Source organism: Pistacia vera, unplaced genomic scaffold (genome assembly GCF_008641045.1).
Source record: "Pistacia vera cultivar Batoury unplaced genomic scaffold, PisVer_v2 Contig102, whole genome shotgun sequence".
NCBI classification, from domain to species: Eukaryota; Viridiplantae; Streptophyta; class Magnoliopsida; order Sapindales; family Anacardiaceae; genus Pistacia; species Pistacia vera.
The window spans coordinates 1,052,265-1,196,443 of record NW_022195050.1 but is presented as its reverse complement, the minus strand read 5'-3'; the positions used below and the strand labels follow the sequence as shown (position 1 = coordinate 1,196,443).

Genomic DNA, 144,179 nt, shown 5'->3' with positions numbered 1-144,179 from the left:
CTAGGTGCCAAAATTTGGTGCCAAAAATTTGTGACGAAATATTAAGATAAAATTGTTTTTCTTCAATATATTTCTTATGGATTTCTTTATTGTGATAAAATATTATGACAATATTTTTTTTAGTCACTTATATTCTCTTTGTCATACTTAATATGATATTTTTTTATTTTGTCATAATACCTATATTACTTGTGACGAAATAGCTTTTGATAAAATTAATTTTATCACAATATAATATATTTCTTGTAGTGAATCAAGGCGTAATTACTTTTGTCCATCACTCCCCCTCTAGCTTGTAGTTTGTATATGTAATAAACTCCAAGCTTGTGAAGAAAATGAGAGTGTTGTTTGCTGCATAGCGGTTTTGTAAAGATATCCATCGGTTGCTTTAAGGTATGAATGTGTAGAGTCTTGATTATCCCTTCTTGAATTTTTCCTCTAATGAAGTGACAATTGATCTCTATGTGTTTTGCTCTCTCATGAAACACTGGATTTTCTAATGTCGTTTGTAGCCTTGTTATCACAGTATAAGTGAACAGGCCTTTTTACTTGAACCTCCAAATCTCCTAGTAACCCAAGAATCTAGGTGATTTCACATGTGCTTTTGGCCATAGCTATATATTCAGCCTCTGTTGATGAAAGAGATATCATCGATTGTTTCTTTGTTTTCCAGTAGATTAGAGCTCTTCCAAGCTTTATACAGAAGTCAGTGAGAGATTTTCTTGTCATAGAACATCTGGCCCAATCAGAATCACAATATGTCATGATATCCAAATTTCCATCCCAATTGAAAAGAAGTCCCAGGCCAGGACAACCATTTTAAATATTTATGTACTTTTATCGCTTCATCCATGTGAGATTGCTTTGACCCATGCATGAATTGACTGAGAATATGAATCGCATAGTTGATGTCTAGTTGTGTCATGGTGAGATAAATTAGTCGTCCTACGAGTCCTTGATAATGTGAAGGACCCTCTAGCGATGGATCCATTTCTGAAGATGAAATCCCATTATCATACTCTTGACCGAAATGACACTTGGTTATTTGCATGCTGTTAGCCTGGAATTTGATATAAGTTCTAGGAGATATTTTCATTGACTTGGGAAATGCTTGCTGAAGATCTTGCGATTTTAATTCCCAGAAAGTATTTTGTTCGCCTAGATATTTTATTTGAAAATGCCTATTGAGATGCTCTTTTAACCTCTTAATGCCCACTTCATCATTTCCTATGATTAAAATGTCATTAACATAAATGATGAATGCAATGAAAGATTTACCTTTACACCAAGAGCAAAAGTCATAATCGTGCTTGGATAGGACAAATCCTATGTTTGTAAGAGCTTCTGTAAACTTTTCATTTCACTGTCTAAATTCTTGTTTTAGACCATAAAGAGACTTGCACAGACAACATACTATTTCCCCCCTGTCTGCAAAGTCCGAGAGGAAGGTCCATATATATCTACTCATTTAGATCACCATGAAGGAAAGCGTTGTGAATATCCATTTGATGTAGGGACTAGTCTCGAACAGATGCAACTGAGTTACGGTAACATGTTTGGAAACAAGTGAGAATGTTTCTTCGTAATCAAATCTTTCATGTTGAGTGAAACTCTTTGCAACTAACTAAGCTTTATATAGTTCGATGGAACCATCATCAGGATATTTGACTTTCTATACCCATTTGTAGCCAATGGGTTTCCAATGAGAAGGGCAAGGTACCAAATCCCATGTATGATTATGAACCAAAGTAGTAAGTTCATCTGCCATAGCTTGCTGCTAGTGAGTGTGTTGAACAACATTTGAATAGCTTGTGGGTTCACGGTCAATAAAGATCTTATGTATACAAACCCTGTGTGTAGAAGAGAGATGGTCATAGGTAACATAATTTTAGGGTGGATAAGGTGTACCTGATGAACTGAGTATGGTAGGACAAATGTAATCAAATGTCCATATAGGTGGTAAAGTGGCACGGTTGGACCACCGTTGAAGAAGAATTGGAGGTGGCAGAAGAGATTATGGAAGAGTGTCAGATGGAATGTCTATAAAAGGAAATGACTTAGCTTGTGGAGAGTTAGGTGCACTGTTTTGAGGTGTTCGAGAATCTATTAAGGGTAGACTGGTGTCACTAGTAGGTAGCATGGTAATAAGAGGTCCTGTTGGAGAGTCATCTTCTAGAAATACTAGTGGCTGTTGAGAGGAGCTTAAACTGGCATCCTTGTGAATAAAGGGAAAATTGTCTTCATGGAAAACAACATCTCAAGATTTGAGAAATTTGTTTTCAACTAGATCGTATAGGTGGTATCTCTTTTGCAACATTAGGTATCCCATAAAAAGCACCGAGTGGCTCGAAGTCCGAATTTGTCTCGTGACCCAACAATAGTAGAGTAACAAAGACAACCAAAAGTCATAGATGGTTGTTGTTGGGTTTCTTGCCAAATAATATTTCATAAAGAGTCTTACCATCAAGAACTCAAGTTGGCATGCGATTGATCAGATAAGTGGCTATGATCATACATTCTCCCCAAAATTTAATTGGAATGTTGACTTGGTGTTAAAGGGCTTAGGCTACTTCGAATAGATGTTTGTGTTTTCTTTCCACTACCCTATTCTATTGAGGAGTATAGGTACATGAGCTTTCGTGAAAGATCCCAAGGGACAAAAAGAGTGATGGACACTGATATTAAAAAATTCGCGAGCATTATTAGTCCCAACTCGTTGGACTGATTTCTTGAAGTAAGTTGTGACCATGGATAAAAAATTACTATTGTGGGTGAGAGTTTGTGTTTTTTACTACATTAGAAAAACTAATGTTCCCCAAAAGAAATCATCAACAATTGTAAGAAAAAATCTTTATCCATCATGATTAGGAATGTAATAGGGGCCCCAGATATGAAGATGGAGTAGGGCAAATGGTTGTGTGGTAGTAGATGTATTGTGGGGAAAGGTGATGTGAGACGGTTTTGCTAGAGGGAAAATTGGACATTTTGGTTGACGAATAGACACATTGTGACCCAATCTTTGATAAAGAATGAAGAAATTTTTATTGATATTTGTGTTACAATGAAAATTTTGAAAATCATTAAAACCATCAGGGGTCTAGTAGTACAGACCATTATTAACTCTATTCAAGCCTATCAGTGTCCCAGATGATCATGAAATTCATATATGTTAGGGAGGAATTTTAAGAGACAATTATTATCAATGCAAATTTTAGAGACATAAATAAGATTGAAATGGAAAGTAGAAACAAAAGGTACATTTTTAAGAACTAACTTTGTACTAAGGTGAACAATTCCTATGTGTGTGGCTGGGGCAATATTTTTGTTCGACAAACGGACGGAAGTAGATGATGCAGTGGATTGATGAGAGAAAAAATTTGGGTTACAAATGATATAATCACTAGCCCTTGAATCAATAATCCAAATATCATCTTGAATAGAATTTAGACAAAAGGATGTACCTACATAGGAAGTCGAGGGCCTTTGTGGAATTTGATTCATCATCTGAAGCAGTTGATTGTACTATTCCATGCTAATCAGTGGTGTGGTCATTTGGTTTCCAATAGAGACATTGTTAACTTGATAAACTAATGGATTTTCACTTTTGTCTTGGGTGGTAGTATTAGGACCCCCACATAATTTCCAGCAATTTTCTCGGGTATGATTTTGTCTCTTGCAATAGTCACAATACATCTTGCCCTTTCCGGTTTTAAAGGATCTAGACCTAGATGATCCATTGCCCATGTGACCAATTGAGCCCATTTGACCAATTGGACCCATTGGGCTTGTTTGACCTGGTTGAACCTGTGTGTGAGGTGGCAATATGTGGACCATTATATCCTTGTAAGAGAGATTACAATTACTGGCCATTAGATGGAGGGATTTGATCTCGACCCTTCATGTTGTCATATAAAAAAAAGTGTTTAGCCAAATTGGATAACCCTAGCTGCTCACCCAAAAATTTCCCTCGGTAGTTGTGGCACTATGGACACTGTTCGTCCGTCGGTGAAAGCCACAACATTCCCAGAATGAGCACCATCGATTGCGACCTTTCATTGGCTCTCCTTTTGATGACCAACTGGAAAATGCGACAAAGACTAGGTGGAGGTGAGATGCCAAAGATTTGGATTCTAAAAGATAGAAAAGACTCATTAAGGCTAAGAAGAAAACAACTCAGCTATTATTGGTCACGGATTCACTGATATTGAACGAGAGTCGCCAATGACCTATCAAGGGTTTCTTTAGCCGCATCTAGTTCGTTCCACATGGCTGACAATCAATTGACATAAGTTGTAAACATAGAGTTGCCATGGCTAATTTCAGCGAGTTATCGAATGGTGAAAATCTTGGCCAAGTCAAGCTTCTCGTACATCTTTTGTATGTTCTTCCGCATTTCAGCTGCGATCTCTATGGGTGGCAATCCGGCCGCAACTTTTGAGGATGGGCAATTGCCTATCCAAGAGTGAACAAGCATGTTGCATCTCTTCTAGTGACGATGGAGATGTATCTCAGTTGGTGGTTGAACAGTGCCATCTATAAAGCCTTTTTTTACTTTGGTCATGAGGGCTCATCGAAAATCACAAGCCCAAGGGCTATAACTATCATATTTGGTTAATGGTTACTTGATGAGAACAATTTCTGACCCATCTATGGTTGGCAAAAATAATACATCTCTTGGTTCAGGGTGATGAGCAGTGGCCGAAAGCATTTAGAAGGTGAATGGTCTTGGATTGTAACCCAAAATGGTAAATGGGTTTTGGGCCAGTTGTGATGTTTGGACCAGAGGTGGGATTTGAGATGATTGTAATGTTTGGGCCAGTTGTTTGGTTTGGATCAGTTGTGTGGTTTGGGCCATCTATGGAAATGAGGCTAGATGTGGGGTTTGGGCTTAACGCTGGAGTAACAGTGGATTCATTTTGGGTTTGTAAGGGAGAGCTTTGATCTGTGAGTTGTGGGGTTTGAATGGGGTTTGTGTTTTGGTTGGTTGTCATTTGGATTCTGAGAGTATTGATAAATTTTAACCAAGTATTTGTGCGTCTTTGTAGGGACAAAAAAGAGTGGTTAGATAAGAAATCTAATTGAGTATCTATTTGATTTTGTAGGGACAGTGGTAGCGTGCCGAATGCACCAAATTAATTAACCTTACTGACCTAACTACTATATTGTATACAGGGTAAGCAAGGGTCGATCCCACAGGGAATGATTCGATTAAATCCTATATTCTATGCCAATAGCCACAATGAAAACAACAGAAAACTACAATAAAACCCTAAATGGTAAATAGGACAACAGAGTAATGAAAGGGGGTCTGATCAATGCAATCTAAACAGAAAACAAATAACGGTAGAAAATATCAGATTAAAAACACCAGTTCTCGGTTCAAGATCTACCTAAACATGCATTAGATATACTAATTGTAACACTATTCTATCTCGTTATTACGAAATTACTGACCCTAGGAAACAATAAGCTCTGTTACCCGAATTTTCCCTTAATAGTCACTACTGAAATAAGCTCTTCAATTAGATCATAACCCTTGAACAACCTAGAATAAGCTTTCTAAGTTTAATTCAATGGAAGCCTTAAGAATTAGGAAAATAGATCAATCCAAGCAACAATCATGCAAGATCGGATTATTTAACTTAGGTTATGTTATTCAAGGTGATAGACTGAAAACTTGTCCATAATCATCGATCACAATGTGTTACTCATTGAATAGAAATAGGACAATTACGTATCACAATTCCTAACTCTAACAGATAAAATTCTGATTAAACAATTCAGCAGGCCATTACCAAATCACTCAAACAGAAAATTATAAACAATTAAAACAGAATAACATAAACAATTCCAACAAAAATGAGATTGAGAACAATGTTACTGAAGTTAAGTTACACCAATGACATGAATTCATGTTTCAAAATCCCCTTGAATTGAAGAAGAAAGATCAGCCGCACATCTTGACGTAGAAAGTAAAAGAAAAAAAAAAAAGAGTAAAACTCTGCTACTGTTCTCTCCTCCCTGTTTAACCTAACAACTCCTCAATAAATAACATGTGTTTTCCTTAATTCTACCCTAGAAATCACGAAAATTACTTTCTTAGATCTTTCCTAAAAGATAGACTTCCAAAATTGTCAAAATCTTATTAGATATGGAAAACATAATTCGTCTCCAAATTGCACCAGAATTCTCGCAATGTAAAAGAACTTTTCTGGGCTTGGTCACTTCATAAAAATTGTAGTCCGAGATGTGTAGATGAATTTGGACTTTTGAATCACCTGCTTTCGATATCTGAAGCTCCAATTAGGCCCATTCAAAGACTCAGTACTCAGCCAGGAAATCCTTCCGCGAATAAGATTCCAGGTCCGGTTTTGCAACAACTAATGATGTCCCAAACGAACTTGGATTCTCGCCCATAATACCTTCTTGGAAAGCTTGATTCGTCTACTTTACTTTTTTCTGAAGAACACTTTTGCAATCGAGAAATCTGAGTCCATGAAAAACCTGAAAAATGCAGCACTAGTCAGAATAACAAAAAATCTGGAATTTCCTAATCGTTTCTCAATTATTTCATAAAGTCTATCCAAATATGCCAAACTTATAAGATGCTCTGATACCATGTCAGAGTTGGAAAAGAGTGGCAAAAGTGGCAAGAGAAGAGACAAAGGTTGTCAGAGTATGCCTAAAAGAAAGAAGAAAATGTAAAAAAGTCTTCTGTATATTATTTTTTGTAATGGGCTTTGTCCTATTTATACAAAGATACAAATGTAAGTATGGTAATACAATGCATACATAATTACATGAAATCAAGAAAACAGATAATGTTTAATTGCACAAATCAAGTCATAATCATAGTAATTCAGAAATCATGCCATGATCACAGTTTTCTAAAATAAAGGAGTAATTACTATAATCCATCACAAGCCACTAAACTATTGCCTTTAGTTCAAGATCTCCTCCAAAAGCATCACATCCCCAATTCCCATTCACAATCCGTGGACAATCCTTATGGCTCAGAAACTGACTTCTCCTCTGGTAAGAGTTTCCAAGCATTAGATCTACCTTTGAAAAATGTTCTATCTAATCATCCTATAACTGTATTTTTTAAAATAAATATATATGATAAAACAAATTTAGATTGATATACTTAATGTTGACTAAAGTTGATGCTAGATTACTTATGGGACATGAACCACATGATATGATGAAAACAGTAGATATATAGCATTAAGTTACAAGTACAACCTCCATTTCTTTCATTACCAATTCAAGACTTTTAGCATAAAATAACATTTTCTCTAAATAACAATTTTATTACATTCCAACCTTGATTTGAGCATTAATTATCCTCTGGATTTGGGTTGAAGTAGTTATATATGGCCTCCCTGTACCCTCGAAGTAAACATGCATCTTCTTTTTGGGTGGTAGGTTGTCTTTGATAACTGGGTGGCTGAGAAACTTGGCCATCCAAGCTATAATGGCTGGAAACTTTTCTTGGTTGAAAATCTGCACAGACCAAACTTCTTCCTAGACAGGTAGCAAGTAAGCAATCGATCCAACTACCAAATCCAAATACCCAATGCTCTCTCCTTCAAAATGCTTCTTTTCTTTGAACTCTCCCTCTTTCTTTTCTAATGCTTCTATTGACTCTTTTACTGCCTTCTCTTTTGTCTCTCCTTCTGACCATATTGCAGTCCATGTGGCATTCAAAAGCTAAACTAACTATAATAGAATGGTCATAAAATTATATACGGATGATGGATCATTTCTTAAAACTATCTATTCAATTTTGATGAGATGTATTCCTTATCGTGTTAGATATTAACAGAAAGATGGGCAAAATCAAATAGGCGATGAAAAACTAGGTGAATAAAAATTCATTAAAATTAATGTATTTATTCATGAATAATGCTTTGCCACCAACTCTTCACCAATCCTACAATATTTGCTAACCATTTTCTCATAGTTTGAGGGGTTATTTATACAAGATTTTATTAAGGAAAGAGAGATATAGTTTAAGGGGTTATTTATACAAGATTTTATTAAGGAAAGAGAGATAAATTCGAGATTGTGATCAGACTTGGTATGCAATCCCTTGATTTCAGTGATTATAAAGATCATGCTACCATTGATGTTGGTCTTATCTCTTCTGAAGTATCAGAGATTGATGCTTATCCTCTGGTCTGTCGAACAGCTATTAAGATTGGTCACCGCAACAAGGTTTAGCTGAGTCGAGCTTATCCTGGATCGAATTGATTCTAGGTCGAACTTGTTGAGGGTCGCACTGATTTTGTGTTGAACTACAACTCTACGAATTTCTGAGATCTCCAAGCTTCTAGCAAAATCACACACAACGTATATCAACTAAATAAAAGGAAGCGAAACCAAAATGCACGATCTCTATTAGCTTAAGGAAAAGAAACTACAATATTTAATTCAAGTTAATGTAAATCAACTAAATTAGTCATTTGGGAATACCGGTGATGGAAATACAGATAATCTCTTAAGAAGGAGAATCCCACCAATTATAAGGAGACCACTGAAGACCCACATTAACTAACTTATATTAGCTAGCTTGTTGCTACTTAGAATAATAATCTTCACACCCAATTTTTGTTTTGTTTTTTTTTTAAATATGTTAATATAGTTTAATATGAAAACAATTATTCTCACAACTCGATAGTTTTTGTTTCCAAAAGTTGTGCAGGAAATCTGGGGCAGATAAATCCCCAATTGGTATATAAATATCTCCTGATATGGATCCTATATTCAAGGCTGAAGGTCACACTCTTCCCTGTTTTATTGAATTGGAGTTTATTTCCAACTCCACCTTATAACGGGTGTGATATAAACCCAACCCTAATTTACTTCTAGAGGACAAGGAAAACAGAGATTGATAGATAGAGTCTGAGAAAGAGAGAACTCATTAGGATAACTCTTTGTAACGCAGATCGTTGATCTAAAATACACTCAATAACATAACACTGGGCGTAGGTTTTGCATTAGAAGTAGTTGAACCATTTTACCGTGTTGGTAAGAGGCTGAAAAGAGCAATATTCAAATATTGAGGGACCAATCATAATTTCTCCTATTTCTCTCACATAGAACGATGTCGTTTTTATGTACTCAGTAATCGTGTCTTCCAGCTCTTAGCTCACTCAGTCTGTCCAACTTTGTATATAAATTCCCAATCGTGTAAACTCATTCAGTTAAGTTCAACAATAAAAATTCTCTCCAAAGTATTCTAGAATTTCGTCTTTTCTTTCAATTCCTTTTCATGGTATTAGAGCCAAAGACTAATGTCAATGGCAAAGATTTCTGAAAATGGCAAAGATTTCTGGAAATGGCAAAGAATTCTGGAAACAGAAACTTCAACATGAGCTTAGAGAAGATATTTGGTAGCTCAACAAGCGGTTACTCTTCAATCTTTTCGTCCCGCCTTCAAGTAATTAGTCCAAAGCTAACAAGAGATAATTACAGAGACAATTATCACTTCTAGAGATCACAAGTCTTGTCGGTCGTCAAAGCTGATGACCTTGAAGAACACTTAACATGTCAAGTTCGATGGCTTGAACCTCTTATTTCTTCAGATAGTAATCTTGAGAATGAATTAGGTGAAGATGGAACTAAAGAAACCTTAGGAAAAGAAAGAATTAATCCAGCTTATGTAGCCTGCAAAAAGACAGATAAGTTTCTTGTCACATGGCTTTTAGCATCAATTTCTGAGTATATATTTAGTAATGTGTCCAAGTGTAGATTTGCTATGGATATTTGGTTTGCCCTTGAAAATGAATTTTTAAGTGACTCTAAGGCCAGAGCCTTGCATTTGAAGAACCTTCTACAGAATACTCAAAAAGGTAATATGAATGTGAATGAGAATGTTAAAAAGATGAAGGGAATTGCTAAGAGTTTGTCGGCAAGTGGTCAAGTCATTTCAGATGAAGATTTGCTCCAGTACGTTTTAGATGGACAGGGACTAGAATTTGACACAGTAGTTGTAAACCTAACTTCCAGAATTGAATCAAAGTTTTATTCCATTTCATTATAGGAGGCACAACTCTTATTGCAAAAATATGAACTGAGGCTTGAGAAGTTCAACTCTATTGACTTTCCTCATAGCTCAGTTAATGTTGCTGCTCTTAGTAGTGCTAATAACATATCTGTGTTCCCCAATTCTATATTGTTGCTTTCTGTTCCTACTGGTGCATCTAAGAAAGCTCTTAGTCCTCTTAATCAATTGTCTTCCCTACAGAACTCATTACCGGTATCATCACCACAGATTTACCACTCATCAACTTCCCAGAATGTTCTACATTATCCCTCTGATTTTGGAAATCAACCTGGTGCATTCAACTCTACCTTTTCTCCCTATCGACCTCCTGGTTTTGTTGGAAACTTAGGTCAAGGTAGAAATAATGGTGGAGGCAAATCGATTTGTCAATTATGTAGCAAGATTGGACACAAGGCACCTCAATGCTACCATCGGTACAATGCTAACTATAATGGAGCACCACCTCAGTTCTCTAGATCTCTTTCTGCTGTTGGTACTAGTCCTAGTATGTTCAATTCTGGTTTTGCTAACACCAGTCACTAGAATATGGTTGGCACTGGTCAACAAAGCATGATTGGTACGAGTCATGGTAGTAACAACTCTAATGGACAGAATCCTAGCTTCTTCACTATTGGCCATCAGAACATTGGAGTATCCAGTGGTAGTTAGTAGCAACTTTATCCATCTACCAACTATTTTGGCCCATATCCTCACCAAGATAGGAATACTATCATACAACAACCAATTCAGTAGCTTCCTGATCAGAAACATCATTCAATCTTTCCTCCTCAATAGCAAAGATTCAGAGTTACTAGTCAACAATTGCACTCTCCTAATCAAGTTTATCTTGCCTCTCATTTAACAACTGCATCTTTTCCTCATATGCAGGTATCATACGTCACTTCAACCACACCTCCTGATCCAGCTTGGTACATGGATTCAGAAGCCACTGATCATGTCACACCTGATCCACATCAATTAACAATTAGTAGGAGTTATGAAGGTAATGAACAATTGCAAGTGCGCAATGGTGAGTCTCTTTCCATATCTCATATTGGTCTTACCTTGTTACCTAGTTCTTTACAATCAAAATATGTTCACCTGAACTATGTTCTTTGTGTGCCTAGAATTACAAAAAACTTACTCAGCATTTCCAAACTAACTAGAGAGAATAAGGTTGTTGTTGAGTTTGACTCTGATTCTCGCACTTTTAAGGACAAAGTTACCAGAACAGTGTTGCTCTAGGGAAGACTTAAAGCTAGTTTATATTAGTTGCACATCCCTCCTACTCTGCCATCCTGTTCAGTTAATGTGCACAATCAATCTAGTTCGTCTCAGTCCTTTGCTGCCACTTTAGATCACAAGCCTTTAGAGTCGTTTGAAGCTGATTCTACTCAGTTTAGTTGTACTAATAAGTAGGTTGTTCAATTTGAGCAGATTAATCCTTTGAGTCAAGTTAGTTGCTCTATCAAACAGGTTATTCAACCTGATCAAAATAATTGTACTTTAGGCTCATCTGACCTGAACCTATGTACTTCCTTTCAACCTATTAAAACTACTTCATTATAATCTCATAAACATGTTCATAATGCTCAACTATTGTCTAATACTTCTTGTTTTGAATCAAATGTCACCACCAACAAAACATGGTTGCATCATGATCAATCAATCAATGATTGTACAAACTGTCGTCATCATAAAAACAATCCACCATTTGCACTTCATATTAGCAATAACAAAGAGAACAAGATATCTCTTTGGCACAATAGATTAGGCCATCCTCATACTGATGCCCTTCAGAGAATTCTAACTCATCTACATAAAAATACTACTGAATCAGTTTCAACAGAATCCATATCCTCTTTTCCTTTTTGTGATGCCTGTAAGTTAGGCAAAATTCACAAGAATCACTTTCTTATATCACAATCTAGAGCAACCAAACCATTAGAACTTGTTCACAGTGATATTTGGGGACCAGCCCCAACTATCTCTCTAGAAGGTTATAGATTATTATATTCACTTTATAGATTATAGTCGATAAACTTGGATGTTTCCCTTGCGAACCAAGGCAGAAGTACAATCTATGTTCATTAAGTTTCACCATCTTGTTGAATGAACGGCAAAATATAAGGGATTGATTTCCTATCTTGCAACTACTGAGATACAATTTGGGCACTCATGTGCATATGTCCACCAACAAAATGGGAGGGGCGAAAGGAAACATAGACACATTATAGAAACTGGTCTTACACTAGTAGCTCATGCATCCATGCTCTTGCATTTTTGGTGGCTTGCATTTGACACAACTATCTTTCTTATAAACGGAATGCCTACCTCTGTCCTGAACCTTGTCTTACCTTACCAAGTCTTATTTAATAGAACACCAGTCTACTCTTCTCTTAAAGTCTGTGGGTGCACATGTTTCCCTTATTTAAGGGATTACAACAAACATAAGTTTAGTTTTCACTCTTCCAAATGCATCTTTGTTGGATATAGCCTGATTCATAAAGGTTATAAATGTTTCAATTCTGAAGGAAAAATATTTGTCACTCCTAATGTTCAAAATAATGAGTTAGAGTTTCCTTTCTCTAAAGAGTCTTGTCTTTATCCTGATTCTGCAAATCAGTCATCAGTATTTCTAATATGTTCACCTCTGCAGATCATAACTCTTTAGTGTGTAGTTTTCTTTATAATGTTGTGCCACCAACAACTGATTTTGCTAGTAAGGAAATATCTTCGAGCAAAACTTGTTCTGCAGGTGATTCTCCTTCAATTTCTATAGTGTAATATCAGACTCATCCTGCCAATAATCACCTGTCCAACCTTGACCTACACATTACTAATCCTTCCCATCAAAATTTTGAAACCAATTCCCACAACACCTCTAACACTCTTGAAAATTCTCCTGCTATTTCACATACCAATTCACAAACACAGCCCTTCCCAACAACCATTCATATTTCTTTCCCTTCCTTACAACCAGCTCCAAATACATCATTATGTCCCTTTGAAATAGATCTCACTTGCTACCACCTAGTTTCCTCAGCCACAACTTCCCTTAAGCTATCAGAACTGTCATCTGACCATCACATGAAAGAGCAATTGCCTACTTGCCGACTTCCTATTAATTTAACATCTTCACAGTTCTCCAAACCACCCAATTTTAGTTTACCTTTAACATCAGCCACCAAAACAAATAACCAGCTCCGTTCACCCAATGACAACCAAATCTAAAGCTGCTGCTTCTACAACCATAACTGCTTTAACTGTTTCCAAACCTATCTATCCTGAACCTAATTTAGTCTCTAAAGCCTTTGCAAATGCTGAATGGAAGAGTGCAATGCAAGACGAATTCAATGCCCTCATGAAGAATGGTACTTGGACTGCTGTTCCAAAGGAACCTGAGATGAATGTGGCGGGTAACAGATGGGTTTTTAGAACAAAATTTCATGCTGATGGAACTCTCCAAAAATATAAGGCCAAGCTGGTTGCAAAGGGTTTTCAACAAACCCCTGGGTTAGATTATTTTGAGACATTTAGTTCCGTTATCAAGCCTTGTACAATCAAAATTATTTTCACCTTAGCTGTCACCTATGGATGGGATATACGGCAAATAGATGTTAATAATGCCTTCTTGAATGGCACTTTGAGTGAAATAGTTTATATGAGGCAGCCTGAAGGATTTGAAAGTTTTGAATATCCTTCTCATGTTTGTAAACAAAATAAGGCACTCTATGGAACACGAGTTTGGTTTGATAAACTCAAGCAAGCATTACTTGATAAAGGATTCTGTAATTCAGTTTTGGATTCAAGTCTCTTTATTCTAAAAGATTCTTGTCAAGTGTTTTATGTACTCATCTATGTAGATGACATATTACTCCCTGGTTCAAGCAATTATGCTATACTTCAATTGGTTCAAGACTTGAACAACCAATTTGCCTTGAAAACTTTGGGGTCTGTCACATATTTTCTTGGTTTAGGGGCCACCCAAATTGATGAAGGTATTCATCTAAAGTAGACAAAGTACATATCAGATCTCCTTGTCAAAACCAAAAGGCAGGATGCACATTCTTGTCCTACTCCTATGACTGTTGGCACTAAACTCTTTACCTCAGACAGTGAGTTGTTTCAGGATCCTAGCCTTTATCGAACCACCATTGGGGCTCTCCAATATTTGACATTAACTAGGCCAAATATTAGCTTTACTATGAACAAATTGAGCCAATTTCTTCAAGCTCCAACTGAGCGTCAGTGGCAAGCATGTAAGCGGGTGTTACGATACATCAAAGGGACTCAATTTCATGTTCTCCTCTTAAAGCCAGCAGCCTTTTTGTGTGTTGAAAGCTATGCTGATGCTGATTGGGGCAGTCATCTAGATGATGGGAGATCCACAAGTGGCTATTGCATCTATCTAGGCCCAACTTAATTCAATGGAGTTCCAGAAAACAAAAGGTGGTTTCCCTTTCATTGACAAAGGCTGAATATAGAGCATTAGCTCAAATAGCCATTGAATTGGTCTGGCTGGAAAGTTCGTTCTCCGAATTGGGTATGGAATTAAGCTATTCTCTTATTATTTGGTCTGATAATATTAGCGCTGGAGCATTAGTAGCTAATCCAGTTTTTCATGTGCGCACTAAGCATATTAAGATTGACACACACTACATAAGGGATCAGGTGTTGGCCAAAAAGCTTACTGTATAGTATGTCCCCTCCAAGCTGCAAATTGTAGATATACTGACCAAGGCTCTCTCTATTTCTCAATTTCAAGAACTCAAACAAAAACTCACTGTTCCTAAAGTAAAGGCCACTTAACATAGCTTTCTAACCTATCATGATGCAATTGCTATTTCTTCCAAAATCTGTGTTGGTTTTATAGTTGCACTTATCATGTATTTTTCTGGTATTGTGCATAATTGATATCTTTCAGCAAAGGAGTTCTGCAGAGGAGTGCTATGTAAAGTAGTGTTACGCAGAGTGCTGTAGATCACTATTAAAATGCAGATTTAGTTGTTATATTTAGGTATTCAAGTGCATTCAGTTGGCTGTGTTATTCATATGCATATTTAGTTTCAGTTGGCTGTGTTCAATTGTTATGCAGAGGAGTGTTGTACGGAGTAGTGTTATGCAGAGTGATACAATTCACTATTCAGATGCATTTTCAATTTCAGTTGGCTGTGTTCAGTTGTCATGCAGAGGAGTGTTATACAAAGTAGTGTTATGCAGAGTGATGCAGTTCACTATTCAGATGTTGATTCAATTTTAATTGGGTGAGTTCAGTTGTTATGCAGAGGAGGGTTATACAAAGTAGTGTTATGTAGAGTGATGCAGTTCACTATTCAGATGCAAATTCAATTTCTGTTGGCCAAGTTCAGTTGTTATGCAGAGGAGTGTTATACAGAGTAGTGTTATGCATAGTGATGCAGTTCACTATTCCGATGCAAATTTAGTTTCAATTTGCTGAATTCAGTTGTTTGGTTTAGCTTGCAATTCAAATGCAGTTGGTTTAGTTGGTTTAGGAGTGAAGCTCAGAATCGTAATTCAATTGTTTGCTTTAGTATTGCAATTGCAGTTCAGTTTCAGTTGTCTTTCCATTGATTTAGCTAGTACTGAATTCTAGCTCAGATCAGCTAGGATCAAGTTATCTTTCATTAATACAACTTAGTTGACTCATCTAATTCTTCAACAGTCTTGATAAAAGCTTAGTTGATTCAGTGTTTTGATTCAATACAAGCAAGTTGGCTGAGATTAGTTCAGTTTATAGGGGCATATTGGCCACAGATATAAGGAAGAACTTTGTAGCTAAACAACTGTAGTTTAGTTTAAGGGAGAGTGTTGGTAAGAGGCTGAAAAGAGCAATAATCATAGATTAAGGGACCAATCGTAATTTCTCCTATTTCTCTCACAAAGAACAATGTCGTTTTTGTGTACTTAGTAATTGTGTCTTCTAGCTCTTAGCTCACTCAGTCTCTCCAGCTCTGTATATAAATTCCCAATCGTGTAAACTCATTCAGTTAAGTTCAATAATAAAAATTCTCTCCAAAGTATTCTAGAATTTCATCTTTTCTTTCAATTCCTTTTCACCCTTTTGTTCTTTGGTATTTTATGTTAATTATTGCACATTCACTATCATCGTTGACACATCCAGCTTACGCACACATTTTACGTGGTTCTAACAGTGTCAATCACATACCTCTGGTTGATGTAAATCCTTGCATCAACATCAAATATGGACAAAAACTGTTGAACAGAGGAAAATAAGCGAAATACAATGCCCACTTTAATTTCATAAACATTTTCTCATTCATTTCGTTAATTCGATAACAATCATAAACAAGGTTTTACATTGGATATTTTGAACCTCAAACATTTCTACAAGTTGCAAAGCACTCATCCTGTAGCTTTAGTTAAATCGAAAAGAGACTGCGATACATGAGATTTTTATGTGAAGGCACTCAATATATGTATATAAATTTTTTTTCTCTCATCAAACTTATTCTCCTAATTATCAAGGGGATAAATAATTTATAAATAATTGCCAACATAGCCAAATTTTATTAGCTTTGTGCATTGTATGATCTCTATCTAAAATGATTAATATTAAAAGATATAATAGTTTGTATAATATAAAATAAGTGGATGATTACATATGTATAAAAACAATGTATTATTATTGAATAAGTAAAAATAAATAATATAAGAATAATTTCTTAATCAATTTATTTTTATTTAAAGTCATCTAATTATTTTATTATTAATTTATACAAGAAACTTTATATTACTATTTAAAATTTTATATTTTATACATAACATTACTAGTTTAAAAGTTACCTTAAAAACTAATTTTCAAGTTACTACAACATGTAAATAGAGGCAAGATAACCCCAAGGGTTTGGCATGGGGTCAAAGAGGTTTGCTTCTTCTCTTGAGTTCTTGGGTTTCTACTACAATAACTGTAAAAAATAAAGACTTGAAGAAGGAGGAAAAACATACTCTATTTCTTCTTGTGTTATTTTATTGAATAAAAAAGACAAATAAATAGGTAAGAAGGGTGAGACAATTCCAGAAAGAAATCTCTCCTAAAGGAAAAAATAAAAATAAATCAAGAAGATTTGGCAATTAGGAATTCAATTTTCTTGTAAAAGGAAAAGAATAATTAAGAAAATAAAAAACTCCTAAAATAATAAAAAACTCCTAAAAAAACAAGATACACTAGCTAATACATAACAAGGAAACAAAACAACCAAATAAACACTGTCAACGGCTTGACTTTCAACACTCCCCCTCAAGCTGATGTATAGATGTTGATCATACCAAGTTTCTCTACAAAGTCTTCGAAGTTGGCTCGACCAAGAGCTTTTGTGAGAATATCTACAGTTTGATTGGTTGTCGGAGTGTAGCTAACCTTAAAAATTCCTTCTTTAATATTTTCTTTGATAAAATGTGGATCTATCTCCACATGCTTAGTTCGATCATGATGAACCAAATTCTTGGCTATACTGATGGCGGCTTGATTATCACAGTATAATTCCATAGGATGCTCCAAGGTGACCTTTAATTCTAACAAAAATATTTGTAACCAAATTCCTTAACAAATTCCCTTTGCCATAGCTCCAAATTCTACTTCTGCGCTACTACGAGCTACAACTGTTTGCTTCTTGCTTCTCCAAGTCACCAAGTTTCCCCACACATAAGAACAATATCCAGAAGTTGATCATCGATCTGTAATGGATCCTGCCCAATCTGCATCTGAATAAACTTTGATATTTCTCTTAGAAGTTCTTGAGAAGAATAGACCCTTACCTAGAGTCATCTTGAGATATCTCATAATTCTGTATACAACAGTCATATGTCTCTTAGTCGGGCAATTCATGAACTGGCTGACTACACTGACGGAGAAACCAATGTCAAGTCTAGTATGGGAGAGATAGATGAGTTTCCCCATAAGGCGTTGATATTGTCCTTTGTCGATAGGAGCACTCCCATCATTAACTTCAAGCTTGACTATTGGATCCATGGGGGTCTCGGCAGGTTTACAACCAAGCATTCCTATTTCACTCAACAAATCCAGAACATACTTACATTGGGAGATAGAGATGCCTTTCCTTGACCTACCAATTTCCATCCCCAAGAAGTACTTGAGATTCCCTAGGTCCTTGATCTAAAATTCTTTATCCAGTAATTGTTTGAGAAGTCTAATTTCTTCGTCATGGTCACCTGTTAGAATGATGTCATCCATATAAACAATAATAATGGCCATATTCCCTTCGAAACATAATCTATAACAACCAAAATAAAACGGTTAGAAAATGAGGAAGGAAAAGGTCCCATAAAATACTATTCCCCACACGTCCAACAATTCTACTTCTAGGATATTATTTAAAGGTATGGCATTTCTCCTGGATATGTTCCCAACCCGTTGACACTTATCACAACTCATAACAAAATCAAAAGCATCTTTAAAAGGAGTGGGCTAGAAAAATCTTGATTGAATAACTTTAGCGGCGGTCTTTGTCGAACCAAAATGACCACCCACTTCCATTGAATGACAATGACGAAGAATATTTGTCATCTCTTCCTCTGGCATACATCTTCTTATCATTTGATCGGTGCAATGCTTGTACAAAAATGGATCCTCCCAAAAGTAGTACTTTAAATCTGCAAAAAAATTCTTTCGTCTTTGGGAGTTCATTCCAGGGGGCATAAACTTTCGTGCCAAATAGTTAGCAATATCTGCAAACCATGACTTTCTTGAATAGCAAACAATTGCTCATCTGGGAAGTATTCATTGATTGGCTTCTCTTCCTCTCGAACTTCTTCATTGGACTCTAATCGGGATAAATGATCAGCTACTTAATTTTTCATTCCTTTCTTGTCCTTAATTTCCAAGTCAAATTCCTGTAGGAACAACACCCATCACAATAATCTTGGGTTGGAATCCTGTTTTGCTAGGAGGTACTTCAATGCAACATGGTCAGTGTACACAATAACCTTGGTACCTAGCAAATAAGAATGAAATTTATCAATAGAGAATACTACTGCTAAAAATTCTTTTTTAGTAGTGGCATAATTTAATTGTGGTCCTGTTAAAGTCTTGCTGGCATAATAAATCACATGCAAAACCTTACCTTTTCGTTGTCCTAAAACAGCCGCTAAAACTTAATCACTTGCATTACACGTGAGTTCAAAAGGTAGTTCCCAATCGGGCGCAATAATAATAGGAGCAGAGATTAATTTTGCTTTTAAACACTTAAATGCATCTAAACACTCTTGACTAAAATTAAAGGGAACATCCTTAGCTAATAAATCATAGAGAGGTTAAAAGATTTTAGAGAAATTCTGTATGAATCTCTGATAAAAACTCACGTGCCCAAGGAAACTTCTGACAGCCTTCACTGAATTGGGAGATGGTAGTTTCTCAATGACTCCAATCTTCGCTCAATCCACCTTAATTTCATTCGCGGATATCCGATGACCTAACACAATCCCATCTCCTGCCATGAAATGACATTTTTCCTAATTTAACACCAGGTTAGTGTCAACACATCTCTACAAAACATTAGATAGGTTAGTCAAACAATCATCAAAAGAATCACCAAAAACAGAAAAATCGTCCATAAAAACTTCAATGGACTTCTCAACCATATAAGAGAATATTGAGATCATGCAACATTGAAAGGTTGCAGGAGCATTGCACAAGCCAAAAGGCATTCTTTGATATGCGAATGTTCCGTATGGGCACGTGAAAGTCGTTTTCTCTTGATCTTCTAGTGCTATAGCAATTTGACTGTAGCCTGAATATCCGTCTAGGAAACAATAGAACTCATGGCCAGCTAATCTTTCTAACATTTGATCGATGAATGGCAATGGAAAATGGTCCTTACGAGTCACGGAATTCAGTTTACAATAGTTGATACCTACTCTCCATCCCGTGACTGTTTGTGTTGGAATCAGCTCATTGTTATCGTTATGGACCACTATCATTCCTCCCTTCTTTGGCACCACTTGGACTGGACTTACCCATGCACTATCCAAAATTGGACATATAATTCCTATATCTAAGAGCTTCAATACCTCCTTCTTGACCACTTCTTGCATTGATGGATTCAATCTTCTTTGTGATTGGATGGTAGGCTTATAGCTCTCCTCCATTAGGGTCTTGTGTGTGCAAAATTAAAGGACTGATACCTTTTATATCCACAATTGTCCATCCAATAGCCTTCTTGTATTTCCTCAATATGCGCAACAACTTTTCCTCCTCTACTACATTCAAAGAAGCATTAATAATGACTGGAAAAAATTTACCTTATTCTAAAAATGCATACCTTAAATGAGATGGTAGTTGCTTGAGCTCAAGTGTAGGTGGCTTCGTGATTGGTGAAGTGGACTGAGACACCACGGCTCCAATTTCTCTAATCGATTTAGCTTCAGGACGAACCAAGGGTGGTAGAGCATTTAAGTACCTTAAACACTCTCTTATCTCTTATCTCTTCACTATGAACTTCATCCTCATGATCCCTAGAATTCATCAAACAATTCTCTAAGGGGGAAATGGGATAGCTTTCTTCAAAATTCTGCTCCACTATGGTGTCGAGAACATTAATCTTAAAACATGTGTCTAATTTAGATGGATGCTTCATAGATTCAAAAACATCAAATTCTACTTGCTCATCTTCTACCCTTAATATTAATTTCTCTTAGTAGACATCTATCAATGTTCTACCCGTGGCTAGAAAAGGTCATCCTAAAATTAAAGGTATTTCCCTATCTTCGTCCATGTCTAACACTATGAAATCTATTGGGAAAATCAATTTATCTACCTTAATCAAGATGTCTTCTACCACCCCCCTAGGATATGTTATTGATCGATCAGCTAATAGGAGAGACACGGTGGTTGGCTTCACTTCTCCTAATCCAAGTTTCTTGTAAATGGAAAACGACATTAAATTTATACTTACCCCTAAATCACATAAAAATTTATTAAAATAACAACAATCAATAATACAATGGATAGTAAAACTCCTTGGATCTCATAGTTTAAGTGGTAGTTTCTTTTGAATCAGCGTGCTGCGTTCCTCCGTTAGTGTTCCTCGAATTTTCTCTTGTGCAAGAGGATCTCCTTCAAAAACTTTGCATATTTTGGCATCTGTTCTAGTATATCAACAAAAGGGATATTAATATGTAAACTTCGAAACATGTCAATAAACTTACCGAATTGCTTATCAAGCTTTTAATTCTTCAACCGTTGTAGGTATGGAAGGTTTGCCTGGCTCGAAGAAAGTTTTTGCTCAGATGCATGCTCACTACAGCCACCAGATTCATCGCCGCGGCGATGAGTTGGAAATTCTAACGATTTGGGAGCAGATTCACACTCGCCGCGGCCACCAGTATCATCACCGTGGCGATCATCCTTCTTGCTGACGAGCTTCTCCAAATTTTCACGATTGCTATGGCAATAAATTTCATCGCCACAGTGATCGTTCTTCTGCTCTTCCTTCAAATCTTTCTCTTGTTCTTGCTTCTATTTTTCACCCTCTGAATTCCCCAAAATTCATCCACTTCTCAAGGTGATTGCATGCGTTTTTCTTTGGGATTCTTCTCTGTATCGCTCGGCAAAACTCCTTGAACTCTTCCCGCTAATATGTTATGAATTTGCCCAATTTAAGTCTCAAGGTTCCTAATAGAGGCTGATTGATTTTGAACAAGGATGTCAGTCTTCTCTAACCTCTTGCTTGTCTCTTCAATGAACTTGGTAAGCACATTCTCTAAGTTAGATTTTGGCTCTTGAGTTTGAAAAACAGGAGGTTGTTTTTGGTCCATGAAAAGTTCAGGTGTTTCCTCCATGCTGGATTGTATGTGTTGGAATATGGATTCCCTTGCCCCCTTTGGAAATTATTTACGTAATTAGCTTGTTCAGGCTGAGCAAACGGGTTCCCTTCTTAACAATCCTTGGATGAATGATTTCCTGCACAGAGGTCACATGTTGGAGAAGAGAATTCAGTTACATTTTTTTTCAACACATTACCTAATTGCTTTTGGATGTTTGAAAGTTGAGCAGCCAATATGGTGTAACTGTCAACTTCGTGCACTCCTGCTGATTTTCATGTTGAAGTTCTCTCCGAAGTCCTCATATAGTTATTGTTCGCCATCACCTCAATCAGATTGTATGCTTCCTCTGGTGTTTTATTGTTCAATGCTCCCCCACTTGCAGCATCAATCATGGCTTGAATAGTTGGCAGCAACCGTTTGTAGAACGTTTGCACTTGTGACCAGATTGGTAAACCATGGTGAGGGCATCTCCGTAAAAGATCCTTATACCTTTTCCATGCTTCATACAATCACTCCAAATCTTGTTGGTAAAAGTTGGTAATCTCACTCCTCAGCTTGGCAGACTTGGCAGGTGGAAAATATTTAGTGAGGAATGTTTGAGCTAACTCATTCCATGTCGTGATACTCCCAGGTGGCAGAGAAATCAACCAAGCCTTAGCTTTATCCCAAAGAGAAAATGGGAAAAGCCTCAGCCTAATCGCATCATTGGATACTTCATTATGCCTGAATGTGTCTCATAACTCTAGAAAGTTGGCGATATGTAGGTTAGGATCACCATTAGGTAACCTAACAAATTGGACCGACTACTAAATCATTTGAATAATTGCTGGCTTGATCTCAAAATTATTTGCTTGAACTGGTGGTCTCCTAATGCTAGAATAGCACCCATCAATGGTAGGACTGGAGTAGTCCTTCAATGCTCTTCGAACCACTGCTGCTCCACCCATTGCATTTCCTTCTAAGGTATTCTCATTCTCATTCTCTTGATTTTCCACATTGGGATTCACAATTCTTGTGTTAGCCATTGATTTTTCAAAGTCAGCTTGCTTCTTTTCTTTCCTCAATTGTTTAGCTCTCTCGATCTCAAAATCTAGTGGATTAAGATCACCACCACCTCTTGAACGTAAACTCTCCAGATTCTAGCTAAAAGCAACAAACAAAACAAAAATAAAATTTAATTTCTAAGCAAAAATAAAACACATCAAAGTAGCAACTAAAAATTTCATATTGATATTGGTAAAACAAAATAGTTCCCCGACAACGGCGCCAAAAACTTGACAAGCTATTCGCAAGTGTATGAAATCGCACAAGTAATAACGAGTGTCGAATCCTAAGGGAACTACCAACCAAGTACCAAACTAGTCTATTTTGTTACTATTTGATGAAATCGAATTTTAAGAATGAATTTAATGAATAAGATAACAAACTAAAAACTAAACAAAAGCAGAATTTTATGAATGACTTGGTAAATAGATCAATATGAAAACCTAGGGCACATATTTTACACCAATTTAATCCTGTGCATTGACAATTATTGCTAACCCAATTAATCTTATTCTAAAAGCCAAATTCCCTGATATTCTACTAACTTTCTCTCGAACAATAAGCAAATTAACCCTTAAACAACAACCCAAAATATCTCTAAGTTAGATTTAGGAGTTAGGAGATCATTGCGTTCTATAGAATTTACGAGAGCCTCATAGATTGCGGTAACCTATCTCTAGCATTTGTTCAATCTATGGTTTTATTACCTTAGACAAATCAGGTTTCACCTCTTGATCTCAACCCAACCCATGATATCATTCAACTCTCGGACCCTTAAGAATTGAAAGCATTACACACAATAATAAAACTTATAATTAATGCTCAATAAGAATTAACAACAATGAAGTCAACACATATTCATAAATTGGGCTACATCTTTAGCCCTAGAAAAGAGATTTAGTTCATAATTACAGTAATAAAAACAACCATTGTATTCAATAACATGAGTTCAAGAAAGAAAAATATAAAAACTTCTCTAATTGGCGAACGAGAACTGCAAGAATTCTGATCTCCAAAATAGTAGCCGTCCTTTCTCCTCCTCCAATCTCCTCAAAAACTAATTAAAGACCCTAATTTATAGTGCTAGGGTTTGGAGGTTACTTAGAAAAGAATTTAAATGCTTAACCCATTAAGATATGGACTAGGAGAATGCAATAGCCCAGAGAGGCCCATGACCCATCGCTGCAGCGATAGTTCTCTCTGTCCAATGAGTCCTAATCTCCAGAATTTGGTAAAGTTATCAACACGAACTTTGTAGCTCTCTAAATAAGCTTTCCAAAGCCCTAGGAATCGTTGAATTCAGCTTTCTACAGCTCAAGTTATGACAAAAACATCGAAGCATGCTCATCTTGAAGGATTTCCAAATTTTACGTTGTATCTTCGACACGTCACAACTTTCTCGTTTCAACTCCGATTCTTGTACCGTTTGTTCCTACGCATCATGAATTCCATTTACATCATTATTTTTCCTTAAAATATTAGTTTGAACCTGAAAATACTCAAAATACACCTGTGATCTTGTAAAATGTATTTATAAAAGAATAAATTCAAATTCCACAAATTAAATACATTTTCTCACAAATAATCCAATTAAATCACTAACAAAATACTTTAAAGCTCTTATCAACCAGCTACACAAACTCCACACAACAACCCCAAGAGATGAGTCTGCAACAGCCACAACAAAGGACCCCAAACAAAAAAATTAACCCACACACCAAGAGAAAAAAAAAAAAAAAAAACTGTCAACCAGATCCCTTCCTCTAGAAACATCTCTGTCCAAATGCACCATGCAACAAACCAAACAAAAAAAAAAAAAAAAGCCCACACCCTCCCACTGCCCACTCACCATCCATACCAACAAACAACACCAAGAAGAAACCATGCCCTACAAAAAACACCCTCGACCAACAACAACCTAGCATCGATTCCCAATATTTCTCTTCCTAAATACTCCCTAAGAATTGGCTACTCCTCCATAGCTTTCTGAACTCTAGCATTATCCTTCAAAGGAAGGCTCATTAACCGGAGCCTAACAATCCCAACCACCTTTTGACCCACCCACAAACAATGCTTACTTTGGCCATTAAAAAAGCGGGAGTTCCTTTCTTTCCAAATACAATAAACAATGGTCGCGAAGAAAAGATGGCAATGGTGACCCAAATACTTTTACCTTTGAAGGAATTGGCGCACTATAAAACAATTGAGTCCCACCCACTAGTAGGTGCTGAAAATTTACCTCTAAATGGGGCCAACATCCAAACCTCATTTGAGAAAGGACACGCGAAAAACAGATGATCATGAGAGTCTATATATAAGGCTGTTGCATAAAGCGCACTTAAGATTCAAAGGGTCCTTCCACATAGACATCCTGCCATGAGTGAGGAGTTTATGCTTAATGGCAAGCCACATTATGAACGAATGGCGAAGGATGCAACTACTTGAACACGTGAGTGAGAATCAAGGCACCTTGCTACCCTCTAGAGAAATATCCCAGCAAGTTTGTCTAACAGAGAAGTTCACTCTCTTCCCCTCCTTAGTGACCCAAAAAACATCATCAAAAGGATGGATAGGAGACACACTAGAAGTATTATGACATAGTGAGTTAGCATGATAAATAAGGCTAGCACACGGCTACACCTTTAGAACTAATAACACAAGTCTCAATCCAGAAACTTAAACTGCAAAATCTAAAGTAAAAATTGAATAATTTATTGAATGACATCCAAAACGAAAAATAAGTTTATAGGGTGACAAACAACCTAATAAGACTCCTAATAGCAAAAGGAAACAAAAACTAAATTAATTAAAATAGTAAAACCTGAAATAAAATAGGAAAAAATGTGCAAACAACTAAAACAGCCCCGAAACACGCCAAAATGGTGGAATTTGACCTAAAAAATGACCTTTAGCTAGCTGGCTAAAGCGGGTTGCCACGCCAAGGGGCTCAAAATAGGCTTTCCAGCGATATCTTACGGGCCCTGTAACTCTTCCTAGATCTAAAGTTATGGCCGTTTGAATATGGCATGCTCATTTAGGACCTTCAGGCTTTACGCATGGACTTCTGACGTTCAACCGACTCCATGAATTCATCTGCCAGATGTTCTACGTCATATTACTCACCACTTGGGGGAAATTTTCCCGAATAACCTCCGGTCAACTCCAAATTCCATTAAGAAAAATATCACTTACTTTAGTATTATAACCCAACCTCGAAGCATACACAGATCTAAGCAGGAATGATCTAATCCAAAGGACCCAAAGGATGCCATGCATCATACCAAAGAGAAATTGAGCACCCACTACCCAGGGAAACACCAATATATCTCCTTAACCTATCTCTCATCCCCAAAATCTTTCGCCACCACCAACTAACATCCTAAGGAACTTTTACACTCCAAAAGTTCCTTCCACGCAAGTGGACCGTATGAATCCATTTTACACATAATGAATCTTTCCATGAAACAATACTCTAAAGGTGATATGCCATCAGTGTTGGTTAATTTATGAAGTTTCTTCGATTTCTTTTAATTAAAAGAAGACACCTGTTAGTTTGAAGGGATTTTGTTAAATAATGGGTTTCTACCAAACATTTGAGACTTGCTTCATCCCTAGTTTTGACTTTTGATAGGAGAGCTAGTGATCATATATGACATCTTGAAAATCTGGACATGAGTTCCATCTATGTTGGGGTTGTCATCCGTAGCTATATATCACTCCAACTCCTTCAACATGCACCTTTTTGCCACCATTAATCACAATGTTGATGAAGTTGGTAAAGCTCAGTGCCTGACTGCCTGAATTAATACTAATAAGATTTCTCAGTTAACATAAGAAATATAGAATAAAGGAAAAAAAAAAAAAAAGTCATTGCTACCACATAAGTATTTTCCAATTACAATAATATATAAGAAAAAAACAGGTGGACTAATTAAGTTGTGGAGAACCATAGTGATTAAGTTCACTGTCCTTAATTATTTAACCAAATCATAATTTTTGGGTAAATGGTAATATTAAAAAGAATAAAGAATACAACCTACAAAAGGGAAATCCCTCCTAAGCTGACCCTTGGACATGCCCAAGAACTGCAGCAAGCAAAAGAAACAAAACATATATACCCCTTAACCATCAACCATCACAACCTCAAGGAACCAAAAAGAAAGGTCCTTGGGAACAACACAACCAAGCCCTATACATAGGTAGCAAAAAACACCCTATTAAGATCTCTATACACTGTTGCCCACACAAGCTTTAGAACAAAAGAAGTAAAAACTGCAAATCCTACCACTAAAAACACCGTAGAACTTGCAGACTTTTCCTTTATCAGCAGTAAAAAAACCTCAACTACTCATAATTCCCCAATACATACAAAACCCTCCATAATGACTTGTAATTTGTCTTGGCTATGTTACCAAGAATAAACAACTAGGCTGATGCACCAATTCCGTACTCCCCCATTGTCCCTGACAACATCAAAGCAGACTGTAAACTCCACAAAACATAACATCTGCACCCAACCCTCTTGATATGTTAACCCTACAATCATCCTCATAAAAAAAAAATAATAATAATTAAAAAAAAAAAAGCTCAAATATTCCTATGTCTACCCACATTAATACATTGCTCAGGAAGACCCCAATCCTTCACTACTTTTGTAACTCTAGCATTATCTTTGAATCGAAGGCTATGGAGTCTAAGTCGTACAACTTCAAAAATTTGCTTTTCAATGCACTCTTGACTTCTCCTTTGGTCCAAAAACAAATAGAAATTCCGTTCTTGCCATATAAAATAGACTGTTGCCCCAAGTAAAAGGTGCCCCAAAACTGTATACATATTTTCACCCCGAAATCTGCTAACACACCAAGATATCGTGTTATCCCACCCATATAGCAGCATCATGAATTTTCCTTTAATTTGTATGGAACCCCATATAGTGTTGGAGAAAGGACATGCAAAGAAGAGGTGGTCATGCAAATCATTGGGACCATTACATAACACATACTGGACGCTTTCCATGTCCACCTAATTTCGCATCCTATCTTGAGTAAGCAATTTCCTTTTTACTGCTAACCATAGGGGTGTTCAAAAGAACCTATTGGAACCGAAACCGGTGGGTACCCAGGGTTTGGTTCCGGTTCCTACCCAGAACCGATAGTCAATGAGTAGGTTCCAATTCCATATTTTTGGAACCGTTACTGTGCGGTTTTGGTTTTGGTTTTGGTTCCTATAGTTAGGAACTGGACCAGAACCAAGAACCATGAACGGAGACTAATATAAAATAAAATTAAAGATTAGGGGGGTAAATAAAAACTTTTGTAGAAAAAGTAATGTGAATACATTTGTATTTATATTTCATAACATTTAAAGTAAGTTGGTTTGACTTTTGAGAATCTACCTTTACAAAGTAATGGAATTTGTAATTTATAATTTATAATTTTATTTTTGTTAGCCTAACAATATGATGAAGGAATGGTGAGGTATACAAGTTCTTGCCCATGCAAGACAATGCCAAGGCATCAGTGCACTCTCTTGGGAAAGATCCTGCCAAATCTTCCTGGATGAGAGCTTGACAACTCTTCCTTCATTGTTTCGCCAATGAACCATATCCTAAGTACTCACCCGAGGGATCGGAAAATTATAACCAACTACTTGAGTGAACCTTTGTTGGATATTCTTCTGCCACACCCACTATCCATCAATAATAACATCTCAAACCCTTGCTTTATGACCCAATATAGATTCATAAAAAATCCTAGATGGAATAATTTCATCTAGTGGGCCAAGGGGGTGCCACCTATCATGCCACAAAGATGTAGAATGACCATTTCCAATGTGATTCCAATATGATTCCTTACCTTATCCCTGATCTATAGAATCTTCCTCCCACTCCAACTTGGGTCCCATGACACTTGAACTTTCCAAATACTACATCCTCGAAGTTTGACAATATGAATCCACTTTACCGACAAAGAGTCTTTTCTAGCAACCACACTCCAAAGATGGTAAACCATTAATGAAACATTCCATAATCCCAACAGTCGAATACGTAAACCACCAGTCGATTTAGGGATACAAAGATCCTTCCAAGCCACCTTTACCCTTCCTTTCACCATTTCACTTCCCGACCATAAAAAAGTTCTCATCATTTTCTCCATGGCCTTGGTAATTGACTTAGGAAGGATAAACACAAATGCCTAATAGACTTGCATGGATGAAAAAACTGAAATAACCAATTGGAGGCAGCCGGTATAGGACAAATACCTATTTTTTCAAGCATTCAGCCTTTTTTCCACTTTGTCGAGCAAGAGTAAGTAGTCGTTATGGCATAAGCAAGAGGTAATTAACATAACTCTAAGGTAACAAATTGGGAGCTGCCCTTTTGCAAATCCCATGATGTTTTTGATAACGAGTCTATGTTCCTAGCCAACTTGACATGTAAACATATAACTTTTGGCTAAATTAGGTTGCAATCCTAACCTATCAACAAAATCTGTCAACACATCATTAAGGACTTGCACCGACTCTGGGTCCCCATGGCATAATAGGAAAAGGTTATCTGTAAAACAAAGATGACTAATTTCTTGAGCTTTACACATATAATGGTATCGAAACCCTCTTCTCTCCCTAATCCTTCGGCGAATGATAAGTGATAAGACTTGTATTACCAACGTAAATAAGCAAGGTGAAAGCAGATCCCCTCGTCTTAGACCTCGTTTTCCTAGGAAAAAACCATGCAACTCCCCATTACTTGCTATCAAGAATAAAGTTGTCATGTCCAACCAATCATCTAACGAGAAAAACCAAACTTTCTCAAACATTGTATTAGGAAGCTCCAATCAATAAAGTCATAGGCTTTTTGTATGTCTACCTTGAAGGTACACCGAGGAGCTCAACTCTCCCTATGATAGTTTTTGAAAAGTTCTTGTGCTAATAACACATTATCACTTATTCTCTTCCTAGGACAAAAGATGACTGTGTCTTGTCCACCAAATCCACTAGGCATCTTTTCACCCTATTCGAAATAATCTTTGAAACACACTAATAAATCATATTGCAAAAAGATATAGGTCTAAAATCATCTATTGTTAGAGGAACTTCCATTTTCGGGATAAGAGCTATATTGGTGGCATTAATCTCCTTTAGTAATCTGCCTTGGATGAAAAAATCCTTGACTGCCTTTGAGACTTCAGCCCCCACAATACCCCATGCTTCCTTAAAAAGTTTTGTCGAGTATCCATCTGGGCCTGGAGCTTTATCCTCACCAATACTAAATGTAGCTTGCGTTACCTCCTTTGAAGAGACCGAACTTATCATGTTAGTCCTATGGAAATCAAACACTTGAATCGGAAACATATCATTTATGCTCTCCAAAGAGGTAACCGAGCTATTAGTACCGAGGAGTTGTTCAAAGAACGAGACAAACTCCTCTACCATCTCTTAGCCTTCCACAATTTCTCCCGAACCCCTCGTGATCCTATCAATTCTTCACAAATTACTGGTTGTTCTTAAAGACTAGTAGAAAAAAGCTGAGTTTTGATCACCTACGCTCAACCAATGGACTTTCGCTTTCTGTTTAAGGAACTATTCATCAAGAAGAGCTACTCGAAAATCATTTGAGAAGATCACCTCTTAGTCATGAAGCTCTTTATTATAAGGATCTAAGTCCAGAGCTTGCTGGATCATTTCAACTTCATTCCTTAAAACGTCCACTTTATGACAGAGGTTGCCCCGCTTTCGGTTCAACATCCTAAAATGGGGTTTTAACAATGACAGGCTTTTCGCAAGTGTACGAAATCATGCAAGTGATACAACTCGAGTAAACGAGTGTCGAATCCCAAGGGAACTACCTACCAAGTACCAAACTATTATATCCTATTGCTATTTGATAAAACAGAATTTTAAGAGAAGCTTTAATGATAAAGTAACAAACTAAAAACTAAATAAATGCAGAATTTGTAAAAGCTTTGATGTAAAGATCAATATGACTAAACCTAGGGCATAGATTTCGCACCAATTTAATCCTATGCATTGACATTTGTTGTTAACCTCATTAAGCGTATTCTAAAGGCCAAATCCCCTATTATTCCACTAAATCTCTCTCAAACAATTAGCAAATTAACCCTTAAGCAACAACCCAAGATATCTCTAAGTTGGATTTAGGCGCTAAAAGATCGTTAAGTTCTATGGAATTTATCGGAGCCTCACAGATCGCGGTAACCTATCTTTAGCGTTCGCTCAATCTATGGTTGTATTACCTAAGACAAATCAGGTTTCATCTCTTGATCTCAACCCAACCCATGATATCATTCAACTCTCAGGCCCTTGAGACCTAAAAGCATTACACACAATAATAAAACTTAGAAATCATGCTCAATATAAAATCAGTATAATAACGTCAACACATATTCATAAATTGGGCTACATCTGTAGCCCTAGAAAAGAGAATTAGTTCATAATGAAAATAAAAAAATCCATCATTCTATTCAATGACATCAGTACAAGAAAGAAAAAGATAAAAACTTCTCTAATCGGTGAATGAGAGCTCCTAGGATCTCGATCTCCAACTTGGTAGCCGTCTTCTTCCTCCTTCAAAAGTGCCCTTTTAACTTCTTAAGGACTCTCTTTTATATCTCTTGCTTCTGCTCGTGCTTAGGAGAAAGGTTAGAAAAACTTAGCCCATTCAGATTCGGATTAGGATAAGGAATTAACACACACATGTGACCTATCGCCGCGGCGGTAAGAATGGTCTCTGTGGTGATCGTTCTTTCTGTCCAAGGCATCTGTAATCTTCAGAATTCGATAAATTCATCAACATAAACATTGTAGCTCTCTGAATAAGCTTTCCAACGCCACTAGAATCGTCAAATTCCAATTTCTAAAGCTCAAGTTACGACAGAAACATCGAGGCATACTCAAGATGAAGGATTTCTAGATTTTCCGTAACATCTTCGACGTGCCACAACTTCCTCATTTCGACCCTGATTCTTGTGTCATTTGTTCCTACGCATTGTGAATCCTATCGACATCATTCTTTTCCCTTCAAAAACCTGTTTGAGCCTGAAAACACTCAAAATGCACCCGTGATCTCGTAAATGGCATTTATGAAAGAATTAATCCAAATTCCACACTTTAAATACATTTTTCCATAAATAAACCAATTAAATCACTAACAAAATATAAACATTCAAGCCCTTATCACAAACCCCAACCAGCTTTTTGCTAGTCCCTAGCAAAATAAGCGATAAAATAAGTCTCTAAGCTTGAAAAGAAAACAACTAATTAAAAACCTAAATCTAAACTATCCTAAATCACTTTCGTAGATTGACACGATTGCATTTAACATATGCAACAAGCCTTTAAACCCCTAGGTGGCCCTATTTGGACGAGTTGTAGTCTCGTGAGGGTTTCCAGCGATGATACCCACAAACGTGCACACTAAACTTATCCTAAACTCCAAAAGTAACAAAAACATAAACATAAAAAGAACACACTAACAAAAAGTCTTGGATCAATTCATAAAGACGTCTCAAAAATTGCATATACACAAAACAAGTAGATTAATTAAAAATCACCTAAACTCACAGACAATGCAAACATCAATTTCATTTTCATTATTGACCCTAGAACATCCATACAACCACAAACCATTAGTCTACAAACTCGGATGGTGTTATGCACAACATTCATGAACAAAATTTTTGATCTCAGTATTTGGGTTATGACTTATATGTGAATCATGGAATCAAACTCTACAGGCTCACTTTTCACGCCACTCTCAACTAATATAGAATTTCACATCACCTTGGATCAATAGGTCTTTGTAAAGGTTGTAATGTTAGGCTGGGGCATGAGTTCATGAAAAATGGAAAGAGAATTTAACAAAAATAAAATTAAGAGACTTAATTTTTATTCATTCTTATTACTAACATACACCACACTTCTCTTTTCCACTCAATAGCTTCCCAATCTTTATCGAGCTCTTTCTATTTGACAGTAATATAAACCCAATTGCATAATTCCAAATCTTTACAATGCTTTTCAATGCCAACTTTTTTTTTCTTTTTTTTTTTTTTAATATCAATGCAAAAGTAGAAAACACACACATCCCCACTGATCGTACAAGCACTCTACAACCCCCAACCAATTTCTTCGCATAAACCTGGGTTGTGGCAAAACTACACTTCCTCATCAATACTCATATTAAGCTTGAATAACAATTAAATTTGTTAAGGATAAAATGGGCAGGATTGTATTTTAGGCTCATAATCAGGATAGGGTAAACATTAAGTTCAAAGAACGAAAAACAAGGCTAAATTGTGTTTAAAAGGCTCAAAGGGCTAACTAGCGATGACAATAACAGGGGTTGGGTTGAAAAGCTCAATCGGTCCAAAAACAACCCAAATCATTTCCTAAGTGATGTGAATTCTAGGATTTCGTCTTGAGTGATTATCAAATGAGTTCTAGAGTTTGTTGAGATCACAATAATGTTCATGGAAACTTCATACATAACACGTCTCTAAGTAGGTGACTAAACCAGTTTTAATCCACAGTTCACTAGGGTCTCAACTCAATGTCATTAATATTCACACACATTCGTAAGCAAAGGTAAAAATTAATGTCCTCCATTATTTCTATGTTGTTGCAATCATATTCCTATCATAGACATATGACTTCATCCAAGGGACAAAAATAAAAACTCACAACCTAAAATAAAAGAATAAATAAAACCGCTCTCTAAATTCATACAAAAATTCTGCTCAATTTAAGTTTCTTAAATTCCTACTCCCAACCAATAAAATCAACATTGTCTCAATGTTAAGCGTAGGAATAAGAGAAAGAGAACGTTACCGCAGTCCTCAACGTAATAAGGCTGTCCATGCGTAAACGCCATTTGTTCTAGGAAAAAAAAAAAAAAAAAAAAGACCTTGTCGGCCATCATAGTTATGCAGAATACAATAATGGATAAAATAGTATTAACAAAAACAAAAATAAACTAACAAGTCTCAAAGACACAAAGACACACAGTAGCAAAATGCACGTATATCAAAACAGAAAAAACAACCAACAAAATACACTGACAACATTAACTAAAACACGTTGAAATTTCACTCTACTCCTCCATACTCTCCTCAGAATCCTCATCAGAAGCATCGCCTTGTTCCTCATCCGCTAGGTACACAAAATCAGTCCATTCACACCCTGGTGCTGCTATCCCAGCATGAGCAAGTTGCAATCTTTGCATCTCATGTTGCACCCTCATTTGCCCACTTATCCACGTCATCCAGGCTTCTTGGCTATTATCTTGCTTTTTCAACTTTTCGATGTCTTCATGCAGCTTTGACAATTGATCTCTTTGGGCAAGTTTCGTCGATGAAGATGCTTTGGTCCTAGGTACCTCTACTCTGCCCCCATTGGTTAAATTTTGCAGAAAATGCATGGTAAGACACACGCCTTGCGGAATAAAAACCTCTTCAGCATTCAACGACACTTCAACTTGCTTACACAATGTAGTAATCATGTGAGGAAAGTAAAAACCAGTCTTGGTACGCTTTGCCGAATGGGTAATCTCTTGAAAGATAATCTCACCCATATTCATTCTCATATTCTACTGGATTGCATATGTCAGAATCGCCCTAGTTTTACTGATAGTGCTCATGTGCTTGGAGGGCATCAATCGAGCGCATACAAAATACAGCCACATGTGCGAATTTGAGTTCAAGAACTTACTGTCAAAACTGATGTGTTCCCCAGCAGCAATAAACCATGTAGCTTTCCCGTCTGTCAAAGAATTAATTACTGCGTCAAAATCCACTTGTTGCTTGAATGCGGCATAGGCGTCATCATCTAGCTCAACTTGCGGCAGCCCATAAAACTGATTAATAGCAACTGCAATAAATACTATCTCTTTACCTTTTACCATTGTACTCTCGTCAACGCTATCAGGAACGTTGGCATAGAACTCCTTTACCACAAAGGCAACAGCAAGCGCCAGGGGTTCTTTACAAAATTTCTCCCAACCCAGAGCTTGAATCACATCAGTTATTCCCTCAAAAGCTTTTGCAAATACCAGCCCTCTCTCTTCAATAAATCCCCCTGTTTCTTTGCAAAATTTTCATTTCTTTTCTGGGCAGCTTGACTAACAAACCGGGTATCACTAGAGGCCTGCCCTTTTCCTTTTTCTCTCCTATCACTTTCGGGCTTCCTTTTGGGTGCCATTATCACTATTTCGCACTTAATCCAAACACTCAGTTAAACTACCCTAAATGCCCAACAAAAATCACCACAATCCCACAAACGACAACTTCCCTTCTTCAAGAATGCAAAAATCTCAAAAACACCCACAGTCTCTTATGAAAATCACAACAATCTCTTCCAATTTTTCACAACCAACAACAATCAACCCATACTCCCACAAAATTCAAACCAATGGGTTCCAAACTTCAACAATCACAATTACTTTTCAAATTGGGTGAGAAACACTTACTTGAGCCTTGATCTGTCCAAATATGCCTTGAATTGATCCAGATTAGATGAGTTTTTGAAAATCACCAAATTCTCTTTGGAAACCCTAACCTTGATTTTTTTTTTTTTTTCGCAAAAACTCCTCTTGCCTCCTTAATCTGCGTAATGTGATGGGAATTTGAATGTGTTTGTAAGCAATGGAGTACAAATTAAAAATGGGTTGAATGAATTGTGAGGAAATGAAAAAAAAATTGGTGAAGGGCACTATGGAAGAGAAGAGCATGTAATGTAAAATGTTTTAAGGAAAAAGGGAACAGGCTGATTTAAATGAGATATCGCGTTGCCTGGTGTGATCGCTGCGGTGATAATCTGAGTCACAGCGGCAATCGTTCTTTTCGTCACGGCTTAGCGCTAGACTCACGCTCACTGTAGCGATGGGTTTCATTGCTGCGGTGAGCATGATTAATCACGTCTGGCTCTTATGCGTGCGCAAACTGGATGCTCACTATAGCGATTAATTTCACCACCGCGGCAAGTGTGATGCTGAAGTGTTTACTTTTCTGTGCATGTGTTTTTCCCATTTCCTGAAAACGAGAATCAATAGACCTGAATCAATAAACTAATTATAATGCAAAAACATAACACACAAAAAAAAAACAAAAGAAGAAATAGTAAACAGAAACATCATTACTAAAATAAAAAAATGAATAAAAATCAACCAAACAGAATCGAAATATTGGGTTGCCTCCCAAAAAGTGCTTGTTTAAAGTCTTAAGCTCGACTCCTTTTTTGTCATCAATTAGGATTCTAAAGAGAATTGAAACCCTTTCATCATCATTTCCATTCTCAATATAAGGTTTCAATCTTTGCTCATTGACTTTGAATGTTCCCTTCGTCGAGTGGTGAAGCTCTATTGCCCCATGCAGAAACATGCGATGAATGATGAAAGGGCTAGACCATCTTGAGAGCAATTTACCCAGAAAAAGTCTTAGTCTTGAGTTGAACAGTAGCACTTTGTTGCCCTCCTTGAATTCCTTGTTTACAATGTGTTTGTCATGCCACTGCTTAGTCTCTTCTTTGTAGATTCAGGCATTCTCGTATGCATTATTACAAAACTCCTCCATCTCATTGAGTTGCAGTAAAAATTTTGCTCCTGCGGCTTGTAGATCAAAATTCAGAAACTTTACTGCCCAATACAATATGTGCTCTAACTCCACTGGCAAGTGACAAGCTTTTCTGTAAACCATCCTATAGGGCGACATTCCTATTGGTGTTTTGAATGCTGTCCTATACGCCCATAGTACATAATCAAGTTTAGTTGCCCAATCCTTTTGAGAGGTGTTCACTGTCTTTTCCAGGATTTGTTTCAGCTCCCTATTTGGTACTTCGACTTGGCCACTGGTTTGTGGGTGATATAGGGTTGCAACTCGATGTGTAACCCTATACTTGCTTAACAATGCTGCGAATTGACGATTGCAAAAGTGAGAACCACCATCACTGATAATGGCTCTTGGCATGCCAAACCTTGAAAAGATATTCTTCTTTACAAACTTGATAACGACACGAGCATCGTTTGTTGGCAACGCAACAGCTTCCACCCACTTCAACACATAATCTACAGTAACCAAAATGAAACGGTTAGAAAACAAAGAAGGAAAAGGTCCCATAAAATCTATCCCCCAAACATCAAACAATTCTACTTCTAGGATATTATTTAAAGGCATGGCATTTCTCCTAGATATATTCCCAACCCGTTCACACTTATCACAACGCATAACAAAACGAAAAGCATCTTTAAAAAAAGTAGGCTAGAAAAATCCTGATTGAAGAACTTTTGCGGCAGTCTTTATGGAACCGAAATGACCACCAACTTCCATTAAATGACAGTGACGAAGTATATTCGTCATCTCTTCCTTTGGCACACATCATCTTACCATCTGATCGGCGCAATGCTTGTACAAAAATGGATCCTCCCAGAAGTAGTACTTTAAATCTGCAAAAAATTTCTTTCGTCTCTGGGAGTTCATTCCAGGGGGCATAACCTTTCACGCCAAATAGTTAGCAATGTCTGCAATCCATGGTCCTTCTTGAATAGCAAACAATTGCTCATCCGGGAAGTATTCATTGATTAGCTTTTCTGCCTCTCGAACTTCTTCATTGGACTCCAATCGGGATAAATGGTTAGCCACTTGATTTTTCGTTCCTTTCTTGTCCTTGATCTCCAAGTCGAATTTCTATAGGAGCAATACCCATTGCAATAATCTTGGCTTGGAGTCTCATTTTGCTAGGAGGTACTTCAATGCAGCATGGTCTGTGTACACGATGACCTTCGTACCTAGCAAATAAGAACGAAACTTATCAATAGAAAATACTACTACTAAAGATTCTTTCTCAGTAGTGGCATAATTCAGCTGTGGTCCCATTAAAGTCTTACTGGCATAATAGATCACATGCAAGACCTTACCTTTTTGCTGTCCTAAAACAGCCCCTACAGCATAATCACTCGCATCACACATAAGTTTAAAAGGTAGTTCCCAATCGGGCACAACAAAATTAATTTGCTTTTAAACACTTAAATGCATCTAAACACTCTTGACTAAAATTAAAAGGAACATCCTTAGCTAATAAATCACAAAGAGGTTTAGAGATTTTAGAGAAATCCTGTATGAATCTCCTCTAAAGCCCGCATGCCCAAGGAAGCTTTTGACAACCTTCACTGAATTTGGAGGTGGTAGTTTCTCAATGACTTCAATCTTAGCTCGATCCACCTCAATTCCGTTTGCTGATATCCGATGACCTAACACAATCCCATCTCATACCATGAAATGGCATTTTTCCCAATTTAGCACCAAGTTAGTGTCAACACATCTCTGCAAAACATTAGACAAGTTAGTTAAACAATCATCAAAAGAATTTCCAAAAACAGAAAAATCGTCCATGAAAACTTCAATGGTGTTCTCAATTCCATATCGGAAAAAATTGAGATCATGCAACGTTGAAAAGTTGCAGGAGCGTTGCACAAGCCAAAAGGTATTCTTTAATAGGCGAATGTTCCGTATGGGCACGTGAAAGTAGTCTTCTCTTGATCTTCTGGTGCTATGGCAATTTGATTGTAGCCTGAATATTCGTCTAAGAAACAATAGAACTCATGGCCAGCTAACCTCTCCAACATTTGATCGATGAACAACAATGGAAAATAGTCCTTACGAGTCACGGAGTTTAATTTACGATAGTCGATACATACTCTCCATCGCGTGACCGTTTGTGTTGGAATCAACTCGTTGTTATCATTACGGACCACTGTCATTCCTCCCTTCTTTGGCACTACTTGGACTGGACTCACCCATGCACTATCCGAAATTGGATATATGATTCTTGCATCTAAAAGTTTCAACACCTCCTTCTTAACCACTTCTTGCATTGATGGATTCAATCTTCTCTATGGTTGGACAGTAGGCTTGTAACTTTCCTCCATTAAGATCTTGTGCGTGCAGATTGAAGGACTAATACCTTTGATATCCGTAATTGTCCATCCAATGGCCTTCTTGTACTTTCTCAAAATGCGCAGCAACTTTTCTTCCTCTACAACACTCAAAGAAGCATTAATAATGACTGGAAAAAATTTACCCGCTTCTAAAAATGCATACCTTAAATGAGATGGTAGTTGCTTGAGCTCAAGTGTAGGCACCTTTGTGATTGGTAAAGTTAACTGAGACTCCATGGCTCCAATTTCTCTGATCGATTTAGCTTCGGGACGACCCAAGGGTGGTAAAGCATTTAAGTATCTTAGACACTCTCTTATCTCTTCACTATCAACTTCATCCTCCTGGTCTCTAGAATTCATCAAACAATTCTCTAAAGGCAAAATTGGGTAGTTCTCTTCAAAATTCTGCTCCACTATGGTGTCGAGAACATCAATCTTAAAACATGAATCTAATTCAGACGGATGCTTCATAGACTTGAAAACATCAAATTCTACTTGCTTATCTTCTACCTTTAAGATCAACTTCCCTTGGTGGACATCTATCAACGTTCTACTAGTGGCCAGAAAAGGTCATCCTAAAATTAAAGGTATTTCCCTATCTTCCTCCATGTCTAGCACTATGAAATCTACTGGGAAAATCAGTTTGTCTACCTTAATCAGGATATCTTCGACTACCCCCCTAGGATATGTGATCGATCGATCAACAAATTGGAGAGACATGGTGGTTGGCTTCACTTCTCCCAATACAAGCTTCCTGTAAATGGAAAATGGCATTAAGTTAATACTAGCCCCTAAATCACATAACACTTCATCAAAATAACAACTACCAATAATACAACGGATAGTAAAACTCCTTAGATCTCGTAGTTTAGGTGGTAGTTTCTTTTGAATCAGTGCACTGCATTCCTCCGTCAGTATGACTTTCTTATGTTCCTCGAATTTCCTCTTGTGTGTGAGGATCTCCTTCAAAAATTCCGCATACTTTGGCATCTGCTCTAGCATATCAACAAAAGGATATTACTATGTAAACTTCTAAACATGTCAATAAACTTACCGAATTGCTTGTCGAGCTTTTGATTCTTCAATTGTTATGGGTATGGCAGAGTTTCCTGGCTTGACGGAGGTTTCTGCTCAGATGCACGCTCACCGTAACCACTAGGTTCATCGTCATGACAATCGTTTGATAATCCTGATGACTTCGGAACAACATCGCAGTCACCGCGGCGACCAGTGTCCTCGTTGTGGCAATCATCCTTCCTTCTGACGAAATTCTCTTCTTTCTCACGCTCGCCGCAGCCACCAGGTTCATCGCCGCGGCGATCGTCCTTCTGCTCATCCTTCAGGTTTTGTTCTTTCCTTAGTTTTTCACACTCCGAATTTTCTAAACTTCTTCCACTCCTTAGGGTGATTGCATGTGCCTGTTCCTTGGGATTTTTTTCTGTATCGCTCGGTAAAACCCCTTGACCCCGCTAATATGTTGTGAATTTGCCCAATTTGAGTCTCAAGGTTCCGAATAGATGCAGATTGATTTTGAACCAGGACGTCAGTCTTCTCAAACCTCTTGCTTGTCTCCTCAATGAACTTGGTCAATGCATTCTCCAAATTTGATTTTTGCTCTTGATGTTGAAAAGTAGGAGCTTGTTTTTGCTCATTGTTGTTGCTCCATGAAAAATTTGGGTGTTTCCTCCATGTTGGATTATACGTATTGGAATACGGATTCCTTTGCCCTCTTTGGAAATTGTTGACGTAGTTGGCTTGTTCAGGCTGAGCAAACTGGTTTCCCTCTCGGCAATCGTTCGACACATGATTTCCTACACAAAGGTCACATGTTAGAGAAGAAGATTCAATTGTATTTATTTTCAACACATTACCTAATTGCTTTTGGATGTTTGAAAGTTAAGCAGCCAATGCAGTGTAACTGTTAACTTCGTGCACTCCCGCTGATCTCCTTATTGAATTTCTTTTTGGAGTCCTCATATAGTTGTTGTTTGCCATCACTCGATCAGATTGTATGCTTCCTCTGCCGTTTTATTGTTCAAGGCTCCCCCACTTGCAGCATCAATCATGGCTTGAATGGTTGGTAGCAACCCTTGGTAGAACGTTTGCACTTGTGACCAGATTGGTATACCATGGAGTGGGCACCTCCGTAAGAGATCCTTAAACCTTTCCCATGCTTCGTACAATGACTCTGAATCTTGTTGGTAAAAGTTGGTAATCTCACTCCTCAGTTTGGCCGACTTGGCAGGTGGAAAGTACTTAGTGAGGAATGCTTGAGCCAACTCATTCCACGTCATGATGCTCCCAGTTGGCAATGAAATCAACCAGGCCTTAGCTTTATCCCATAGAGAGAATGGGAAAAGCCTTAGTCTGATTGCATCCTCGGATACCCCATTATGCTTGAATATGTCACACAACTCCAGAAAATTTGTGATATTCAGGCTGGGATCATCATTCTGTAACTCAACGAGTTGGATCGACTGCTGAATAATTCTGATAATTGCTGGCTTAATCTCAAAATTGTTCACTTGAACGGGTGGTCTCCTGATGCTTGAATAACACCCATCAATAGTAGGACTGGAGTAGTCCTTCAATGCTCTCTGAACCACTGCTGCACCACCCATTGCATTTCCTCCTAAATTATCCTCATTCTCATTCTCTTGATTTTGCATATTAGGATTGACAATTCTTGTGTTAGCCATTGATCTTTTAGAGTTAGCGTGCCTCTTTTCTTTCCTCAACTATTTCGCAGTTCTCTCAATCTCAAAATCTAGTGGATTAAGATGACCATGACCTCTGGAACGTAAACTCTCCAGATTCTAGCTGAAAACCACAAACAAAACAAACAAAAATAAAAATTAATTAGTAAACAGAAATAAAACAAATCAAATTAGCAACTAAATATTTCGTATTGATATTGGTAAAACAAAATAGTTCCCCGGCAACGGCGCCAAAAACTTGACAGGCTTTTCGCAAGTGTACGAAATCGTGCAAGTGATACAGCTCGAGTAAACGAGTGTCGAATCCCAAGGGAACTACCTACCAAGTACCAAACTATTATATCCTATTGCTATTTGATAAAACCGAATTTTAAGAGAAGCTTTAATGATAAAGTAACAAACTAAAAACTAAATAAATGCAAAATTTGTAAAAGCTTTGATGTAAAGATCAATATGACTAAACCTAGGGCATAGATTTCGCACCAATTTAATCCTATGCATTGACATTTGTTGTTAACCTCATTAAGCATACTCTAAAGGCCAAATCCCCTAATATTCCACTAACTCTCTCTCGAGCAATTAGCAAATTAACCCTTAAGCAACAACCCAAGATATCTCTAAGTTGGATTTAGGCGCTAAAAGATCGTTAAGTTCTATGGAATTTATCGGAGCCTCACAGATCATGGTAACCTATCTCTAGCGTTCGGTCAATCTATGGTTTTATTATCTAAGACAAATCAGGTTTCATCTCTCGATCTCAACCCAACCCATGATATCATTCAACTCTCGGGCCCTTGAGACTTGAAAGCATTACACACGATAATAAAACTTAGAAATCATGCTCAATATAAAATCAATATCAACACCATCTGTAGCCCTAGAAAAGAGAATTAGTTCATAATGAAAATAAAAAAATCCATCATTCTATTCAATGACATCAGTACAAGAAAGAAAAAGATAAAAACTTCTCTAATCGTTGAATGAGAGCTCCCAGGATCTCGATCTCCAACTTGGTAGCTGTCTTCTTCCTCCTCCAAAAGTCCCCTTTTAACTTCTTAAAGACTCTCTTTTATATCTCCCGACTTCTGCTCGTGCTTAGGAGAAAGATTAGAAAAACTTAACCCATTCAGATTTGGATTAGGGTAATGAATTAACACCCACCCGTGACCCATAGCCACGGCGGTAAGAATGGTCGCTGCGGCGATAGTTCCTTCTGTCCAAGACGTCCGTAATCTTCATAATTTGATAAAGTCATCAACATGAACATTGTAGCTCTCTGAACAATCTTTCCAACGCCACTAGAATTGTCGAATTCCGATTTCTACAGCTCAAGTTACGATAGAAACATCGAGGCATACTTATGATGAAGGATTTCCAGATTTTTCGTAACATCTTCGACGTGCCACAATTTCCTCATTTTGACCTTGACTCTTGTGCCGTTTGTTCCTACGCGTTGTGAATCCTATTGACATCATTTTTTCCCTTCAAAAACCTGTTTGAGCCTAAAAACACTCAAAATGCACTCGTGATCCCATAAATGGCATTTATGAAAGAATTAATCCAAATTCCACACTTTAAACACATTTTTCCATAAATAAACCAATTAAATCACTAACAAAAAATAAACATTCAAGCTCTTATCAAACAACATTAATTTTTTAACCACCCTATAAATATCCACCCCTTCAACATCTGAAGCCCAAATCCTCTGCACCAAAAGCTTAATATCTTCTTTGTAAACCAGAAGAGTGAAGGTTTTCAATGACAAGCTATGGTCACTAATCCCATGGGGTAAAAAAAGGGTGTTAACTTTGGGAAACTAGGCAACAAAATGGGCATTACCCGGTCAAGCTTCTTTAGGTTTCCATTCTCTCCTTGCGGCTTTCCATTCCAGGTGTACAGTATCCCAGCTTGACTATGATCCTCAACCTCAATATCACTACATAGTCCCTAAACTCTTTCATTCTTAGAGTGACGTAGTTAGCACCCCCCCCCCCCCCCCCCCCCCAACTCTCAGTTAAATGCAAGGTGACATTGAAATCCCCCAAAATTAGTCATGGACTATTTCCCACCTCGAGCTTATGACGGCGAAGTTCATTCCAAAGGTCCTGCCGACCTGTATGGTCATTCACAGCATAGACAAAAGAACAATGAAACTCTATCTCATTATTGATGGTCCGGATCAAACAGTGAAGCCCTTGATTCGTCTCCTCTTTTACATCCAACGTATAAACATTCGAATCCCATCCAACCACAATTCTACATCCTCTAGAACACTGGTCAAAATTAGACACCCACTTCCATCTATTGAAAACCTTCTCAAAATACTATTAGTGTTTGGACAGGCCACTCTGGTTTCCACCAATGAGCATAGTGCAAGACGTCTCTTTCGAATCAAACTACGAACTTCCTCTTGTTTAAAGGGTTGGCTAAGCCCCCTAATATTCTAGCAAGCTATATTAAGCATGACAAGAAGTGGTGACTAGGGGATCACCTAAACTTTCCCCCGAGTCCTTCCTACTTCTTATTGCGTTAACTGTTCCATCTTTCATAAAACCCATCATGGATGTTGTATCTGATTCTACGTTTGTGTCTTCCATATTAGATTCACAATCAGCTTCTAATCCAGTTCCTACCTCCATATCCAATGGATTGGTTTCCTCCTTATTTATGTCCATCAAGTTCATATTCTCCTCACATTCAGCTGCAAGGCACTGAAAAGAAATTTCCACACTAATGGGTGGTTGCTGCTCCTTGGATTTGTCCTGAGTGTTCTTTTGGGATCTAGGGGCCATCACAACTTTTCGTTTAACCTTACTAGTCCTCCCCTGTTTTGGTTGGCTCGAAATTGTTTGCCGAAGATTAGGACGATTATCAATTCTAGGTCCGCCAACTCCTTTCCCTTTGCCTCGTCTAGAAACCTTTAGGAACCTCTCATCTTTATCAGGACTATTCTGCACATTCTCCATTATATTCCCTTGACTATCCACTCTAGGTTGCCGCGAGCAAGAGACCTCCCCGTGACCAAACACGCAACATCTTGCACATTGTGATGGGTGCCACTGATACTCCACTTTTACATCCATAACCTTAGGTGCCAAATTTCTCTCGTTAGGCATTTGAATTTTTGTCACTGTCGGTAATGGGTGCCAGCATCAATTTCCACCAGAACCCTTGCAAATCCTATTCGGCCCATTCCAAATTTGCAAGTGCCTTCCATTATTTTGTCCATCCCTTGAGGTCTACCCACCCCACTGGCAATGTAACTCAGTCCCTCAACATTCCACAACTCCAATGGGACATCAAAAAGCTTTACTCACAATGGTATAAATCATGGTGCTTCTTTATTTATTTCCATCTTAGGTTGCCATTTCTGTAGTAGAATAGGCTTGTTTTGAAATAACCATCGGCCATCCTCTAAGCATTGAAGCATTGTTGCCTCTTCCTCAAATTTGAAAAAGAAAAACCCCTTCTCATTCATCATAATATACTTGATCCCATATTTCTGCCATAATTTCAAAGCCATAAATTGAACTGAATGAAACGGAGGCTTTCGTTCAATAAACGACCTCACCAAGCAATTTCCCCATTTTTTCCTTCCCTCCATAGTTAGAGAAAGCAGCAGCCTCACCATTGTGGTACCTCCATCAATTACGATTGGCTCATGATATTTAATTTATAGTTTTTCCCGCAGTGTCCTGTCATGAACAACATTCACCTAGCTTCTTTTTTTCCCTTCAATAGGATTCCCCTCATAAGCATTCAATTGCCCATCAGGAGGGCCGGACGTTTGCTTCTCATTAGTCATTTGGAAAGAAAAATTCTCCCTTTCTTTTGAGCCTCCATTTTGCACCTGGCCTTGTTCTTTGGTATTAATCCAAACCCATGGTGAGCCTTCTGGCCACTAGACTTCCCATTAAATGGTCCAGCATCTCTAATAAAGCCCAACCCATTATCTAGGCCTGCAATACTTCTTTCCCCCTCTGGTCCTTCATTTTGCTTTTGCCCATTGACTACTTGATGGTCTTCTAGGCCTGAATTACGTGTAAGTTGTAACCCATTGCCCGACCTGACCTCCTCTGTTGCTAACCCTAGAATCAACCCATGAGAGTTTTGGTCCCTAAACCTGCTCCCTGTTTTCTCATCGATTAAAGCTCCCGTTGCTGGCATTTGAGTTTCGCCGTTCGCTACACCTCGTCGCTTCATCGATGGGTTCCTTTACCTTGCTTGGTCGTCATCATCTCCACTTGCCAGATTAAAGTTTGAAGATGGTGGTCTTCATTGATTGAGGGTCAGTCCTCCATTTGGTGTTTCCACCACAATGTGTGTGGTATTGCGAATCACCGGTAAAGCCTCATCTCATGGGATATTCCTATCTTCCTCCGTCAATTCTCCTAGCCCATTTTCCTTTAAGGCTCCAGTTATGCCAATCACAAGATTTTTCATCCCATTTTCATTTCCTCCCTCACTTTGGGTCAAACCAGCAGTGCCATAATCAGGTTTTTCCATTTTCTTGCCATCATCTACCGCCATACTCGTTTTTTTTCCATTTTCCTACCTTCATCCACTGTCAATTTCTGACCTGTCAAGTAAACCCCCAGCTTTAGCTCGCGTCACGAGCTCTAGTTCTTACATCCACCTTGCCCTTCTTTTTTTGGCTTCATAAATTGGTGTTCCCCAAATAACCTACTCTGTCTGCCTAAAACAACCCTAGCTCTGATTACACTCCCAAATCATAATTCTTAGGTGGTTAAATTGAATTGTGGAAATAGATTATAATTACCTTGTAATATCCCAGGTTTATTAAACATTGATTAGAGCTTTAAAAATATTTGCATCAAAATTCTTTTGACTTGTAAAACTGCAATAAAAATTAAAATGTGCATAAATATAGTTAATTATTCAATTATTAGTCGATCCATCCATATTTGTACTGGACTACAGTTTAATTAACAGTTTAACTAAGGCACATACCAATTGGTATTAAATTAATTTTTGTTAGTTTACATCTGGCTTAGTTGTCATAATATGTTGCACTTGCACGATAAACAGTAGCTTGTTGGTCACATAACTTAAAGAATTCAGTCAGTGGCAATAAAAGAATTCGTAAAGAAATAATTGAGTACAATTACATTCTTTTATGTGCAAACTTCTATTTCTACCATTCAATTACAAACAATTGTTGGGTTGAACCAAGCCAAGTTGCTTCCCAGTTACGTAACTACAAGATGATTGAGCGACTTGGTTCGAATACTTCAAGTTTATATTTTGTAATCTTATTCTTTTGCAAGGTTATTTTGTGCTACAATTTAAATTTATAGCAACTGGTGTAGCACATGTTCCTCGACTATTTTGATATGTCACGTCACTAATTTGGACACCTGAAACCTAGATGTATAATAAAAAAAAATTAGTATAAATAGTGATGCTATACATTTTTTAAGATTTATTGAGAACATAATGGATCCAAAAATTTTCATTTACATAGAAATATTTAGGAGATCTTTACCTGGCCTGGACAATTTAACTTGTGAGGACAGTAATTTTGATCAATAATAATGGGATTTTGAACATTTCGCATAATAGCATCTAAGAACCGAATGCCTTGGACAAATCCATTGCTAGGTCTTGCCCATGACTTTATCCTCAACCCATTTTGAGTACCTACAAAAGTTGTGTTTTGAACTGTCACATTTTGGACTCCTTCCTCATTCGTATCCTTGCCCAGGCTCCTAATGCTATAAATCAAAGAAAAACATACTTGATATGAATATCATGTGGAAGATGAGATGTTTGTTGTTAATTAGTCAAGTAGTTTTAGATGAGAAATGTTTAAATTACCTAATACCATGACCGGGGCCGCACGTGACACGTTCAATCCACAAGTTCTCAGTTCCAGGGCCAATTGAGATGCAATCATCCCCAGTTTTAATGGAAGAGCTCATGATGTTGACATTTCGAGATAACTGGACATGAATCCCATCTGTGTTAGGGCTATCGCCGATAGCGATGACTTTATTCCTTCAGCATGAACATTCTGGCAACCGTTGATAGCAATATGAAACATTTGGCTATTTAGTGATATAAGTCCCCTGATTTTGATATTGTTTGAGTTGCTAAAGCTCACTGTCTGCATTCACACACACACACAACAAATTTCATAAATTAAGACATTGTAAAATCAAGATAAAACTAGAAAGAAAGTTAGTATTCCGTACTGTAGCTCCATTGGGACAATTAGAGCCTTTAGCCTTGCAATTCCACAACGCAGTTCCCTTGGCATCCTGTGCTCCACCGATGATGGAAACACCTTCAAATTAAGCTTAGCCAGTTATCCGCTTGACCTAATGGATGCCAGTCTGACGGAGCCACTAGAGTTCCATCAATGCGTGTTATTATATATGTGCTTTTGCAGTCACTTTTGAAGGTCATATAGCCAAGCAAATACCTTCCTTTTGGTACATAAATTGTGGTTGATTCTGTAAAACATTATAGTTTGTTCTAAGAGAAATGAAGAAATATAGCCATGATAAAATGGGTATGGATAGAACTCACATCTCCAGAAGCTAACTCAAGGAGGACATACTAGATATATACATCATAACAGTCTACTAAATTGGCGACGTGGGACAAATACAATTTACACCATTATACATGTGTGTAATAGTAGTTTGCAGTTATTTTATAGCGAATTTAACTAATTATGTTGGCCTTCATGGCAGATTTTTGCTCATAAGAGATTTTATTACCCCTTTGTTACTCATCAAACTTTACAGCATTGGATATACAAAATCAATTTCAATATGCATGATAACTGATCCAGCGGCTTAATTCCAAAAGTATATCTGACTTCGGCAATATTAGATTAAGACAAACAAATTCTATTAGTTTTAGGGAGCTAATTAATAAACTCAAACCGATTTAGTGGTGACTAGCTTATTGTCTGGCAGGGATAGAGACAAATATCCTTTCTTCAGTTAATTATAATTAATGTTGAACACATTCATTCGATATTGGCATTTAATTTCGATATTGGCATTTAATTTTCTCTTTTAAAGTAGGTCTGTCAATATATGAAGAGCATTTGGGCGCGGCCAAAAATCAGGCACTTAATATCATGAAGTAGAAAACAATTTATGCATAATTGTGATGAGTCTGATGACAAGCCGATTATTTGGATGATTAACCAAATTAAAGCCGTTGTCGTGAGGTTTAATAAATTCAGGGCCTTTGTCATCTCAGTAAATTCAATTATTTACTGTTGACAAGTTGCCCTCATTATGTTGTTTTAATGAGGAGAGTCATGTTGACATGCACGACACAATTAATTTGTAAAAGAATTACTAAGATTTGGATTTGAGAACCTTGTTATGCATATATTTATGATGATATATTCAAATGCTAATTTTTAAATTATTAATTTGAAACAAAATACATACTATTTTACTGTACAAATGCTCATTACTCCTTGTATAAGGATTCCAGTTAATCAAATTAAGTGTGTAAAATTCTTGTCAATATTTTATTGTTCTTCATTACCCTGAATTAATTACTGATTAATTAATGAGGCAAATATATTTTTCCTTATTGAGGACCATCTGAGTTGAATATAAGTTTTATGTATATTATATACATTGCACGTTAACAAGTAGGTTGTTAGTGACATTATGATATAAATTGCTTAAAAAAATTAACTAAACTTAAGTCAGCATGTACAACTAAATTCAACAAATCCATTTCTGCCTGACAGCTTTTTTTGGGTTCCATGTTTAGGACACAAACAGAAGCAAATTAACTTGATCCAACAATAATTATTTCTGTAAGTCTTTCCTAATCACCCTTTTATTATATTTTGAGTGCGAGACTTTTTTACTTTCTATTTATCTCAACTTCACTGTTTCTAGTGTTTTCGAGTCTTATAATCTATAGATTCTATACCACATGTATACCAAATTGATCGATAAGTTTGAGTTCAGCAATCTGATTTGATAGTTTGCAAGGCTACTTATGTCATTTTCATATTGCTAATAGAAAGAGTGAAAGATGACATGTAATTAACTAGTAATTAGATCTAGCTAATCTTCCTTTCAGGGTGTATTGGACATTAGATTTCAAAGACAATAAACATTATGTGTAGCATATCATTCAGTAATCAATAAATAAAGTAATTTATTAAAAAGAATAAGGTACAATGACGTTAAATTATGTACGAAATTCTTTTAAGCTATTCAGCTATATACAATTGTTGGGTTCAACTGACCCTAATTCTTTCCCAATTACATTACTACAAGATGATTGGGCAGCTTTCTTTAGATACTTTAAATTGACATTTTGTAGTCTTATTCCATTACAAGGGTATTTCTTACTGCATTCTAATTTTATAGCCACCGGTGTAGCAGAAGTTCCTCGTATATTTAGATAGGTCACATCATTAATTTTGATACCTGAAACCTGAAATAATAAATAAAAAAATTGAAAATGAAAATTAGTTGTATTTTATTTGTTTATGCATATTTTTAAAACATGGTGGATACACAAATCTTCGATTATAGTGAAAAGTTAGAGAGATTTTCTCACCTGACCAGGGCAATTTAAGTTATGAGGGCAGTAGTTTTGGTCAATAATAATGGGATTTTGGACATTTCGCATGACAGTATCTATGAACCGAATGCCTTGAAAAAATCCATTGCTCGGTCTAGCCCATGACTTTATCCTCAACCTGTTTTGAGTACCTATGAAAGTTGTATTTTTAATTGTCACATTTTGTACTACTTCCTCGTCCATATCCTTGGCTAAGCTCCCAATGCTGCAAATTAAATAAAAGGTCGGCACCCATTCTTGATGTTAATTATCATTGTATTTGTAGTAGAGAAGTGTTATTATAAAAGGTAGCTTCGAATAAATTAAAATGTATGATTGAAAAGTACCTAATGCCATGACCTGGGCCACATGTAACACGTTCAACCCATAAATTCTTATGCCAGGGCCAATTGAGATGCAATCATCCCCAGTTTTGATGGAGGAGCTCTTGATCATAACATTTCGAGATAACTGGACATGAATACCATCTGTGTTGGGGCTGTCTCCGGCAGCTATGACTCTAACTCCTTCAACACGCACATTTTGACAACCGTTGAACACAATGTGGAACATCTGACTGTTTAGTGATAAGAGTCCATTGATTTTGATGTTGTTTGAATTAGTAAAGCTCAATGACTGCATTTACACACACCATATTTTATGAATTGAGACATCGTACAAATTAAAATGAAACTAAGAACTTGAAGCAAATTAGCGAATTTATAATTTACCGTGGCTCCGTTGGGACATTTAGTGCCTTTTTCCTTGCAATTCCACAACGCAGTTCCCTTGGCATCTAGTGCTCCACCAATAATGGAAACACCGCTAACCCCTTCAAAGCTTAGCCAGTTATCAGCTTGACCTAGTATACGGTAATCTGCCGGAGCCACTAGTGTTCCGTCAATGCGTATTGTAATATCCGAATTTTTACAGTCACCTTTAAATGCCATAGAGCCAAGCAAATATCTTCCTTTTGGCACATAAATTGTTGTTGATTCTTCAGAACCACAGGCTGCTGCCCATGCTTTCATGAATGCTTGGGTGGAGTCTGTTACACCATTGCCTTTGGCTCCGAACTTTAACACATTATAGTTTTGTGTTGCATCTGATGCATGTAAGTAAATAGAGAGAATGAGAAGAGACGAGTAAAGATGAGTACTAAAGAACCTGATCGCCATTTTCGCCGAATAAAGAGATGAAAGTGAAAGAGATCTGATGATAAGCTAATTAAGAAGTTGATGATGAGCTAATTAAGAAGTTGATGACGGTTATAGTTAGGATGAGTTGGTGGGAAAGAAGTAGAAACCGTTCAGCTATTTATACAGAAAAGCATAAATATTATCTACAGTTATTTGCATTGGATAAGAAGGAATAAAGTAGATTTGAAGAAAGATTAATTGGTAAATGAAATCCGAAGAAAACAGCGCCACACTAATTCTTAGTCTATTAGAACATCTCCGATGAGAGCACTCTTCGTATGAATAAAAAGTATTTTAATTGATTTCTAAATATAAAGCATCTTTTTATATAAATAAAAAGTATTTTAATTGATTTCTAAATATAAAGAATAAATTTTTTATTCAAATCAAATACACTCTTTAAATTTTAAGAGAGAGAATATGATTTTTCAAGAAAGAAATTTAATAGAAGACATAAATCATAAATAAAATGTATAAAAACTTGTAATTTACTATTTAAAATTAGAATGGAAAGTAAAATTGGACTCTCTAAATGTGAAGAGTTAAACTCACTCTTTAATTTATATTTAATGAATAAAGAGTTTATTGGACTCTTGTTTTTATGGATAAACTCTTTATAATAAAGAGTTTGAATAATGTAAAAAGTCCTTTGGAGATGCTTTATTCTTTACATATAAATTAAAGAGTGGGTTTGACTCTCTCAAATTTCACTCTTTATCCTAATTTTAAATAATAAATTACAAGTTTTTATGTATTTTATTTATAATTTATCTCTTCTATTAAGTTTTTTTCTTGAAAAAACATATTCTCTCTCCTAAAACTTAAAGAGTCTATTGGATTTGAATAAAAATTTTATTCTTTTATTTAAAAATTAATTATAATACTCTTTATTTATATAAAATATACTATTTAAAATAAATAGCACCATTGGAGATGCTTCTACATGTATTTTCTTTTGTAATTCCTGATGCACAGCCAAGGCTAACTATTTATATTTTATTATATTTAAATGCATGCCTTTTTACTAAATTAATTAGTCAGTATAGTCAATATTTTATTATAGTGTTATGCACTCCGTACTGGATTACGTATTTAACTATAACTAATTAGTTGATGATTAATGGAGATTAAGGCCTATTCTCATTAACTTTGTATGCACGTTAACTAGTAGCTTGTTAGTGACATATATATATAGCTTCCAAATAACTTAATTCAGCCTCTATATAATAAAATTCAACACACCTATATCTATGTGACGGCTTTGTTAATTCATTACTTTCATGGTTTAGGACTTAAGTTAACGAACCTTTTATTACCATAATGATATCTTAATTAGTAACCAAAACACAAAAGGTAACATTGTTAATTGTAAGTTTTGATATAAATTAAGTTGATCACTCGTTTTCAGTTGCACAAACTCAAGACCTTACCCCACATTACTAATAAATTAACTTCGTTCAATTGCAAAGTCTATAATCCTCGGTCCTTTATGCTCGTAATGGTAATTTTTACTCGTTCTATACGGAAATTATAATTTATAAAGTAATATAATAACAAGTAATGTTTAACATATGATGTAAAATGTCTAACGGATGAATTTTTGGGGAGAGTTGGGCGTCAGAAGCGCAAATGCACGGTCCAAAGGTCTTAAATGAGCATGTCAACTTAAAACAGCCATAACTTTTATCCGAGAGGAGTTACAAGGGCCGGTAAGATATCAACAGAAAGCTCGTTTCGAGCTCAACGTCATGATCAACCGGATACTCCAATTGGAGTTCGTTTTCAAGGCAAAAATTCACAGGTTTGGCGTGTTCGGGGCCGTTTAAGTTTTCTGAGTGTTTTTCCTATTTTATTTAGAGTTCTTTCTTATTTTATAATTAGTTAACAATGAGGATTTCTTCTTTTAATTAATTTTTGTATTTAATAAGGATTTTATTTCTTTATTTATTTGGAAGTCTTCTTAGGGTTGGCTGTCACCAATCTATATAAACATATTATTTGTTTCTTTGAAGATATAGAATGACATTTCAGATTTTCTTTCAAACTTTACGAATTAAATTTACGTGATTGAGACTTGTTTATCAAACCTAAAGGCATAGCCGCGTGTTAGCCTTGTTTTTAAGTTAACTCGTTGCATCAACACATCCATCCATATTGGCATTTAATTTTGTTTTTTAAAATTAGGTTTAGCGTGAAGAAACTTTTGAAACTTTGACCAAAGACATTAAATAAAAGGTTAATTTGAGCTCGACCACCAATCAGTTACTTAATATTAAGTGAAGTAGAATACAATTGATCATTGTGATGAGAAACCAATTATTTGGATGATTGGCCAAATTAAAGCCGTTGACGTGAGGTTTAATAAATTCAGGGCCTTTCTCATAATCTCCTAAAGGAGGAGGAGAAGTAGGAGCTAATTCGTATACGGTTATATCCCACTGTTGACAAGTTGCCTTCATTATCACGCTTTCGTTAACTCTGTTGTTGTAATGAGGAGTCGTGTTGGCATATGACACAACTAATTTGTAAAAGAATGTTTTATGCATATACTTATAATGATATATTCAAAAGCAACATTTTAAATAATAAATATCTACTATTGTATTTAAATTTAGGTATGAAAGAAAATACATATACATATACTATCTTACAGTACAAAAATGCTCATTTCTAGTACTTGTATAAGAATACTAATTAATCAAAGTGTGTAGAATTGTTGTCAATATTTTATTGTTTCTAATCCATAGCATTTCCCTGAATTAATTACTGATTAATGAGGTGTTAGAGTAGGTGCCCTAGAGCTAATCAATAATTATAAAATTGACTCTGTAATAATGCTTATTTATCAATAAAAGACATATTCTTCTATATCGTATAAATTATAGTTATATGTAATGATATATGTCCTTAGGATGGTGAAACCATGACGAGGGTGTCAAGTGTTCCAAATCTTGATAGTGAGAACCCTATGATCACTTATGGTGGTCATTCTAGAAATGTCTATAGCACCAATATTATTCTGATCAAGGACATAGATAATACAGTAAGACTATCATAGTGTTGAACGACCCTGTCGAAAGACAATGACTGATCTCACTTGTCAAAGTTGTTTGTCGGCAACCTGGTGTAACACATGGGTGCTTGTAATAGGCAAGTTCACTAGATAGAATCACTAGAGGATTCCATATGGATGGTAACCCTTGTGTCTATGGAATAATTCGTCTAACGGATGGTGGTGCATGTGATCCTTAGACTTGAAATCAACGGAGCGCCCTTGTGCACCAATTGGTTTAGTTTGATACTAGTCCAATGTAGTTCTATTCAGAGCTATCAATACGATAGTGGTTGGCTACATTGAGAAGTGTATCGAGATTATGGTGGATCGACAAAGGATTCATCACTTTTGGGTACGGGAGAAGTTATCTCACTAGGTAATTCAGTAAATGGCAATGACACTAAATCTGTGGCCACAATAGGATTGAGTTGTTGCTCAGTCCAATTTAATATTCTTGTCATTGGTCCAATAACTGAATGCAAACATATCGAGGATATATGAGGTTGACATTATTTCTGTACCTCAACGTCGATGAGATAACGGATGATGCAAAGATTTGATTGCATGGTAAGCATACCGTTGACAGGCTACGATTTCACTAAATCTGAATCTATCGGGTGGTCATGATGCCTTACTAAGGACCAATCTTGGTCTGTGTGTAGTGAGACGATTAATTGCAGTTAATCGCAATACTACTCACTACCGATATGATGAGGAGCCTACGAGTCACACACTTAGAAGATAATTTAAGAATCAGTCTATGAGAGGGGTATTTTTGTCTTTTGGGACAAAAGGGTATTTTGGCAATCTTATAGTGCAATTAAATTTGTTGAGGTTATTGCCTATATTTAATTTTAATATCAATATTAAAATTAGTGAGATTATATTTAAATATATATTAATATGTATATTTAAATGAATTATTATTAATTAAATGTTAATATATATATTTTAATATATATATTAATTGATTTTAATAATAATAATTAATTAAATTTAAAATACCAATTATAGGGTGTTTGGTTGCAAGGGTGAGTTTGTGTTAGTGCCCATGACTATTCCTTAATGGAATGGGGTTTTAATTAGTTGCACTATATAAGTACAACTTAAATCAAAGCAAAAGAGAATTTTACAAAATTAAAGAAAAACCCTAGCCACCCAAAAACTCTCTCTCACGTTTTCACTCTTTAGTGCAAAAGAAAAATTCCTTTTTCTCTTGATCTTCCTTGATTCTTGAAGCCCTTGGTTATTCTATCAAAATAATCAAGGGTTCTATGGATTGTCTTCGTTTGGACAGCGTGAGTGCGTTTCTACATTGAATCAAATAGCAAAATCAGATCCATAGATATTTGGAGGAGCCTCCAAACATGTGTAGGTGTTCTAGATCCTTGTATGGGTTGTTTATTTTCGCAGATTTGTTTTTATACGTTTTAAGTTTATACGTGTAAACAATATAATATGTGCCCTGATTTTGGGATGTGATCTTTTTCGTTTTAAAATATGTTTTTCCACTATGCGAAGACTATCACTTACTAATAGTGGTATCAGAGCCTCGAGTACCATATTATATTATTTAATCGTTGATGTTTGATAACATGATTTGTTTGATAACATGTTTTTGTATAAATTGTTTTCATAAATTTGAAAAATTATGTTGATTGCATAATTGTATTGATCGATTGACTAATGATGTGTTGATGAATCATTTATTGTTTGGTTGGTATCCTGCTTGAATGCTTGTGCATTCGATTTGATTTGGATTCGTGTCGTTACGTGAAAAACTGCAAAAAAAATGGATTGTATGATTCACTAATCTACGTCATTTGCCACAACCAAATAACACTTTGCCGCAGCAAGATGTGAAAAGTGAATCTTGCTGCAGCGAAATAAAACTTCGCCGCGGCGACCTACCGAAAAGTAGATCTAGCCGCAGTGAAATAAAAATTCGCAAAGGCAAGAAACATTCTTGAATTTTTGAAGTTTTCTTGAAGTTCAAAAGTTCAAGATTGTCGCGGTGAAATAAAACTTCGTCGCAATGACTATAGGATATTTGAACTTTGCTGCGGCAAAGAATTTTATTCGCCGCAGCAAGAATGTTATTGTTCCTTTTTATGTTTTTCGCGCAGGGACCAAATTATAGTTTTTAGAACCTTTAAAGCCAATAATCATTCTGCACATTTAAGAGGGTAATTTAATAATTTCACCTACCAAATTCAAAATGTTTATTTTGAATATATGCAATGTTCTTGTTTGAAATTGCATGGTGCCCGGTACATGAGCCTTAGACCTTTGGTGTATTTATTTAAAATTTTTAATTTGTTTGTAAATTTTAAATAAATAGGACCTGCGTGTCCTGCATCTCTCTATAAATTCTCTATGTATTTGTTCTTTTCATCTTACTCCCCTCACATGTAACGCGAGGTTTCTATTTTATTGATGTAAATTAGAATATGATTTATTTATTATAAATTCTATGTAACGATCGTGATGAAGATATGAAGGAGCGATGACGAGGCAAACTTGAAGACCCAAGTTTATTTTTAAAACCCTAGGTTAACCTACCAATTCCTCTAGGCTCGAGGAAATTGGTTTTAGTGGGCCATGTATCGACACGTTTAATTTATGTTTAGAATGTATGCTAAGGTTGAATGTTTAATAACATGCCAAACAATGATATTCTAACAAAGATAATAGATTGGTGAGATGTAAAATAAAACCCTCAAACAAAGGATATTAAGTCACTTGAAATGCCTTCCATCAACATCACTTTAATCAAACCACTGTTTGTTGGAACCTTGTTCGCCAAAGCGAAGGGTACACTTCTACCAGTGAGAGGTTAAAGCTCATTGGAGTTTTCCTTAATGGTGATGAGTCGACTTAAAATGACGTGTTTTGCTTGTTCGCCAAAGCGAAGATTAATGAGCACGTCATAGGCATAGTAGAGAAGTACACTTGTTGTGTGTACGTGGTAACATGTAGTGTCCACTCTACTAATATTGAGAATCACACTTGAGGACAATGGCTTCGATCATCATATTGTGTGATTGGTTTGTTGGCTTACTTCACATTTGAGGTTGGTAGTGAGAGCTATCAACTAGTGTGGATTAAGTTTGTTGCCCTAGCTAATCAACCTATTTTGGCTTGTTCACCAAAGCGAAGGTTTGAAATGGGCTAGATGGGATCTCAGTCCACTAGGAAAGCCAACAGGCTTTCCCTAGTTAATAGTGAGGATGGTTGTCTTGAGGAAAATAGTGGGAGCATTTTTAATAAAAGACCATATTAAACAATAATAAACATTATGTTGACTTTACTTTTCTGCATTGTAGATTCACTTAAAAATGAGCAATATCAACCTGCAATCGATAATCGAGAAAGAGAATAGGCTGGATGGATCTAATTTCTTGGACTAGTATCGAAATCTTCAGATTGTACTGAAGTCAAAAAATAAATTATATATCCTTGACAAGCCTTATATGGCTAAGCCTGATCCTGATCTTGATGCCACTTAGGAAGTAAAAGATACTTACCAAAGGTTCCTTGACGATGTTGATACTGTTCAATGCCTTATATGAGCATCGATGACACCTGAGCTGTTAAAGCAACATGAGAATATGGACGCTGTTACCATAATTCTGCACCTCAAGGAGCTTTTCGAAGGAAGCACTCAACATAAGAGGTATAAGGTGTTGAGTGCATTGTTTAAAAGTTGTATGACTAAGGGAGCCCAAGTTGGTCCTCATGTGCTTAAGATGATTGGGTACATAGAGAGGCTTGAGATTTTGGGGTTTGGTGTGGATGTAGACTTACAAGTGGATTTAATTTTGCAGTCACTACCTGATTCTTTTTCATCGTTCATAATGAACGTCAATATGAACATGACTATGAAATCATTGTCAGAGCTTTTGAACATGCTGAGGATTGTGGAGCAGGACATGAAAAAGTCCAAGCCTATTTTACTGGTTGCTACAAGTAAAGGAAAAGGTAAGGGCAAGGGAAAGGCCAAGGCCAATCCTAAGCCTAAGCCCAAAGGACAAGATGCTCTCAAGCCTGAGGGTGGCGTTGGGAAAGGTGGGAAGGTAGTCTGCTTCTATTATGGCAAGCCTGGCCACTGGAGGAAACATTGCAAGGCTTTCCTCGCGAACAAGAAGAAGTTAGACGGTTTGACTTCAGGTATGTACATGATTGAGATTAACTTCTCTCCTTCAACATCTTGGGTCATTGACATAGGGTGTGGTACTCACATTTGTACTGATATGCAAGGACTAAGGCAAAGTAGATTGCTCTCTAAGGAAGAAGTGGACCTATGAGTTGGAAATGGAGCACATGTGGCTGCATTAGCTTTAGGGACTTATTGTTTATCTTTGCCTATGGGCTTAATATTAGAACTCAAAGATTGTTATTTTGTACCTGCGATTTCTAGAAACATTATTTTAGTATTCGTTTTGGATAATTAGGATATTGTTTTGAGATTTCTAATGGATTGTTGTCCCTTAGTTTGAATGGTATTTGGAATTGCAAGGTTATATAACGGATTATATGTTTTTGATTTAAACAATAAGGATATTTTCAATGTTGAAACTAAGAGAGCTAAACATAGTGATCAAAACCAAACATACCTTTGGCATTGTAGATTAAGTCATGTTAATCAAACCCGCATAACAAAACTTCAAAAGGATGAAGTTTTTGACCTTTTTTACTTTCAGCCATTTGACGTATGCGAGTCATGCCTTTTAGGCAAAATGACCAAGTCGCATTTCATAGGACAAAGTGAAAGGACTACTGAAATGTTAGACATCATCCATAGTGATGTATGCGATCCACTAACAGTTAAAGCCAGAGGTGGATATTCCTACTTCATCACATTTACTGATGATTTTAGTAGATATGGTTATGTCTACTTTATGAGACATAAATCTGAAGCCTTTGATAAATTCAAAGAATTCAGAAATGAAGTACAGAATATGTTGGGCACAAGTATTAAGGCTCTTCAGCCGGATCGAGAAGGTGAATACTTGAGCTCAGGATTTTCTGAATACCTGAAAGAATGTGGGATAGTATCACAACTCACCCCTCCATATACACCTCTGTACAATGAAGTGTCTTAGAGGGAAACATAACCTTGCTTGACATGGTTAGGTCCATGATGAGTTGTGATCAACCTGCATCATTCTAGGGTATTGCCCTAGAGACTATGACTTACGTACTAAACCGTGTGCCGTCAAAGTCTATAGATAAGACTCCATATGAACTGTGGAGTGGGTGGAAGCCCAACTTGTCTTATCTAAGGATTTGGGGTTATGAAGCTTATGTCAAGAAGTTGACTTCGAATAAGCTGAGCTCAAAATCTGAAAAAATGTATCTTTGTGGGGTATCCTAAAGAAACCAAAATGTACTATTTCTACTATCCAGAAGAGCCCAAAATTTGTCATTCATACTGGTGTCTTCTTAGAGAAAGAATTTCTTTTAAGAGGTACTAATGGGAGAAAAGTAGAACTCGATGAAGTTCTAGAACCACAAGATACATTAGACCAAGGATGGAAAGATGTACCACAAGAGGTGGTTGAACATCGTGAGGAGGTTACTCTACAATTCGTTGATCAAAGTGAACCACCTCAAATAGCACAGGAGCTACGTAGGTCTGGAAGAGTACTTCATGAGCCTAAGAGATATGATTTTCTAGTGACTCAACATCGTGACGTATTGGTCTACCAAGACAATGAACCCAGAACCTAAGAAGACGCTATATTAGATCCAGATTCCATTAAATGGCTTGAAGCCATGAAATCTGAGATATCCATGTATCAGAACCAAGTATGGTCTTTGGGGGATCCACTTGAAGGGATAAAACCCATAGGGTGTAAATGGGTCTTCAAGAAGAAGACTGATATGGATGGCAAGGTGCATACTTATAAGGCACGATTGGTTGCCAAACGTTTCAAAAAAATTCATGGTATTGACTATGAAGAAACCTTTTCGTTGGTTGCCATGATTAAGTCCATCTAGATTATGCTTGCGATTGCTGCATATCATGACTACGAAATTTGGCAAATGGATGTCAAAACAGCTTTCCTTAATGGAAACCTTGAAAAGGATGTGTATATGACGTAACCTCAATGGTTTCATTCTTGATGGACAAGGTGATAAAGTATGCAAGTTACAGAGGTCCATTTATGGACTCAAACAAGCTTCAAGGAGTTGGAACATTCGTTTTGATGAAGCCGTAAAAGAATTCGGTTTTATCAAGAGTGAAGATGAGCCTTGTATTTACAAAAAGGTAAATGGGAGCACAGTTGTAAGAACTCCTCTTTAGTACTATTCTTATAATACGTACTATGTAAAATATAGATATGTATATAATATGAGAGATAGTGGGCTCAAATTTTTTCTTTACTCATAAAAATATACTTCTTTACAAATACAAAATACCATTTATTAAAAACTTTCTAATTAATACAAAATATCATAGCTGGTGGACAGTGGTGCCAATACTCTTCGCTCCTCGACGTCCATCCGACCGTTGCTCCTATTTCCTGCAAAACAGAGAAGAACAATGGGGTGAGCACAACAACGCTCAGTAAGTAAATCCTCTACTACTATCCCCGCAACTCACTCTTTGGTTCTTTCCTTACTCAACTGTTCTGCTATTTCTATTTCTCACTGTTTTTCTCTTTCCTTCTAATACTGTTATTCTCCTTTAACTCTGTTCTGCTCTTAACTCTTTCTTTCTCTCTGTTCTTTTTCTCTTATTCTTACTCACCATGAAGGGCAATCATGGTTCTCTCTTATTCTCATCATACTTACCATGAAGGAAAATCATGGTTCTCTTTCTCATTCTCGTTATACTCTCACTAACCATGGAAGAACTCATGGTACATACATCTATGAGGTGTACATGCAACTAATGTAAAAGAACTGCATGTTTCTTTCTTCTACTCTTTATTCTTACTAACTCAAACTTTCGCATTCTTTCTCATATTCTCTCTCTTTCTATCTCATTCTTTCTCAAGCTTTCTCAAGCTTCTCATTCTTTAATTCTTGCTATTAACTCATTCTCATTTCTGTTTCTCTTTCTCATAACTCTTTTCTGTTAACTCTCTCTCTAGTAGTCACGGCCTCATCTTACCGGATACACGGTCGGGACTCGCTCCCGTTCTATGTGACTTCTTCTCATTCTAGCCGATCGGACTTGGTTATGCATGGATTCGGAACCCTTGGCCACGTGAGTGTATAATCTCTCTCTCGGGTACTCGGGTATAGCCCTCATCCGCATGCACTCTCACGGGCTACACCACTTCTCTATCTGATACTCATGCCGCTCTCTCAATGCGGCGTACATGCGGGAATACTCTACCCATTACTCACGGGTTCCCCATCACATAACCTACTCTATGCTCTTATCTCTCTCTTACTCTTTCTCATGTTTGCTCATCTCTTTCTCAAACTAGTACTCATACTCAAGCTACTACTCATAATGTAGCTTAACTCTTAGCTTTTTCTCATCTCTGTTCTATCTATTTCTTTTCCTTCTCATTCTTACTCATTGGAATGTCACGACCTCATCTGACCGGAGGCACGGCTGGGCGCTACCACTCTACGTGACTTCCGCTCATTTCGCTACCGATCGGATTTAGTTATGCATGGATTCGGAACCTTTGGCCATATGAGTGTACAATCTCTCTCTCTCTGAATGTCACGGCCCCATCTAACCGGAGGCACGGCTGGAACCTCGTGTTCCACTCTGCGTGACGGTCACGGCCTCATCTAACCGGAGGCACGGCTGGAACCTCGTGTTCCACTCTGCGTGACTCTACTCGTCACTCACAGGTTCCCCATCGCACAACTTATTCTATTCTCTTCTTTAACTCTTGTGCACAAGATCTCTACTCTTTCTCTAGCTACTCATCATAATGTAGCTTAACTCTTAGAGTAATTCTCTACTCTTTCTCAACTTTTCTCTTTGCTATCAGAGTATTCTCATTCTCTTTACTCTTAAGAGTTGCTATTCTCAACATTCTCTACTCTTTCTTACTCAAGCTATTGCTTATAATATAGCTTATACTCAAAATTTTCTACTCTTAAGCTAGTACTCATAAGGTAGCTCATACTCAACATTCTATATTCTCTCTCAAGCTACTTCTTAATGCACAACTAATGCATATGGATGGTTCATACTCATTAATGCACTTTTGAAATGCCAAATGCAAGATTTCCTCAAAACTGTCATTCTGCACAGGTCACACTAAAAAGACCATAACTTTCATTATACACCTCTGATTACTACGGTTCTGGTCTCGTTTCAAAGCTTAGAAACAGGGCTATAACTTCTATGTTTTGGTCTCAGCCCAGTTCAATCCGTAACATGCCCAAAAATCACTTAGAAAGTTACGGCAGTGACAGGGCAGATTTCACTTAGGCATTTCATCAAGCAACTCATGTGCACATAAAAACTCTTCTCTAACTACAACTCTCCTTCTCTTTTTAACCATCCAGAATTGGAAGTAAATTCCCTTCTATGGGCATAAACCCTATCATAGAAAAACACTCCCAAAATACATACTCAATCTCCTCCAACTTCATCTCAAACTATTACTCATAAACACTTTCCATAAAGGAAATATCCAACAAACATAATATAAATACTCTTCTCAACTCAATTTCTCAACAAATAAACATACATCTCTACTCAATTTCTCAATAAGCATCATATATACATGCATAAATAAATCTCTACTTAAGAATTTCTTAAACTTTAGCTTGAGTTGGATTTACTTACCTCATACTTGAGTAGTCTCCACTAAAGCTCTCTACTCTTGTAGGATCATAACTTTCCCTTATTTCCTAAGTATAAACTTAGTAAGAACTTAACCCTTACATAAATAAAAATCATATCTAAAGTAGGGATTCTTAACTCTTCTTGCTTAGGATCACTTCTTTGTCAAAATCCAACTCAAAACTCTCAAAAATCCCTTAGAAAATTGAGTGAGAAATTGAGAGAAAATGGGAGATGAAGAGGCAGTGGAAATGGGTAAAATGAATGGGTTTAGAGAACTCAACCCTTATTAACTCATATAATAGCCACTCTTTCCCATTTTGCCCTTACTCTTTCTTGAAATTTCCACCTTTATCCTTTAATTCTCTACAAACTCACCCCCATTTTACACTATTCTCCATGAAATTTCCTTACATTTTACTCCCCACTTTTCCTACTAATTAGGGGTAGAATGGTCATTCTGCCCCAAAAGAAGAATTCTCTAGAAACCTCAAGGAACTTTTCTGCCGTATCGTCGTCGCGGCGAAGAACTTCCTGTCGCCCCGACGAAATAGTCCAGAACCGACACCGCCAACTCAGAATCAACGTCGCCGCGGCAAAGCTTCTTCCTCGCCCCGGCGAAGACTGAAACTCCAAAATTTGCTAAGTCTTGATCAATTCCAAGGTACACACTCAACCAAACCCAAAACATAAACTCAACCGAAGACCAACCAAACAACATGAACAATATATAAACTCATTTAGGGGCAATTCAGTAATTCTTTAGGCCATACCGTAAACAGTGGCTACGTATTTCAAGTGGGGTGTTACAACAGTGGCATTCATAGTATTATATGTCGATGACATACTTCTGATTGGGAATGATATGCCTAACTTGCAGTCAGTAAAGACTTGGTTATCCAAGTGCTTCTCTATAAAGGACTTAGGAAAAACAACTTACATTCTCGGAATAAAGATCTACCATGATAGGTCACGTAGGTTGCTTGGCCTACGTCAAAGTACATATATAGACAAGGTACTTAAGAGATTCAGTATGAAAGAATCCAGGAAGGAATTTCTTCCGATGTCACATGGAGTATATCCCTCTAAAGATATGTGTCTTAAAACACACGATGAGAGAGATAGAATGAAAAAGGATCCTATATGCGTTAGCAATTGGATCCATCATGTATGTCATGTTATGTACTCTGGTTGATGTCTCATGTGCATTAAGCACTTGTAGTAGATATCAATTAGATCCAGACGAGCATCACTAGATAGCTATCAAGAACATCCTTAAGTAACTGAAAAGGACCAAGGATATGTTCTTGGTTTATGGAAGGGAAGGTGAGCTCACTGTAGAAAGATACAGTGATGCTAGTTTCCAAACAGATGCAATCTGGGTTCGTATTTTGCCTCAATAAGGGTGCAGTGAGCTGGAAGAGCTCCAAGCAAAGCATTATAATAGATTCTACAACGGAAGCCAAGTATATAGCATTATTCGACACGGCCAAGAAGGCAGTTTGGATCAAGAAGTTCATCACTGAACTTGGTGTGGTCTCCACTATTGTTGATCCAGTAGAAGTCTATTGTGACAACAACGGAGCAATAGCTCAAGCGAAGGAGCCACGGTCTCACCAACGGTCCAAACACATACTTAGGTGTTTTCATCTCATCGGAGAAATAGTTGAGAGAAAAGACGTGCAGATCAGCAAAGTACATACTGATGATAATCTCGCTGATCCACTGATGAAGCCTCTGTCACAGTAGAAGCGTGAGAAGCACTTAAGGTCATTCGATATGAGATACATGAATGATTGGCTATAGTGCAAGTGGAAGATTGTTAGAGTAGATGTCCTAGAGCCAATCAATTATTGTAAAATTGACTTTGTAATAATGTTTATATATCAATAAAAGGCATATTCTTCTATATCGTGTAAATCATAATTATATGTAATGATATATGTCCTTAGGATGGTAAAACCGTGACGAGGGTATCAAGTGCTTCAAATCTTGATAGTGAGAACCCTATGATAACATATGATGGTCATTATAGAAATGTCCGTAGCCCCAATATTATTCTGATTAAGGACACAGATAATATGGTAAGACTATCATAGTGTTAAACGACCTTGTCGAAAGATAATGACTGATCTCATTTGTCAATGTTGTTTGCCAACAACTTGGTGCAACACATGAGTACTTGTTATAGGCAAGTTCACTAGACAGACTCATCAGAGGATTCCATATGGATGGTAATCCTAGTGTCTATGGAATAATTCCTCTAACAGATGGTGGTGCATGTGATCCTCAAAATTGAGATCATCAGAGTGCCTTGTGCACCAATTGGTGTAGTTTGACACCAGTCCAATGTAGTTCTATTTAGAGCTATCAATACGGTAGTGATTGGCTACATTGAGAAGTGTATGGAGACTATGCTAGATCAACAAAGGATTCATCACTCTCGGGTACGGGAGAAGTTATCTCACTTTGTAATTCAGTAAATGACAATGACACTAAATCTATGGCCACAATGGGATTGAGTTGTAACTCAATCCAATTTAATATTTCTATCATTGGTCCAATAACTGAATACAATCATATCGAGGACTATTTTTGTACCCCAACCGCAATGAGATAACAGATGATGAAAAAATTTGATTTCACGGTAACCATACCATTGACAGGCTGCGATTTCGCTGAATCCGAATCTATCGGGTGGTCATGATACCTTGCTAAGGGGCAAGCTTGGTCTATGTGTAGTGAGACGGTTAATTAGAGTTTAATCACAATACTACTCACTGCCAAAATGATGAGGAGCCTACTGGTCACACACTTATAAGAATCAGTCTATGAGATGGGTATTTTCGTCTTTTGGGACGAAATGGTATTTTGATAGTCTCACAGTGCAAATAAATTTGTTGAGGTTGTTGCCTATGTTTAATTTTAATATCAATATTAAAATTAGTGAGATTATATTTGAATATATATTAATATGTATATTTAAATGAATTATTATTAATTAAATGTTAATATATATATATATATTAATTGATTTTACTAATAATAGGGTGTTTGGTTGCAAGGGTGAGTTTGTATTGGTGCCCATGACTATTCCTTAATGGAATAGGGTTTTAATTAGTTGCACTATATAAGTGCAAATTAAATTAAAGCAAAAGAGAATTTTACAAAATAAAGAAAAACCCTAGCTGCCCAAAAACTCTCTCTCACGTTTTCACTCTTGAGTGCAAAAGAAAAATTCCTTTTTTCTCTTGATCTTCCTTGATTCTTGAAGCCCTTGGTTATTCTAGCAAAATAATCAAGGGTTCTACAGATTGACTTCGTTTAGACAGCGTGAGTGCGTTTCTACGTTGAATCGAGTAGCAAAATCAGACCCAGAGATATTTGGAGAAGCCTCCAAACGTGCGTAAGTGTTTTTGGATACTTGTATGGGTTGTTTATTTTTGCAGATTTGTTTTTATACGTTTTAAGTTTATGCACGTAAATAATATAATCTGTGCCTGGATTTTTGGATTTGTAAGTGATCTTTTTCGTTTTAAAATACGCTTTTCCATTGTGCGAAGATGGCCACTTACTAACATGAGGCACATACATTCTATGAGTGGTTAGGGTTCACGAACGAAGAATGAAATTAGAATGAATTTAAAGAAAGCTTCGAAGTGATTCTAGAATTTTCATTGATCTGAATTAACCACAACAGTAAGTATAAGGATTGACTTTTAACTACCCATTATACTTACAAAACGACGTCGTACAGTCCTTTTACTAACACTTTAACAAAATGGCACCGCTTAGGAGAAACAGAGACATCCTACACTTTTTATATCTAACATCCCCTCTTAAGCTAAACTGGGTCCCAGTTTTAGCTTGACACAAAAACTTTGCTTTATCATTTGACATAACATTCTAATTACAACATAATGAAGTAAATAAAAATATAAAGGTAAATAATAAAACTTCTAGTTTCAATGTAGCAGCAATGTTGACAAAGTTTCCAACATTTCAATACGGTAGCAATGTTCACCAATTTCACCATATTTCAGATTCAGCACTTCAGCAACCAACAAGTTTAACTCATTTGTTCACTACTTTCGCCATATGCCAGATTCAATACTTCAACATTAATCAACAAGTTTAACTCATTTGTTCACTACTTTCACCATATGCCAGATTCAGTACTTCATCATTAATCAACAAGTTTAACTCAATTGTTCACTACTTTCACCATATGCCAAATTCAGCACTTCAGCAACCAAAAATTTCACCATATTTCAGATTCAGCAACCAACAAGTAAAGAACATAAAACAAGCTATTTGTTCATCACCAATTTTTATAAAACACAAACACCTTCAGTAACCATAGCAACTTTAGGACACATTAATCAATACTTCAAAGAACATTAACAACTGAGCTCATTACCAAACCAATTTTAGTTAACACATACAGCTTCACCAACCAATTTATCATCACCAATAATAAACATAGCTTGCCTTACCTCTTCTGAAAAGATTGGACATATCATGTTAGTCTTAAGGAAATTAGACACTTGAATCGGAAACATATCATTCATGCCATCCAAAGAGGTAACCGAGCTATTAGTACCAAGGAGCTACTCAAAGAACGAGACAAACTCCTCCACCATCTCGTAGCCTTCCACAATTTCTCTCGAACCCCGCGTGATCCTATAAATTCTTTGCAAATTATTGGCTATTCTTAAGGACTAGTGGAAAAAAGCTGAGTTTTGATCACCTAAGCTCAACCAGTGGACTTTCGCTTTTTGTTTAAGGAATTGTTCTTCATCAAGAAGAGCTACTCGAAAAACATTTGAGAAGATCACCTCTTGGTCACGAAGCTCTCTATTATAAGGATCTAAGTCCAGAGCTCGCTGGATCATTTCAACTTCATTCCTCAAAATGTCCACCTATGACTGAGGTTGCCCTGCTTTTTGTTCAACATCCTGAAATGGGGTTTTAACAACATTAATTTTTTAACCACCCTATAAATAGACACCCCTTCAACGTCCAAAGCCAAAATCCTCTACACCAAAGGCTTAAAATCTTTTTTGTAAACTAGAAAATTGAAGAATTTAAAGGGCCGAGGTTTAGAAGTAGTCAGAAGAAGGAAGGTTGTCAATGACAGGTTGTGGTCACTGATCCCATAGGGTAAAAAACCGTGTTAACTGGGCAACAAAGTGGGCATTACCCATTGCCTGGTCAAGCTTCTTCAAGTTTCCCTTCTCTCCATGCGGCTTTCCATTCCAAGTGTACAGTATCCCAGCTTAACTAAGATCCTCAACCTCGCATACTATCCCTAAACTCCTTCATTTCTGGAGTGACGTAGTTAGTACCCCCCATACTCTCACTTGAATGCAAGGTGACATTGAAATCCCCCAAAATTAGCCATGGACTATTTCCCACCTCGAGCTTATGATGGCAAAGTTCATTCCAAAGGTCTTGCCGACCTGTATGGTCATTCATAGCATAGACCAAAGAGCAATGAATCTCTATCTCACTACTAATGGTCCGAATCAAACACTGAAGCACTTGATCCGTCTCCTCTTTTACATCCAACATATAAACATCTGAATCCCATCCAACCACAATTCTACATCCTCTAGAACACTGGTCAACATTAGACACCCGCGTCCATCTTTTGAAAACGTTCTCAAAAATACTATTAGTGTTTGGATGAGCCACTCTGGTTTCCACCAATGAGCATAGTGCAAGATGTCTCTTTCGAATCAAACTACGAATTTCCTCTTGTTTAAGGGGCTAGTTAAGCCCCCTAATATTCTAGTAAGCTATATCAAGCATGACAAGAAGTGGTGATTAGGGGATCATCTAGACTTCCCCCCGAGTCCTTCCTACTCGTTTTGTTAATTGTTCCTTCTTTCATAAAACCCGTCATGGATGTCATATCTGATTCTACGTTTGTGCCTTCCATATTAGATTCACAATCAACTTCTAATCCAATTCCTACTTTCATATCCAATGGATTGGTTTCCTCCTCATTTCTGTCCATCAAGTTCATATTCTCCTCACATTCGGCTACAAGGCACCGTAAAGAATTTTCCACACTAATGGGTGGTTGCTACTCCTTGGATTTGTCTTGAGTGATCTTCTGGGATCTAGGGGCCATCACAGCTTTTCCTTTAACCTGACTAGTCTTCCCCTATTTTGGCTAGCTCGAAATTGTTCACTGAGGATTAGGGCGATTATCAATTCTAGGTCCGCCAACTCCTTTCCCTTTGCCTCGTCTAGAAACCTTTAGGAACCCCTCATCTTTATCAGGACTATTCTGCACATTCTCCATTATATTCCCTTGACTCTCCACTCTAGGTTGTCGTGGGCAAGAGACCTCCCCGTGACCAAACACGCAACATCTTGCACATTGTGATGGGTGCCACTGATACTCCACTTTTACATCCATAACCTTAAGTGCCAAATTTCTCTCATTAGGCATTTGAATTTTTGTCACTGCCGGTAATGGGCATCTAGCATCAACTTCCATGAGAACCCTTGCAAAGCTTATTTGGCCCACTCCAAATCTGCAAGTGTCTTCCATTATTTTGTCCACCCCTAGAGGTTTACCCACCCCACTGGCAATGTAACTCAGTCCCTCAGCATTCCACAACTCTAATGGGACATCAAAAAGCTTTACCCATAATGGTATAAATTGTGGTGCTTCTTTATTTATTTCCATCTTAGGTTGCCATTTCTGTAGCAGAATAGGCTTGTTTTGAAATAACCATGGGCCATCCTCTAGGCACTGAAACATCATTGCCTCTTCCTCAAATTTGAAAAAGAAAAACCCCTTTTCATTCATCATAATATCCTTGATCTCATATTTTTGCGACAATTTCAAAGTCATAAATTGAACCGAATGAAACAGAGGCTTTCGTTCAATAAACGACCCCACCAAGCAATTTCCCCATTTTTTCCTTCCCTCCATAGTCAAAGAAAGCGGCACCCTCACCATTGTGGTACCTCCATTAATTACGATTGGCTCATGATATTTCATTTGTAGTTTTTCCCGTAGTGTCCTTTCATGAACAACGTTCGCCCTGCTTCTTTTTTGCCCTTCAATAGGATTCCCCTCATAAGCATTCAATTGCCCATCAAGATGGCCGGACATCTACTCCTCATTAGTCATTTGGAAAGAAAAATTCTCCCTTTCCTCTGAGCCTCCATTTTGCACCTAGCCTTGTTCTTTGGTATTAACCCAAACCCATGGTGAGCCTTCTGCCCACTAGACTTCCCATTAAATGGTCCAACATCTCTACAAAAGCCCAACCAATTATCCAGGCCCGCAATACTTGCTTTCCCCTTTGGTCCTTCATTTTGCTTTTGCCCATTGACTACTTGATGGTCGAACCCTTTTTGTTGCTTCTAGGCCTGAATTACGTCTAACCCATTGCCCGACTCGGCCTCCTCTCCTACTAACCTGAGAATCAACCCATGAGAGTTTTGGTCTCTAAACCTGCTCCTTGTTTTCTCATCGATCGAAGCTCTTGTCACAGGCGTTTGAGTTTCACCATTCATTACACCTCGTCGCTTCATCGGTAGGCTCCTTGACCGAGCTCGGTTGTCATCATCTCCACTTGCCAAATTAAAGTTTGAAGATGGTGGTCTTCGTTGATTGAGGGTCAGTCCTCTATTTGGTGTTTCCGCCACAATGCGTCTGGTATTGCGAATCACTTGTAAAGCCTCATCTCATGGGATATTCCTATCTTCCTCTGTCAGTTCTCTTGACCCATTTTCGTTTAAGGCTCCAGTTATGCCAGTCTCAAGATTTTTCGTCCCATTTTCATTTCCTCCCTCACTTCAAGTCAAACTAGCAATGCCATAATTAGGTTTTTCCATTTTCTTGCCATCATCCACAGCCATACTCGTTTTTTTCAATTTTCGTGCCTTCATCCACCGTCAATTTCCTACCTGTCAAGTAAACCCCTAGCTTTAGCTCGTGTCGCGAGCTCTAGTTCTTACATCCACCTTGCCCTTCTTTTTTTGGCTTCATAAATTGGCGCTCCCCAAATAACCTACTCCGTCTGCCTAAAACAACCTTGGCTTTGATTACACTCCCAAATCATAATTCATAGGTGGTTAAATTGAATTGTGGAAATAGATTATAATTACCTTGTAATATCCCAGGTTTATTAAACATTGATTAGAGCTTTAAAAATATTTGCATCAATATTCTTTTGACTTGTAAAACTGCAATAAAACATTAAAATGTGCATAAATATAGTTAATTATTCCATTATTAGTCGATACATCCATATTGGTACTGGACTACAGTTTAATTAATAGTTTAACTGAGGCACATACCAATTGGTAATAATTTTTATTAGTTTACATCTGGCTTAGTTATCATAATATGTTGCACTTGCACGATAAACAGTAGCTTGTTGGTCACATAACTTAAAGAATTCAGTCAGTGGCAATAAAAGAATTCATAAAGAAAGAATAGAGTACAATTACATTCTTTCATGTGCAAACTTATATTTATACCATTCAATTACAAACAATTGTTGGGTTGAACCAAGCCAAGTTCCTTCCCAGTTACGTAACTACAAGATGATTGAGCGACTTGGTTTGAATACTTCAAGTTTATATTTTGTAATCTTATTCTTTTGCAAGGGTATTTTGTGCTACAATTTAAATTTATAGCAACTGGTGCAACAGATGTTCCCCAAATATTTTGATATGTCACATCACTAATTTGGACACCTGAAACCTGGATGTAAAAAAAAAAAAAAAGTATAAATAGTGATGCTATACATTTTTTAAGATTTATTGAGAACATAATGGATCTAAAAATTTTCATTTACATAGAAATATTTAGGAGATCTTTACCTGGCCTGGACAATTTAAGTTGTGAGGACAATAGTTTTGGTCAATAATAATGGGATTTTGAACATTTCGCATTGTAGCATCTAAGAACCGAATGCCTTAGACAAATCCATTGCTAGGTCTAGCCCATGACTTTATCCTCAACACATTTTGAGTACCTACAAAAGTTGTGTTTTGAACTATCACGTTTTGGACTCCTTCCTCATTTCTATCCTTGCCCAGGCTCCCAATGCTATAAATCAAAGAAAAACATTCTCGGTATGAATATCATATGGAAGATGAGATGTTTGTTGTTAATTAGTTAAGTAGTTTTAGATGATAAATGTTTGAATTACCTAATACCATGACCGGGGCCGCACGTGACACGTTCAATCCACAAGTTCTTAGTTCAAGGGCCAATTGAGATGCAATCATCCCCAGTTTTAAAGGAAGAGCTCATGATATTGACATTTCTAGATAATTGGACATGAATTCCATCTGTGTTGGGGCTATCGCCGGTAGCTATGACTTTAATTCTTTCAACATGAACATTCTGGCAACCGTTGATAACAATGTGAAACATTTGGCTATTTAGTGATATAAGTCCCTTGATTTTGATATTGTTTGATTTGCTAAAACTCACTGTCTGCATTCACACACACACAACAGATTTCATAAATTAAGACATCGTAAAATCAAAATAAAACTAGAAAGAAAGTTATGTATTCCGTAATGTAGCTCCATTGGGACAATTAGTGCTTTTAGCCTTGCAATTCCACAACGCATTTCCCTTGGCATCCAGTGCTCCACCGATGATGGAAACACCGCTAACCCCTTCAAAGCTTAGCCAGTTGTCAGCTTGAGCTAGTACACGGTAATCTGATGGAGCCACTAGAGTTCCATCAATGCGCATATTGATATCTGTATTTTTGCAGTCAACTTTAAAGGTCATAGAACCAAGCAAATACCTTCCTTTTGGTACATAAATTGTGGTTGATTCTGTGGAGCCACAAGCTGCAGCCCATGCTTTGCTGAATGCTTGGGTGGAATCTGTTACACCATTGCCTTTGGCTCCAAAACTTAACACCTTATAGTTTGTTGCTGCAGATGATGAATGCAAGTTGTAAATACAGAAAACGAGGAAAAACATGTACAGATGAGTATGGAAGCACTTGATCGCCATTTTTGCTGAATACGAGAGAAATATATTAAGACTAATATGGGTTAACAGAGAAGATGATACTTAATTAGGTAGAAATTAAGAATTTGAAGGTAAGGTGAGTTGATGAGAAGATAATGTTGAAACGGTATAGGTATTTATACAATAAGACAGAGGGAAAGATACAAATGTTTGGATTAGATAGAAGGAATGGTGTAAAATTTAAGAAATCTAGATGAAACCCAAAGAAAACAGCGCCGAATTACAACTAGCTCTCTCATACATGTATCAAATTTCGTAAGTCTCAATTAAGTCTATAACCACCAGAAGTCCTTTATGTACGTGGACCGTAGTAATAATAATTAATTTATAACGTAATTAAGATATTAGATATACACACAAGATTAAATTTAATATGATGATTAATGTACTATATATAAAGCCCAGCAGCTTAATTCCAAAATACACCACCTTATTCAATTATTATATCGACAAACAATTCCAAGAACTATTGAAGAGATCAGGTAATTGGTAAACTCAAACAGTCAAATTCATTAAATTACTATAACTAGTAGTAATTAAGTACATAAAGCTTAATTCCAAAGTATACCACTATTGGATGATGGCTTGAAACACTGTCATATTAGAACTTAAGTGGGACAACTTCATTTTGAACTAAACTGAGAAAACAATCTTGAGCGTTGATGAAGAGAATATCCAACTGCTGGAATTAAACCCTACAGTCAACCATATAAAAACATATCTGTCTTGGCATTTTGTACGCGTAGTATTATTTTGCAAAACTCTCTCTTCTTCGTTAAACACCATTTTGAGTCTTTTAGGGTTTTCAATTTGGGTTGTGTGAATCTTGTAACTTGTTGATTGAGTGACTGGATCAGGTCATTTTGGGTGTATTTGTATACGCTATTAGTAGGGATTCAAAGGGTATAATCTCTAAGGTGAGTTACGGGTTGAAGAAGGGGTATTGAGGGTTTTGTGTTGCTGTGTGTGTAATCTGTAATCTTGACAGTGATTTAGTGCAGCGAGCTCGTGTGTTTCCTGAGCTCAACGTGGACATAGCTTGCTCAAAATAGAGCAAGTGAACCATGGTAAAATTCTTGTTGTTCTTGTGCGTCTGATTTGTGATTCTTAATTGTAATCTTTGTTTGGTTGATTCTTGTGTGCGTGGTTATAACAATGGTATCAGAGCCATTTCTTGGAGATTAGGGTTTTGTGAAATTAGGGTTTTATGAAATTAGGGTTTTGGAAAATTGGGGTTTTTTGAATCAGTGATTCCTTTGAGTCTCCAATAGAATCTAGGGAGTCAAATCTTGGCCAAGTTTAAGGATATCTAGGCTGGAAACCAGTAACCGCCTTAAAAACTGTCTGGCAGTACTACTTGACGACTTCTGGTATAACAACGCCACGTACCTCTTAGACCTTTCTTTTTACAGTTACAGTATAATGAGCACTACTCGTGTGGAGATCTCCCAATATGATGGGAAGATCGATTTTGGGAGTTGGAAGAAAAAGATGAAAGCATTGCTTTCTCACAACAAGGTTGCCATCGCATTGGAAGAGGACTCTGAAAAGTGGCCAGAGGAGAAGTTGAAAAAGAAAGAGGAGATCAATGAGGAGGCGTACAATCTGATAATCATGAATATGTCCGACAGAGTCCTCAAGAAGGTAGACAAAATTGAATCACTGATTGAACTCTGGGATAAACTCAATACCTTGTATGCTTTGTAATCTGCCCCCAACCTAGCTTTTTTAAAAGGGGCTTTATTCTCTTATAAAATGGATAGTGCTAAGAGTATAGATGAAAACCTAGACGAGTTTCTGAAAATGACCTTGATCCTAAAAGGGACAGACCAAGCATTAGAAGAAACTAGTCTAGCCATGATTCTATTGAATTCCCTGACTAATGACTACCAGGTAGTCAAGAATGCCCTACAGTACTCGGGCACTGTACCAAATCTTGACTTAATAACAGTAGGACTTAGGGCCAGAGAATTAGAATTAAAAACCCAGAAATGAAATGGCACAAATCTGTTTGTTAAGAGTAGACCAGAACCTAGTCAAACTGGTAAAGGAAATCAGAATAATCAGGGGGCTAGAAATAAGAAAAAATGGAAGGGCAGCAACAAGCATAGAGGAGAGTCTAGAAAACGCTTCTTTTGTAATAAAACTAGGCACATTAAAAAGAATTGCTTTGAGTGGATTAAAAAACATAAACAAGGGAATATTGAGAATAACCTAGCCACTACTAGAAACCTAGTAGAGGAACCTGAAGTCCTTACTGTGTCAATGAATGACATTGGAGAAGAGTGGGTGCTGGACTCGGGCTGTTCATTTCACATGAGTCCTAGGAGAGATTGGTTCTAGGAATTTGAAAATGCTGACAATGAAACTATTTACATGGGAAACAATAATGCATGTAGAGTAAGAGGGATAGGCACAGTGACTCTAAGGGTTAACACTGGAAAAATGGTAAAACTAACTAGGGTTAGGTATATACCAGAACTTAAAAGAAATTTGATATCCCTTGGCACCTTAGATGAATCAGGATACTGTTATAAAGCAGAAAATGGATGCTTGAACATATATAGAGATAACAACCTGATACTGAAAGGAGAGAAAAGAAATGGTCTTTACATGCTCTGTGGGAACCATTCCCAAAACTGCTTTAATTCTATGATTATTCTGACTAACTTGTCCAATACAGAAAAGTGGCACCTTAGATTAGGCCACATCAGTCAAAGAGGCATGGACATTCTGAAGCATAAAGGGCAGTTTGGTAAGGACAAGACTATACCCCTTGAATTCTATGAGAATTGTGTTTTAGGGAAACAGCATAGAAATAGTTTCACCAAGGGGACACACCTAGCCACTAGTCCACTAGAATACATACACTCTGACCTTTGGGAACCTGGAAAAGTGAAATCTTATGGAGGGAATAATTACTTTATTTCTTTGGTGGATGACTACAGCCGCAAGGTATGGGTGTACCTACTGAAATACAAAGATCAGGCTCTAGCTAGGTTTAGGGACTGGAAAACTCTAGTAGAGAACCAAATGGGCAAAAGGGTAAAGGTTCTTAGAACAAAAAATGGGCTGGAATTCTGTAACCAAGAATTTGACAAGTTTTGTTGTGATCAAGGGGTTTTAAGACATAGGATAGTAACCTACACCCCAAAACAAAATGGAGTGGTAGAACGAATGAATATAACCCTCCTTGATAAAGTTAGGTGCTTATTAGTAACCTCCAAACTCTCCACCTCCTTTTGGGGATAAGCCCTTACCATAGCAGCATACTTGGTAAATAGGAGCCCATCTACTGCAGTAAACCTAAAAAGCCCTAAGGAAATGTGGACTAGTAGAGTTCCTACTCTAAGCCACCTAAGAGTTTTTGGGTGTGCAGCTTATGCACACACCACAGGAGGAAAATTGGAACCAAGGTCAACTAAGTGCATATTTTTTGGGTATCAAGAAGGGACAAGGGTTATAGACTTTGGGATAGAGAATCTCCGAGGGTTAGAATCATTGTGAGCAAAGATGTGATATTCAATGAGGGTGTCTTTCCTTGTAAGGAAACTAGAACTAGATCTGACCCCACTTCAAGTTCAGAGGATCCCTTCACCCATCTTGAAGTTACACCAATTGAGGTGGAGCCTCCTGCTCAAACTCAAACCAGTCAAGAAACTGAAGCTGTTACTGAACTTGGAGGAGAAACTGGACAAACTGATCCAGAACATGAGGATGAGACAGAAACAGCAAATGACACTAAGATGCAGCCTAAAAACTTGCAAGACTACCAACTTGCAAGAGACAGAACCAGAAGACAGGTAAGGGCACCCACAAGATATTCATATGCTGATCTAATATATACTGCCCTCCTTGCAGGTACTGGAGTACAAAGAATAGAACCTGAAACCTATGAGGAAGCTATGCAGTCAAAGGAAATGGATAAATGGAAGGCTGTTATGGAAGCTGAAATGAAGTCCTTAGAGGTGAACAGAACTTGGAAGCTTGTACCAAAGCCTAAGGATCAGAAACTTATACAATGCAAGTGGCTGTTCAAATTAAAGGAAGGTATCACTAGATATAAGGCTAGATTAGTAGCTAAGGATTTCACCCAAAGAGAGGGAATAGACTTCAATGAAGTCTTTTCCCCGATTGTTAAGTATAAAACCATAAGGCTCATGATGTCCATAGTAGCCCACCAGGATCTAGAGCTTAAACAATTAGATGTTACAACTGCATTCCTACATAGAGATCTTGAGGAAGAGATCTACATGAGTCAACCCTTAGGTTTCATAGATAAAAAGGCCCCCAACCATGTCTGTTTACTGTTGAAATCTTTATATGGTCTAAAGCAATCCCCTAGGCAATGGTATAAGAGATTTGACACCTTTATAGCATGTATAGGATTCACTAGGAGTAAGTATGACAGTTGTTTCTACTTTGCTGTTATGGATGAGATATCTATTTACTTACTGCTGTATGTTGATGACATGTTATTGATAAGCAAATCAAAGCCTCTGATTGTGTGTTAAAGAATAAACTGAATGCTGAATTTGAAATGAAAGACCTAGAGGATGCTAGGAAGATCTTAGGCATGCAAATTGATAGAAATATGAGCAAATGCAAACTGAAAATTCACTAGTGTTTATATCTGTATAAGTTAGTAGAAAAATTTGGAATGACAGGGACTAAAACTGTTTCCATGCCTTTAGCTAACCACTCCACATTAAGTAATGCCCAATGCCCTAATACTGATGCTGAGTTAATTAAAATGGAGACCAACCCTATGCAAATGTAATTGGGTCCTTGATGTATGCTATGATTAGTACTAGGCCTGACTTATCATTTGTGATTTCATTGCTAAGTAGATACATGTCCAATCTTGGTATGGAACACTGGACAGCCCTGAAATGGATACTCAAATATGTTAATGGCTCATTGAATGTGGGATTGGAATATTGTAAAAGATCTGCCTCACTTGAGCTAGCTAGTTTTGTAGACTCTGATTTTGCAGGTGACAGGGACACTAGGAAGTCAACCACAACATATTACTTTACCCTGGGGGTAATTGCATCAGCTGGAAGTCACAATTACAGCCTATAGTTGCACTGTCATCAACAGAGGCTGAATATGTGGTTGTAGCTGAAGTATTTAAGGAGGCAATTTGGCTCAAAGGAATCCTGAGTGAAGCAAACCTGTCTGAACTGAAGCCAACCATTTTTTCAGACATTCAAAGTGCAATACACCTGAGTAAAAATCCGGTGTACTATGAGCGAACCAAACACATAGATGTTCTCTACCACTTTGTGAGAGATCTGGTCACCAGGGAGGAGATAGCTCTCAATAAGGTTCCTACTGAGCACAATCCAACAGACATGGGTACTAAGATTGTTACACTTGCTAAGTTCAAGCATTGCTTGAACCTGCTGTCCATTCAGTAAGCAAGGGTAACAATAGAGCCATGAAGGACTCACTGAAGGCAAGCTGCTCTAGCACAGGGGGTTGTTTCAACCCATCAAGGTGGAGATTGTTGGATGATGGCTTGAAACACTGTCGTATTAGAACTTAAGTGGGACAACTTCATTTTGAACTAAACTGAGAAAACAATCCTGAGCGTTGATGAAGAGAATATCCAACGGTTGGAATTAAACCCTACAGTCAACCATATAAAAGCAGATCTGTTTTGGCATTTTTTACGCGCAGTATTATTTTGCAAAACTCTCTCTTCTTCGTTAAACACCATTTTGAGTCTTTTAGGGTTTTCAATTTGGGTTGTGTGAATCTTGTAACTTGTTGATTGAGTGACTGGATCAAGTCATTCTGGGTGTATTTGTATACACTGTTAGTAGGGATTCAAAGGGTATAATCTCTAGGGTGAGTTATGGGTTGAAGAAGGGGTATTGAGGGTTTTGTGTTGCTGTGTGTATAATCTGTAATCTTGACAGTGATTTAGTGCAGCGAGCTCATGTGTTTCCCGAGCTCAACGTGGACGTAGCTTGGTCAAAATAGAGCAAGTAAACCACGGTAAAATTCCAGTTGTTCTTGTGCGTGTGATTTGTGATTCTTGATTGTGATCTTTGTTTGGTTGATTCTTGTGTGCGTGGTTATAACAACCATCAATAAGTTGCTTATTCATTGTCATCACAATCCAATATCCAAAATAAGGCAGTTACGTAAAGTTTAATGAATTCAGGGTGTTTTTTGTCTCCCTGTATATTCTTCGATTCTATCACCGTTGCCTTCATCATCAAGGTTCAAATTAATTAACGTGTGAAATATATGCGTAGGGGAATATGATTTATTAAATTAAAAAAAAAAACATAATAAAATAATACACCAATCTGTGCTTGACCTAATACGCACCGTGGGACAATTAGAGCCTTTAGCCTTGCAATTCCACAACGCAGCTCCCTTGGCATCCTGTGCTCCACCGATGATGGAAACACATTCAAATTAAGCTTAGCCAGTTATCCGCTTGACCTAATAGATGCCAATCTGACGGAGCCACTAGAGTTCCATCAATGCGTATTATTATATATGTGCTTTTGCTGTCACTTTTGAAGGTCATGTAGCCAAGCAAATACCTTCCTTTTGGTACATAAATTGTGGTTGATTCTGTAAAACATTATAGTTTGTTCTAAGAGAAATGAAGAAATATAGCCATGATAAAATGGGTATGGGTAGAACTCACATCTCCAAAAGCTAACGCAAGGAGGACATACCACATATATACATCATAACAGTCTATTAAATTGGCGATGTAGGACAAATACAATTTCTACCATTATGCATGTATGTAATAGTAGTTTGCAGTTTTTTTATAGCGAATTTAACTAATTATGTTGGCCTTCATGGCAGATTTTTGCTCATAAGAGATTTTATTACCCCTTTGTTACTCATCAAACTTTACAGCATTGGATATACAAAATCAATTTCAATCTGCATGATAACTGATCCAGCGGCTTACTTCCAAAAGTATATCTGACTTCGGCAATATTAGATTAAGACAAACAAATTATATTAGTTATAGGGAGCTAATTAATAAACTCAAACCGATTTAGTGGTGACTAGCTTATTGTCTGGCAGGGATAGAGACAAATATCCTTTCTTCAGTTAATTATAATTAATGTTGAACACATTCATTCGATATTGGCATTTAATTTTCTCTTTTAAAGTAGGTCTGTCAATATATGAAGAGCATTTGGGCGCGGCCAAAAATCAGTCACTTAATATCATGAAGTAGAAAACAATTTATGCATAATTGTGATGAGTCTGATGACAAGCCGATTATTTGGATGATTAGCCAAATTAAAGCCGTTGTCGTGAGGTTTAATAAATTCAGGGCCTTTGTCATCTCAGTAAATTCAATTATTTACTGTTGACAAGTTGCCCTCATTATGTTGTTTTAATGAGGAGAGTCATGTTGACATGCACGACACAATTAATTTGTAAAAGAATTACTAAGATTTGGATTTGAGAACCTTGTTATGCATATATTTATGATGATATATTCAAATGCTAATTTTTAAATTATTAATTTGAAACAAAATACATACTATTTTACTGTACAAATGCTCATTACTCCTTGTATAAGGATTCCAGTTAATCAAATTAAGTGTGTAAAATTCTTGTCAATATTTTATTGTTCTTCATTACCGTGAATTAATTACTGATTAATTAATGAGGCAAATATATTTTTCCTTAGTGAGGACCATCTAAGTTGAATATATGTTTTATATATATTATATACATTGCACGTTAACAAGTAGCTTGTTAGTGACATTATGATATAAATTGCTTAAAAAAATTAACTAAACTTAAGTCAGCATGTACAACTAAATTCAACAAATCCATTTCTGCCTGACAGCTTTTTCTGGGTTCCATGGTTGGGACACAAACAGAAGCAAATTAACTTGATCCAACTATAATTATTTCTGTAAGTCTTTCCTAATCACCCTTTTATTATATATTGAGTGCGAGACTTTTTTACTTTTTATTTATCTCAACTTCACTGTTTCTAGTGTTTTCGAGTCTTATAATCTATAGATTCTATACCACATATATACCAAATTGATCAATAAGTTTGAGTTCAGAAATCTGATTTGATAGTTTGCAAGGCTACTTATGTCATTTTCATATTGCTAATAGAAAGAGTGAAAGATGACATGTAATTAACTAGTAATTAGATCTGCCCTAATCTTCCTTTCAAGGTATATTGGACATTAGATTTCAAAGACAATAAACATTATGTGTAGCATATCATTCAGTAATCAATAAATAAAGTAATTTATTAAAAAGAATAAGGTACAATGACGTTAAATTATGTACAAAATTCTTTTAAGCTATTCAGCTATATACAATTGTTGGGTTCAACTGACCCTAATTCTTTCCCAATTACATTACTACAAGATGATTGGGCAGCTTTCTTTAGATACTTTAAATTGACATTTTGTAGTCTTATTCCATTACAAGGGTATTTCTTACTGCAGTCTAATTTTATAGCCACTGGTGTAGCAGAAGTTCCTCGTATATTTAGATAGGTCACATCATTAATTTTGATACCTGAAACCTGAATAAATAAATTGAAATGAAAATTAGTTGTATTTTTTGTTTATGCATATTTTTAAAACATGGTGGATACACTAATCTTCGATTATAGTGAAAAGTTTGAGAGATTTTCTCACCTGACCAGACAATTTAAGTTATGAGGGCAGTAGTTTTGGTCAATAATAATGGGATTTTGAACATTTCGCATAACAGCATCTATGAACCGAATGCCTTGAACAAATCCATTGCTCGGTCTAGCCCATGATTTTATCCTCAACCCGTTTTGAGTACCTTGAAAGTTGTATTTTTAATTGTCACATTTTGTACTCCTCCTCGTCCATTCCTTGGCTAGCTCCCAATGCTGCAAATTAAACAAAAGGTCGGCACCCATTCTTGATGTTAATTATCATTGTATTTGTAGTAGAGAAGGTTTATTAAAAAGGTAGCTTCAAATAAATTAAAATGTATGATTGAAAAGTACCTATGCCATGACCTGGGCCACATGTAACACTTCAACCCCACAAATTCTTAGTGCCAGGGCCAATTGAGATGCAATCATCCCCAGTTTTGATGGAGGAGCTTGATCATAACATTTCGAGATAATTGGACATGAATACCATCTGTGTTGGGGCTATCTCCGCAGCTATGACTCTAACTCCTTCAACACGCACATTTTGACAACCGTTGAACACAATGTGGAACATCTGACTGTTTAGTGATAAGAGTCCATTGATTTTGTGTTGTTTGAATTAGTGAAGCTCAATGACTGCATTTCACACACCATATTTCATGAATTGAGACATCGTACAAATTAAAATGAAACTAAGAACTTGAAGCAAATTAGCGAATTTATATTTACCGTGGCTCCGTGGGACATTTAGTGCCTTTTTCCTTGCAATCCACAACGCATTTCTGGCATCCAGTGCTCCACCAATAATGGAAACACCGCTAACCCTTCAAAGCTTAGCCAGTTATCAGCTTGACCTAGTATACGGTAATCTGCCGGAGCCACTAGTGTTCCGTCAATGCGTATTGTAATATCCGATTTTTAGTCACCTTTAAATGCCATAGGCCAAGCAAATATCTTCCTTTTGGCACATATTTGTTGTTGATTCTTCGAACACGGCTGCTGCCCATGCTTTGATGAATGCTTGGGTGGAGTCTGTTACACCATTGCCTTTGGCTCCGAACTTTAACACATTATAGTTTTGTGTTGCATCTGATGCGTGTAAGTAAATAGAGAGAATGAGAAGAGACCAGTAAAGATGAGTACTAAAGAACCTGATCGCCATTTTCGCCGAATAAAGAGATGAAAGTGAAAGAGATCTGATGATAAGCTAATTAAGAAGTTGATGATGAGCTAATTAAGAAGTTGATGACGGTTATAGTTAGGATGAGTTGGTGGGAAAGAAGTAGAAACCGTTCAGCTATTTATACAGAAAAGCATAAATATTATCTACAGTTGTTTGCATTGGATAAGAAGGAATAAAGTAGATTTGAAGAAAGATTAATTGGTAAATGAAATCCGAAGAAAACAGCGCCACACTAATTCTTAGTCTATTAGAACATCTCCGATGAGAGCACTCTTCGTATGAATAAAAAGTATTTTAATTGATTTCTAAATATAAAGCATCTTTTTATATAAATAAAAAGTATTTTAATTGATTTCTAAATATAAAGAATAAATTTTTTATTCAAATCAAATACACTCTTTAAATTTTAAGAGAGAGAATATGATTTTTCAAGAAAGAAATTTAATAGAAGACATAAATCATAAATAAAATGTATAAAAACTTGTAATTTACTATTTAAAATTAGAATGGAAAGTAAAATTGGACTCTCTAAATGTGAAGAGTTAAACTCACTCTTTAATTTATATTTAATGAATAAAGAGTTTATTGGACTCTTGTTTTTATGGATAAACTCTTTATAATAAAGAGTTTGAATAATGTAAAAAGTCCTTTGGAGATGCTTTATTCTTTACATATAAATTAAAGAGTGGGTTTGACTCTCTCAAATTTCACTCTTTATCCTAATTTTAAATAATAAATTACAAGTTTTTATGTATTTTATTTATAATTTATCTCTTCTATTAAGTTTTTTTCTTGAAAAAACATATTCTCTCTCCTAAAACTTAAAGAGTCTATTGGATTTGAATAAAAATTTTATTCTTTTATTTAAAAATTAATTATAATACTCTTTATTTATATAAAATATACTATTTAAAATAAATAGCACCATTGGAGATGCTTCTACATGTATTTTCTTTTGTAATTCCTGATGCACAGCCAAGGCTAACTATTTATATTTTATTATATTTAAATGCATGCCTTTTTACTAAATTAATTAGTCAGTATAGTCAATATTTTATTATAGTGTTATGCACTCCGTACTGGATTACGTATTTAACTATAACTAATTAGTTGATGATTAATGGAGATTAAGGCCTATTCTCATTAACTTTGTATGCACGTTAACTAGTAGCTTGTTAGTGACATATATATATAGCTTCCAAATAACTTAATTCAGCCTCTATATAATAAAATTCAACACACCTATATCTATGTGACGGCTTTGTCAATTCATTACTTTCATGGTTTAGGACTTAAGTTAACGAACCTTTTATTACCATAATGATATCTTAATTAGTAACCAAAACACAAAAGGTAACATTGTTAATTGTAAGTTTTGATATAAATTAAGTTGATCGCTCTAGTTTTCAGTTGCACAAACTCAAGACCTTACCCCACATTACTAATAAATTAACTTCGTTCAATTGCAAAGTCTATAATCCTCGGTCCTTTATGCTCGTAATGGTAATTTTTACTCGTTCTATACGGAAATTATAATTTATAAAGTAATATAATAACAAGTAATGTTTAACATATGATGTAAAATGTCTAACGGATGAATTTTTGGGGAGAGTTGGGCGTCAGAAGCGCAAATGCACGGTCCAAAGGTCTTAAATGAGCATGTCAACTTAAAACAGCCATAACTTTTATCCGAGAGGAGTTACAAGGGCCGGTAAGATATCAACAGAAAGCTCGTTTCGAGCTCAACGTCATGATCAACCGGATACTCCAATTGGAGTTCGTTTTCAAGGCAAAAATTCACAGGTTTGGCGTGTTCGGGGCCGTTTAAGTTTTCTGAGTGTTTTTCCTATTTTATTTAGAGTTCTTTCTTATTTTATAATTAGTTAACAATGAGGATTTCTTCTTTTAATTAATTTTTGTATTTAATAAGGATTTTATTTCTTTATTTATTTGGAAGTCTTCTTAGGGTTGGCTGTCACCAATCTATATAAACATATTATTTGTTTCTTTGAAGATATAGAATGACATTTCAGATTTTCTTTCAAACTTTACGAATTAAATTTACGTGATTGAGACTTGTTTATCAAACCTAAAGGCATAGCCGCGTGTTAGCCTTGTTTTTAAGTTAACTCGTTGCATCAACACATCCATCCATATTGGCATTTAATTTTGTTTTTTAAAATTAGGTTTAGCGTGAAGAACTTTTGAAACTTTGACCGAAGACATTAAATAAAAGGTTAATTTGAGCTTGACCAGCAATCAGTTACTTAATATTAAGTGAAGTAGAATACAATTGATCATTGTGATGAGAAACCAATTATTTGGATGATTGGCCAAATTAAAGCCGTTGACGTGAGGTTTAATAAATTCAGGGCCTTTCTCATAATCTCTCCTAAAGGAGGAGGAGAAGTAGGAGCTAATTTGTATACAATTATATCCCACTGTTGACAAGTTGCCTTCATTATCACGGTTTCGTTAACTCTGTTGTTGTAATGAGGAGTCACGTTGGCATATGACACAATTAATTTGTAAAAGAATGTTTTATGCATATATTTATAATGATATATTCAAAAGCAACATTTTAAATTATAAATATCTACTATTGTATTTGAATTTAGGTAAGAAACAAAATACATATACATATACTATATATCTTACAGTACAAAAATGCTTATTTCTAGTACTTGTATAAGAATACTAATTAATCAAAGTGTGTAGAATTGTTGTCAATATTTTATTGTTTCTAATCCATAGCATTTACCTGAATTAATTACTGATTAATGAGGTGTTAGAGTAGGCACCTTAGAGCCAATCAATTATTGTAAAGTTGACTTTGAAATAATATTTATTTATCAATAAAAGGCATATTCTTCTATATCGTATAAATCATAGTTATATGTAATGATATATGTCCTTAGGATGGTGAAACCATGACGAGGGTATCAAGTATTTCAAATCTTGATAGTGAGAACCCTATGATCACTTATGGTGGCCATTCTAGAAATGTCCATAGCCCTAGTATTATTTTGATCAATGACACATATAATACGGTAAGGCTATCATAGTGTTGAACGACCCTGTCGAAAGACAATGACTGATCTCATTTGTCAAGGTTGTTTGCTGGCAACTTGGTGCAACACATGTATGCTTGTTATAGTCAATCACTTGAGAGGCCCACTAAAGAATTCCATATGGATGGTAACGCCTGTGTCTATGGAATAATTCGTCTAACGGATGGTGGTGCATGTGATCCTTAGACTTGAGATCACCAGAGCGCCTTGTGCACCAATTGGTGTAGTTTGATACTAGCCTAACGTAGTTCTATTCAGAGCTAACAATACAGTAGTGATTGGCTACATTGAGAAATGTATCGAGACTATGGTGGATCGACAAAGGATTCATCACTCCTTGGTACGGGAAAAGTTATCTCATTAGGTAATTCAGTAAATGTCAATGACACTAAATCGTTTGCCATAGTGGGATTGAGTTGTTGCTAAATCCAATTAAATATTCCTGTCATTTGTCCAATAACTGAATACAAACATATCGAGGATATCTGAGGTTGACACTATTTATGTACCTCAACCCCGATGAGATAACAGATGATGAAAGGATTTGATTACACAGTAACCATACCTTTGCAGGTTGCAATTTCGTTGAATCCGAATCTATCGGGTAGCCATGATGTCTTGCCAGGGGCTAATCTTGGTCTGCATGTAATGAGACGATTAATTAGAGTTAATCGCAATACTTGTCACTGTCGATGTGATGAAGAGCCTATGGGTCACACACTTAGAAGACAATTTAAGAATTAGTCTATGAGAGCGGTATTTTTTTCTTTTAGGACGAAAGGGTATTTTGGTAATCTCACAGTGCAATTAAATTTACTGAGATTGTTGCCTATGTTTAATTTTAATATCAATATTAAAATTAGTGAGATTATATTTGAATATATATTAATATGTATATTTAAATGAATTATTATTGATTAAATGTTATATATATTAATTGATTTTACTAATAATAGGGTGTTTGGTTGCAAGGGTGAGTTTGTGTTGGTGCCCATAACTATTCCTTAATGGAATAGGGTTTTAATTAGTTGCACTATATAAGTGCAACTTAAATTAAAGCAAAAGAGAATTTTACAAAAATAAAGAAAAACCCTAGCTGCCCAAAAACTCTCTCTCACGTTTTCACTCTTTAGTGCAAAAGAAAAATTCATTTTTTGTCTTGATCTTCCTTGATTCTTGAAGCCCTTGGTTATTCTAGCAAAATAATCAAGGGTTCTACAGATTGACTTCGTGTGGACAGTGTGAGTGTGTTTCTACGTTGAATCGAGTAGCAAAATCAGACCCAGAGATATTTGGAGAAGCCTCCAAATGTGCGTAAGTATTTTGGATCCTTGTATGGGTTGTTTTTTTTTTTTTTTTTTTTTTTTTTGGTTGCAGATTTGTTTTTATATGCTTTAAGTTTATGCATGCAAACAATATAATTTGTGCCTAGATTTTGGGATGTGTAAGTCATCTTTTTCATTTTAAAATGCGTTTTTCCACTACGCAAAGACGGTCACTTACTAACATGAGGCACATACATTCTGTGAGTGGTTAGGATTCACTAATGAAGAATGAAGTTAGAATGAATTTAGAGAAAGCTTCGAAGTGATTCTAGAATTTTCATTGAACTGAATTAACCACAACAGTAAGTATAAGGACTGATTTTTAACTACCCATTATACTTACAAAACGACGTCGCATAGTCCTTTTACTAACACTTTAACAAAATGACACCGCTTAGGAGAAACAGAGACATCCTACACTTTTTATATCCAACATCCCCCCTTAAGCTAAACTGGGTTCCAGTTTTAGCTTGACACAAAAACTTTGCTTTATCATTTGATTTAACATACTAATTACAACATAATGAAGTAAACAAAAATATAAAGTTAAATTATAAAACTTCCAGCATTCAATGCAGCAGCAACATTGACAAAGTTTCCAACATTTCAATATGGCAACAATGTTGACCAATTTCACCATATTTTAGATTTAGCACTTCAGCAACCAACAAGTTTAACTCATTTGTTCACTACTTTTACCATATGCCAGATTCAGTACTTTAGCATTAATCAACAAGTTTAACTTATTTGTTCACTACCTTCACCATATGCCAGATTTAGTACTTCATCATTAATCAACAAGTTTAACTCATCTGTTCACTACTTTCACCATATACCAGATTCAGCACTTCAGCAACCAACAATTTCACTATATTTCAGATTCAGCAGTTCAACAACCAACAAGTAAAGAACAGAAAACAAGCTATTTGTTCATCACCAATTTTGGGAAAACACAAATACCTTCAGTAACCATAGCAACTTTAGGACACATTAATCAATATTTCAAAGAACATTAACAATTGAGCTCATCACCAAACCAATTTTAGTTAACATAAACAACTTCAGCAACCAATTTTGATAAACACAAACACCTTTAGTAACCATAGTAGCTTTAGGACACATTAAGCAATACTTCAAAGAACATTGACAACTGAGCTCATCACTAAACCAATCTTAGTTAACACAAATAACGTCAGCAACCATAAGCTAATTGCAGAAGCTAATTTTAGTAATACCAGTCTAATGAGTAGCTTACAATACTTCCAAAAACTCAATCAGTACTCAAAATCAGCAGGTATTGTAATACTCCAGACAACAGGTAATGTAGTGCTTCAGATAGAAAAATCTTCAAGTTCTCCAAGTAGAAACTGAAACTGCAAAACTTCAAAGACATTTAAAGTAGTGAACAATTAATTATTAGGTAGCAGTGACTTTGAACAAATTATCTGTATTGTCATCTTTTGCATCAGCTGCTATTACATTCAGTTTGCTATTTAGTTCAGTAAACTGAGCTGCTGACAATGCCTTGGTCAGGATGTCAACAATCTGAAGTTTAGAGGGAACATATTGCACTTTAAGTTTCTTGGCAAGCACCTATTCTTGTATATAGTGAACATCTATTTCAATGTGTTTAGTGCAAACATGAAAGACTGGATTTGCAGCCAACACACCAGTACTTACATTCTCACACCAAATGATAGGAAATTGATCAAGTGTAATTCCTACTTCTGCAAAAAGGCTTTGTAACCAGGCAACTTCAGTGGCTCTGTGGGCTAATGCTCCATACTCTGCCTCAGTGGAGGACAATGCTACCACCTTCTACATCTTAGAGCCCCACTAGATAAGGCTAGGACCAAGATACACACGGTATCCTCCACTAGTACACCGCTTGTCTTCTGGACTGCTAGCCCAATCAGCATCAGCATAGCACTCAAGATGCAAGGTAGCTGCTAGTCTGAACAATAATCCATGATTAAGTATGCCTTTAAGGTATCGTAAAAACCTTTTACAGGCTTGTCACTGTAGAACAGTGGGTGCTTGAATAAATTGGCTAAGTCTATTTACTACAAAGCTTATGTCGGGCTTGGTAAGTGCTAAATATTGCAAAGCTCTTATAGTACTTCAGTAGAGATTAGGATTATCAAAGAGAAGATTGTCTTCAGTGGACAATTTAGTGCCTAGAGCTATAGGAGTAGCACAAGGGTGAGCTTTAGACATTTGAGTTTTGGACAGCAAGTCTGTAGCATACTTGGATTGCTTAAGATGAATTCCAGCTGATTTTCTTGTCACTTCTAACCCAAGAAAATAATGAACAGCTCCAAGTGTCTTAAGAGCAAACTAATCTTTATGATTCTTGACCAATTGATGGACAAATGCACTATCAGAACCAATAATTAAAATATCGTCCGTATATATAAGAATGTAAGTAACATGGCCTCCTTGTTTGTGGATAAACAAGCTAGTATTCGAAATGGAGTTATGGAAGCCTTTACAAACCAAAGCTTCTTTTAGCTTATTAACCAGGCTCTAGGGGCTTGCTTTAGACTATAAAGGGCTTCATGGAGTTTACACACAAAAGTGGACTTGGTGAAATCAATAAAACCAAGAGGTTGAAGCATATAAATTGTCTTATGAAGATCACCATTGAGGAAAGCATTATTTACATCGATTTGCTGAAAATCCCAATTATAAGTGGCAGCTAAGGTGAGAATAATATGAATAGTAGAAGGCTTGATAATAGGGCTGAAGGTTTCAAAGTTATCTAGCCCAGCAGTTAGTTGGAACCCCTTTGCAACTAACCTAGCTTTGTACTTTTGTAATGTCCCATCAGCATTAAATTTGGTTCTAAAGACCCATTTATTTCCCACTACATGCATATCAGATGTGAAAGGTACAAGGGACCAGGTACCATTAGCTAGCAAGGAATCAAATTCTAATTGCATAGCATGTTTCCACTCAGGTGAATTCAAAGCTGCAAAGATTGACAGTGGTTCAGGAATAGGAGAGGTACTAACTAAGCAGGCATTGTGAGCTAAGAAAATTGCTTTATCTTTGGCCATAGTTGCTGATTTTGCTCTAGTAATCATGGGATGAATGTTAGGAAAAACACCTGACTGTTCAGAAGATACAAGGGACTGCTGCTGAAACAGATCAACTTCAAGAGGGCAAGTAGAAAGTGAATGGTCTGAAGGTATAGATTGCGGAAAATGCAAGAAAGATTCTGAAATATTTTCTGATATGGAAGTAGAGGTATGAGAGGATGATATGATAGTAGGAATTTTGGAATTATCTATGGCAAATTCTGAAAATGGAAGTGAATGTATGTGAAGGTGTTATAGGCAATGAGATTAATGGTTGAAAGTGAGAAGAGGAAGCTATTGAAGTAGACATGGACACTGGTTTAGAATAATGGGATACAGTAGGCACGTTTGACTGTAGTAATAAGGATAAAGACTGAGAGTGAGTAGAAAAATCCAGTGTAGCAGTTTTAGACACATTTGGAGAACAATGAGATGGTGTGACAGATTTAGACATGTGTGTAGGACAATGAGATGCAATGAGAATATCAGACATAGACAGTGATGACAAGGACTTAGTCTGAGAACAAGATACACTAGAGAAGCTGTTAACAGGCCAAGAGAAAAAAGGAAATTTGGTTGGAGTGTTAGAGCAAACACTATCTAGAGAAGGTTCTAAAGAGACAGAAGAATTAAGAAAACCAATGGAGAAAAGAAAAACAGTCTCATCAAATTTAACACTAGGTGTAATGATTATTTTTCCTACAGAGGTTAAACATTTAAATAGTTTGTGAACTAAGCTATAACCCACAAACACACATTTAGAAAAATGGAAGTCAAATTTGTGTTTGTTAAAGACTCTCAAAAAAGGAAAACAAGCACAGCCAAACACCTTTAATGTAATATAAACTGGATTCCTATGAAACAAAACATAATAAGGGGAGGAATAATTCAAAACTGATGAGGGCATTCTGTTTATAAAAAATACAAAAGTTTCAAATGTAAGCCACCAAAAATATAAAGGCATAGATGCATGAGCAAGTAGAGTCAAGCCAGTTTCAACTATGTGTCTACGTTTTCTTTCACTACGGTCATTTTGTTAATGAACATAGGAACAAGAGTGCCTAAATTGAATGCCTTTAATGGTTAGATAGGGTGTAAGACTCTTATATTCACCTCTTTGATCAAATTGAAGACATTTTAATTTGTAATTAAACTGTCGTTCAACCAAATGATGAAATTTAATAAAGATGGATTTAACCTCAGCCTTGGTCCTAAGGGGAAATAGCTAGGTGTACCTATTGAAATCATCAAGAAATTGAACATAATATTTAAATCATTCTGATGATGCCAAGGGAGAAGGTCCCCAAATATCACTATGTACTAATTCAAGGGGTGTAGTGACTCTAGAAGTGGAAGCAGGAAAGCTGTTTTGATGCATTTTACGTAATTGACAAGCCTCATAAAAACCAATTGTAGAAATAGGTTTGGATAATGTTGAGTTAGTTGTAATCATATGATGGACAATTTTCTTAAAAACAGTTGAGTGAGGGTGGCGTAACCTTTTATGCTATATCATGGAACTATGATTATGAGTATTGGCTAAGCAAATTAATGATATATCACGACTAGGATGTGCAACTTTAGAGAATGTATGATCAAGTATGTAAGACAGCAAGCATTCAGGATTATATACAAAATATGCAATAGAAGCAACCAAGTTAGTAGTGATGGCATTAGTAACAATACACGTAGTAGCATTGCAACTAGAAATAAGTTTAACACAATTATCACAAGCACTGCACACTTTAGTTTGATTAGTAGAGCATGCAAAATCAGTAGACATTTTATCCTTGAGAGATGCAACTGAAATTGAACTATCTTGAGGACAAACAGAGTGCTTTATTGTATTACTAGTACTACATGCATCAGATTGAATATTAGAAGACTAAAAAATAGTAGACATGTGATCTTTGGAAGGTACATTTGAAACTAAACTATCTTTAGTAAAATCATAATGTTTTATTGAAGATTCAGAAGAGATTGATGCAGTGTAAGAACTATTCTTTGGTAAGGCAGGCAGATTTGAAAAACAGGAAGAGGATGAGAATTGAGAGGGAAGAGCCAACTGATACAGGCTTGCATTAAGCTCTTCTAGTAGTAAAATTGCCTTGGTGACTTTGTCCTTGACAACACAGCAATCTGAATTAAATTCCACTACAACATTATTGTCTTTGGTGAATTTGGATACACTAAGAAGATTTTTAGTTATTCTAGGAACACAAAGAACATTTTTTTAAATAAAGACATTTAGTTTGCAATTGACTAGGTAACAAAGTAAAACCAGTATGAGTGATATGTAAAAATTCACCACTTCCGACTTGAAGTTGACTAGTTACATCATAATCTTGACTAGTATGCAGCTGAGACAGATCAGAAGTTACATGATCCGTGGTCCCGGAGTCCATGTACCAGATAGGGTCTTGGGGAGTGGATGAGAAAGCTATCAAGACTGTCATATTAGGACTACCAAAGGTTAGATTTGATTACTGTGATGAAGTTGGAAAGGATGTGTTTGTCACACATGAACCAACATTGTTCATGTGAACAAAAAAAATGTACAACTTGAGTAGCAAAATATGCCTAATAGAGATCACCAGAACTCTGGGAAAAATTCTAAGATGGTTGAGCTAAAAAACCAGAACTCTGAGCTGAACTTGAATGATTGAGGCCTTTATAATTCTGAGGTGCAGCTGAAAGATTAGGACCTTGATAGCCTTGATAGCTAGGCACATGAAAGCCATTAGATCCTGGATCATGACCTTGATAATTTGAACCAGAAGAACCATTATAATTCTAAGAACCACTGTAACTCTGAACTGGACAATTGAAACCTCCATATTGATTTTGATTACCAGTCATTGTAAAACCACCATTGTAGTTAGAGTTGAAACAATGATAACATTGGATGGCTATGTGTCTTGTTTTATTACAAACTTGACATATAGGTCTTCCTTGACCATTTCCTCAACCACGACCTCTTCCAAATGTGTTATAGGAGACAGGTCTATTAGCTCCAGAACTATAACCCAATTGCTGAATAAATGAGAGTTGTGATTGAGGGAAGGGTTGTGGCTGAGGAAATTGATTAAAGTGACTAGTAAAATTCAAATGACCGGGTTGAGATAGAAGTACATAATAGGAATCATTCATCTTGTAATGACCAACTATATCAAGAGAGGGTCCAATGACTTGAGTCATATTATAGCACTTGTAGTAACAGTGTTTGGTTATATTGAGGTTTTAGCATTAACTGTGGACACAGTGTGAGCTGAGCTGTTGTGAAATTCAACAGAATTAAACTTGTCTGGACGTATTTCATAAGAATTGTGCTTCTTGCAATTACATGAAATCCTTTGGTGATTCAATGCGTGATGTAAGATTAACAACAATCGCATCATAGTCTGGCTCTAGTCCATCTAAAATATACTATAACAAATCATCATCTGAGACAATCTAACCACTGGCAGAGAGACTTTCTGCATTTCCTTTCATTTTTCTTACATAGTCAGTAATGCTAAGGTTCTCCTTAGTTGTGTTCTGAAGTAAGTTCTTTAAATGTAAAACCCTAGCTTTTGAGTCAGTAATAAACTCCTTTTCAAGAGCAAACCAAATCTCTATAAAGAATTGACACTTTGAAATTGTTCTAAACATCCCTTCCGAAATTGAAGCAAGAAGCCAACTAACTAAGAACTTGTCAATTCTTTTCCACAAAGAATAAGCTGGATTTATTTTCTCAATTACCAAACAATCACTAATTTGATCAATGTTCTTATCCTTCAAATTGTCTATTTTATAAGAAATTAGAGGAGACGGGCATGGAATCAGGCCTGTTAAGTGATCTTCCAACTCATGAGCTCCTATAACGAATAACACTTGGGAACACCAAAATCTATAGTTGTTGTTGGTGAGCTTTGGAGTGATGAAATTGCTGAAGTAGCGGAGATTGGTGAGCTGGATGAATGCTGCGCAACCTTCTCAAGATTATCAGATCGTGAACTATCATAATTTCCTACCATTTTGACGTTAGGCAATGGTGCTTTGATACCATGTGAGTGGTTAGGGTTCACGAATGAAGAATGAAGTTAGAATGAATTTAGAGAAAGCTTCGAAGTGATTCCAGAATTTCATTCAACTAAATTAATCACAACAGTAAGTACAAGGGCTGACTTTTAACTACCCATTATACTTACAAAACGACGTTCCACAGTCCTTTTACTAACACTTTAACAAAACGACACTGCTTAGGAGAAACAGAGACAACCTACACTTTTTATATCCAACACATTCTTCATTATTGACATAGCTTCAAGAAAACTTAAGTCAGCATGTGCAACTAAATTCAACAATTCCATTTCTGACGGCTTTAATTATCTCAACTTCACTGTATTTAGAGTTTTTTTAGAGTTTTATAATTTATACCACACATATACAATAGATACCAAATTGGTCAATAAGCTAAGTTTGAGTTCAAATTGTGATTTTATAGTTTGCTAAGCCTACATATTGTCATTTAAGGTGAGTTCGTTTCACGGGATTGCACTATATTAAGAGGTGGTAATGCTTTTTGTTATGCCTAAGAACCAGAGCTGGCGTAAGCATACGTCAACAGAAACCAATCTGAATTCAGAAAGGTTTTCTGCCGTCTGGATGCAGCCACGTCTTGCAAGGACAAGGGGGGTAAGGCCATTGTCAGTGAAGCAAGTGAACACCAAGCCTATGAGTGGCTGGGAATTGCCCACCTGCTGAAGCCATACATGATTTAAGGATATCTCTCGTACAAACAATCAATGGGAAACGGGTTAGGAATTGTACCACACCTGCCCGCACACAGAATCATGATTACAGGCTTGAATCCTCCAACTATAAATAGAAGGCTCTCCTCCATTTTATAGGATTGGCTCATCCACCATTTAAACACATACACTCTTTTTCCCTCTCTTCACATTTATTTTCTCTATTGTAATTCTGCTCATCGAGTATGACCTGATTGTAATCAACGATTAATATAATCATAGTGGACGTAGGATTCGTCTTAGAGTATCCAAACCACTTTAAGAATTGTTATTCGCTCCATTTCTCATTTTGCACTTCCATGTCACATGTGATTTCTAAATCCCCTTAACACTTCACACTTGCGAATAGTTGGTGTCAAAATCAAGTATCATCACTATTAAATTATTTTTCTCATGCGTTTGGCTCCAAAATAATTGTCTATTAAATTCTTGGACAACTCTGCACTAATATATAAAAAATAAACAGAGCACCACCGACAGATTTACTCTGCGTTGCACAATGAAGTTAATTTAAAATATATATTAAATTTATTTTAAAAAACCTCGAAGAATAAAAATTGGCACGTATGTCAGACAACCACTGGAGGAGGGATTTGGGTTCATTCACTTGCGACGAGTCCAACTGATCGATTGCCAATCTATCCAACAGTACAAACAAGGACTCCCTTGATGAAGTTGTTTGTCAGAAAATGATGAAAAAGATTCAGCCAATATTTTTTGGTCTTTTCCAATGAAACAGACTTGCTTGAAGACTCACTGTTATCATTGTTGGGTAGATCGACTGGCAATCTATCCAACAATGCCGACTGTGTAGCCAGATCCTCCATCAGGAACGACGTTGCTGAGTATTTTCAAAAACATTCTCCAACGTTTTCCAAGGAATAGTCATTACCTACAGCTTCCCTGTTTGCATTGTTGGATAGATTGTCCAACGATATATCTGACGACACTAATGATGTGGCTAGACTTGCTTCCAACGACGTCGTTGGCAGCTGTGGCCGGCAAGTCCGCTAGCCATTTTTATATTTTTTTTAGTTTTCAAACAATTTTAAAAAGATTTATTATAATTTATTTAAAATTTTAAATAATTAATTATATATATAGTCTTTATTGCACCAAACACGTAACAATATTAAAATTTAATTCCCTACAATCTTGTTCAATTCCCTCCAATCCCATATAAAAAAATAATAATAATAATTCAGTCCAGTGCGAAACACTCTTAAAGCCCAGTTAGTAATTGGATAGAACTTCTGTTCGCTAGGGGTGGGATAAAAAATCCGAAAACCGAACCAAACCGAAACCGAACTAAAAATTAGGTCTTTTTTTTACAAACCGGTTCGGTTTTTGGTTTGGGGATTTCAAAAAACCGGAAAACCGATTTGGTTTTCGGTTTGAAAACAAAATCAAGCCGGTTAACCGAAAACCGGTTTAACTCTAAATATAAAAGCAAAATTTTTTTGTCATCAGTCCTCATGCAGAAGCAGCCACACTTTCGTCTTTCTCTCGTTCTCTGCCTCCATTCTCCAAATCTGAAAATTTCAAAATTCAAATCATCCTCAATCGTCTGTTTGTCACTTCCAAAGACCAAAGTTCCAGACTCAAGTTCGCCGGCAGTTTTAGTCTTCCACACCGTGACTCCATCCACGGTTCGTTAGTTTCCCACCGTGAGCTACTGAGCAGAGCAGCTGACTCCATCCACTGTCCAGTCACCGTGAGCTACTTCATCCACACCGTGAGCTATGTTCTTCATTCGCCAGCACCCAGCACTCCAGCAGACTCCATCGTGAGGCTTCAGTAGACCCACCGTGAGCTACTCCATCCACACCGTGAGCTACGTTCGTCGTTCAAACTGTTTTTTTTTTTTTTTTTTAAAGTATCTAATGGACGCCCGTCCAAACATATGGGACGCCCGTCCAAAATTTATTAACGACCATCCCCAAAGTTTTTTTTTTTATTTTCATATTTTATTTATGGACGGACGTCCTTTAAATGGGGACGCCCGTCCCTTGTATATGGATGCCCGTCCATATAATATGGACGGACGTCCATATGAGTGAACGGCCGTCCAAATTTGATGGACGGCCGTTCACTAGAAAAAAATTGTTAAACAAATTAGATGCGTGTTACACGTAGGTCGGTATACATTTTCAGTGTAAAATTTTCGGTGTCTCTAACATTATTGGTAGTTTAATATGTTTCAATTCTAACATGGTACACTTATTCCACTTTTGTATTGCCTCAACTATTACGTAATAATAATTGTGCAGGCGAAGAAGTTGACGGTTGTGTGGACATCTTTTTCATAGAAACTTCAAAATATCTCCTCCAAGGAAAACCCAATTAGGGTTTTACACTTATTAGTTTAGGGTAAAATAAACAAGTTTAGTCCTAAGATAAGGTCTACCCATTTTCTTATAAGAAAGAAAAAAAGAAAACGACATTTAAATTTTATTTTTGATTGGGTAAAGAACAATTAAAGTCATGAAATTACTTAATTTCTTTAATTGAAGAGGACAATGACGTATCAACAAATTGGACTTTGCCAAAGTAATTGCTTTCCATTTTCCTCCAGGTTTTCATGAGTAAGCTACAGCTCGCACTCCAACAGTCAAAACTTTCTTCCTTCTAGAACCAATTAATTAACGAATTAAATCCTAATTAACCTTTGACTTTCTTATATTATGACCTTAATTTTACTATAATTTTAACCTTCATGTTTTTGAACAAGATCCAAACCTCGTTTACACTAGGGGTGTTCAGAAAAATCCGAAAACTGAACCCAATTGGAAAACTTGACCGAAACTGAATTGGTTTTTCTGTTCTTCGAAGAAACTGGTTCCGTTTCAGTTCAAAAAAATATAGATTGGATAACCTATAATCCACATCAATTTTTAGAGACCGGTTAATCAGTAATCTGAATCGGTTCACAATCGGTTTGTCCTCGAATTGTTTCGGTTCCAGTTCAGGAAATTTCTTGAACTGGAAATCCGGTTCAATTCAAAAAAGGGGGATCTAGACTGGTCAACAGGTTTTGAACACCCTTAGTTTACACCCAATAAGATTTTTGGGTTGAGATACAAAATCTCTTTTAGATTATCTCTCTTTTCCCCAAAATTAAGAGGGTGATTAAATTATACACAATTAATTAAAAAGTCAAAAACTTAATATGATTTGAATCACTTGTTCTCAAAGATTATCTCCAAAAAAATTGTTGTATAATTGACTTGGATTAATAAAATCAACATTTTACTTGCTAGTCCTCTTAATTGTTAATTATGATTGAGTTTAATTGAACTTTCTTCGAAAAGAAATTCCCTTATTAAGTTTTGATTAAATAACAAAAATATCTTACTGTTAGGTTTTAAGGTTGTGTTTGAATAATATAATATTTTATTATGGAGAGACGTTATATTAATGGAAAGATAAATCACCTTGAAGATACAGAAAATGTTTAGAAAAATATGTTTGGTTGGTTTAAATAAAGTGGTGCGTTGTTATATTTATATGTTTGGTTGGGAGGATAAATGGTGGGTATGTTATATAAATTATTAAATTGTCTTCTTTTTTAAATATTAATATAATATTATTTTTAGTACTATTTTTTGAATCATTTCTTTTAATTTTCTACATTTAAAATTTTGCTAAAACACCCCACCCATATAAAACTGTAATTTGTAGCAAAATCACCCCATCTACCCTAAGCCACTACCGGCAGCTAGTCACCGCCGCTGACAGTCAAAAAAATGGTGCATGATCAGCCAGATATGACTAGTTGTGCGTTGACAAAGCCATGTTTCACGGCCAGATCTATGGTTGTTTCACGGCCAAATCTGTGGCCGTTTCATGGCCATGGAAATGACCTTACTAGTGCACGACTGGCTAGATCTCACCAGTTGTGCATCATTACGGTGATTGTCGTCGGTGGGTGACTAAGGATATTTTGTTAACTTTTAAACTTTTTTGTGGTTGGGGTGTTTTAACTAATTTCTCAAACGTAAGGGGCTGGGTAATTGTTATTTGGTAGACATTTGAGGACAATTGTGTCTGAAATGTAATTTAATAAGGGCAAAATAGACATAAAAATCAGATTACCTCGGTAATCTTTTAATAACAGCCGCTAGGGAGGGTATCTGATTATCTCCTCTAGTACTAGCAATAAACATTATTTGTAATAAAATATACCCATAATATTTTATTACTTGCAAACCAAATAACAGAATCTTGCAAAATAAATAAAGATTACCCCCATTATCTTATATGACCCGAACCAAACGCACTCTAAATGTTAAAAATAAATTACATTAAGGTAATTCAATAAATATTTATAAATTCATAATAGTGTATATGACTATATTCTGATGATCCACTACTAACGACATGGTGATTTTTGTTATTTTTCATACTTTAGGAGGATTTTTGTTTTTACACCAAACATTATGGTTGGATGTTTTTATAACTGTTTACTAAGATTTCATTTGATTTTTAACTAATTGAAAGATCCACACTATGAGAATGAAAGACTTGGAAAGTTGATGATATCATGGATGACGTAATTTAAGGTGGCGAAAGTCTACTAAAATGACAGTTGGGCCCCCCTTTTTTTTTTTTTATTTTAAACAATTTTTTAAAATTTAACAATTATCATGTTTAAAATAAATATATTACATAGACATCTGTTCTTTTTTATGAATTTATTTATGTGATGATACTCTGCTGGAGCTAGGAGACAACCTAAAGAAAGTTAATTCAATACTAAATTGAAGAATCAATCCATTCTTTGTTTGAAATGTTCACACTTGACCGAATCAATGAATCAAAATTCCAAGAAGACCAATTGATAATTGAGGTTATAATAATACCATATTTCAACTGTAACCTCTACGATTTATATTTTAATTATTAAATTTAATGTCACTCATTTTAGAATAATTGGGTCAGTTTTACTGCACTCAAGTTTGCACCAAATATTCAAACTGCTTGCCTATATCTGTTTCCTAATTTCAAGATAATTAACATCAATTTTGTCCACATTAAATCAATTTAAATATTCAAAAAATGCCATTCAATATTGTCTACCTCCATAGTCTATATTATCTCTGTTAGGGCCAAAAATCGTCTTGGACTTGACGAGGCCCAATAACGAAATAAACATGTCACAGCTCAAGGCCTCAACCCAATCTCGATTGGGCCTACGCTTAAAATCACCTTGCGACCTACCCACTCTATAAGTTAGGCTATCCTATAAGTTAAGCTAAATTGGATTTCAACCCATTAGCCTACAACAGTCTACAAATAGGAAATCAGAATCCCATTCTATTTCCTCTTCTACTAAGATTCCAAATCTTACTCAACCTATTAAACTTGATTTGATAAGGTCAAGAAATCATATATTTTTTATGATAGGGATTATCTCCCAAAATAGGATTTAGTGTCCTACTAAGATTCCAAATCTTATTTAAACTATTAAATTTAATCTGATAAGATCAAGAAATCATATTTCTTTCTTGATAGGGATTATCTCCCAAAAAAAAGGACTCAATGTCCTACTAGAATTCCAACCCCTTGGGTTCACTATAAAAACAAAGGCTTGCCCTCTCATTAGGGGGCAATCTCCCACAGTCAATCTACACTATTCAAAACCATCTATTTGCTCCTAAAGTTCTTGCTCCCAAGAACCTGACGCCTCCGCCGTAGTCCTAGCCTCCGACAAGACTCTTGGTAATTCTTCATCTCCTTAATTCTTATCAAATAATCTCTTTCAGCCTCGCTGACTTGAGCGTTGGAGTGCCTACGGCAAACACCACCTCGGTGTTTTCCGAAAGCTTCACGCTTGCCCTTTCATGTGTGCAGGTCTAACGGATTGTCAGTGGCCTCAACCTCACAGGATCAGACCCTATTTTCATGACGGTAGATTTTTTGCATCTATAGTTTGGCGCCCACCGTGGGGCCCTGACACTCATCTGCCAATGACGACTTACAACATGGGAGGCAATACGAAACTCCTTTTGACTAACAATGTTAATCAGAAAATCTGATCACGATAAAAAAAAATGTTTTCTTTATTTTTCTTCGTTTGTTTTATCTATTCACATGCCATATTATATCTATTCGGCATATCGTAATTTATTTTATATTATATCCATTCAGCGGGTAGTATAAGACCTTGAAGCTCATATTATTGTTCTAAATTAATAATAGCTTCATAATATTGTTCTAAATTAATAATAGAATAATAATGTGTCAGAGTTTAAAGTGGTGTTCCTAAACCACTTGATTAATTGACTTTGCTTCAACAATCTCTCTTCTCTAATCCTCTGTTCAAATAAAGCAATAACTTATGTCTCTAAACTCTTTGCATGCGCCTTTTCACTTCAATCATCAAACCACCAGGTGGTCCGCCAGCATCATCAGAGCTTTGCAATGCATGACCCGCCACAAAACCAGTCAATTTGTTCATTCAAGAAGATGCCGCAATATGCCAGCATCTCTAGGACCTCCGCTCCACTAGAAGGTAACTCAAACTCGACCAGCCTTGATCCAATCCCAATTCAACTTCACAGAGATTTGCCACCACTTTGAAACCCAAAACCCGTCCATCTATTCTCCTAAAATCGCCCTAACAGCTTCTCCAATCACACAGTAAAATCCCAAAAACACAACAGTAATCCTCTCAAAACACCTAAAGTCATCTACTAAACATGAAGAGAAACTCCCCAAACAAAACCTACTTAAGTGACGCCACCCCACTCTCGCCTAATCTCCTTACCCCACTGTATTCCCAAACTCCAAACTCGAACCATCGCCCCTTCCCAACCAATACATATCAACTCAAACCACCTTCACATCACAATCTCCAGCACACCTGTCACAAAAGCCCTCACGCTCCCCGCTATTTGCAAACTTTCCACTCCCCACTACAACTCAGCACCACTAAACAACACGAGTAGTCCACTCAATGATATTTGGGTTTGCACATACAATATCAAACGTGCCTATTCGGATCAGCCCAAAAGTGAATCATGTGCCCACTCAACTTCAACTGGTTCAGCTTCGACATAGAAAGTAACACCCCTCTCTCCACTCGGTCCAGCAAGCATGGGTGGCAACACTTGAAGGGGAAAGGTATGTCTCATTGTCTCCTTTTAACTACCACTTTATTTGGTTAAATCTTTCTCTATTTGACCCATTACTTAAATACATGCAACCCATTTTTCCATTTAGCTCACTCTTTATTCAGTCCATAACACATGCACATCATGCATATTAACTCTCAATTCGACTATTTTCTTAAAACACGCATGCCATGCATGTCATTGCTCCAGCTTCAATTGAATGTTTTCAACTACAAAGTCGGTCACGCCGATTGGGCCACATAGCCCTCAAAGGTTTCAACTACAAGTTGATCACGCCGACTCAACTGCAAGCTCCATACAAGCTCCATACAAGCTCCACTTAGCATACACCATCGAATCAGTCCTGCCCGATTCACAGATTTACACCATCGGATCGGCTCTGCTCGATCCACGGATTTACACATTCGGATCGACCTTGCCCGATCCACGGATTTACACCTTTGGATCGGTCTTGCCTGATCCATAGATTTACACCTTCGGATCGGCGTCGCCCGATCCACGGATTTACACCTTTGGATCAGTCCTGCCCGATCAACGGATTTACACCTTCGGATCGACCCTGCCTGATCCACGGATTTACACCTTCTATTTACACCTTCGGATTGACCTTGCTCAATCCACGGATCTACACCTTCGGATCGGCCCTGTCAGATCCATGGATTTACACCTTCTGATCAGCCTTGCCCGAGCCACAGATTTACATCTTCGGATCGACCCTGCTCGATCCACAGATTTACACCTTCGGATGGACCCTGCTCAATCCACGGATCTACACCTTTGGATCAGCCCTGCCCGATCCACGAATTTACACTTTCTGATCGACCCTGCTTAATCCACGGATTTACACCTTCGGATCGGCCCTGACCGATCCACAGATTTACACCTTCAGATCGACCCTGCTCGATCCACGAATTTACACTTTCGGATTGACCCTGCTTAATCTACGGATTTGTACCTTCGGATCGACCCTGCTCGATCCACAGATTTACACCTTCAGATTGACCCTGCTCAATCCACTGATCTACACCTTTGAATCGGCCCTGCCTGATCAACAGATTTACGCCTTCGGATTGACCCTGCTCGATCCACGGATTTATACCTTCGGATTGACCCTGCTCAATCCACGGATCTACACCTTCGGATCGGCCCTACCCGATCCACAAATTTGCACATTCGGATCGACCCTGCTCGATCCATAGATTTACACCTTCGGATTAACCCTGCTCAATCCACGAATCTACACCTTCGGATCGGCCCTGCCTGATCCATGAATTTACACCTTCAGATCGACCCTGCTCGATCCACGGATTTACACCATCGGATCAACCTTGCTGATCCATGGATTTACACCTTCGGATTGACCCTGCTCGATCCATGGATTTACACTTTCAGATCGACCTTGCTCGATCCACGGATTTACACCTTCGATCGGCCCTGCCCGGTCCATAAAGCTACACATTCAGTCAGCCAGACCGATTGAAGGGTTCTTACACCTCAAATCGACAAGTCATCGACCCAATCCACACAACGATTCATCCGACCTAACGAGCTGCTATCATTAATCTGCTCAGTCTGCACTCATTCGATTAAATCTACTTTCTAGTCTAAATACTCTTTAACTTAGAGAGTGGGGGGCTAATTGTTAGGGCCAAAAATCGTCTTGGGCTTGACGAGGCCCAATAACAAAATAAACATGTCACGGCCCAAGGCCTCAACCCAATCCCGATTGGGCCTACGCTTAAAATCACCTTGCGACCTACCCACTCTATGAGTTGGGCTATCCTATAAGTCAAGCTAAATTAGGTTTCAGCCCATTAGCCTGTAACAGTCTACAAATAGGAAATCAGAATCCCATTCTATTTCCTCTTCTACTAAGATTCCAAATCTTACTCAACCTATTAAACTTGATCTGATAAGGTCAAGAAATCATATCTCTTTTATGATAGGGATTATCTCCCAAAATAGGATTTAGTGTCCTACTAAGATTCCAAATCTTATTTAAACTATTAAACTTAATCTAATAAGGTCAAGAAACCATGTCTCTTTCATGATAGAGATTATCTCTCAAAATAGGATTTAGTGTCCTACTAAGATTCCAAATCTTATTTAAACTATTAAACTTAATCTAATAAGGTCAAGAAATCATATTTCTTTCTCGATAAGGATTATCTCCCAAAAAAGAGGACTCAATGTCCTACTAGAATTCCAACCCCTTGGGTTCACTATAAAAACAGAGGCTTGCCCCCTCATTAGGGGGCAATCTCCCACAGTCAATTTACACTATTCAAAACCATCTATTTGCTCCTAAAGTTCTTGCTCCCAAGAACCTGACGCCTCCGCCGTAGTCCTAACCTCCGACAAGACTCCTGGTAATTCTTCAACTCCTTAATTCTTATCAAATAATCTCTTTCAGCCTCGCTAACTTGAGCATCAGAGTGCCTACGGCAAACACCACCCCGGTGTTTTCCGGAAGCTTTACGTTTGCCCTTTCATGTGTGCAGGTCTAGCGGATTGTCAATGGCCTCAACCTCACGGGATCAGACCCTATTTTCATGATAGTATATTTTTTGCATCTACAATCTCCAAGAGACATTCTTTCTTTATTCTTTATATATAATTACTGTTCATTGAAATCTTGATTGCAACCCTTTAATAAAATATGAAATTATTGTGTAATATAATATTTCGAATTATATTATCATATAATAAGTGTTTCTAAGTATCCCACTGTATCATATAATAAATGTTTCTAAATATTCGCATCAATAATACACAAAATTTCTAATTATATAAGGCTTAGAAAAATGTATTACTCATTTTTTTGTAACGTTGTAAGTGAAATAAAAAAACCTAATTTTTGTTTAAAAGTGAAGTGTAAATTTAAAGAGATGTCTAATTGTTTTAATTTTCTTATTAATTACAACAATTTTTAAAGCCAATTTACCTCTACTACTCAAATCTACACCATTAATTATTGTATCATTTAAAAATTAATATTCGATATAAAAAATGGTCTAATTTTAAGGGGTCACTGATCCTTCCCATTTTACTCTTATTTTTATATCAATTTTTAGCCTCTAGGATGGTAAACGATGCAAGGCATGGTGTGGCCGTGAGGAAGGATGGCAGCAACACCGCAACAACATCACCACCCTCCAGCCACCGATTTCTCAAGCTGTCAAAGTCCATGTTCTGTGACTTTTTGGTTTTGATGGTGGTTGATTAAAGTTTGAGAAACATGAGAGTTGTTTTTGGGAAGAACCGAACAAGATGTTGATATGTCTTCTGTGTAATAGGAAAGAAATATGAAAAAATTTCTTTTTGTAAGAACCAGAGAAGATGGTTAAGTGCATTATGTGAAAAAAAGAAAAGAAAACTTTTTTTTTTTTTTTTTTTTTGAGATTTGAGATATTATAATTGATTATAGTGGGTTATAGAGTTTTGGAGGTTAAAAGAATAACTAGAGTTACTAGGATTAGTTAATTTGTTTATATAATAATTATTCGATGATACAGTGGCCAACAACGTTTACAAACGATTCGTCCTTAAAAATTCGTATAAAGGAAGATCACCAGGTATGAAGAGAGGATTGCAGCTGTTATAATCAGCCAACAAACACAAACACAATTCCAGATTCAACACCACACAGATTTGCACTAATCATCCACACAAGAACGCAAGATTTTACCGTGGTTCGATTATCCTATTTGGATAATCTACATCCACGTTGAGCTCTGGAAATGGAGAGCTCACGGCAATACCAATTAGAATAATATCAACACAGTACAAGATCCAACAAAAAACCAGATCAACTCCTCTCTTTTTCTACCCAAGAATCAACCCGTAACTCACCCAAGAACTCTCTCCTGGAATCCTCAAGCCACAAGAGTAAAACCATCCTCAGATTAACTAACAATCACTAATCAATCTACCTAGTTACAATGATTCTAAAAAGTGCAGAAAATTCAATCAAGAACTGAAAAACAAACTGCAGAAAAAGACGCAAAAATCAGATCTGATGTACAGTGAACAATTCCCTCTTTTATACTGTTGACTCTATGAAATGCCTCAGCCATTGGATCTCTGCAGATTGGATGGACAGGATGCAGAAATTGTTCAAGCCAAAACTCTGCGTTTCATTTAACTGTAAAGCGGCACCGTTTTCAGTCTTCACTTCAACAGCAGCACTACGAAATTCAGGTGCATTTGGTTATTGACTGTATAAGATCACTCGGTTATCTTATATGACCCCGAATCAAATGTACCCTAAATGTTAAAATACATGACATTAGGGTAATTCAATAAATATTTATAAATTCATAATAGTGTGTATTCTGGTGATCCACTAACGGTTAATTAACGACATGGTAAGTTTTGTTATTTTTCATACTTTAAGAGATTTTTGTTTTTACACCAAACATTACGGATGGATGTTTGAATAATATTGTCTGTCAAATGTAACCTATAAGATTTATATTTTAATTTTTAAATTTAATGTCACTCATTTAAAATAATTGGTCAATTTTGCCTAGCTAGATCAAATAAAATATTGATTACCTAAAGGGGGTTTCTTGATGTCAAGATAATTAACATCAAATTTGTCCACATTAAATCAATTTCAATATTAAAAAATGCCATTCAATATTGTCTACCTCCATAGTCTATATTATCTCCAAGAGATATTCTTTCTTTATTCTTTATATCTAATTACTCTTCATTGAAATATTGATTGCAACCCTTTAATAAAATTTGAAATTATTGTGTAATATAATATTTCGAATTATATTATCATATAATAAGTGTTTCTAAGTATCCCACTGTATCACATAGTAAAGTGTTTCTAAGTACTCGTATCAATAATACATAAAATTTCTAATTATAAAGGCTTAGAAAAATGTATTACTAATAATGTTATGTCGAACCACATAAATATCGTTTCTTTGTGAGATATTATTTGATTCTTATGCTATCTATCTTGAAAGTATGTTTTCTCTTAAAAGCAGCCATCACACTTATGCTCCAGATGCACTTTGCAGACCGATGAGGCAAGATAGGCCCTGAACACCTCTCAGAGAGAATAAATCAGAGAACTACGTGAAAGCTGGAAAATAGTTTAATAATTGTTGATGCATATAAAAAATTTGGGAAGGTTCATAGTAAACGTATTCGACTTTTGTATTCCTCAACTAATCAGTAATAATAATACTAATAATTGTGCAGATGAAGAAGTTGACGATTGTGTGGACTCCTGCCCTCAAAAATGCAAAAAGGAAAACTAGTTGTTACAGCATCCTAGTTTCCATTGACTGGTCGTAATTATGTTTCTGGTCGTAGTTGACGATTGTGTGGTCCGTTGCATGTGATCTATTTGCAATTTTCAACACCACCCACAACAATCAGTTACATCATTTCATTGCAGAAGGCCATATGTGGTTCACATTAGAAAAATCATGCAAAATTTGATTATTTTTTTTAATTTGGTGTTTAAATTAAGGCTAATTAAATTTTTCGATACTTTATAATATAAATTAGTAAAAACTATTGATAATTTATATCAACAGCAAAGAGTGTACAATAAATTATTGATGCGAGTATCCAACTATTTATATCAAGGTTTGGATCCTCTTCTTGATATAATTATATATTTATTTTTAACAAATTAAGGCATTTACTCTTTTACCCTTTTCCTAGTTAAAACTAAGGAAAGAACACTAAAGATAGTGGATTTAGTGTAATTACCGGTCCGTGAAGGGGTTTATTGTTTTTCGGCAAAACTCGGTTTATTCTAAGAGCCATGGATTTGGAGAGGAGAGAAAAAAGAAAAACATCAAATTAAACATCCACTTGTTTTTAATTCTCATATTAATTACATCTACTGTTAAAGCTAACTTCTGTCTACCACTCAAATCCACATCATTGATAATTGTATCATCTAAAAGCTAATTTGTCTCTACTACTCAAATCTACATCATTGATAATTGTATCATCTAAAAGCTAATATTCGATGTAAAAAATGGTATAGTTTTAAGTGGTCATTGATCCTTCCCCAGATAGTATCAATAACAGCCCCCTAATTTTACACCTATCTTATATCAATTTTTAGCCTTTAGGATGGCAAACGATGCAAGGCATGGTGTGGCCGTGAGCAAGGATGGTAGCAACATCGCAACAACACCGCCACCCTCCAAGGTGTGAAGAGAGGATTGCATTGCAGCACTACAAAAAGATGATAAGGTGGGATATAAAGTTAACAAAACATTTATTTAAAAGATAATGAAATATTACCAGGCGCATAAGAGGATTGCAGCAGTACAAAATTCAGAGTGAGATATAGCTGTATTCATGAAACAAGATTTCTATTACAACTTTAGTCAATATGGTAGGCCCAAAAGCTGCTTCCTGTCTCTTTCGGTGCGTGAAGAGAATTCTACTTTTTTGGTAGTTTCTAGGTAGTGTTAAATTAGAAGAAACTGAAGAGAAGAAAAATTCCTATTACATATTGAGAGTTAATTGATCATTGATGTTATTTATTGTTGTAAATTTTAATTATGCTACCAATTTTTTACTGACTTTTCAGTTGAATACCAAAATAGTTAAGTCGTAGACTCGTAGTTTGGGTTGAAAGTTAGAAATAAAGAATGAAGACAAATTACATTGTTCAAAAGTCTAATCCCTAAAGCTCTCTGCTCGACTGGCTGCTGATTGGCGATCTAGGAGAAGAGTGTATGAACCAGAACAAACTATTTTTATAGCTCAGATCCTTGTATAATCTCCACACCACACACAAGTCTCTTCTTTCTCCCCCGCCTCTTCGACCTCAAAACTCCCAAAGTTTGGTCATGGTGACCAACTTCTTGTCGTTTGTGGTTCCTTAACATCTATTGGGTTTAACTAATTGTTCTAAACTCTTTGTTTTGGTGATCATGGATTTCTGGGGTCCAATCATGGAAATTCTCCCAACACTGTGGAATTGCACTTCCAATCGCACTGCTGTCATCTGTCATCTCCAAGAGAACTTGACTTCATTAAGTCAGAAAAGGCTTGAACTCGAGAACATCAGCAAAGATGTCAGGAGCAGGGTCGAGCTTGAAGAGCAGCAATATCGTAAGCGTACCAACCAAGTTGAAGGCTGGCTGGAAAGCGTACAACTCAAATTAGAGGGAGTGCAGAAAGTTTTGTTGAAAGGAGAGCGAGAGATCCAAAAGAAATGTTTGGGAAGTTGCTGTCCCAGGAATTGTTACTCTGGCTACAAGCTTGGTAAAGAAGTAGTTAAGGGGACTGAGGCTTTGAAGGATTTAATAAAGAAAGGGAAGGAATTCAAATCTTTGGATGATATTTCTGAAAAACTACCGCCGGCTCCAGTGGATGAGATACCTGTGGACAAGACTATGGGCATGGACTCAATACTGGATGACGTGTGGAGATGTCTTGACGACCGCAGAGTGAGAATCATTGGCATGTATGGGATAGGCGGTGTTGGTAAGACCACCCTTTTAAAGAAACTTAACAATAAATTCATCGACAATAGACTTGATTTTGGTGTGGTGATTTGGGTTACGGTGTCTAAAGAAGTGAACTTGGATGGAATTCAAGAAGTTATACGGCATAAATTACAGATTCCAGATGAAACATGGAAAACTAAGACAGACGAGCATAGTAGAGCTACAGAAATCTGCAGAAGCTTAGGTGGAAAAAAGTTTGTGCTATTGCTAGACGATCTGTGGGAGAGAATAGACCTAAGAGAGATGGGAATTCCTGATCTTTCCTACCATCAAAATTGGTCAAAAATAGTATTTACAACCCGATCAAAGGATGTGTGCGATAGCATGGACCCCGCTGTCCAAAAATTTGAAGTGAATTGGTTGTCATTTGAAGAATCCTTTGACTTGTTTCAGCAATGTGTGAAGGAGGATGTTCTGAATTCTCATCCAGAAATTCCAGAGCTTGCTAAAACTGTTGCCAAAGAGTGCAAAGGTTTGCCGCTTGCTTTGATCACTATTGGAAGGGCCATGTCTAATAGGAGAAAACCTGAAGAATGGCGCTATGCAATCAACACACTGCGGAGTCAACCATCTGAATTTACGGATATGGAAAGTCATGTCTTCCGAGTTTTGAGGTTTAGTTATGATAGCTTGAGGGATGATAAACACAAAAATTGTTTTTTATATTGTTCCATGTTTCCAGAAGATCATATGATTAGAAAAGATGAACTTATTGAACTCTGGATTGCGGAGGGAATTTTACATGATCTTGGTTTAAAGGATGCAAGATGTGCAGGAGAGTATATTATTGGAAGTTTGAAAAATGCATGTCTATTGGAACAGGTTGGAGATTCTGATGATTATGTTAAGATGCACGACGTCCTTCGTGATATGGCTCTGTGGTTAGCTTCGGTAAAGGACAACAAGATAGTAGTCTATGAAAATCAAGAATCCATTAAACAACATGGCATTGCTACATGGAAGGAGGCAGTAAGAGTATCACTGTGGGGTGGAAATATTGAACTTTTCAGTGAAACACCATTTTGTCCGCGTCTGCTGACTTTTTTTGTTAGACAGACTTCAGTTACGACATTTCCTAGTTCATGGTTTCAATCTATGCAAGGCATGAAAGTTTTGGACTTGTCAAAGAATCTTTTGTTAACTAGGTTGCCTGCGATGCTTGAAATGATAAATTTGCAGTATCTTAATTTGTCGGATACAAGCATACAAGAGTTGCCAATTGTGGCTGGAAGTTTGACAAAATTGAGGTTCCTGCTCTTAGATGGAACGACATATCTTAAAGCCATTTCAGAAGGAGTGATATCAAGTCTTTCATCACTACAAGTATTCAGCAGGGTACCAACTAAAAATAGCCTGCTGTTTTTTCATTCCTTTTGGAATACAACATTGTTACAAGAGTTGGAGGGCTTGGAAGATATAGAAGAAATTAGTGTCACCTTTTTTACAGTCGATGCTGTATTTAAACTTAAATCATCCCCCAAGTTACAAAGTCGTGTTAAAAGGTTGGTAATCCTGTGCGAGGAGGAGGAGGAGGAGGAGGAGGAGGAGTTGCATTCGCCCAAAACACCCTCTTCAGTTCTAAGTTACAGCCGTCTCGACAACCTTCATGATCTCTATATCAAGAAGTGTGGGGGGGAGGAGGAGGAGGAGGAGGAGGAGGAGGAGTTGCATTCGCCCAACACACCCTCTTCAGTTCTAAGTTACAGCCGTTTCGACAACCTTCATGATCTCTATATCAAGAAGTGTGAGAAGGAGGAGTTGCATTCGCCCAACATATCCTCTTCAGTTCTAAGTTCTGGCCGTTTCGACAACCTTCATGATCTCTATATCAAGAAGTGTTTGGTAAAAGATTTGGCATGCCTTAGATATGCTGCAATGCTTAGATTTGTTTTTGCTGTTGACTGCCCCTTGTTGGAAGAAATAATTCCGTACGAATTCGGCTCTTCATCAGAAGACTCCAACATGTTTAAAAATCTGAAGCAATTGAATTTTTGTAATCTACCACGTCTAAAGAGCATATGCCGTGTCATGCACTTCCCTTCCCTGGAGAGGATATGGGTAATCAATTGCCAAAGCCTAACAAAACTCCCACTTGACGTTGTCAACGAGAATAACAGTAGAGTGACAGTATTGGGACGTCAAGAGTGGTGGGATAAGCTGGAATGGGAGAATTTGAGTTCAAAAGTTTCTTATTCCTCTATGCATCAGACACAGACAGCACCCATCTCAGGATTAGCAGCACAATCTTGTTCCGACAATTTTCCACAGTTCATAGTAGATGATTGGTGGTCAGATGGGCCAAGTTATACATATGAAGGAACAAAGTTTGAGGAAAGGTAAGTATCTGATCTAGATCTATTAATTTTATTTTATTGTAGTATTTAAGTTTATTTCCTGCAAACAATTTAAAATTTACATCATTGCTCAGAAAGTAGGATTGCATCCTATATTTAGTGTTAGATCAAGGAGATTAGTAGTTTCTTATACATTGTTGATCATGATTTAGAGTAGAGCTATAACATTGTTTTTAATTAAATACGGAGAGCGGTGAGGGGAGAGACAATTTTTAGCTTTCTTCTTTGATTTCCTCTCTTACAAAAATCTCAAAGAGTAAAATGCTATCAAATTACAAAATTAAGCATTACTGATGAAAAACTAGCTTCATTGACACTTAGCTCTTGACAATTGTGGTTTTCCTTGACTTTTTTTAGAATGTGAAGAAATTTAGACAATATTTTTATCGTTTTTGACTTACTCTTGACACTATAGTTAATTGTCTCAGAATTATGTACTTATAGAAAATATAAATAGAGTAAGGCTCGATTTCTTTATTAATTTAAATGATAGATTGAAAGGTATATTGATAACTTAATTAAAAATTTGATTATGAAATAATGTATTTAAAAATATAAGTATTATAAGACTTAATTTTTATATTAACTTAAATGATAAATTGAGTGGTTTGTTGGTTATTTAATTAAAAAGGTCAATTTTATAACGGTAAAATTGAAAGATATTAAAACTAAGAGTGAGTGGCATGTATTTTATAAGGCCTGTATTAGAAGTAGAAAATAAGAAGGGTTGAAATGACATTTAGCAGTTCAATTAGCTGGGAAGAAATTTTTTGAAAACATACACGAGGAAGGAACTCGAAATAAGCCATTAAACAAAAGTCGTATCCATGTAATATGGGATTCATTGTTGGTTGTGTAAAGTAGTACTTGGTCATAATAGATTTATCAGTATAAAAGGCAGCCAATGTCCACACATTCTTAGCTACTTGACATGCGTTTCAGCAAACAAAATCATTCTGAAGCCTTTTCTTTCTCTTTTTGATTCTTCTTGCTCATTTTTTAGCGACGACCCAAATAAGTGCATCGGTGCATTTTGGGAGGGATTATCATGTTTTTTGTGACTCAGAAACCCAGCGCACGCAAGATTCTCAGATTTACTGGTGGATTATTAGCTCTTCTACGCTCTGTACTGGAGGATTTCTCTTGAAAGCTGTGAGATTGTAATTCTTTCATTCATAATGAAGTCTGTCGATTAGATTGTCTATGTAATGGTTATCCGTAATTATCTCCTGGAAACCACTCTGCTTCATTGTTGCCACAATATATTGTCTTGATCGATCTGGATCACTGATTTTCAGATTGCTTTGCTATAATGTCTATCAGTTGGATGCTTGCGTGAAGAAATCCTAAATTTGAGCACAGAGTCAACAATATCTGTATTGTTCTTGTGCAGCTGCGGATTCCAAAAACAAGTGCGAGCAGTACTTCTAGATATTTATGCTTTGTTTGTTGTGTCCTTGGGCATGTGATGCTCAAAACTATGATAATTAAACTGAATTGGAGTTATGGTTTTTCTTTCTTGTTTCTTCATCTTCATTGAAATTGGTGTGATGTTTCTGTTTATTGAGATTTGAGATGTATCTTAAATTTACCATGCTACATATCCTCTTTGTGCTTTACATATACCTTCTGACCTAGGTAGTTTTGAATTTTGATCCAACATATTTTGCTTATACATGGCCAATATGATTAACACTTCTTAATTTGAATACGCAAACCATGAGTTGTAGAAACAGTAGCAAAAAAAAAAAAAAAAAGTAATATTTCATTATTTCTAAGCATTTCTTTGTTTGTAACATCTCTTATTTTTACTTATTAGTTTTGGAATTTAAAGATATATGTGTTTTAATTCGGGATATTCGTGTTTCACATAACTAAGATGATGCATTTCGGTTTTTGGCATTTTAGTTTTATTTTCTTAAATATGACAACAAATTCTTGTGCAAGCGCGACAGCAGCTCAGGCCGGTGTCACGCTATTGGCCCATACTTTTAGCTTGCATGCAGCCCGTTTCAGCTATTTCAATAACACTTCCTTCTAGTGGCCGGTTCTGGTAGCCCAACAGCCCATTTCAACTCCTACAACCCCACACTCCCTTATTTCTCTTTTTCTCTTAACGTACAAGAAGCTTAACATTTCATAATTCAATTACAAACACAACTCAATTTCTCAATTGAACATTATTTATTATACTTGATCTCATCGAAACACTTAAGGACTAAAGTCTGGTAATATTGTTCTAATTCTTTGTTTTTAAAACATCTTGTTCATTATCATATTGAATTTTAATGATACAAAGGAGTTATGTACTTTCGAGTAATTGAAGTTGTTAGTATTTTCAACTCCTTAATCTATATTTCTTCTCCCTCTTTTTTCAATTTTGTTTCACTGAACTTACTAATACCAAATGTACGCTTTGCAATTTACTTCATAACTTCATATTCTTTCTGATTGATGATTGTTCATGAATTTTCTTCTTGCGTTTTTGTTTGTATGAGTGCAGAAAACTTTAAACATACTTCTGCAAAATTATAAGATGTTCATAGTCTGTTAACATGAGAAATACAAAAAGCATACTGAAGCAGACAAAAGCAGGTTGCTGAAAAAAGTAGAAAGCAGACAACATTTCAGGAAATCTGAATCGGTCAAGCCAAGTTGTGGAAAATGAAAAGCAAAAAACGCACTTAAAACATGAGTAAACTTTCAAATCCCTTCTTATTCTATTACGCATATGACCCTTTTTGCTTGAAATTGTCACGGGTTACTAACAATTAGCAAGAGATCTGTTTCTTTATAAATTCAATTAATTGTTGTTAATTAGAGATTATTTCATAAAATAACGTACTAAGATCTTCAGTTAAAGTAGTTAATTAATTTAAGTATTAAGAAAATCTTACTACAAAACAATCACATCATAATGGGAAGGATATAATAAACCTGTCGATTGAATCAATTGAGGGTTACATGTATGTATAACTTCAATTATGAGTCTCATGATAAGCTTCATCAAGCTTCTAGTTGCACTACAGAAACTCTAGTTCCAAATTTTATTTCTGATTTATGCAATAAAATCTTAAGTGAAAATTTTTTGAATTACCTAGATGCTGTCATTTCTCTGTAAATTTCCATGTAATTACACTTTTCTGTTTCACTATTTATCTTTGTAGTTGTGCTATCTGGCGGATCTCTTGCAAGTGTTCGAACTCTGCATCATTCCTGAGTAGTTGTTGACTCCAGATAAGAGTTTTTCGTCTGTCTTCCTTCAATGTAAACTAAATGGTGCATGCTTTAGTCTTTGTATCCACATGTATTTTCAACTTAATATGCATGTAATTACGGATTATCTCGTGCTTCACAATGAATATTCATCTTTCTATAGTCTCAATTTCTTATCAAATATACTGTAGTATTATATAAGGTCTATCATATTTACACTTAGTTGGAAATATACACATGTAAAGAGAGTTATTTTTAAGTAGGGCAAAAGTATTACTTGGTGTTATGCCTGGAAAATATAGGGCTGACGTAGGGAGTCACGTGAACAAGAGGGTAGCCTGCTCCTATCAGAACGGTAGGCGCACGTCAGACCAGCCAGAAGCTGTGACGATCCCACGTGTCAATTCCCTGCTCCAAATCGCACAAATCACTCTGGAAGGTGGACAATGTGACATAAAAAAGGATTTGCCCTGACACTCCCACCAACTCACAGATTCAATGATCATTACTTCAATCCATCCCACTATAAATTGGAGACTACTCTCTCATTTAGGGGACTGGCCCATTTTTACCCTTAATTAGCTATTCTTTCCCTTGTACTTTCATTCAGCTTATCTTTTGTAAATCATTTGTAAGTCAGACCGCTATTGCGACCTGACCCCTAACATTAATACAAACATCAATGGATGTAGGACTTGCTACCTTAGCATCCGAACCACTTTAAAAAGCTCTCCCCACTACATTTACTACGACTTTCACCTACATCCACGTGTATTTCCTGGGATAACTCAACGTTTTACATGTGCTTTTTGGTTGGTGCAAAAATCACACATCAACACTTGGGTATACATTGTACTAATCTGGGGCGGTTTCAAGATTTAACTCTGATGATTATGGATTAATACTTTGCGTAATAAAATAAAAAATGCTACCAATGTACTGTGGCCTATGTATTGACAAGCATTTTCAATTTAATATGCCTAAAATTACGGATTATTTTGTGCTTTACAATGGAATTTCATATTTCTATAGTTTCCTTATGAAACATACTGTAGCAATACAAAAAGATGATAAATTGGGATATAAAGTTAACAAAACATTTATTTAAAAGATAATTAAATAGCACCAGGTGCGTAAGAGAATTGCAGCACTGCAAAATTCAGAGTGAGGTATAGCTGGATTCATGAAAAAGATTTTTATTATAAAATTTCTAATGGTGAGTCATGTATGCACAATTAGCAGCCATTTGTGATTCGAGCTCCTTTTAAGCATCACTGAACTTTGATGCCATCATTGTTGTTTCCCTTTCGAGTGAATGACAAATTGACAATTTGCCACCCAAGCATTAGCGTAATACTGTTTTTCCACCTAAAAACGTTGAAAAAACATTTTCCCAGCCATCATCAATCTCCTTAGTGAATTTTATCATCTAATAGCAGTAAAAAAACGAAAAGATTATAATACCCTTTACTGTTTGACACCAAGCTGGGTGCTATTTGGTTGGAATCGCACTCAATTTTGTCAGAATCGCACTTGGGTTAGTGCAATTCAAGCCACATTGCACCTAGCTTGGTGTGATTCTAGCCAAATTGCACTAGCCGTGGTGCGATCAGCCGGAATCACATGGGGACTTGTGTGATTTGGTCGAAATCGCACCTAGTCAGGTGCGACTTTTTATATATTTTTCAAAGGTTTTTATTTTATTTTTACAATTTTTCAGTTTATTTTTTCTCTTGCAAAAATTACATTTTTGATGAGAAATTGTTTTGTGGTTTTATAATTTTTTACTTTATAGATTATTACAAATGAAAAGTTTTTGCATTTTTTTATAGAAACACAACTAATTTAAGTGAGAAAATAGGGGTGAAATAGTCCAAAAAAATATGTGGATGTGGACATATATGTAATTTCATCGGTCAATCGAGGTCAAACCTCCATTTTAATGTAGAAATTGAAGATAGAGGGTCTAAGTGAGTAGTTCCCAAGTTTGTGAAGACAATTGGTACATGTTTGTCTTTTAGGGGTGTAAGCGATATTAACCCTATAGTATCATCATTTTTGCAAGACGATAATGTTTTTTTCACCGCTGAAACTAACGTCTAACTTTTACTGATGGATGGGAATTTTTTTTTTTTTTTTAAAATTTTTGTGTGGGACAATGTAATTACCCTAATCCTTGGGTGGGAACTTGTTTCCCTTTCTTTTAGACTTAAACTGTCTTCTCTTTTTTTTAAAGGTTTTTTTTCAGGGCTTGATTATTTTCACGGTAAGATTTGTTTCAGTCACTGTTTCTCCTCCGGATTTTGGAAACTAACGCCGCCATCCCACCATTAGTTTCAAGCTATTAACTTTAACATATCATGGTGAACTAGTTATTTAACTTGATATTCAAATTCAAAACGTCATTCTCTTCTTTTTTATAAATTAATCAAAAAGTAAAATAAAATAAAACATGTGAAACATCCTGTCTCTCTTTCGGTGCTACTTTTGTGGCGGTTTCTAAGTAGAAGAAATTGAAGAGAAGAAAAACTCCATTTACATATTGAGAGTCAATGATTATTGATGCTATATATTTTGAATAGGAAGGCCTACCTTAAATTTTTTCCCTGTTGCAAAAAAATTACTGTTAGAAGTTCTAATTATGCTGCCAACTTTTTACTGACTTTTCAGTTGAAAAACGAAAATAGTTAAAGTCGTAGTTTGGGTAAATAAAGAATGAAGACAAATTACATTGTTCAAAGTCTAAAGCCTAAAGCTCTCTGCTCGACTGGGTGCCGATTGGCGCTATAGGAGAAAAGTGTATGAACCAAAACAAACTATTTTTGTAGCAGAAATCCTTGTATAATCTCCACACACAAGTCCCTTCTTTCTACCACGCCTCTTCTACCTCAAAACTCCATAAGTTTGGTCATTGTAGCCAACTTGGTGTTGTTTGTGGTTGCTTAACATCTATTGGGTTTCACCAATTGTTCTAAACTCTCAATTTTGGTGATCATGGATTTCTTGGGTCCAATCATGAACATTCTCCCAACACTGTGCAATTGCACTTCCAATCGCATTGCTATCATCAGTCATCTCCAAGAGAACTTGACTTCACTTAGACAGACAAGGCATGAGCTCGAGAACATTAGAAAAGATATTAGGAGCAGGGTTGAGCTTGCAGAGCAGCAATATCGTAAGCGTTCCAACCAAGTTGAAGGCTGGCTGGAAAGTGTAAGACTCAAATTAGAGAAAGTGGATAACATGCTGCAGAAGGGAGAGCGAGAGATCCAAAAGAAATGTTTGGGAAGTTGCTGTCCCAGGAATTGTTACTCTAGCTACAAGCTTGGTAAAGAAGTAGTTAAGGGGACTGAGGCTGTGAAAGATTTAAAAAACAAAGGGACGGAATTCAAATCTTTGGATGATATTTCTGAAAAAATACCGCCAGCTCCAGTGGATGAGATACCCGTGGACAAGACTGTGGGCATGGGCTCAATACTGGATGAAGTTTGGAGATGTCTTGACGACCGCAGCATGATAATCATTGGCATGATAATCATTGGCATGTATGGGATAGGCGGTGTCGGAAAGACCACCCTTTTAAAGGAACTTAACAATAAATTCCTCAACAATAGACTTGATTTTGATGTGGTGATTTGGGTTACAGTGTCTAAAGAAGTGAACTTGGATGGAATTCAAGAAGTTATACGGCATAAATTACAGATTCCAGATGAAACATGGAAAACAAAGACAGACGAACATGGTAGAGCTACGGAAATCTGCAGAAGCTTAAGAGGAAAAAAGTTTGTGCTATTGCTAGACGATCTGTGGGAGTTAAGTGGTCTTATTAAAAGTTTAGTATATTACTTAATTAAAATAATTAGAAATTTAATTAATTATATCATTACATATAGATTTGACAGTATAATTACTTACTAATTATAACATTTCTACAAACATAGTACAATACTTAATTAAATGATCAAAAATTTATTAATTATAATATTACATTAAAAATTTTAGTATGATACTTCATTCACTAACATTACATTATAGTATGCATACATAATAATTGTACACATTAATAATTAACATGATTATGACATACATTATAAACATTAGTAATTACTAATTTACTAACTAAATACTTAGCAATATTAATTACTGATTAGATATTTAATTAATATAACATTACATTAAAATTTATAGTACGATGTACTTAATAATTATAACTTCTATTATAAACAAATTAATTATATATTATATTAAAGATTATAATATGATTACTTAATTCATTGTAACATTCATTATAGATTATTACATAATTAATTATAACAGAATCAAATAGATAATTATTTAATGATTATGACATTATATTAAAACAGTAATTATAACATTACATTACAAACAAATGATTACTTAATTACAGTATATTAGAGTAAATAATACTTAATTATATTATTACATATTACATTACATATATTATAATCACTTAATAATATAGCGCTACATAGTTTAAAATTATTATTAATTAATTAATTTATAACATTATATTATAAACATTAGTAATTATAACATTATTACATACTTAATTAATGATTAAAATTTAATAATTATGATATATGTTAAAGATTCAGTATGATTACTTAACCTCATATAACATACATTATAGTATGATACCATAATAATTATAACATTACATAATAATAATATTAGTTGATTGTGACATTATATTATAAAATATGAGTATATACTAAGTTACTACATAAACATTAGCATACAATCTTAATTGAATGATTAGAAATTTAATTTAATTATAAACATTATTATTATAAAATTTTAATACGCTTACAATTAATTGTAACATTGACATTTTAATTAAATGTACTAATAATTATAAACATTCTATAAAACAAATTAATTATAATATATATTAAAGGTTTATAGTATGATTACTTATTCGTTATAGTATGATACATAATTTAATTTTAACATTACATAATTACATGAGTATTAATTGTTATGACATTATTTGTAAACATTAATTATAATATACATTATAACAAAATGATTATTTAAATTAAATGATTATAAATTTAATTAATAAGCATTATATTATAGTTAAATAATTACTAATTAAGTTATAACATTTAACATATATTATATTATGATCACTTAATTTGTAAGCATTATACACTTACTTATTAATGATTAAAATTAATAATTATAACATTGCTTATGAGTTATAGTATGAGTACTTGATCAATATAATATTCCATTATAAATTTATAGTATGATTATTTAATCAATTATAACATTCATTATAAACTAGTATATAAATATAATGATTAGAAATTTAAGTATTTCAATATAATTATGGATTTATGAGAAGATTACTTAATCATTTATACATAATTATAGTATGATCACATAATTAATTAACATTAGATAATTAAATGATTACTTAATTGATTATGACATTTATTTAAAAATTAGTAATTTACTACATAACAATTAGCACAATACTAATGAAATGATTAATATTTAATTAATTATAACATATAACATTACATTATAAATTTATAGTACATACTTAATTAATGTAGATAATTATAAACAAATGATATTAATTAAATTATACGTAATATTAAACATTATTAATACTATATTATGACATTATTATTATAGCATAATAGTAAATGATTTATATTAGTTATAATTTATAAGAATTACTTAAAACATTATAATTACTATATTAGTCATAGTATATTACTTAATTAAATGGTAAAAAAATATAAAATTGAACATTGTATATTTTAAAATTTATAGTGATGATTACTTAATTAATTATAACATTACATTATACACATTAATCTACAATATTTAATTAAATAATTAGAAATTAATTAGTATAACATAGTATTATACATATTATAGTATGATTACTTAATTAATTATAACACTAAATTAATTAAATAATTACCTTTATTAATTACAATAATTATATTACAATTAAACATTAACATATTTATAACATTAAATTAACAATTGACAGATTGAATAACTATTTGTGTCTTGGTTTTGATGAGAAATTTTAGTGAATTAGATGAATTGATTGAATTCAAGTGTTACCTAAATATTAAAGGATTTATGAGTACATTGGACACAAATGTAGAGTAATCAAAATTTGTTAGGGGTGTATTTATAAACTTTGAGTATTTTTGTCATTTTTTAAACTAATAGGGGGGTAATGATTTTTTATAGGGTACTCGGAAAAGGAATCGGAACTTGCATTATGGTTCCGGTTCCTTGAATTTAAGAACCTGCACTGTGCGGTTCCATTTGATCTTTTTTTTTAGAAACTGCACGTGCAATTCTAGTTCCAGTTCCTCCGAAAAATCAGGGTACCTAGAACTGCTCACTCCTATGCCAGATGATATCAAAACCATTTGGATTCAATTTCTTTTATAGCATGGACCGAGTTTGGCCTAGATTAATTTCTAGCCTATTTGTATATAGGAAGTTGAAGTAGACAGCCTTAGTCCTGCTTCATATTGCGCACTTATTCAGAAATTAAAGCATAACTTTTAGTAACTATGGTAATTACTGTACTTTCTGAATGAAGTGTCTTATAATTGCAATAAACTTTTCAAGTAAAAAATGTTATGTTTAAACCCAATCTCACAATCTTCTCTTATAATCCTAAGATCAGCTAGATGACACTATCCGTAGCTCTCACCACACTCAAGCACTACGAAAAACGAACAGTCGTTCTTTCATAAGGAACAATCACTTTCGACCGATTCCTTCCACAAGGGTCATTCCTCATAAGAAACAGTCTTCCTCTGAAGGAACAATTGTTTCTTTGGTCTATCAAATTATTATGAGACTGACGTGAAGTACCAACTCAGCACGTACGTCTGAGAAATAGATTGTAGCGTAGCATTACTGCTTCAAATAGTAAACCTAGCAGTAATTAAGCTCTCTAACACTCGTACTTTATCATAATTCCACTGCAAACCACTCTACTTCATTGTTTCCACAATGTTTGTTAATCATAGATAACTGGTTTTCATATGGATGTTGCGTGAACAAACCCTAAATTTGAAGAGAGAGTCAACAATATATGTATTGTTCTTGTAGTATGGACTCCAAAACAGTGTGTGAGGTACTTCTGGATATTTTGCTTTGTTTGTTGTGTCTTGGGCATGCGATGGCAAAACCATGATATTAAATTAAAATGTGGTCAGGTTTTCTTTCTTGTTTCTTTTGAAATTGGTGTGGATATTTCTATTATTGATATGTATCTTAAATTAATATGCTAAGATCCTCTTGTGCTTTACATTACCTTCTTATCCAGGTAGTTTCAAATTTTTTCCAACATATGTTGCCTATACAAGGCCATAAGATCCAACTAGCAGCTCAAGCCGGTGTCACACTAGTGGCCCATCAGTTAGCTTAAAAGTGGCCCTTTCAACTCTTTCACCGAACGCTTCCTTCTAGTGGCCGGTTCTGCTGCCCAACAGCCTCACTTCAACTCTTACAACTCTTAACATTCCTTGTTTCTCTTCCTCTCTTAACATATAAGAAGCTTAACATATGATAATTCAATTACAAACATAACTCAATTTCTATCAATTTATTATACTTGACCTCATCAATATTTATGTACTTTTGAGAATTGAAGTTGCAGTATTCAATCCTAATCTCTATTTCTTCTCTCTCTTCTTTTCAATTTTGTTCACTGAACTTACTACTACCAATGTACGCTTTGCATTTACTTCATAACTTCATATTCTTTCTGATTGCTCATGAATTTTTTTGTTTTCGGTATAGTGCAGAAAACTTTATACATACTTCTGCAAAATTATAAGATGTTCATAGTTGTTAACATGAGAAATACAAAAGCATACTGAAGCAGGCAAAAGTAGGTTGCTGAAAAAGAGAGAAAGCAGACCCAAAGCCTTAGGTGTCTCGCTATAATCCAAACTATCCCATCTTCCTTGATTAAGTTTTATAAATAACTTTTCTCGTCCTATTCGGATTTTCTGCTTGTTTTTTTTTTCACAGGAGGACGCCGGCCAACCATCTGCATGCTCTGTATATCATTAAATTTCATGATACATCCTTATACACAATCACCATAAATATAATCTAAGAGTTTACATGAATTTGAATTTAGGTGGAACTTTAATAGCTTCTAATATAGTGGGTGGCAATTTAGTTTGGCAAATTTAGGTAAAAAAATATTTTGGCCGTGTAATATGGCAATAAAATTATTAAATTTCAATACTATTATTAGTTAAAAATTTAAATTAATCATTTTGGAATTCATCAACCTTCCCCCTTTTTAATTTCTGCTATGCTGACAGTCTTTGCAGCAGGTTGGCCATTTCTTCCAGCGTTCCCCCGTTGAATGTAATCTATTGCAATTTTACACAGTATGAGTCTGGAAAAGAAAAATCTTTTCAAACATAATCCTCAAAACGTTCTGTGTACAAAGGCATATCTGCTCATTAAAACTATCAATGATTGTCCTGGATGAAGCCAGGTGGAAGTTCTTAAATGAGAGAATTAAATAAAATATTAGCCTCCAAAATGGACCTAGATCAACAAACTCCATACGACTATATGAAGCATAGTGTTTTGTATTGTGTTTTATGGAATCATATTAAAGAAGATTGACATGTGATGTGTTGTGTTATTATAATACAGTAATAAATGAAAAATTATAATTGATTAGTGTGAAAAACTTGGTTCTTTTGGTATTTAGTCCAATTCCAAATGGAAATCATCTCATCCCTTTGCCTTCCTTCTCCACCATTGAAAGGGGTGGGGTGTGGGCAGACTGTTTAAAGTAAACTAATCGATTGTTTTGACAAATGTATTTAAGAAGATTGTTAACTGGAGATGCCAGTTTTTGGATGGAAATTTCGTGCAATTTCTCAAGTCAAGTCCAAGGTGGAGTCAATTATCAAATGGTAGGAAGAAGAATATTTGATTCATATTTCCCCTTTCCATAAGCATGAGCACATGTATGACCACTGAGGGTCAGGTTAAACTTTGTTCACAGAGGATACAAACTTGTGTTAAAATTTTGTAAAGATTCAACCACTCTTGGTAACCTTGTACAATGATTGGAAAAATCTTATCAATAATTTATTTTACACACTCCTCAAGACTCATAAGTCACTTATTTGGTAAAAAGTTTATTTTATACATAAAATTATTTCGGCCGTCTAATAATAATATTATAACATAATATTATAAAATGTCAAAATGTTCATACCATCATCCCCCTTCCCTTCTTTTGAATTTGGACCACAACTCTGACAGTGTTTGCAGCAGGTTTGGCCGTTTCTTTCCCAGGTTCCCAATGATGGGATCTCATTTTGGAATTTTACACACATGTGCACAGACTGACAATCTTTGAATTTGGACCCTAACTTGACACTGTGTGCCAAGTTGGGCCTTTTCTTTTCAGGGCCCACTTGAGCAGGTCGGCCATTTCAGTGCAGAAGGGATTAGAGGACCGTGATTTTGTACAGCTCAATGATGTAGTTCGTGTACGTCAAATAAATTACATGATGAAATTTAGGGGGCTTTGTTATTGTATCATATCTCAGGGGTCTTATAAATATTACCGATGTATTTGGGTTTATTTGTCTATATTCTAATCTATTTGAATAATATTGTTTGACACATTATTTCTAAAATATTAGTCTATTTTTTAATACTTTGAGACCTTATAAGTTTATTAATTTTACTTAGAAAAAAAAATTTTAAAAACTACAAAAACACCCTCACCTACCAAATACTGCTAGATTGACAACCACTGCCGGTGTAGCAGAATCTGTCACAAAAATCACACACCACCTGAAATGGCGGTAATGGCCAGATTTGGTCGCACTGACGGCCAAAGCTTATTGTTGTTTCAAACAATCTGACCTTTTCCAACACATCTGAAGACTATATTGGTCACTATGTCGGGAGAAAGTCTCAAATTGTAACACGAGCAAAGTGACCAAGATCGGATTATTTGGGTTTTTGAGGTGCGATGCCGATGAAACGTAATGGTGGTAATGGGGTTGATTTTCGACATGGGAGAACTAGAAATTTGCTTGAAGCGTGCAAACAAAAAAACTCGATGGTCAACGAACAACCAACAGGTAAACGGGTCGGAGATGAACAAGGGTTTTTGAGAGAGAGATGAAAGGTTCTGATGGTGGTGTTGGATTACGTGATCAGTGCTAAAATCGGCTAGATTGGCTTGAACAACAGTTGAGTGGGTGTGTGGATGTGGTGGTGGCTAGGATGGTGGGGTGATAATGACGAGTGGGGTGAAATAAAAAAGTGAGTATCATGTGATAATTGCATAAATTAAAATTTAAAATTAATTTACTGTTAGTTTAGGAGAGAATTAAATTAAATAGAAGGCGTCTTTTAAGTAAAGAAGAAAGTAAGAAATGCAGAAAGTATAGGAATGTGATTATATTTTTTTTTTTTTTATCAAAGATGTCTAATAACTTACATGTATATTTAAAGTTAATAATTAGCAATTCTTTTAATAATCTAAATTTATATTAAACTTCTTACTTTTTACCATCTATAACTCCATAATCGCTTAAAAATTTGGAAGCCGCTTCACATAAGGAATTTTGCAAACTGAATTCTCCTCATTTTCTCTTTAAAAGGGGAGCTTCTTAGTTATGACAATCAAAAATAGGACAAGCAAAATAATACTAACAGTGAAGAGACATAAGTGCCCACTGGCGTCCAGCTTTTTGACAATTAACAACACTTTGGGTGCGTTGATGTAATTTTGGATAGGATTTTGAGAATAGTATTGGATTGTTAAATAGGAGAGTATTAGAGGTAAATTTGAAAGATTTATGAAAAAAACCCTTAGGTTTACTAATTTAATTAAAGACCCTCTATATAAAATGACAAAAAACACCTCCACCACACAGTGTCAGATTTCGACTGCCACCAACCGGAATCTGGCGAAAAATTTCGTTACTGCACAGACCGATCGGATCTATGCCGTAACGCATCATTATGGCCTTTTTCCGGCCCGATCTAAGGCTGTATGGCCGTCGACGGCCAGAAAGGCAAAAACGACGGCCATCTTTGGCCATCCATGACGAGGCCAAAGAAATGGCCGTCGTTGACGGTCAACGACGGCCAAAGATCTGGCCTTTTCTGGACCAGATCCATGGTGGACTCTGGCAGGAAAAGGCCAATCGGGTAATTCCGGTATTTATGGTCGAATTTAGGCCGTTGTACAGATTCGGCTATACCGCGTGGTGGTTGCCGGAATATGACAAGTTGGGTGATGGGGGTTTTTGTTAATGTTTTTTAAAAAAGAATAGGGGCTATTTAGTGAAATAATAACCTTATGAGGTTTAAAAATAATTAAAAATAGGTAATATTTTGGAATAGTGGCCAAATATTATTTGAATAATAGGATTGAATATGGATAAAAATTGGGGAGGTCAAACGCCCCCTTGATTTTTTTTTGGCTTAATATAACAACTTTGACTATTCAACGCAACAAGACAAACCGGACAAAATTGTATAAAGCTTTAGACTTTTGGACACAAGGGAAACTTTTTCCATTGAAATTCTTCAATAAAGAATAATTATCTTTGTTTGTAAATTGCTATATGTCATCACCTATCTCTTTCTATTTGGATTCATCCACCCTTTTTTTTTTAAAAGTAACTCACCACACCTTATTAAGCCTCTTTATCCGCAAGACCATGGATTCATCATAATTATTCTACACGCTTTACTGAGACTTTGTACCGGTCACTATGGGGTAAAAAGTTTCAAATTATGATATTATACACTTTAAAATTCTTTCAATAAATGTAATTTATCTTTGTCTTTAATTCTTATTGTGTATCAAAGTCAAGAGTTTTTATTTGGTAACTTGTACATATTAGTATGTTGCTATTCTTGTTTCCACAAAATTATAATTATATAAGGTTAGAAAAATGGATTACTATTTTTGTAACGTTGTTAAGTGAAAAAAAAAAAAAAAAAAAAAAAAAAACCTAATTTTTGTTTAAAAATGAGTGTAAATTAAGAAGAAGTTGAATATTTCAGTTGAAACTTGAAAAGAGAGAGGAGACAGGAAATTTAAAAAAAAAAAAAATCCATTAAATATGCTAATACTTTTTAGTTCCCCTATTAATTACACCCACTTTACAAGCTATCTATACAATGATTTTATATAATCTAAAAAATTAATATTCAATGTAGAAAAATAGTATGATTTTAGAGGTATTGATCCTTCCCCGTATGGTTCACTAACAGGCCCTTAATTTTACACCTATTTTATATCAAATTTTTAGCCAGGGATATATAAAATTTTATAAAAATTTTAGGGGTCGTTTAAAGCCAAACGATTATTATATTTCGCATGGCTTTTGGGTCTACTTTCCTCCTTAAAAACATTTTGTCCCTCAATTATGATTGTATTGATTTGGGGATATTTAGAAAAATTTTGTTCTATAAACGTGCACAGAAACAGTTTTCCGTTCTAGAGACCAATTTATTGTGAGTAGTTTAACAATTATATGTGTTAAAAATTTATAGAGACAAATTGGGTTGTTATGTTATGCAACATATTCTTGTTTTTATTCAATGTTGTCTAATTATTATTGATTGCCAAAAAATTGCAACATTATATACTTGTTATTTTTATATGATCTTTTTATTCCAGAATTATGATGAAGATGGTCAAAACTGTGAAGAATTTTCTCCATCCATGAGACCTAATTAATTCTATTCTGAATGGTGTGATAATATCTCTCTCCCTGACTTTATTTTTATTTTTATCTTTTTCTTTTACAAAATGGGTCAACAATGAAGATAAATTTTGCTTTGTAATTAAATCTCCTCTTACGCGCTATCTCTCTTTTATTGTTGTCCCCTAATTGATAACTTTTATAAAATGTTTTTACGTTGTCTTATAACGTAATCATTTCTTAGAAAATGGAAGTTAATGGTTTATAACATTAAAAAATGTTTATACTTTTATATTATCATGATACTAGTGTTTTAAATCGTTTCATCTCGTTTCACAAAAATCCAAAATATTTGTAACGAAAGGTGACAAAAATATACTAATAAAAAAATCATCACAAACTGCCAATTAATTAAATTAATGACCAACAAGATAGTCTAATTGCTTAATTTAGTTATATCTAGAAGCACATAATTGTGTCAAAAATAGTGCTGATTTGTAGTTTTAAGAATAATTCTACAAATATAAATTTTTTTCTTAATATCTTTGCCCCCAATTCATTAAGCAATGAATATATTTGTAACCTAACCTTATACAGGACACCTTGGTTTCTTTCAAATAATCATAAAAGCAAAACGATGTGTGACACTGGCACATATGATGGAGGAGTAAAGCGGCAAAGGAGTAAACAAAGTTGATGTGAACGGATACCACTAACAACTAATTGCTATAACTAAATTGTGTAAGTTATGTGACTGGGCCCCTTGTCCATTAACTTTTGTCTAAGATATGCATTGACTTGAAGTCAGATTAATTAATTCTATTATCTACTTTGGAAACCTAATGATTGGAGTTTTGTGAAAAGGATTTTCTCATCACTTGTTGTGGACTTATTAAGCATATGTATTGGCATGAAATTAATGGAGTCTCTTAATCAGAATCTCTATAGAGGCACTTAAATACCAAGATGCAGTTGCAATTTTGAACACTATTAACACTACCAACATTGCAGAAGGCCATAGCCATAGGTGTCGATCGTTTACCATTAGAAAAAATCATTTCAAAATTGGAATCGTAAAAACTTAATAAAAAAATATAAACTCACCTAGTGTCATTAAATCAGAATAAGTAAGTGGGTTTAAAGAATTATGTTGAATAATTTTTAAATTTTATATCTAACGTATCAATTCATCCTTTAAAGTTCTTTCAATAATAATATAATAAGAAGTTTATAGTTAATATCCAATAGCATAGGCGTGATCTTGAAAGATTAATTCATGAAAAAGATTTCTATTATAAAATTTCTAATGGTGAGTAATATCATGCACAATTAGCGCCATCACTGAAATGAGCTATCATTTTTGTTTCCCTTTTAGACTTGAGCTGTATTCCTTTTTTCAAAGCTCTGTTTCAGGGGTGGTTTCATCCCCCGATTTGATTATTTTTCTCAGGGCGATCGACTTGTATATATACCAAAGTTTACTGTAATGACAAGTGGTATCCAAAGGTTTGAAAACGACAAATAGGTACCTTCCGTATATTCTGTTAGTGATTTTTGTTATTAATAGTGAAAAGCTAAAATGCCCTTCAAATTTATTTTTTTTTTTATAAATTAAATTTTCTAAAAAACCCCTAGGTTTGCTAATTTAATTAAACACCCCCATAATAAATGTTTGTTAAAGACAAAAAAAACCCCCACCACCCCAATGCCAGATTCGGCCACCATCGTCGAATCTGGCCGAAAACTGGTATTACGACACAGATCCGCGGATCTGTGTCGTAACGTGCCGATCTTCCTTTTTCGGTCAGATCCGCCACTGATTTGCGGAAAGGCAAGATCTGGCCGTCGAAGCAGCAGCAGATCTGGCCTTTTTCGGCAGATCCGTGGATCTGGCCGGGAAAAGGCAGATATACTGCCAGATCTGGCATTCGACGCCGCCGATGGAGTTTTGCGGCGTCGACGGCCAGATCTAGCGTAGGATCTGGCCTTTTCGGCCAGATCAGCCACGGATTGGCCGGAAAAGGCAGATCGAAGCGTTACGACACAGATCCGACGGGTCTGTGTCGGTAACGCAACTTTCTGGCAGATTCCGGCGACGGTGGCCGGAATCTGGACACTTGCCGATGGGGGTTGTTTTTGTTATTTTATACAAAACTTTATATATTGGGGTATTAGTGAAATTTGTAAACTTAGGGGGTATTTTGAAATTTTTAAATTTTAAAAACTAAATTCAAACTTTCAAGTGCATTTAGTCTTTCCACTAGTAATAAACAGTAATAAACAGAAAGTATACTACAGAACATAATTAGAAAGTAACTAGTTATCATTTCAAAAACTTTTAGTAGATAACTATCGTTACGATAAATGTTGGGTATGATTAAGTCGTTCTCCCGTTTTCTCCACGGAATTTGGAAACTGAACGCCGCTGTTCCCACCATTAGTTTCAATGGTAAGATAGATTTAACTTATATATACAAATTCCAAATCGTTATCTTCCTCTTTTTTTAATTTAATCAAAAAGTACAATAAAAGGGCAGTCGTGTCAGCGCGCCACATAGCTTGAGTACAACTTTAGCAATACGTAGGCCAAAGCAGCTCCTGTCCTCTCTTCGGTTGCTGAGAAGAGAACTTCTACTACGTGTGGCGTTTCTAAGAAAAACTTATTACATATGAGAGGTCGAATCCTTTTATAGTAGGCAGTTTTGTCTCGGTAGAATTCCTTTGGTAGGAGTTTAATAAGGTAAAGAATCTTAGGATAAATATAGAATTAAGTGATTTACATTAAATCAGGAATTATCTGTTTTTTAATGTCATAGATATCATCTTTCCTTCAAATATTATAATATCATGTAAATGGGAAACAAGACAATGACTGATTTATTCTTTCAAATATTTGTTTGCTAAATCAGCTGTCAATATATTTACAAAAGTAGTATTTTTCTTAGTCAAATCAATTGTTGAACTTGTTATCACAAAATATATCCTAATCCACCCTTTTCGTAACGTTCTAAAATAGGATGAATAAGGTAGGGCAGGTGACACTAATCCAATGGCTAATGGTAAGGAGCTATTTGTTATGGTACGTCTGATCATAATGAAGTCTGTGGAATTAGATTGTTTGATTAAACCACGTACATTTGATGACAAGTTCTTCTTCTTATTACTTTGTTTTAATTTCAATTTGCTTAAATAAGCTCTGGAACATAACAGAATCTTTTTGGAATTGCAGTTGTGATTTTGAAATCTGTGGATAATTTATTTCTTTTATCTTATGGACCCGAGAAATGTGCAGAAATTTAGGGGTGAGCACATGTAGCGAGTAGCACCGAAATCTGCAGGTAGAATTGGAACCAAAACCAGAACCTATCTGGAATCAGCACTGTGCGGGTAGGTTTCGGTTCCATTTTATTGGAACCAACACTGTGTAGTTCCGGCTTCGATTCTTATGTGTGGAGGAACCGGAACCGGAACTTGAAAAAAGAACCTAAAACGAGTACCCGGTTTGATATCTGCTTGTAACCTGTAGTGGGTACCCGATTTGGAAGCTGTTTGGAACCGATTTTTGGTACCTGTTTTGGAACCTATTTTAGAACCTGTTTTGGAATCTAGACTCCAATGAAATATTTGTGAATAATGGGGGGTTTCATTATTTTACATATAAAAAATTTAAAATAGAAAAAATTAAAATTTTAGAATAACTAATTAAATAAATATACAATGATACTTATTACATATAAACTACATCATATTAAAAACTTTAATATATTAATATTAAAATTTTAATTAATTAAGTGTATAATTGGAATTATGATCCAATTAAAAGAGTTTTAATGTTATTAAAAGAATCATTTTTGAATAAAATAGTATATTTGATTGAATAATAATATATTTAGTTATTTACTTCAATTATCAAGTTCTAAGCATATCTATAGTAAATTAGCAATTAATTAATTATATATGATAAATATAAACATTAATAAATTTAATTACTAGTTAAATAATAAATATCATACTTAATCAATTATAACATTACATTATAATTAAATGATACTTAATTAATTATAATTTTATAACATTACTTAATTGATTTATAGTATAATTAGTTATAGCATTACATTAATTGATTACTACTTAATTAATTGTCNATTTTTGCTAATTTTTGTCCACTCAAACTCGTTCCCAAGTTTTCAATAATAGGGTATCAACTTGTATTTTGAAAGAACTAATACCATGACTTAAATTTTTTGCACTCTTTATGAACCCTTTATCTTTGATAATTCATTGGTGATAAGATACGTTATGTTGACATTACATGTAACTACTTTTTTACTTCGCCTTTCTTACCATTGAATTTTGTTGATTAAGATTTAGAGTAGAGCTATGACATTATTTTTAATTAAATATGGAGAGGTGAGCGTAGAGACATTTATAGTTTTCTACTTCTCTTCTCTAATTTCCCCTCTTACAAAAATCCCAAAGAGTGAAATGCTATCAAATTACAAAATTAAACATTATGATGAATTCTCATCATACTATTAGAAGGTCAAGAAATTTAGACAATGCTTTTATCATTTTTACTAACTCTTGACACTATAGTTAATTGTCGGGGAATTATATAATTATAGAAAATATAAAGATTGTAAGACTCGATTTCTTTTATTAATTTAAATGATAGACTGAAAGTTATATTGATAATTTAATTAAAATTTTGATTACGAAATTATGTACTAATAAAAAATTATGTATTTAAAAATATAAGTATCATAAGACCTAATTTTTTAGTATTTAAATAATAAATTGAGTCGTTTATTGATAATTTAATTAAAAAAGTCAATTTTACAAGGGTAAAATTGAAAGATATTGAAACTAAGAGAGAGTGGAAAAACTTTTGTAAGGCCTATAATAGAAGCAGAAAATAAGAATGGTTGAAATGGTATATAGCAGTTCAATCAGCTGGAAACAAAATTTTTGAAAACATGTAGGGACTCGAAATAAGCCATCAAACAAAAGTTGTATCCATGTAATATGAGATTGATTTTTGCCTCTGTAAAGTAGTCCTTGGTCATAGATTTATCAGTATAAAAGGCAGCCAGTGTCCACAAATTCTTAGCCACTTCACATGCTTTTTGGCAAACAAAATCATGCTGAAGCCTTTTCTTTCTCTTTTTGTTTCTTCTTGCAGATTAATTCAAAAAAATCCAAAGAAGTACGTCGATGCAATGATAGAGGAATATTATCGAGTTTAACAATAGGATATGCAGGTGTGGATTTAAGGCTGGAGTGAGGATATCAAAGAGTGTGGATAATCCACACAAGTTATGCTCCTTGTGTATAGGTGGTGCTTGTGGTTACTACAGGTTTTGGTGTCCATCAATAGAGGAGTTCAACCTGGCGGATTACATTTCTACATATAGCTCAAATGAGGCAAAAAATATGTAGATTGAAGTGGCAGAAATTAAGGCTGAGATGCAACTTATGTAAGGGAAGCAGAAGAAGATTGAAGATTCCATTGGTGGATTGATAAAGATGCTAATCATTGTCTTGTTAAGAATTAAAGCTGCCTTAGTCCTGCATCATTATTGCCTGCAATTAGTTCAGAAATTGAGGCACAACTTTTAGTAACTATTTGATAATCACTGTACTTTCTTTTGAAAAGAAGTGTTATTCACGAGATAGTTTAAATTTGCAACAGACTCTTTCTGACACTTATACTTGATCTGTAATTCTCATCTGGAAACGTCTGTAAGTCTCTGCTTCATTGTTTCAATAAATGTATTGATATGTATAACTGATTCTCATATTTGGTTTGCTAAAATGTCTATCAGATGGCTACGTACGTGAAAAAATTCTTACTTTGAAGACTGTATTATTCGTCTGGATATTTATGCTTTGTTGTTTGTTTTAGGTATGAAAAATGTTCACTTTGAACTCAAATACTGCTTACGTCCTTCTGGATGATTATGATTTGTCTTGAGTTTGAAAAAAGTTCACCTTGGACTCTAAAATAGGAGAAATATACTTACATATGAGAATCTTACCACCTTACCTGGTTGACATGTTGAAACCATCTAATGACATGATGATCTATAGAGTTAATTTTCTTAATCACTCATTATGATGGTGGTTATAGATGAATCATGCATTTGCTTGATCCCTATTGGAAGGGCCATGTCTAATAGAGAAACCTGAAGAATGGCGGTATGCAATCACCACACTGCGGATCACCATCTGAATTTGGCAGTTATGGAAAGTCATGTCTTCCGAGTTTTGAGGTTTAGTTATGATAGCTTGAGGGATGATAAACAACAAAGTTGTTTTTTTATATTGTTCCATGTTTCCAGAGGATCATATGATTAGAAAGATGAAATTATTGCACTATGATTGCGGAGGAATTTTACATGTATTGGGTTTAGAGGATGCAAGATAGTCAGGAGAGTTATTATTGGAAGTTTGAAAAATGCATGTCTATTGAAAAGGTTGGAGATTCTGATGATTATGTTAGATGCACGACGCCTTCGTGATATGGCTCTGTGGTTAGCTACGGAAAAGGAAACAAATTTTTTGTTTTGAAATCAAGAATCCATTAAAAAACATGGGATTGCTACATGGAAGGAGCAGTAAGAATATCACTATGGGGTGGAAGTGTTAAACTTTTCAGAGAAACGCCATTTTGTCCGCGTCTGCTAACTTTTTTGGTTAGACAGACTGCAGTTGAGACCATTTCCTAGTTCATGCTTCCAATCTATGTATGCCATGAAAGTTTTGGACTTGTCAAAGAATCTTTGCTTAACTAGGTTGCCGGCGATGCTTGAAATGATAAATTTGCAGTATCTTAATTTGTCGGATACAAACATACAAGAGTGCCAATTGTGGCTAGCAGTTTGACAAAATTGAGGTTCCTGCTCTTAGATGAACGACGGATCTTAAAGCCATTCAGAAAGGATGATATCAAGTCTTTCATCACTACAAGTATTCAGCAGAGTACCAACTAGAAATAGCCAGCTGAACTTTCAGCCCTTTTGGAATACAACCTTGTTACGAGAGTTGGAGTGCTTGGAAGAAATAGAAGAAATTAGTGTCACCTTGTTTACGGTCGATGCCGTATTTCAATTAAAAATCATCACCCAAGTTACAAATTTGTGTAAAAGGTTAGTAATCAAGTGCAAGCAGGCAAGGAGCTGCATTGGCCGAGACATCTCTCAGTTTCTAAGTACGGGCGGTTTCGATAATCTTCATGATCTCTGTATCAAGATGTGTTTGGTAAAAGATTTGGCATCCTTAGATATGCTGCAATGCTAGATTTGTTTTTGCTGCTGACTGTCCCTTATTGGAAGAAATAATTCCGTATGAATTCAGCTCTTCATCCGAAGACTCTACCATGTTTAAAAATCTGAAGCAATTGAATTTTTAATCTAAAGAGCATATTTCGTGTCATGCACTTCCCTCCCTGGGAGGATACATGCAGTTAGATGCCCAAGTCTAACAAATCTCCCACTCGACCCCCTCAGTGAGAATAACAGCAGAATTTTGATATTTGGACGTCGAGAGTGGTGGGATAAGCTGGACACCAAGCTAGGTGCAATTTGGTTGGAATCACACTCAATTTTGTCGGAATCGCACCTGGGTTGGTGCAATTCAAGCCACATTGCACCTAGCTTAGTGTGATTGCAGCCAAATTGCACTAACCGTGGTGCGATCAGTCGGAATCACAGCCAGGTGTGACTGGCCGGAATCACACCTAGCTAGGTGGGGTTCCAACCAACTGAATCATTTTTTAGTTTTCGATTTTTTTTCAAATTTTTATATATTTTTTGGAAGTTTTTATTTTATTTTTTACAATTTTTCAGTTTATTTTCTCTCTTTTTTCGAAATTATATTTTTATATATTTTCATAAAATATAATATTTTGCAAAAATTACATTTTTAATGAGAAATTGTTTTTTAGTTTTATAATTTTTTTTTACTTTATAGATTATTACAAATGAAAAGTATTTGCATTTTTTTTTATAGAAAAACAACTAATTTAAGTGAGAGAATAGGGGTAAAACAATCCAAAAAATCTGTGGATGTGGACATATATGTAATTTCATCGGTCAATCGAGGTCAAACCTCCATTTTAATGATGGATGGGAATTTTTTTTTTTTTTTTTTTTAAAAAAAATTTGGGTGGGAACTTGTTATTCACTCTTTCCCTTTCTTTTAGACTTAAATTGTCTTCTCTTTTTTTAAAGGTTTTTTTTTTCAGGGGTTAATTATTTTCACCGTAAGATTTGTTTCAGTCACGTTTTTCTCCTCTGGATTTTGGAAACTAACGCCGCCATCCCACCATCAGTTTCAAGCTATTAACTTTAACATATCATGGTGAACTAGTTATTTAACTTGATATACAAATTCAAAACGTCATTCTCTTCTTTTTTATAAATTAATCAAAAAGTAAAATAAAATAAAACATGTGAAACATCCTGTCTCTCTTTCGGTGCTACTTTTGTGGCGGTTTCTAAGTAGAAGAAATTGAAGAGAAGAAAAACTCCATTTACATATTGAGAGTCAATGATTATTGCTGCTATATATTTTGAATAGGAAGGCCTACCTTAAATTTTTTCCCTGTTGCAAAAAAATTACTGTTGTAAGTTCTAATTATGCTGCCAACTTTTTACTGACTTTTCAGTTGAAAAACAAAAATAGTTAAAGTCGTAGTTTGGGTAGAAATGAAATAATGAAGACAAATTACATTGTTCAAAGTCTAAAGCCTAAAGCTCTCTGCTCGACTGGGTGCCGATTGGCGCTATAGGAGAAAAGTGTATGAACCAAAACAAACTATTTTTGTAGCAGAAATCCTTGTATAATCTCCACACACAAGTCCCTTCTTTCTACCACGCCTCTTCTACCTCAAAACTCCATAAGTTTGGTCATTGTAGCCAACTTGGTGTTGTTTGTGGTTGCTTAACATCTATTGGGTTTCACCAATTGTTCTAAACTCTCAATTTTGGTGATCATGGATTTCTTGGGTCCAATCATGAACATTCTCCCAACACTGTGCAATTGCACTTCCAATCGCATTGCTATCATCAGTCATCTCCAAGAGAACTTGACTTCACTTAGACAGACAAGGCATGAGCTCGAGAACATCAGAAAAGATATTAGGAGCAGGGTTGAGCTTGCAGAGCAGCAATATCGTAAGCGTACCAACCAAGTTGAAGGCTGGCTGGAAAGTGTAAGACTCAAATTAGAGAAAGTGGATAACATGCTGCAGAAGGGAGAGCGAGAGATCCAAAAGAAATGTTTGGGAAGTTGCTGTCCCAGGAATTGTTACTCTAGCTACAAGCTTGGTAAAGAAGTAGTTAAGGAGACTGAGGCTGTGAAAGATTTAAAAAACAAAGGGACGGAATTCAAATCTTTGGATGATATTTCTGAAAAAATACCACCAGCTCCAGTGGATGAGATACCCGTGGACAAGACTGTGGGCATGGGCTCAATACTGGATGAAGTTTGGAGATGTCTTGACGACCGCAGCATGATAATCATTGGCATGTATGGGATAGGCGGTGTCGGAAAGACCACCCTTTTAAAGGAACTTAACAATAAATTCCTCGACAATAGACTTGATTTTGATGTGGTGATTTGGGTTACAGTGTCTAAAGAAGTGAACTTGGATGGAATTCAAGAAGTTATACGGCATAAATTACAGATTCCAGATGAAACATGGAAAACAAAGAGAGACGAACATGGTAGAGCTACGGAAATCTGCAGAAGCTTAAGAGGAAAAAAGTTTGTGCTATTGCTAGACGATCTGTGGGAGAGAATAGACCTATGAAATATGGGATTTCCTGATCTTTCCTACTTTCATAATTGTTCAAAAATAGTATTTACAACCCGATCAGAGGATGTGTGCGATAGCATGGACGCTGTTGTCAAAAAATTTGAAGTGCAGTGTTTGCCATTTGAAGAATCCTTTGAATTGTTTCGGCAATGTGTGAAGGAGGAAGTTCTGAATTCTCATCCAGAAATTCCAGAGCTCGCTAAAACTGTTGCCAAAGAGTGCAAAGGTTTGCCGCTTGCATTGATCACTATTGGAAGGGCCATGTCTAATAGGAGAAAACCTGAAGAATGGCGGTATGCAATCAACACACTGCGGAGTCAACCATCTGAATTTGCAGTTATGGAAAGTCATGTCTTCCGAGTTTTGAGGTTTAGTTATGATAGCTTGAGGGATGATAAACACAAAAGTTGTTTTTTATATTGTTCCATGTTTCCAGAGGATCATATGATTAGAAAAGATGAAATTATTGCACTATGGATTGCGGAGGGAATTTTACATGATATTGGTTTAGAGGATGCAAGATATGCAGGAGAGTTTATTATTGGAAGTTTGAAAAATGCATGTCTATTGGAAAAGGTTGGAGATTCTGATGATTATGTTAAGATGCACGACGTCCTTCGTGATATGGCTCTGTGGTTAGCTACGGAAAAGGAGAACAAGATTTTTGTTTTTGAAAATCAAGAATCCATTAAAAAACATGGGATTGCTACATGGAAGGAGGCAGTAAGAATATCACTATGGGGTGGAAGTGTTAAACTTTTCAGAGAAACGCCATTTTGTCCGCGTCTGCTAACTTTTTTGGTTAGACAGACTGCAGTTGAGACATTTCCTAGTTCATGCTTCCAATCTATGTATGCCATGAAAGTTTTGGACTTGTCAAAGAATCTTTGCTTAACTAGGTTGCCGGCGATGCTTGAAATGATAAATTTGCAGTATCTTAATTTGTCGGATACAAACATACAAGAGTTGCCAATTGTGGCTAGCAGTTTGACAAAATTGAGGTTCCTGCTCTTAGATGGAACGACGGATCTTAAAGCCATTTCAGAAGGAGTGATATCAAGTCTTTCATCACTACAAGTATTCAGCAGAGTACCAACTAGAAATAGCCAGCTGAACTTTCAGCCCTTTTGGAATACAACCTTGTTACGAGAGTTGGAGTGCTTGGAAGAAATAGAAGAAATTAGTGTCACCTTGTTTACGGTCGATGCCGTATTTCAATTTAAATCATCACCCAAGTTACAAAGTTGTGTTAAAAGGTTAGTAATCAAGTGCAAGCAGGGCAAGGAGCTGCATTTGGCCGAGACATCCTCTTCAGTTCTAAGTACGGGCTGTTTCGATAATCTTCATGATCTCTGTATCAAGATGTGTTTGGTAAAAGATTTGGCATGCCTTAGATATGCTGCAATGCTTAGATTTGTTTTTGCTGCTGACTGTCCCTTATTGGAAGAAATAATTCCGTATGAATTCAGCTCTTCATCCGAAGACTCTACCATGTTTAAAAAAATAGAAGCAATGAATTTTTGAATCTACCACGTCTAAAGAGCATCATCCGTGCATGCCTTCCCTTCCCTGGAGCTAGGATATGTAATCAATTGCACAAAGCCTAACAACAACTCCACTTGACGTTGTCACGAGTATAACAGTAGCAGTGACAGTATGGGTGGACGCAGAGTGGTGGGATAACTGGAATGGGAATTTATTCAACAGTTTCATTCCTCTATGCATAGACACAGACAGCACCCATCTCAGGATTACGCACCAATCTGTTCCGAAATTTTCCACCGTTCATATAGATATGGTGGTCAGCTGGGCCAGTTATAATATGAAGGAACAAAGTTGAGGAAGGTAATAATCGATCTAATCTATTAATTCTTTATTTTAAGTGTAGTTTAGATTTTTTCCTGCAAACAATTTAAAAATTTACATCATTAGCTCCGAAAGTAAGGATGCTATCTATATTTAGTGTTGATCAAGATTAGTTAGTTTTCTTATACATTGGTTGATCATATTTAGAGTTAGAGCATATCTCAATTGTTTTAATTAAATACGGAGAGCGGTGAGGGGAGAGACAAACATTTTCGCTTTCTTCTTGATTTCCTCTCTTACAAAAATCTTCAAAGAGTAAACTGGCTACATTACAAAATTAAGATTACTGATGAAAAAACTAGCTTCATTGACAATTAGCTCTTGACAATTGTGGTGTTCCTTCCTTTTTAGAAATGAAGAAATTTAGACAATATTTTTATCGTTTGACTTACTGCTTGACACTATAGTTAATTGTCTCAGAATATTGTACTTATAGAAATATAATAGAGAAAGGCTCGATTTCTTTTATTTAACATGATAGATTTGAAAGGTAAATATTGTAACTTAATATAAAAATGGTTGATATGAAAAATGTAGTAATAAAATATAGTATTTAAGATTAATTTTATAATACTTAAATGATAAATTGAGTGGTTTTTGGTTATTTAATTAAAAGGTCAATTTTTAACCCCACGGTAAAATTGAAAGATTTAAACTAAGAGTGAGGCATGTATTTTATAAGGCCTGGTATAGGAGAGAAAATAAGAGGGTGAACTGACATTAGCAGTTCATTAGCTGGGATAGAAATTTTTTTGACAAACATAACACGGGAAGGAACTCCGAAACTAAACGCATTAAACAAATCTCGTAATCCATGTAATATGGGATTTCATTGTGTGGGTAAAGTATACTTGGCACTAATAGATTTATCAGTATAAAGGCTGCAGCAATGTCCACACCTATCTTAGCTAACTTGACATCAGTTTCAGACCAAACAAATCATTCTGAGCCTTTTCTTTCTCTTTTTGATTCTTCTGCTCACATATTTTTAGGGCAGAACGCACCCAAATAAGTTGCAATCTGCATATCTTTTGGGAGGGAGTAATTATAAATCTGTTTTTTGTACTCGAAACCCAGCGACACGCAAAAATCAGATTCTACGATTTACTGTGGATTATTAGCTCTGCACGCTCTGTACTGGAGATTTCTCGTGAAAGTCTGGATTGTGTAATTCTTTCATTCATAATGACATCTTCGATTGAGTGTCTATTAATGGGTATCCGCCGAACTTATCTCCTGGAAAACCACTCTGCTTCATTGTTGCCACAATTATTGTCTTGATTCGATCTGGACTCACTGATGTTCAGTTGCTTTTGCTATACATGTCTATCAGTGGATGCTGCGTGACAAAATACCCTAAATTTGAAGCAAGAGTCAACAATATTGTATTGTTTGTGCACTGGGGTTCCAAAACAGTGGGAGTACTTCTGATATTTATGCTTGTGTTGTTGTGTCCTTGGGATGGTGATGCTCAAAACATGATAATATTAAAACTGTGGGTATGGTTTTCTTTCTTGTTTCTTCATCTTATTGAAATTGGTGTGATTTTCTGTTTATTGAATTAATGTATCTTAAATTTACCATGCTACTCCTCTTTGTGCTTACATATACCTTTGCATAGGTAGTTTTAATTTTGATCCAACATATTTTGCTTATACATGGCCAATATGATAAACACTTTCTTCATTGAATTACGCAAACCATGAGTTTAGAAAACAAGTGTCAAAAACAAAGAAAAAAAGTAATATTCATCTATTCTAAAGGCCTTTGTTTTGTAAATCTAGCTTATTTTTACATTAGTTTTGGAAATTAAGAAGATTATGTGTTTTATCGGATGATTCGTGTTCCACATAACTAAGATGATGCTTTCGTTTTTGGCATTTTAGTTTTATTCTTAAATTGACAACCATTCTGTGAAGCGCGACAGCAGTAGGCCGGTGTCACGCTATGGCCCATACTTTAGCTTGCATGCAGCCCGTTTCAGCTATTTCAATAACACTTCCTTCTAGTGGCCGGTTGTGGTAGCCCAACAGCCCATTTCAACTCTCAAACCCACACTCCCTTGTCTTTGTTCTCTTAACGTACAAGAAGCTTAACATTTCATAATTCAATTACAAACACAACTCAATTTTCAATTGAACATATTTATGTATACTTGATCCTCAATCGAAACCTTAAGGACTAAGTCTGGTATATGGTCTAATTCTTTGTTTTAAACATCTTGTTCATTATCATATTGAATTTTAATGTACAAAGGAGGTATGAACGTTCGATTGTAATGAAGTTGTAGTATTTTCACTCCTTAACTATATTTCTTCTCCTCTTTTTTTCAATTTTGTTTCACTGAACTTACTAATACAATGTACGCTTTGCATTTACTTCATAACTTCATATTCTTTCTGATTGATGATTGTTCATGAATTTTCTTCTTGCGTTTTGTTTGAGAGTGCAGAAAACTTTAAACATACTTCTGCAAAATTATAAGATGTCATAGTCTGTTACATGAGAAAATACAAAAAGCATACTGAAAGCAGACAAAAAGCAGGTGCTGAAAAAAGTGAAAGCAGACAACATTTCAGGAAATATGAATCGGTCAAGCCAAGTTGTGGAAATGAAAAGCAAAAAACGCACTTAAAAACAGAGTAAACTTTCAAATCCTTCTATTTATTACGCTATGACCCTTTTTGCTGAAATTGTCACGGGTTATAAAAAATAGCAAGAGATCTGTTTCTTTATAAATTCAAGTAAGTGTTTAATTAGAGATTATTTCAGAAAATAACGTACTAAGATCTCAGTTAAAGTAGATAATTAATTAGTATAAGAAAATCTTACTACACAAAAACACAATCATAATGGGAAGGATATAATAAACCTGTCGATTGAATCATTGAGGGTTACATGTATGTAACTTCAATTATGAGTCTCATGATAAGCTTCATCAAGCTTTAGTAGTTGCACACAGAAACTCTAGTTCCAAATTTATTTCTGATTTATGCAATAAATCTTAAGTGAAAATTTTTTGAATTACCTAATGCTGTCATTTCTCTGTAATTTCCATGTAATTACACTTTTCTGTTTCACTATTATTCTTTGTAGTTGTGCTATCTGGCGGATCTCTTGCAAGTGTTCGAACTCTGCATCATTCCTGGTAGTTGTTGACTCCAGATAAGAGTTTTTCGTCTGTTTCCTTCAAGTAAACTAAATGGTGCGATGCTTTAGTCTTTGTATCCACATGTTTTCAACTTATAGCATGTAATTACGATATTCGGATTGCTTCACAATGAATATTCATCTTTCTATAGTCTCAATTTCTTATCAAATATACTGTAGTATTATATAGTCTATCATATTTACACTTGTTGGAATATACACATGTAAGAGAGTTATTTTTAAGTAGGGCAAAAGTATTACTTGGTGTTATGCTGGAAAATATAGGGCTGACGTAGGAGTCACGTGAACAAGAGGTAGCTTCTCCTATCAGAAACGGTAGGCGCACGTCAGACCAGCCAGAAGCTGTGACGATCCAGTGTCAATTCCCTGCTCCAATCGCACAAATCACTCTGGAAGGTGGAACATGTGACATAAAAAAGGATTTGCTGCACACTCCCCCAACTCACAGATCAATGATCATTACTTCAATCCATCCCACTATAAATTGGAGACTACTCTCTCATTTAGGGACTGGCCCATTTTTACCCTTAATTAGCTATTCTTTCCCTTGTACTTTCATTCAGCTATCTTGTAAATCATTTGTAAGTCAGACCGCTATTGCGACCTGACCCCTAACATTAATACAAAAATCAATGGATGTAGGACTTGCTACCTTAGCACCGAACCACTTTAAAAAGCTCTCCCCATACATTTACTACGACTTTCACCTACATCCACGTGTATTTCCTGGGATAACTCACGTTTTACATGTGCTTTTGGTTGGTGCAAAAATCACACAATCAACACTTGGGTATAATTGTACTAATCTGGGGCGGTTTAAGATTTAACTCTGATGATTATGGATTAATACTTTGCGTAATAAAATAAAAATGCTACCAATGTACTGGTGGCTATGTATTGACAAGCATTTTCAATTAATATGCCTAAATTACGGATTATTTGTGCTTTACAATGGAATTTCATATTTCTATAGTTTCCTTATGAACATACTGTAGCAATACAAAAAGATAAATTGGGATATAAGTAACAAAACATTTATTTAAAAGAT

The 144,179-nt window shown here is 35.7% G+C and overlaps 4 protein-coding genes, 2 non-coding genes and 3 pseudogenes across 7 annotated transcripts; 4 read left to right on the top strand and 5 right to left on the bottom strand.

Annotated features, from left to right (window-relative positions):
- The first annotated feature begins 22,327 nt into the window (after positions 1-22,327).
- On the top strand, positions 22,328-22,434 carry LOC116122090. Its single transcript, XR_004126836.1, has one exon. It is a non-coding gene; the product is annotated as a small nucleolar RNA R71 (small nucleolar RNA).
- A 249-nt stretch (positions 22,435-22,683) lies between these two features.
- LOC116121773 lies at positions 22,684-30,355 on the bottom strand. The gene is made up of 2 exons (XM_031407722.1): positions 30,017-30,355; positions 22,684-23,016 (listed from the first exon to the last, which is right to left on the bottom strand). Exons 1-2 carry the CDS (start codon positions 30,353-30,355, stop codon positions 22,684-22,686), a joined length of 672 nt encoding a protein of 223 aa, XP_031263582.1.
- Positions 30,356-40,991: 10,636 nt separating this feature from the next.
- On the top strand, positions 40,992-41,098 carry LOC116122110. The gene has a single exon (XR_004126840.1). It is a non-coding gene; the product is annotated as a small nucleolar RNA R71 (small nucleolar RNA).
- Positions 41,099-46,753: 5,655 nt separating this feature from the next.
- On the bottom strand, positions 46,754-51,342 carry LOC116121764 (annotated as a pseudogene).
- Positions 51,343-69,384: 18,042 nt separating this feature from the next.
- On the bottom strand, positions 69,385-70,323 carry LOC116121755. Its single transcript, XM_031407700.1, has one exon. It carries the CDS (start codon positions 70,321-70,323, stop codon positions 69,385-69,387), a length of 939 nt encoding a protein of 312 aa, XP_031263560.1.
- A 1,383-nt stretch (positions 70,324-71,706) lies between these two features.
- On the bottom strand, positions 71,707-73,170 carry LOC116117800 (annotated as a pseudogene).
- An 8,383-nt stretch (positions 73,171-81,553) lies between these two features.
- Positions 81,554-83,042, bottom strand: LOC116121749 (annotated as a pseudogene).
- A 26,083-nt stretch (positions 83,043-109,125) lies between these two features.
- LOC116122047 (disease resistance protein SUMM2-like) lies at positions 109,126-113,854 on the top strand. Of its 2 annotated transcripts, XR_004126829.1 has the most exons (3): positions 109,126-112,306; positions 113,328-113,476; positions 113,648-113,854. XR_004126829.1 is itself a non-coding variant. In XM_031407961.1 (2 exons), the coding sequence occupies exons 1-2, from the start codon at positions 109,392-109,394 to the stop codon at positions 113,383-113,385; spliced, it is 2,973 nt and encodes a 990-aa protein (XP_031263821.1). In that variant the 5' UTR covers positions 109,126-109,391; the 3' UTR covers positions 113,386-113,854. The 2 variants fall into 2 exon arrangements, 1 of the variants encoding a protein (XP_031263821.1); XM_031407961.1 differs by having other exon boundaries at positions 113,328-113,854.
- A 24,318-nt stretch (positions 113,855-138,172) lies between these two features.
- Positions 138,173-139,618, top strand: LOC116121742 (probable disease resistance protein At5g63020). The gene has a single exon (XM_031407680.1). The coding sequence runs from the start codon at positions 138,173-138,175 to the stop codon at positions 139,616-139,618; it is 1,446 nt and encodes a 481-aa protein (XP_031263540.1).
- The last annotated feature ends 4,561 nt before the right edge of the window (positions 139,619-144,179 follow it).

What these genes read in the sequence shown, in the direction of transcription:
- LOC116121773 (XM_031407722.1), bottom strand. Translation starts at nt 30,355, where the DNA reads ATGGTAGAGGAGTTTGTCTCGTTCTTTGAACAACTCCTCGGTACTAAT. An exon ending in CTCTTATCCCGAAAATGGAA is followed by an intron (nt 23,017 to 30,016) that starts GTTCCTCTAACA and finishes GCTTTTAGCTAG; the next exon opens with AATCTGGAGAGTTTACGTTC.
- LOC116121755 (XM_031407700.1), bottom strand. Translation starts at nt 70,323, where the DNA reads ATGTCCGGCCATCTTGATGGGCAATTGAATGCTTATGAGGGGAATCCT.
- LOC116122047 (XM_031407961.1), top strand. Translation starts at nt 109,392, where the DNA reads ATGGATTTCTGGGGTCCAATCATGGAAATTCTCCCAACACTGTGGAAT. An exon ending in GGAACAAAGTTTGAGGAAAG is followed by an intron (nt 112,307 to 113,327) that starts GTAAGTATCTGA and finishes CTCATTTTTTAG; the next exon opens with CGACGACCCAAATAAGTGCA.
- LOC116121742 (XM_031407680.1), top strand. Translation starts at nt 138,173, where the DNA reads ATGGACGCTGTTGTCAAAAAATTTGAAGTGCAGTGTTTGCCATTTGAA.